The sequence below is a fragment of the Pristis pectinata genome, chromosome 13 (genome assembly GCF_009764475.1).
Source record: "Pristis pectinata isolate sPriPec2 chromosome 13, sPriPec2.1.pri, whole genome shotgun sequence".
In the NCBI taxonomy this organism is placed as follows: domain Eukaryota; kingdom Metazoa; phylum Chordata; class Chondrichthyes; order Rhinopristiformes; family Pristidae; genus Pristis; species Pristis pectinata.
Window position 1 is genome coordinate 31,802,608 of NC_067417.1, and position 122,287 is coordinate 31,924,894.

General features: G+C 40.3%; 2 protein-coding genes across 11 annotated transcripts; one reads left to right on the top strand and one right to left on the bottom strand.

The window, feature by feature from the left end:
* Window positions 1–44,954: 44,954 nt before the first annotated feature.
* Window positions 44,955–70,971, bottom strand: snx20 (sorting nexin 20). Its single transcript, XM_052028466.1, has 4 exons — window positions 70,792–70,971; window positions 57,878–58,064; window positions 56,662–56,813; window positions 44,955–46,682 (listed from the first exon to the last, which is right to left on the bottom strand). The coding sequence occupies exons 2-4, from the start codon at window positions 58,050–58,052 to the stop codon at window positions 46,011–46,013; spliced, it is 999 nt and encodes a 332-aa protein (XP_051884426.1). The 5' UTR covers window positions 58,053–58,064; window positions 70,792–70,971; the 3' UTR covers window positions 44,955–46,010.
* Window positions 70,972–80,097: 9,126 nt separating this feature from the next.
* On the top strand, window positions 80,098–111,504 carry nod2 (nucleotide-binding oligomerization domain containing 2). Of its 10 annotated transcripts, XM_052028518.1 has the most exons (13): window positions 80,098–80,519; window positions 88,861–88,943; window positions 89,128–89,657; window positions 91,364–91,466; window positions 96,462–98,283; window positions 99,703–99,786; window positions 100,266–100,349; window positions 101,411–101,494; window positions 101,926–102,009; window positions 102,123–102,206; window positions 105,409–105,492; window positions 108,901–108,984; window positions 111,302–111,504. In XM_052028518.1, exons 2-13 carry the CDS (start codon window positions 88,886–88,888, stop codon window positions 111,372–111,374), a joined length of 3,174 nt encoding a protein of 1,057 aa, XP_051884478.1. In that variant the 5' UTR covers window positions 80,098–80,519; window positions 88,861–88,885; the 3' UTR covers window positions 111,375–111,504. The 10 variants fall into 10 exon arrangements, 6 of the variants coding, with proteins under 6 accessions (XP_051884478.1, XP_051884480.1, XP_051884479.1 ...); XM_052028520.1 differs by lacking the exon at window positions 101,411–101,494; XM_052028519.1 differs by lacking the exon at window positions 100,266–100,349.
* The last annotated feature ends 10,783 nt before the right edge of the window (window positions 111,505–122,287 follow it).

A 122,287-nucleotide genomic window follows, 5' to 3' on the forward strand; every position in this document is an offset into this window, starting at 1 on the left:
AAACAATATCGTGAATGGTTAGCACCACTGAGAGCTATCCAGCATTACCTAAAGCCAGTCTGCATAGCGTAAAAGGGAGACAGATTTGGCAGCAGCAGATGCTGGCTGGATCATTAAGTCACTTTGACATGGAAAATGATGGAACAACATGATATGGGAGAGAATGAGGATCAAGCTTTCTGACAGTGCACTGGAGGCCTTAGTCAAGGGGATGCAGTGGTTGGGAAATGTACGCCCTCCTTAATCAGCAAAGGGCAGTGGGTACAGATAGCCCCAGTGGTCTAACAATAAGAGTCAGTCCTCAATGACCTGAATGCAGTGCTGCAAAATATACAATGACCTAACTTGTGTTTTAAAGTGAATGCATTTTAAAATGCTACATTCTACTAATTTCATAACTAGTCATGGGCATCTGCATCTCTGCATCCCCATCACTCACCTACCTAAAATCCCTAACAATCTGGACTCAAACCTGATGTTCTTCAGCTCAGCTCTCTCTCATATAAATAATTTGTGGTAATTAGGAACAAAAGGAATGCACAAAGGTGGTAAATTGATGTTTGAACGCAATATGAGATGTTTTGATTTGAAATTACATTGGGAAAGCGACACTACGATAGCCAGTCATTCAGAGCAGGGAAGGTATGAGATTCCTGATGAATGGGGAAGTACAGTTGGGTTTACTCAGGTCAAAAGTGGATGAATTGTTCACGGACAGCTTCAGAAAAATGGGTGTGTACATCTCCTTTTTCACCCCATTTCTTCTTTTTCTTCATCAGTTCATTGTAAAGCTGGTGGCAGAGCCTAAATCTTCATAATGGTGAGACTATACAGCACATTAGAAGACCATCACAAATCTGTTGATACTGCAGGGCTCCTTCAGGACAGTCCAAGCAGCAGAAGTTGTATTTCAGTATGTAACCAGGCTCCTCTATCACACTTGGGTGCCAGCACAGTTTTGCTGTGTGCAGATTGTAGTATGCCTCTTTGAGTACCTGAGTCAACATTGTCAATGACCATCCCTTCTCACCTTTTGATTTGTGGTGATTCTTCTAATGCAGATGGCACAGTGGACCATAGCAGAATGAAAGCATTGTGACTGGTGCCAAGATACCTCATGTAGACAGGAATGATTTACTACTCTTGGTCACACACCAGTGGGTGCTGAGGCAGTGGAATGTCCTTGCAGTTATAGTCCATCTCAGTACAGACAAATGATATCTGCATAGCCATATGAGCGAAGTCAATGACATCCTGTGCCAGGAGTACCTATAATCCTGGCAAAGCCCTGTGCTCTCTCCAGCTGCTGTTCTCTGCTGAAAGAATATGATGTGTGCTCAGTTTTCTTTGAACAGATTGTGCCTGCAAGATTCCTTATTTAACAAAGGAAGATATTCCTGATCTCTCCAGCTCTAGCCTGGAAAGCTCCTGACATACAAAACCACAAAGCCACATTACCTTGACAGCTTCTTTCAACATGTGAACAGCCTTCCCTGACGTTGAAGTTGCAGCTGCACAAGGTGGCAGTTTTTGTGAACTGTAGACATTTCGCTCACTGTTCAATGTAGAGATTCAGCAAGGAGAATTGTCCCTTGAGCAGTGTGGGGAGATGTGGCTACTTGCTGAGTGCCTTTCTCCTCATCTTTCTCAACCTTCTTCCAATATCTTGCTTTGCTTTGAATTACTTCTGCTCATTCTCCAAAGGGAATACCAACCAGTGTACTCATGTCTGAGAGCAATTGGTTTGTATGGAAGCCTTGAAGTCCTGACAAAATCTTCCTGGAGCTTTCATGACATTCCCTTCTGTAACTTTAAAGAATTCTAAAAAGAATTCTAAACATTCATACAGCCAGTAGAAATCAATCAGCAACTAACCACAAACTGCAGAACTTAATAATACACCTCAAATCTTTAAGAAAATGAAATGGTTGTCAAATACCTTCAGATTTCTTTGTTTCATCCACCACTTCAGAAATACTTGGCTGATTTCTGAAAAGGAAATTTTAAAAGAAATGTAATCCTGAATAGCCAGTGTCTTATAAAACATACCTGGAATAAATCCCCCCAAGCTTTTTGCCAAATCACCTGTACTTTTATCAGATGGAATATAAACAAAAATGAATATTTATTAAGTTGCACAAATTTTGCAATTAAAGAATAATTCTCAATGTCATTTATAATCTCAACAGATTTAATAAACAATGTCAGCCAAGCAATATCCCTAGTTAACCCACATGTTTTCAATAGAATGTACAAGTACAACTGGATAATAATTTGCATCATAACATATATTTACAAAGAAAATCAAATCCCTTTCATTATTTACTTTACTTCCAATCTTAGCACTCACACTGGCTGCAACAACTCTTGTCCCTCCATTATTCTCTCATTACTTTCCTTGCTTTTATCTTCTTTGCTGTGCTCCAGGCTTTTCTCTCCATGCTGTCCTCCTTTAGCTGAGAAGGTGAGATGGTCTTCGCAGGCAGCATCAATGCTCATCAATATCTCCTGACAAGAGGCAAGCTTTGTGGGGGAGGCACGATTCTCCCGAGCTACCTTGCAATCCCTTGTGTTGCAATGCCGCACCACAGCAAGGAGCACCAATCGCTTCTTGGCTGAGAACCAAACAGAGAAGAAAATTTGAAGTACAAAGCCAAAGTTAGGGCTTGCCACAGCATGCTGACTGCAAGGGGCAACACATGTAGTTCTTGCCTTTTCACTGAAGTTTAGAATCAATAGCTTGGGCATAAAAACTTGTTCAGAAAGTAAGTGAAAAAAAAGAGAAGGGAAGTGTCAGCTGTATTTGGGAGCCCAGCTTAGTGTCGCAAAAGAAACCGGCCAAAGGGAACAGTGGGCATGCAACTGATGGTGGAGATGGGGGAATGGGAAGAACGAAGCATTGGTGTTAGCAGGATAGGATAGAGAAAGAGAAAGTGAGAGGGGGTAAGACAGAACAGATGGATGGAGTAGATGCAAAGGGCAAGCGAGGATGCTTTTAATAAGAGGTAATTATTTCCTTTGGCTAGAAGCAAATGTACAGTTAGTAAAATACTGAGGAACAACAAATTTATAAATGCCATTGGTTTTGTCTTTTCTGAAATATTGCTTGATGCTTGCATTTTGTTATACTTGCAGTCAACATTACAACAAACACAGGTAGGAATGGCAATGCCCATTATCACTCTTGAGAAGATGGTGATAATGCTAACTCCATACTTGCTCCTGCAGCTTGAGAAAAATGTGGCTAGGTTCTCTGAGTGAGGACATGCACAATGTTGCAGCAAAGAGCAAGGCTACTCAGGCTTCTGTGTGTGTGTGTGTGTGTGTGTGTGTGTGTGTGTGTGTGTGTGTGTGTGTGTGTGTGTGTGTGTGTGTGTGTGTGTGTGTGTGTCTCTGTGTGTGTATCTGTGTGTCTGTATGTGTGTGTTTGTGTGTGAGTGTGTCTGTCTGTGTGCGTGTGTGTCTGTGTGTGTGTGTGTCTGCGTGCGTGCGTGCATGTACACCGGAGTCACTTTGAGAAAGATGTTACAGCTAAGTTAGTGAATCAGAGGTTGCTATCATTAAACTAAATAAGCACTGTCAAACTTCGGGTATTCAGGTGTGACATCATCCATCTAGGTGGGAATGACATCAGAAGAATAAGACAATGCAGTTATTCAGGTTTAGATTGGTTATACTGGCTGCCTTGGTGGTTGTTATTTGAAATGTGAACCTTTTAGTCCTTACAGGGTGTGTATACATGTCTTTTAGAGTAAATGACTCGGTGAAAGTTGACAGTGATGTGAGAATACACCTTCACAAAACAGCTACAAAGAAGTGCAAGAAAGTGATTCTGTTAATAAAAATGGATTCATAAATATTCAATAGGTTAGCAAGTCACCTAATGCCAAGAAAGGGAATGATGTTTAGTCTGGTGAAGTAGTGCAAAAGTTACATGATCATTTTAATACAAAACCCAGAAAATTTGCAGAGCCACAAATTTAGAAGTTAGAATCAGAAGTCAGCAGTTGATGTAAAGGTAGATGCAATATGCAGAGAGACTGTGAGGAAGGATAGGCAGTGGATAGGGCATAAATGCAGTCAGTTGGATGGGTTGAAATGTGGTTAATGTGAGAAGTATTAAGAAAAAGGGTGATGAACTCAGAGCATGGATCAGTACATGGAATTACGATGTTGAGGCCACTACAGAGACTTGGATGTCACTACGGCAGGATTGGCTGCTTGATGTTCTGGGGCTTAGCTGTTTCAGAAGGGATAGGGAGGGAGGTAAAAGAGAGGGTGGGAGTGGCATTACTAATCAGGGATAGTATCACAGCTGAAGAAAGGGAGGATGTTGTGGAGGGTTCGTCTACTGAGTCAGTGTGGGTGGAAGTCAGAAACAAGAAAGGAGCAATCACACTATTGGGAGTATTCTATAGGCCACCCAATAGCCACCAGGACCCTGAGGAGCAGATAAGTAGGCAGATGTTGGAAAGGTGCAAAAATATCAAGATTGTTGTCATGGGTGACTTCACCTTCCCTAATATTGATTGGCACCTCCTTAGTGCAAAAGGTTTAGATGGGGCAGAATTTGTTAGGTGTGTCCAGGAAGGATTCCTGACACAGTATGTAGACAGGCTGACTAGAGGAGAGGCCATACTGGATCTAGTACTAGGCAATGAACCTGGTCAAGTGACAGACCTCTCAGTGGGTGAGCATTTTGGAGATAGTGACCACAACTTCCTGACCTTCAGCATAACCATGGACGAGGATAGGAGCAGTCAATATGGGGAAGTATTTAATTGGGGGAGGGCTAATTACGATGGTATTAGGCAGGAACTTGGGAGAGTAAATTGAGAACAGATGTTGTCAGGGAAATGCACAGCAGAAATATGGAGGTTGTCTAGGGACAACCTCCATAGGTTCCACAGAATGCATGGGGTTCTGAATAGGTTTGTCCCACTAAGACAAGGAGAGGATGGTATGGTAAAGGAACAATAGTTGACAAAAGAGTTGGAATGTTTAGTCAAGAGGAAGAAGAAGCATACTTAAGGTTTAGGAAGCAAAAATCAGACAGGGCTCTTGAGAGTTATAAGGTAGCCAGGAAGGAGCTTAAGAAGGGACTTAGGAGAGCTAGAAGAGGACATGAGAAGGACTTGGTGAGTACGGTTAAGGAAAACGCCAAGGCGTTCCACACGTATGTGAAGAACAGGGGGATGACTAGAGTGAGGGTAGGACCACTCAGGGATAAAAGGGGAAACATGTGCGTGGAGGAGGTAGGGGAGTCCATAATGAATACTTTGCTTCAGTGTTCAGCAGGGAGAGGGACTTAGATGAATGTGAGATCAGTGTAGAACGGGCTAATGTTCTGGAGCATGTTGAGGTTAAGGAGGACGTAGTGTTGGAGCTTCTGAAAAACATTAGGATAGATAAATCCCTGGGACTGGATGGGATATACTAAAAACATCAACTGTCCATTTCCCTCTATCGATGCTGCCTGACCTGCTGAATTCCTCCAGCTTTTTGTGTGTTGATCTCATTGAAGGACCTGTCTTGGCAATGCAGTTTTGGATTTTTGTTGCTTAACAGGTTTGTTTGTGGTTTAATCAATGAGTGTCTTTGATCATAGATCTTGAAAACTCAGAACCTCAATTTGATATTACGTACAAAACTGAGATGCCTATAGAGATGCCATTAAGGAATGCCAAAGAATTTTCCCTGATCAAGGTACAAAGATGACAGCCACTTATGGCCATAGAAGGACAGCAAAGGAGCAGAATTCAAAGCATGTGGGTGAAAAGTGTCTGTTATAGATACATGGGAAGGCATTCACTGCATGTAAATCAATTACAAATGGCAAACTCTGAAAAAAAGGTTCATAACCTCAGCATGAAAGCTTAAAGACAAAATAGTCAAAATAATTCCAGCAGTGTGATTTCTTCACAGAAGGGATGTTTCCGCAATAAAAGTCACAGAGAACAAATATGATAGTATTGAAACCAATGTGAGCAATGGAGAATTGTGCTTATCAGCGGCAATAGCAAAGAGCAGAAAGACATAAGACAAAAGTATGTGTAAATGCTTAATCCATATCCACATGAACATTAACAGGGCATAAGATTGTTCAGTTATGAATAAGGATACATTTTGAAATGAGTTCAGTCAGGTGCCATTGACAAAGTGTAGAGTGAACTTGAAACCATATTCAGGTGAAGTGTTGAAGACATTAGGCCAGATGAAATGTTTAATAAATCACAATGGCCTGTGACTAGAACTACTAGTGGTTGCAGCCAATTATACTAATTGACCAACATTGAAGAATAAAGATTGTCTCAGAAAATTGAAGCTAGATTGGAAAGGGGTGTTGGATGTGGATACTTTGAATTCATGATTAGGCATACTGTTGGGAAAGTATACAGAAATGTTACAGGACACTTACGTATGATTATGATGACTATATTTGTATGGAGTAAGTTGCAAAACCAATTTGCTGTAAACCTCGATTTGTGCCACATATATTGAAGAAAGAGGTAGAGGAAGAGTTAGATAAATCAGAAGAAAATAAAGTTCTCATAAAGACAAGCTGGAGTAACTGGGCAACACCTGATAGTAACTAAAGGGAACAAAATTGCTTAACCATGTGTTAATTATTACATTGAAGATGGCTGTTGATGATGAATATCTTCTTCATAGAATCTGTAATTGGAAGGAGCCAAAGTTTCCATTGAAGTAGATCTGTCATGTGTATATGTTTGGTTAAATATGGATAAGCAGAGTGAGCAATATTTGACAAATAGCACATATAAGATTGTACATTCACACACAAAACCTTCTTACATTGTGAAAAGCAAAACACTGCAAAGGGAATATCCACGATGGTTAGAGACCTAGAGGGACCTAATGATACAATTGATGGTGGTTCCACCTCAGTGAAGGTGCTGAGGACTTGTTAATTGCAGCTGAAGGCGTAAATAGAGGGAGATGAATGAAGACAGAAGAGAGAAAGAGGACAATGCTCTGACTATGAAACATAGAACACTGCCATTGTTGGAAACCTGAAATTAATGGGAATGTTGGAAATACACAGCAGGTTAGGCTGCACCTGTGGAGGGAAGGAAACAGAGTTAACTCTACAGGTTGAGGAATTTTCATCAGAACTGGCCAGTTCTGTTTATCTTTCAGGCTACCATGGACAAGATATTTCATGGTAGAAATTACTGTCTCTGCAATCAACAAAATAGCCACAAGTGCTGTAGAAGAGAATCCTGAAATGGTAAAGGAGTGTTTGGTGATGATATGAAGACAATCTAAAGCTCGAAAAAGCAACCGTGCATTCACACAGAAAGAAGCAGATTACTTTGAGTTGAAGCAGATGCAAACGGATTGCAAGCAGTGAATTGCGAAAACAAAGAAACCTGGAAACAGTCAAGGTTACAGAACTAAACCAAGGAAAACACCTTTACAGAGCAGGAAATTGCAAATTAGATTATTTTGAAAGGTACCTCCTGATTATTGTGACAAATGTGTTGGGGATTCAGGAGTTATGGAATTCTGTGAATATACTAGGTATCAATTCAAACAAGAGCCAATCTTCAGTTCTTAACGTAAATTGCAAGCAGAAATCAGTTTGAAACTAAAAGGCAGCTTTGTAAATAACACAGCACAGGCTACCAGCCTGCAGCAGGGAGCTGGCTGCTCTAGTGATATGGTTTGTAAAGTGATATGACCATGAGATGCTCTCGTATGCATCAGCCAAATGTAAGACAGTGGAGGTATGTTAATTGACCTGCATCAAACCAGCATCACTGGCTACGTTATTTTGCACCATTGTGACTGATTTCAAGGAAGCTTCCAGACCAGATTGATCTTGTCACTTAGCACATCAAACATGGCCACAGGCACATGCTTTCATTGTTCTCAATCACTAATTGGGATATTTGTGTACTCAGAGAGGCAGCCCTCACAGCACTGATTTTGAGTGTCTGGGTTCTCAGTCCTCAGAAGCCTTTACTTTGTCCCTACAAAAGTGTTTGAACACTCAGAGGTGTTGTGTCAGTTACAGCGTGCTCCCATTGTAGTTACGTAACTCAATGGAAGCATTTGTCAGACACAAGATATTACAGTAAACAATGTCAATGTAGTTATTGAAATTGTATTGAATCACCTGCTGTTACATTTGTTCTCAAGAGTATAAAAATCTGATGTACTTAGAGTTTGGGGAGACTCTACTGAGAAAGTTTCTAGGAGAATGCCTGCTTGTCGTGATCAATAACAATGGAGATAAAACTGTCATCTCTAAATGTGAGCAGTGTGAAGAGCACCACGTGATGTGTTAATGCCGTGCAATACCTTGCCAAGGTCAAGGCGGATGTGGCTTTTCTACAGGAGTGTGGGCTGCCGCACTTCTGCAACTATCGGAGGTGGTCACGATGGTGGTCCCATGGATTGTCCATATGGTCAGGGGGGAATGATAGTTGTGTACCTGGCCTGGTGATTCTGCTGCAGGGAGGCAAATTCTCAATCCCTGAAGTCAAAGAGGTGAGTGGGCAGTTCCTTGTGGCAGACATAAAGTACCGTAACACTCCACTTCGGCTAATCAATGTGTACACCTCTCCCGTGCTGAGTGAGCAGCTAGCTGTCTCCAGCAGCTCCCACCGCTGCTGGTGGTGTCCCTACCAGTTTTTCTGGCCAGTGACTTCAACTGCATCATTGATGCAGCTGGACAATCCGGCAGTGCCGACAGGAGACTGGACTGGACAGACTCCTGATGGAAACTGTTAAAGATGCAAAGTTGGGCAATGCCTTCAGCACCCCTGCAGGTGGAGCACAGTCGCAATACACTTGGAATGGCAGCTCAGTACCGTCTTGTCCCAAGTAGTCTTCCTCTTCACATTGAAGGCAGTCACGGTCACATTCACCAACATTACGGCAGTGTTCTTCTCTGGCCACTGCCTCCTTCAGGCCTCCTGTCACCTACAGGAGGACCAGAAGGCAGGCAGGGGAACGTGGAAGTTGAACGTCAAGCTGCTGACCCCAGAGAACATCGAGCAACTAAAGAGGGTTGGAGAACCATGAAGCCCCTCTTTGACTCTCCGATTCACTGGTGGGAAGCAGCTAAAGGGAACATCAAGAGATTCTTCATCCTCAGCAGTGTTCAGAATGCAAGACCGAGTCAGAGGGAACTGTGCCAACTCCAAACAGACCTGCAGCAACTTCTCCTTCTGCAGTTGAGGGGGGTGGATGTGAGAGAGAAACCATGAGAGGTGGAGAGCTGGCAAGCTGAATTCTTTGCCTCTGAATCGTCCAAGATCATCTTCAGATCTAGGGTCCGCTTTGAGGAGCAGGATGAGTCGTGCTCACGCTTCTTCTTCCAAAATATTCACAGGGGGAACTCTGTGATCCACAGCCTTAGGGAAGAGGATGGAACTGTAACATCCTCACAGACAGACATACTGAGTATCTGCAGATCCTTCTATGCCAGTCTGTATGACAGAAAGGCTACAGATAACACAGCCTCCCAGAACTTTCTGTCCTCTACCACAGAGGTGTTAGACAACAACAAGCAGGAGAACCAGGATCTGTCACTGACCCTGGAGGAGCTGACTGGCTCCTTCTGTTCCCTTGGCACAAATAAAGCATCTGGAAGTGACAGCTTACCGGCGGAGTTATACTCAGTTCTGTGGAACTGGATGGGCCTGGACCTGCTGGAAGTGTATAACGCTATGCTTCTGGCTAGCAGCATGTCAGACTCCATGAGGAAGGGCATCATTACCCTCATCAACAAGCAGAAGGGGGAGAGGGAGGACATCAGGGATTGGAGACACATTTCACTGTTCAATGTGGATTATGAGATCCTGTCCAAGGCCATTGCCAACCAGGTCAAGTCTGGAACAGATGATCCACCTGGACCAAACCTGTGCTATACCTGGCAGGAAAATCTCTGATAGCCTTGCGCTACTCAGGGATACCATCACCTACGTGCAGGACCAAATACATCAGGAAGGACAAGAGCATAAGAGGGGTGACGTTGCCAGGCAGTGGAGGCACACAGCTCCTCCCACCCTGTCTCTTGCAAGGATGTGATCCCTTTTTCTCGATTCCTCCATCTCCACTGCATCTACTCCCATGATGAGGTTTTCCACTCCAGGACATCCAAGATGTCCGACTTCTATTTGAACTGTGGCTTCCCCCTGACTGTGGCCGAGAGAGCTTGCACCCATATCTCTGCCATTTCCCACACCTCGGGTCTCACCCCGCCCCCCAGACCCAACAGGGATAGGGTCCCACTCGTCCTCATATTTCATCCCACCAGCCTACGTATCCAACACATCATTTTCCGCCACTTCCGCCGTCTTCAACGGGACCCACCACCAAGCATATCTTTCCCCTCCCCACCCCTTTCTGCCTTTCACAGGGACTTCTCTCTCCACGACTCCCTAGTTCACTCCTCCCACTCCCACCCTGGGAACTTTCCACTGTCCCCACCATAGGTGCAACACCTGCCCCTATATCACCTCCACCCAGGGATCCAAACAGTCCTTTCAGGTGAGACAGAGATTCACCTGCACCTCCCTTAATATCATCTACTGCATTCGGTGTTCCAAGTGTGGCCTCCTCTACATTGCTGAAACCAAATGCAGACTAGGTGACCGTTTAGCAGAACACCTGCGCTCTGTCCTTAACCATGACCTGTATCTCCCCATTGCCAGTCACTCCAACTCCCCCTCCCACACTATCACTGATATGTCAGTCCTCGGCCTCCTCCACTGCCAGGAGAATTCCAAGCACAAACTGGAGGAACAGCACCTCATTTTCCATCTTGGAACCTTGCAGCCTAACGGCATGAACATTGAATTCTCCCACTTTAAGTTATCCCCACACCCCTTCCCCCTTCCGCACACCCCCCCCCCCAACCATGTCTCTTCTTTTCTTCCCTCTCCTAGCCTATCTCCCTTTTATCTACCCACTTTTTTTTCCTCTCCTTACCTTTGACCCATCTCCTGGTGGATCTGCTCTCCCCTCCTCCCCCGCACCTGCCTATCACTACCTCTTACCTGCATCAACCTATCACCACCTTGTGCCCACCCCGCCTCCCCTCTTTCGTCCACCTATCACTGCTCTGCTTTTCCCTCCTACATATTGGGCTTCCCCTTTTCCTATCTTCAGTCATGAAGAAGGGTCCTGACCCGAAACATTGACCGCCTGCTTTTGTCCACGGATGCTGCCTGGCCTGCTGAGTTCCTCCAGCATCATAGTGTTTTTCATCTAGATTCCAGCATCTGCAGTCCTTTGTTTCTCACCACTGTAACATTGCCCTTTTTACAAGCCTTTTCTATCTCCTGTTGTAATTTGTACCCCACATCCTGGCTACTATTTGGAGACCTGTACATAACTCTCTTTGATGCCCACAATGTCATACCTGCCAATTTCTAACTGCGCTATGAGCTCATCTACCTTATGTCGTATACTGAGTGCATTCAAATATAACACCTTCAGTCCTGTGTTCACTAACCTTCTTCTTAAATTTGTCTCCATGTTGTCTGAAGCTAAATTCTTATCCCTTTCTAAACTTTCAGTCTTATTCTTTATTCTGGAGACTTCAGGAACCTCTCCTGCACTCTCCTTCCCTTTTACTTTATCCATACTTTTCTAATCTGTTGAACCCAGCTCCCATGGGATGGATCTGCAGAGCTTTAATTTGGTTGTGGGACTGATTATGCCTATTGTATGTTGCTTTTGTGGTTTAGCATACTGTGTTGCAACTTTGTTTGGCTGGCACCTTACTTTTATGTCAGGAGCTGCTTCTGGCATGCCCTCCTATACTCATTGACTCATCATTAATCCCCTGGTTCAGTTATAATCGTGGAGTGAGAGATGCACTGGGCCATGACTTACAGATTAGGTGGAATACATTTCTGCTGTGACTGATGGTCCATTGCCATATGGATCTGTTTGAGTCTCTCCCATTTAGCTACATAATCATGAGGGCATTATCATTATGTAGACTCCGGCACAACATTTTTGAGATTCTTTGTTAACGACTGAATTGGAAAATTTCAATTGATTTATGTATCTATTAATTATGGTGTTTGCATTTTATTGAAGATATTTATAGTCACTTTGCTCCTATGGGCAAATCCATTTCAATATTAGTAATTTACTGTAGTGTCAATACCCCATGGAGTGCTGTTGATCTGTGGAATTATATGGCTGCTTTTGATCATATTCATTACATAGGTGTATGTGAGCATTACACAAGGGAGGAAGTGTTTATTTGCAGAAAAGTTGGAACCCGACACCAATCCTCAACTGTGTCCTTTCCTCATCCTTGATATAACTATCCTTGGTGTTCTAATCCTCCTTTACTTGAAGACAGTATGTAATTTCAACAGTTCATTTTATCACAGTTGATTAGTAACTTGTTTTGTAATTAAGTGAAAAAATTGAAATTGGATTCCCATTGTGATGCTGTAATATAATTTATCAAAGCCCTTTCAGTTCTATATGCTGTGGTATTTAGTTTATCTACCCTTAATTACTTCCATTTATCTTGGACCTATAAAACATGTAAAACATCTTAACTGCCAGCTACAGAATTAAAAGTTCACAAACTTTATTTTGTGCAGGCTACTCTTCCAATTAAATGTTCATAACATATAAGCAAAAATGAAACATGTTTTAATGATGTAACAGTGAAAATTATATTCCAGTTAAATTGGAATAGAATGTAATGTATAAAATGTGAACTCAACCAGAAAGTTTATTGATGTGAAACAGAAGTAAGAATTCAACAGAGAGCTATGTACTTTGTCATTGCCAAAATGCAAATGAGGACTTGATTCTAGCGTCATAAAAAAAGTTCATTTTTAAACATTACTTACTTTTTGTCCCCAGGAAGTGAGTAACATTCACAAGACTCCATTTAGTTCTTAGCATACCCAACTCTTGCACCTCAGTCTTCAGCAAAATTCTTGTTGAGTATTTGTGATATGTTCACCAATGAAGTTAATTTTCTTTACCTTGTTTCTGATTGAGAGGTAGATAATGGCACCTTCAAATCTGGAATAACATTATGCATATAATACTACTCATCCCAATTATATTTAATAGTTGCATGGAGACAAAACAATGGCTGTAAAAAAAAGAAGCAGTAGATTAGGATGAAGAATGGCCCTTTTTCAAAATGGTTTTATAAGTACAAAAATGTAACCAAAGCATATTTCCTGTTGCTTTTAACAGCATTGAACAGTATGGCCAAAAACATATTTTCCTTTTTCCAATGGTTTGGTAAGGTTTCTCATGGCTCAGATCATTTCTGATTTTCTAGCCTGTGTGAAATGAGCTAAGGAGTCAGAGGCCAGAGCATTTGCTCTCCTGTTTTGCTGCAGTGAGAGCTCAGCCAAGCCAAGCTGAGGGTTCACTTTGCTTGTGCACCTTAAGCCATGGCTGAATTGTGTAGTGAATTTGAATGAGATCACCAACCAAGAATGGAAAGGTAAGACATTTGAAAAATATTATTTAATCCTATTGTTTTAACTAATTAACTGCTTAAATGTGTTTAAATGCTTTTTTTAATAATTGGATTTTCTTGATTATTTTAAACTTTTTAAACAGTTTTAAAATATCTTTGTTAATCAGAGACTTTTAAAAGCAGATCAATGTTTTTTGACAGTAGTGAGCCATATAAAGGCCTTCAGAACAATTTGGGGGAATGAGCTGTGCCCTAGTCACTATTACGGGGAGTTCCATTTCATGAGACAGCTGGAGCAGTGAGGCCTGGAGGACATCTGGACCTGCCAGGTCACAGAAAGAAGATGCGACCACAGGAATAACACTGGAGGCATATCAGCCCTTTCGGTATTCTAATTAATATGTTTTTCCATCTGAGATAGTGAATGACAAATCAGTTTGTGATAATTACAATCTTCCAACCACCCTGTAAAAAAGATTGCTTGAGTTTAGAGAAAGTGCTTCCATTCATATTGTAATTTGATGGCATTTAGATATCCTGCACTGTTTTGCAGCTAATTAAATTATGTTTTTGGATAATCTCAGTTGTCTTGTAGAAAAAAACGGAAAGCAAATTGTGGACACAAATCGTCATTGCTTTCTTCCCTACTAGATCCATGCTTACATGGGCTGGTACAACATGAAACATGGAGCCTGATCCAAACTGATCAGCAAGGTCCTTCAACAAATAGTAATAAGCCTTGCTCTAAGAAATCTTTTACCCCAGGTAGCCCATGCTTAGTGGTGGTGAAAAACTCATATACCTTGAATATTTAGGAATATTTTTGACATTTACAAACATTCAAAAATTACTAAAAATTAAATATTTTCTGAGGATTTAATTTGGTAGATATTGAACATTTTACTGCTACTAATGTGGTAATACATTACTCCAGGTACAATAAAATCAACAGCAAAACTTTCACAAAGTCAAAAAAGACAATAAAACAACAACTAGCCAGTTTTGTTCAAATGTGGAATACAACGAATAACCACTACTAAACTCTGCATTTCTACTGCAATGCAAACAGTTTTAGTAATTATGCTATTTGTCTTTTAAATTCATCTGCACCACATGCCTTAAAGTTACAATTATTTACTATATTAAAGAAAGGGAATTTACATTCCACTCTTTCCTATAAGTAAATTATGGAACTTTCAAAAGAAGTAACAGAAGTCGTGTATCTGAATAGTTTTATTGATTGCCAGACAAAAGGCACTATCACTGATTTAAATTGTCCTCATTATTTGAGCTGAGTAACAATGTCAGGACCTACATTGTACACCTGAGGACAGACAATATCTTACAGGTAGATCAGAAATTTCTCCTGTGGCACTTAGCGATTGTATTTTCAAAAACTAGATAAATAACATACTTCTGTGTTTATGCTGGGGGCTTGTTACCTGAGCTGCTTGAGGATCATTTAAGGACTTTAAACACAGGTGCAGCTTGACTGCATAACTATCTGATATTCTTAGTGCTGATGAAAATCTCATTCTCAGGAATAACTAGATTAAAATCATATCTTCTCATAAGTTTATAAGGGTGCACCAACTTTGACAAAAATAAAGAATTACGGGAGATATGAATGTTGGCCTGATGGTTTCATAAAAAACAACCTGTCATCACCTCAAAGAATTGTTAAAAGCCAACCAAATATTTGTGAAAAAATAATCATTGTCGTAATGTAGGGGAAATGCAGGAAACAATTTGTGCATCAGTTAGTACCTGCAAACAACAATGTATAAATGAACCAACAATCACTTTTGGTGGTATTGTTTGAGGGATAAATGAAGGATTCATTTTCCTTCTTCAAATCACTCAAATAGATGCATGGGCCCTGTGCTTAAACAAATTCATCTGGAAAATGAGCCTCTGACAGTATGACAATCAGTAAGTACTTAAGCAGAGTGAGCAAATCTTATGTGCATAAACCTCTGAGGTGAGTGTAGCTTCTGACTCAATGTTAAGTATGTGGTCAATGAACTAAAACTAAGACAGTAGCTACTGGGAAAATCAAAACAAAACTGCAATTGCTGTAAATCTGAAATAAAAACAGAAAATGCTGGGAATACTCAGCTGGTCAGACAACAACTATGGAAAGAGAATGGTCTGACCTGAAACGTTAACTATCTTTCTCTTTCCACAGATGCTGCAAAAACTGCAGAGTATTCCCAGCATTTTCTATTTTTATGACTTCAGTTGCTATGTGCACAGTACAACTGCAAACTCTGCCATTGAACAGTAACATATGAACTCGAAGTAATTATCCTTACGTTTATTTCCAATCACTGTTGTGTTGTCAATTTTAGAGTCACAGATTTGTACAGCACAGAAATAGTCCCTGAGGCTCACCACGTCCATGTTGACCTTTTTGCGCATCTACACTAATCCATCTACACTAACGACCACAACCTTTCCCTCAATGTCAGCAAAACAAAAGAGCTGGTCATTGACTTCAGGAAAGGGGGCGGTGTACATGCACTTTTCTACATCAATGGCGCTGAGGTCGAGAGGGTTGAGAGCTTCAAGTTCCTAGGAGTGAACATCAACGATAGCCTGTCCTGGTCCAACCACGTAGATGCCACGGCCAAGAAAGCTCACCAGTGCCTCTACTTCCTCAAGAGGCTAAAGCAATTTGGCATGTCCCCTTTGACACTCACCAACTTTTATCATTGCACCATAGAAAGCATCCTATCTGGATGCATCACGGCTTGGTATGGCAACTGCTCTGCCCAGGATAGCAAGGAACTGCAGAGAGTTGCGGACACAGCCCAGCATATCATGGAAACCAGCCTCCCCTCCGTGGACTCTGTCTTTTCCTCTCACTGCCTTGGCGAAGCAGCCAGCATAATCAAAGACCCCACCCACCTGGACCATTCTCTCTTCTCCCTTCATCCATCAGGCAGAAGATTCAGGAGCCTGAGGGTACATACCACCAGGCTCAAGGACAGCTTCTGTCCAATGGTGATAAGACTATTGGATGGTATCGACCTTATACGATGAGATGGACTTTTGAGCTCACAATCTAGCTTGTTATGACCTTGCACCTTATTGTCTACCTGCAATGCACTTCCCTGTAGCTGTGACACTTTACTCTATATTCTGTTATTGTTTTTACCCTGTACTACCTCAATGCACTGTGTAATGAATTGATCTGTATGAACGATATGCAAGACAAGTTTTTCACTGTACCTTGGTACAAGTGACAGTAATAAACCAAAACCAATACCGATCCCGTTTGCCTGCTTTAGGTTTGTATCCATCTATGCTTTGCCTATTCAAGTGCCTGCCTCAATGTCTCTTAAACATAGTGATTGTATCTGATTCCACCATCTCCTCTGGCAGCGTGTTCCAGTTATCAACCACTCTCTATGTAAAAAAAACTTTTCCCTCAAATCCCTTTTAAAACTCCTTCCTCTCACCTTAAACCAAGTTTTTCCATATCACTACCATGTTGAAGATTGTGAGTGGAGGGCCAATGGGGGAAGATAAGGACAGTTAGCTGCCTTGACATCTTTTGCCAGACAGGTAAAGAATCCATTGATCCCAGGAAGAGGATTAGAGCAGAAGGTACAGCATACATGTTTCAAATGCTGTTTACTCAATATCTTGTGCTGTTCTGTAGCATCTTCTCCAAAAGACAGTTGTGTATATATTTATGTTCTTAACATGATCCAGGATCAAAACTACTGAGAAAACTCGAGCTAGAGCTGTCATTTTTTGAGAAATGATGTAAACTACAGCTTATTTTCAAACTAAAGTAAACAGAGCAGCTTGAGATGGAATTGATTTGATCAAAAACAGCCCTAAAAAGGCAATGCTGGCTTCAGATAATTGCAAAGACAGATTGATAATGAAAACATCAGGAAATAATTTGTGGTCAGGTCTGCTGAAGATCAGTGTGGAGGCATTAGCTTGTATTGCTTTAGGTATGTTATTCATTTACCAAAACACCAAGTATGAAAATAAAATTTTCTGGCTCATGAAGGTATGAAGACCAAACTGAAGGCAAGAGTAAAAGGTAATATGATATTTGCAGTGAGAAGGTTAGAATTGCACAGTGCTTCAACTTGATTCTTTAGTTAATGCAAATTAGAAGTTTAAATCCCTTATATGGAATATTGTTTTTTCCATGAGATGTGCCTGCATTGTTTCTGCACTTTGTGATTTTCCATTGTGGATTTCAGGCCGTCTGTATTTAATCAATATGATACCCACATTGGAATACTGACAATACAGCTGATGTAGTTACTTTGAAGAACTTTGAGTTTGTCAGAAAATATCAGCAACATTTCATTCTGATTTAACTGCATCGTCACCTTTCCGAGTACTCAACTTGCAATGTGGCAATGGCTATGTGATTTACCCCCAGCTGAAACTCAGTTCCATTTTTTTCATATTTTACTGGCGAGGCCTTGTCATTTGTGATTGCTGCTCTCAATCACCTAGCCTCCTCTCATCTGATTTGGCCGGTGAATCTTGCCAGCTTAAAATGTCCTGGAGTCAATTGACAAGATCCTCTGCCTTGAGAAACGGAAGAGAGAATCCCCACCCCAAAAAGTCTCCTGAGAGTTCTGACAGATGGCAAAACCCTGTTCTCAGCTTTTCTGACGTCAAAGCTGTTAATGAATCAAAATAGTTTTGCACGTCTCATGCACAACGTAAAGTAGCCTGGCACCTTCCAATCCATCAGATGGAAGAAGTACAGTTCACCTGAACTCTGTTTCATGACCCAAAATAGTAAGAGCTGACTGTTGTTGTGCTCTCATGACTGTTGTCCACATTCTCAATATCACCTTAATCTCATTTTCATCGGCCTGGAAATACCATTCATAAACTCTAAGCCCCCATGCCGGAATACATGGTGGGATAAAATGGGAAGCCTGCAATAGACACATAGAAATCTCCATTAACTGGATCCCTCTTCTCCCTGAAATTTCCAAACACTTACTGTCTGGCATTCACTAAATTTTTTCTCTGGACTTAAGAAAACCTTCATTCTTTGCTTACAATAGGTGATCAGATCTTGGTGGAATACAGGGAAAATGAAGATTTCAATATGGCAATGGCAGTGAAGTCTTGTTACATGTTTTGCTTTAGTGCTTCCATTTTATTCCCTTTAAAATAATGGAGGTAAACCCTCCATGATAAGTTATCTTCTTAAGTGGTGTTTCTGACTGGTAATGTGCTTGAGTTAAACTCCTTGTCTTTCACTTCCTGTATTTATTGAAATAACAGAGAGTAGAGTTTTAGATGAAAACTGTAAATGTTTTCAGACCAAATTATAAATTTCAAGGTCAAAGTACTTTACATTTTTTTGTTATAGAATCATTGAAATACCAACAGGTGGTTATTTGGTCCAATGATAACAGCATATTGCCGCTGTCTCTTCTAATTCCATTAAACTAATCATTCCCCACCATGTTTCAACATTTTTTCTAAGTGATAATCAACTTCTCTCTTTAATGTCATATCTTCGTCAATACCCGCCTCATGCAATTTTCTGTATTCCAAATTCTAGTGTCTCTTTGCATGAAATGAAATCTTTTAATCTAATTCTCTAGGCTTCTGGTAATAATCTTAAATTCATGCTCTTGCTGCTGATTTGAGGAATGATGGATATACTCTTTTATTCTTTACCCTTTCACTTAAGAAATATAGGGCATAATGGACACACATCTGCAGACCAAGTTGTCATTTCAGATATAATGACCTAAAAATATATTGCAGCAAGAGCTGGGATTTTAAACAACCAGTCAGCTGAGTTTATAGAAAACAAACTTAGTTTTTCTTTATACATGATGCCCAGAGGAGAGCTTTCACACCCCCAAACCCAACCTGATCATAGGGATTTTGTTTCATAGGAAAAACTGATATCACTGTTGGGATGTGTTTGTACCCAAAGTATGTTATGGTTTTGTCATTGTGCAGCAGAGATTGCATTGTAGGATATCAGCATTAAGAGGAATTAAAAGAAAAACTTATGCATTTAACTTTATTGCATTACACACTGGAGCCTTTCATGTGTTTCAAATCCTCTTATCTAAAAGTCTGCAGTCACATCTGGCAATTTTTCATCATTTGAAAGCATCTTTTTGATCTGCAGAAATAAAAGCAGTTCTAAAAATTAGCAATTTCTTCATATGTGCTGCCAGCACTGATACGGTGCAATAACTGTTCAATTGGCAAGAGTCTACAGAGGGAGTCTGCTGAGGTGCTGGAGATTCCTGCTTTGATGGGTGAAGATGAACCCTATTATGTTTTAGCCAAAGGAGGAAAGCATTGATATTGACTTAAATACTGGGAAAATTAAAAGAGGCCATATGTTCTCACTTTGTGCTTTGTGTCTAACAGATAGAAAGAGAGCTTTGATGTGTGTACTGGCACAGTGGGGTGTAAGCCTCTGTAAAGAGTAGATGGTAAGTGAGGAGGATGTGAGGGGACATAGGGAACACTCTTAACTAATACTGCAGCAAAGAGCACAGGCAAAGCCAATGATAATGTACATCTGTTCAGGGGAATTTTTAAGCTTTGAACATTTCTGTGTGTAGATAAGTGGATCATTTATTTTTTAGCATAATGGCCTGATTAATTGGAGTACTTCAAAGCAGATTGCCTGGATGATGTAAATAGGAATTTTTTTTACACAGAGCTTTTAAAGTAGAAAAAAGAAAGGGTGAAAAAGAACTAGCATTAAACGGCAGCACCAAAACTATTGTTGTTAACACATTATAGTAATACTGCAGGTACAATAGAGAGAAAAACAAAAAGAATTCATAAAGAGTGTTGATTCAAGAAAAATAAAGATAGCTGAGTGCAATTTTATCTTCCATCTGAGCAATAGATGTTTGACTATTTGAGATTTGATAAGCCTATCATAAAAAGCTAATAAGAGCATAACATAATATAAAAGGTGCCAAATTTAATAAGTCAGTTGGAAAGACTGCTTTCTTTCATCTAATCTTTCTGCTGCTACAGAAACTGTTGAACATAATGTTTGACATTTCAAAAATGTGTTGTACCAAATGATATTCTCTCCTATTAACTTATACCTATGTTCCTGCGCACAGAAGATGAAGAATCAATAAATAATAGAGAGGGATCAGAAAGTTGAAACTTTATGGAAGGATTTCAGATCCAGCTGAATTCAGCACCACCACCAGACTGGAAATGGGGTCAAAGTACTGAGGGACCATTTCTTGGGTCCTCATTCCCTTCATGGATGGCAGCCTCCTAGCAGTGCAGGATTGTTCAATTTAACTTATTATACCTTTTTTTTTCAGGATAAAATTCAAGCAGAATTGCATTTGTACCTTCACGTCAAATGACTTTCTTGAAATGAATTTCAAATGTATTCATGTATTTGTTTATTGAACCATGATTTACATCATGCCTTTCATGACCCCAGGATATTCTCTCGGTGAAGTACCCTAGAAATTTTGTCACTGTTGCAATGCAGGGAACATGACAGTCACGTAATACACGGAGAGCTCTCACAAACAGTAATGACATAAATGAGAAAATCAACTGTTTGCATTTTGATGCTGAAGGATAAGTATTGGCCAGGACTCCAGATGAACTCATTGAACAGGGCATTTCATTTTTTTAGGTCCACATAAGACCACAGATCATCCCTCAGTTTAACATCTTAGCTGAGAGTCCAGCACCTCCAATTGTGCTGCATTTCTCCACTAGTGCGTTGGAGTAAGTGCCTAGATTATGTGCTTAAGTTCCAAAAGAAGGGCTTAAACCAAAATTCTTGCTATTCAGAACCAAGAGTGCCGAGCCAATGCTAACACTTATTTCATGCAATGTGTGTTATAATATTCATGTTTGTTTTATTCCCCTACTTTGGCCTCTGGTGTACCTTTCTCAACAAAAGCCAAGCCATTGCCTATCACGGATTAAATTATGGTCAGCAACTGATTATTGATTGAGGAACAGAATGACTGTGTTTATTAACATCATTGGTTAATTTATTCATCATTTCTTCAAATAAACAAGTGTTCTTCTCAATGTGATGCATGGAAGTCCAACATCTTTTGAGTCTCTAGATCGATATCATGTTGAACATAAGGAATTGTACTCATCCTGAATTATCCCATTTGCCCTCCTTCCAAGTACTGGTGAGACTGGTAAACCCCAGTGTATATCCAAGTCCAAAGTTTGGTTAAGGCTGGATTGTAGAATTGCAGAGCATGGATTTCTGACAAGTTAAATATTTCACTTTACCAACACTGGTACTTCACAAGCAGAAGAACAAATAATGCTTTATATATGAAACCACATCTGTCGCTCACTGGGAAAGCCATGTTGACATCCCAGTTGTTGTTACTGTCTCAAGTGTCAATCTCCTTTTTTTAACAGCTGAATAACTAATTGGACGTGACCTGGGATAATTGATGATTTGGGGTGTTATTTCACTTGCAAGAGAGATATCATTCCTCATTACTATGTTGTTGCTTGAGAAATTGTATATATTTTACAATTCCCTAAATCTTCCTAAGTTTCAAAACTCACAAATGGTTAATAAAGATTGCATTGAAGTACCTGAATAAGTTGTATTTTTAAACTGAGAGATGAGCTGGCGGGGGGGTGAAGAATAACACAATAAATATCAGGTAACTATATAGGTTTTTGAAAAGTACTGTCTGAAAATGTTGTTTGATTTTCCTAACATCAAAGGCAGCTCTTTATTCTTTGAAGTCTCAGCATGGTGTTTAAGGCTCTACCTGAATGCAGAAATGCCAAGTTGCATGGTGTCCATGTAGTTTATGCTGAACAGCAGAGCAGATCCAGACATTAAAGGCAAACACAGCATTTGACAATCAATGTCCAACAACTGTTTGAGTGGAAATGACAGGAAATCTCCATTGGATAACTACTTCTATCAGCTTAAATCCAATGTTTCTGTTGATCCTGCAATAGATTATTGGAATTTGAACTAATTCAAGGCAACATGAATTAAAACATGTTACATGTGGCTGCATCCTATGTGTTGTTGTGATATGCAATTAATATTTGCATACATAAATTCTATTAAATAAGGAAGAACAGCAATAATTTAAGAGCAAGCATGCCAGTTGGTTTGTCTTTCTCTTAAGGAAACCTCTCCTGCAGCTGTGGTTGTCACCGTTTTAAATTATTTTGCATATGGTTTCACCAGATCGAAGCTTTCTCCTGGCCTTAATCAGTCATCCCTGATATCTTGTTACTAATGAGGCAGCAATTCTGCTGACATTGTAAGCATCTCCACTGATATCTGACTCAAAGCAGCCCAGCCACTGTGAAGGAACAATGAAATATTTGGATTTCAATAGAATCAGGAATGGTTTTGCTCTTAACTCTTTAAGTGTTTGGAGAATCTTTGTTCTGCATGAAAATTGGGATTGATCATTATATCAGAATGATTTATGGTATGGATTGAGGTAAGACCTTTTTAAATGACATGAAGATTTTTAAAGTCCAAGACTGAGATGGAAACTAAAGCAATCATAATTGGTTTCTTAATACTTTGACCATCTTGGATAACTTTTCATCATTAGTTTCTGGAAAATTGTATTTCTAATGGATCTGGTCTTACTGCAGCCAACATTCACTCTTGAGTCTCCAATGGTTGTTCTCATCTTTGCATTCCCTGGAATTCTGCCAAATAGCTTTTTTATTAAGTAAAGAATAATAGGCAAACTGATTTCTTCAGCTTGATATCTTAAACCAGATAAGGAATTCTATTCCCCTTGTGTTGCTTTCACTTTTAGAGCATCTTCCAGTCCATTCTCTGGCAGCTAGTTAAATGCCTGAGGCAGCAAGCAAGCAAGAAAGCTGCAGACCTGCCCACAACCCTGGAAGCTTTAAGTTATCCTTCCCTTTAGATTTCCCCATATGACAAACAGATGATGGACATGCACTCAGTCAACTGCTCTGGGTTGGACAGGTGTTGAACACCATAGTGGTTTGACTAGCTTTCTGAGTATCCATGCCACTCTCACCCACCCTGCTTCTCCACTAACCAAACACTGCCACTCTCACACTTCCGGTTGCTACGGAGCACTGTGTTGGTGCTACTTACAACCTGTGCATCCGGTAGATGTGAGTGCACTGAGTTCCTGCACAATTTACCAGCTTTGTTCAATTCTACTGGATTTTCACCATTGGACTTGAGTGATTAGTTATGCAATTTTTCCATCTTGTCTTGAAGTCATATGTCCAGATCACAGGGATTCATGGGGACAGGGATGGTAGTGTAGCGGTTAGCGTAAAGCTATTACAGCACAAGCGACCTGGGTTCAATTCCAGCCACTGCCTGTGAGGAATTTGTACGTTCTTCCTGTGACTGCGTGGGTTTCCCTGGGTGCTCCGGTTTCTTCCCACATTCCAAAGACGTATGGGTTAGGAAGTTGTGGGCATGCTACGTTGGCACCAGAAGCGTGGCGACACTTGCGGGCTACCCCCAGAACACTCTACGCAAAAAGATTCATTTCACTGTGTGTTTCGATGTACATGTGACTAATAAAGATATCTTATATCTTATCTTATATATCTATCATTATAATCCATAATTGGTATTATACCAATAATACCAATACCAATAATATTTTATAACTAAACCTTTGGATGAAGCCAAAGTATTAATTTCAGTGGTGCTCTTTCAGCCTGTGCCTGGTACATCATCTTTTTTCACTCTTAAATTGCATAAGGCTATTTTTATCAACAATGACTGTTTTCAGAATGTATGAAAGCTTTTGTATTTGAGTTCTTTGCTTTTCGTAATGAAAAATTATGGAGCAATTGCCACTTTTAATGAATACCAATCACTCATGGAACATTAGTAGTATACAAATATGTGATCAAGGCCTACTGAATAAAAGTGTTCCTCCTCAAGCTTCTTCTTAATATGACCTGAAAATAATAGTCAGGTTACAGCTTTTTATTTGCCTTTTCTTTGCAAACTAATCTTTTCAAACAAAGAGTCGTGTTCACACGCCACTATCTTTCAACATGAACAGGGACATTTCTTGATGAAGCAGAGTATTAAAAATAAATTAAATGCTGAGTGTTTTTCCATGCTGTCTTGTGTGCAGATGTTTATTACTTGAATCTTCACAGTCTCTATATTTCAGTTGCAGCTTTGGCAGGAAGATTGTTGGGGAAGTTGGTGATCAGGTATGGATGCTTTCTCACAGGGCTGTACTATTCCACCAGCAGAGCAATTTGATAGATTCTGGGTTATCAAACTGGGAGGCTTGGTAATGTTAGAAGGGGGCATATTACATACACAAATATTGTATTTTCAGTTCTTAATTAGAGTGGAGAATCGTGATGTGGTGGGCAATAGAACAAAATAAATCTCTCTGGTGGGATGTGGGAAAATACGCTTTGGTAATGTTAGATCTGGAAGCCAGGGAGCAGTTCTGCTTTCTGCATTTTTTATCAAAGAACAGTGCACACCTCTGAGAGGCAGGAGACCACATGGGGTCCAGTGGTGGCACCCAGTCTAGTTGGGGTCCCTCACCCTTATGCTGGGGAATCACCTCTCTGATCCTATGCCAGGTTGCACCAGGTCAATGACTTCAAGAGGGATCCCAAGCCTGTGCAATAGGAGGCAAAGAAGAAGGTAAATAATAGTTTTAAATTCATTGGCATTAATTTAGTGCTTTAAATGATTTCTACCTGTTTTTGTGATTTTGTTTTGTTCACCATTTATGTAAGTTTTAGTATTTTTAAATGCCTGCATGTCAGATACATTTAAAACACTCAAAATCCTTGACATCTTTGACAGAAGGCAAATCTTCTCTCTCCGCAGCCCTGTCCCACATCCCAAGCTTTGTTTCGGTCAAAGGCCATCAGTGGCTCTCCAGGGGCAGGGCCTCAATTCCTAGTACTAGCTGCTGCTGGGACCTCACCCTGGCTTGAGGCTGCAGAAGGCCAGCCAGTTTGTCAGCCCACATTTGGATCAGGTGAATGTTCATGTGTCAGGGCCTACAGGTGTTGCCTCTTGGTGATGTGCTGGATCCAGCAAGTTCTGACCCAGACCAACAACTCAAAAGAAAGACTTTCTGTAGCACCTTCCACAACCTTAGGGCAATTCAAAGGACATTGCGGTCAATGAAATCTTTAGAAGTGTAATTGATCTGTATTAAAGGAAATACAGCAGTCAATTTGCATACAGCTGTTCCCAGATAAAACAAAGAGACAATGACTAGATAAGCAATATTGTTCCTGATTTGAGTGATGAATTAATATTGGCCTCTTTGCAGGGATTACTCTCCTTTTCCTTTTCAGATTAGAATTACATGTTCACTTATGTCCAACTGAGAAAGCAAAGCTGGCCTTGATTTATTGTCTCATCTGAAAGACAGCATTTCTGTCAGGGCAACTCTCCCTTGGCTGGGTTGTTTTGTAGATTGTTCGTTATTCACGGAGCAATGTCAGGGAACAGGTAAGTTTATCAGGGCTCATAAACTGATCCATCTCCAAAAAGTTAAGATGTAGAAATGATGAAATATTTCCAGTTTTTAATCATCTGTGAATTCATGAAGCTTCCATTTATCTTTATTTTTTTTAATCGGTATTCAGTCACATTAACTCTCAACAAGTGACAAGCTAACTTTACCTCAACTTTATCACACTATTAGGATAAGAAGTTAGCTTAACTTTCTCATTTAACTGAGAATAATTATTAACAAGGTCAGTTCTGCCTGAACAATGAGTGGACTGCTTTGATTTTAACTCCTGGAATATTGGGATTCTGTTGGGGAAAGGGAGTTAAAAATCCATTCCTCAATTAGACTAAATAAAAGTTTTGTCTTCTACATGACATAGTTTCAAGTGAAAATGGTAGCCATGGATCTAGGAGTCAAAACAGAATAACAGACATAAGGAAAACTAAATGGGCTTTATCCCTTGTCCATATTAATAAGGGGTAACGTTTTCAAGCTATTGATGACAAAATGTAATGGTAGTTGAGTAATGAGGAGGGGCTGTGTCTGGTGTCATCTGGTTGTAGCATCTGTGCAGTACAAGCACGTTAAATGGTTAGATTCATCTCTAAAATGAAGCGTGTTGAGTGCAGCACAGAACTCATCTGGGAACTTGGCAAAACTGCTGGAAAATTCATGCCAGCATCTGTTGGTAGGTTTACCTCTTGTGCAATCTTTCCTTAATTGCTGTCCTTATTAAAAATCAAGTAGCAGAATGTCAGTGGGGTTGCTTGTAAATGTGACAGTCATGTAAGGGTTGGAAGGAATCCATCAGTGGACTCGCACCAACTAATATTTGTTTTGATTCAAGCAACATGGAGTAGAAATTGGTGCTCATTGTTCCCACTTTCTGGGTGGAAAACTGGGGCAAAAGTGTGGAATTTCAGGGCACATTGCTGCTTGCATTATTTATGGCTGCTAGACTATCACTGCCATGTTGATGAAAGCGGCTTTATCAAGCACTCTGGGTGACTTGGTAAAACTGGTCCGTACATGTGAAAGTAGGGAGGTGCTGATAACCCCATTGATGTTGGTTGGCCTTCAGCTTATAGATGGCAGGTCTGCTCCAGAGAGTTCTTCAGTGTCCCCCAAGAGTTGCCATGCCTGAAGTCCCACACCACCAGGTTCAGGAACAGCTATTTTCCTGCAGCCATCAGATTCTTGAACCAAATTGCATAACTTTAACCCTACCTCCGCAATGGAACACTACAGATCATCTCTTGCACTCCCGTGGACTTGTCTCTGATTGTGTCCTTTTTTTGCACTAAGCTCTTGTTTTTGCACAGTCTCTTTATCTCTCTCTTCAGGTATAATTTATGGATAATTTATATTCTGTGTGTTGTCTGTACCTATGTTCTTGTAATGCTGCTGCAAGCAAATTTTTCATTGTACCTGTACCTCACCATATTTGTGCAAATGACAATAAACTCGAATTGACTTGCCTTGACATAATTTTGTTTTGAAACTACTAATTATTGTTGCTGTGGAACCAGGAGCCCCCAACTCTACTGTGCTGACGTTTCCCAACAACCTGAGAGGGTCCACATTCAGATAATGCCAGCCCTGTAGTCACATTTCAATATGAGACCTGAAGCTCAATTTTAGTTGGCTTGGGTCTCCTGGTTGTATGTGCAGCACCAATTCCTGTCCCAAAAATGGGCCAACATAAATTTTTATCCAACAGGTTTTCAGGGTTCAGCTTCTGTGATCAGCAATTTAGTTAAACATATTACAGCAAACTTCACACTTATTTTATGCTTTACACATTTTGTCATTTGCATTTGGATCATGGCTTTCTGTGGGACTTTGCTATTCGCAAATTGACTGCTACATTTCCTATAACATTGACTACACATCTAAAGTACTTTATTGACTGTAGGGTCCTTTGAGACATCCTAGAATTGATGAAATTAATGAGTTGCCTTTCTAAAGGATTTAAAGAAAGCTGGAGGCAATTTTCATTAGTCATTCTGACATCTTTTAGTGCTTATCTGAGGATGGGTGAAAGGAGGGGACACCTGTTGATCACGACAAGAATATTGCACAGATGGTAAGGAAATATCTTATGTGGAGAGCTGATTTGCAGAAAGTGGTGGAGAAGATATGTGGAGCAATTAGAAGAAATGTGATCCAGACCATTGGGGCCCACTCTTCCCAATTTCATTAAAGATGACAAAAGGTGCTGAGCTGCACTTTGTACAACCTTAGCTGATGGCTATTCGATTGCTGTAAAAAAAAACTTTTCACTTTAGTGACTGGATGTAACCTCGGTGCAGCTTATCATGTTATATTCAGGTTGCCATTAAGGTCAGCATGGTCAGACTCTTGTTGAATTACATCATTAATTTTGACCATTTGAGGTCAAATCACCACTGTAAACTGCTCAGGCAGATTGTTGGAGAAACCTAATGTTAAATGGCAGCATTCTTTTATTAAAGGGTTTTGCAGTGATAAAGTCATATAAATTCACCGATTTACAAATAAACATGTAGTACAACTGCAAATGACAGGTAATATCAGGTATAGTGCAGATATTCAGAAAGCAGATTAAAGATGTAGAACAAGGAAATGCCTCTGAGAGGGGGACGGAGGGGGGTGTGGAGAGAGTAATCTCCATCATTTACCTGACCCCTCTCCCTGCCCCTAATGCTGAACTAATTCAAGTTTATATGGACCTTCTGGACAGGAATACTATAGTGCCACGAAAGTGTAAAGATACCTGTAACTGTGTCGCTAACCACTCTGAATCCATAACTCAGGATTAGGTTATTTACACCTTGTGTGTTCAGCTTGTAGGAGCTTGAAAATATATTTTCTTTTACTTTTTCTCAGCTTTCTTGTTATTTCTGCTCAATATATAAATGCTGCCAGTCCTAGCCACTGACAAAGACTAGTTTTTCTCCCTGCGTAAACCCAAAGTGGTGATTGTGGTGATTCAACCACAGGAGGCATTCACATCTATACTCAGAAGATTTTATTTTTTCATTTTGTGGTTAGAGTATAGAGTTGTTGTCAAGTAGAAAATTTTAATATAATTTAGCAAGTAACTAAGTGAAAACAGAAACTGCAGGAAACATTCAGCGAGTCAAATAGAATTTGTGGGAGAGAAATAGAGTTAATGTGTCAGGTAAATGACCATTCATCAGAACTAGGAACAAGCAGAGATGGAGCAAGTTTTAAGGTGCAGTGAAAGTGGGAAAGGGAGGAAAGAACAAAAGGGAAGGTTTGTTATCAGGGAGAAAATAAATGGCAAAAAGAAATTTGGTACAAGGCAAAAAAGAAGTAAGAGGGCAAATAATAAAAACAAAAGTTGACTCTGTAAGTTCAAATAGAATTATTAGCTAACACCGTTGGTCACAATGTTGAGTCTGGAAGGCTGTAATGTGCCAAATGCAATGCTATCCCTCGAGATAATGTTGAGCTTTAATGAAATAGTGTCAGCGGTCAAAGATGGAGGTCAAAGCAGGAGTAGAATCAAGAATTAAAGTAACTTCCCGAATCTCAGAGTCACACTTGTGGGACCTGGTGTTAAGCATGGAGCTTTCTATGCAGTCAGGTCAATAGTGTGAGGAACAGTGACCTGACTGCATAGAAAGTCATAGAAAACCTTGGATGTTATCTGCATAGACTTTAAGAAATTATTTGGCAAAGCACCATATGAAAGGCTAGCTAACAAAACTGAGGCTCATGGAATAAGAGGGCCAGAATAAAAGAAAACAGAACAGAAAACAGTGAATTTTGGTTGTTTCTTAGACTGGAAATAGTACACTCAGTGTTTCCTATGGATCAGCACTTAAACCACTGTTTTTATTGATAACTTGGCTATTGGAATGCAGACACAAGTCCTGATGAAGGGTCTCGACTCGAAACATCGACTGTTTATTTCCCTCCATAGATGCTGCCTGACCTGCTGAGTTCCTCCAGCATTTTGTGTGTGTTGTTATTGGAATGCAGAGTAATTTTTTTGATATTTGTCAAAGAAAGCAAGCTTGGAGATATAGTGAAAATACTTAAATATGGAAAATAGTTTAGACAGTATCCAGCAACTGCAACAGATCATAGATCGTCTCGAAGAATGAGCAGGCAAGTGGTAGATGGAATTTAACACATAGAAGTGTGAGATGATGCATTTTTGGCAGGGGATGGGGAGAGGCAATGGCACACTTCCAAGGACTATGTAGGAACAGTGGCACAAGCTGTTCTAGTCACTGCACTTTAGGAAGGACATGAAGATCCTCCCTGGAGAGGATCCAGAGATGTACCATGGAATAGGGATTTTAGCTCTTTGGTTATGTTGGAGAAGTTGGGTTTGTTTTCCTTGAAGCTAAGAAATCTCACATGATAGGGATGTGTAACAATATGACAAGTTTGGGTAAAATAGAAGAAGGAAAGCTAAGCTCATCAATTGATGGTTCTAAAACTGAAGGGATGCAGATTTATGTTTTTAGGCAAGTGATCCAGACAGGAAGAGAAGGTGGGTGGAGTTTTAGTCAAGAAATCCTGGATGTTGTGGGATTTTGAATCTATTCTGAGAAAAGCCCCAGCTGTCAGCCAGCCTGACTGACAGGCTGACTTGTTGGAGTCTGCTTCAGACCAGACCTGGTTATGGTTTCTGCTATTTCTATTGGGAGCCAGGAGGAGGGGCAGAGGAAGGTAGTAGGGGTATGGTGAAGTCTAAACTTAAGGGAAGATGGATAGATCCTTATTCCAAGAGGAAGAGTCTGATCTCTGGGGTGAACCTGGACACCAGTCCCACTGAGGGATGTTCAGTCCCTTGGAGGGACGTGTTCTTGATCTGAGTGGGAGCCTCTGAATGAATGTCAGAAAAGCAGAGAGTCTGGTATGATGGCAGGAAACAACATTTTGTTCTCCTGGCCCATAAGCATTATTTTAAAGGTCTTATCAAGAAGATAATGGTGGGGAGGGTTATGCCCGTGATGGAGCTGACTGAGTCTACAACCCTCTGCAGCCTCTTTCGATCCTGAGCATTGGAGCCTCCATACCAGGCTGTGATGCAGGCAGTGATTCACTTTGAGAAGCCTTGAACTGTTGGGGTTCCTGAAAGATAGGAACTCCAGCTGACCTGAGTTAACCCTGAAAGAAAGAATTAGCATGATAATATTTTTAATTACTGTATTTAAACAGGACTTGGGAATGTTTTTTGTGCATGTTCCTGTCTCAACTCAGTTAAACCCAGATGTCAGTTGGTTAAGGTCAAGTTTGAAGTTTAAAATTTTGTTACAGTTTCACCTGATCTAAACCCATCCTGTTGCGGGGTCAAAATAACCCCAGTGGTGAGATAGTCAAGGCTCCATTTTGAAGGAGGATTGCTTGGAGACAATGTAACAAACTGAGGCACATGTTTGCATTATTTTCCCTGAATACAATGTAGATTGTTTACTGTTTCCCCTCAGTTGGTGTCCATGTGCCATAATTATCTTAGCATAAACGTGGATGTGAATTCTGCTACTGATTAGGGAAAATCATAGTGATGATTGTGAGACTCCTTGAACTCAGCCAATAGTCAGGTAACCTCAAACCAGATTAAACGCAACAAATACAAGCTGTTAGATGTTTTAAACCCTTCTGCAGGTAAAATCAGATCAGCAGCTTGATTGTAGCTAATGCCTTCAAATTTCTACTAATTGCAATTAATTAGGGGCTTGTTTTCCAGCACTGGTAGCTTTCATTCATCACTTACTTGTGTCTTGAGGTCATGTAGGATTTTGCCTCTTCCAGAGGTATTGTATGTACAAAGATGAAGGGTGAATAAAAAGGTGTGTAGATTGTTTGATGACGATGTGATGTAGCAATACTGTTAAAAGGTTCAAAAGTGTGGGTGTTATTGTTTTGTTGCTACAGCTGCTGTTTCTTTCTCCTGGCTTCTGCAAATTCATCTCCTGGTCTGGAAGAGTGAATCTGGCTAATTGCATGACTGAAAGGAATATTTGAGGGAAGCGTAGGATGTAGAACAGAATAAATTCTGAGTTTCCTTTGAACAGAAGTACCATTAGAGTAAGACTAGTAAGTTGGGCCATTTATTTGAAGAATCTATTAGTTAACTGTACTTCTGTCACTTGCCTTCTCCTACAGAGCATGCATTTCACAAAATGTTACTGGACGCTGATCAGGAGAATGACAAGCACTATACTTTAAATTTGGTGAATTGCATTCGGTGCTCACAATGTGGTCTCCTCTGCACTGGAGAAACATTCAGCGACTACCTTGCAGAACCTCCACTCAATCTGCAAAGGTGAACCTGAGTTTCCTGTCACCTGCACTTTAACTCTCCATCCCACTGACCTCTGTGAGCTCGACTACTCAAACTGTTCTAACAAAGTCCAATGTGAGCTCGAGAAACAGCACCTCATCTTCCATCTAGGCACACTGCAGCTCTTTGGACTTGATATTGAATTCAACAATTTTAGATAGCTTGTCATTCCTGTTTGTGTTAGAACTGAGCATTTCTGATATAAGACCATCCATTTCTAAGACTGTTTTTCTCCTTCCACAGATGCTACCTGATCCTTTGAGTACTTCCTACATTTTCTTCTCTTTCAGATTTCCAGCATCTCACAGGAATTATTATTGTTGCTTCTCTAGCAACCCTCACGCTTCCTCTACTCACACTCCATTACTCAGATCCCTCTCTGACACAGCTCTAAAAGCCATTGTGTCACCTGGACACCCTTAGTCTCCACCCTGTGCAGTGATTTTCTTAGTTCTCTCCATCCTTTCCCCTCTCAGCTACATCTTAAAACACACTAGCTTTCTCATTTTTCCAGTGTAATTGAAGGATTGTTGACCTGAAAGGTTAACTCCGTTTCACACTCCAGAGCTGCTGCCTGATTTGCTGTGAATTCCCAGCAAGTTCTGTTTTATTTCTGATTTCCAGCATCCAAGTATTTTGTTTTTGAAGCATGATCACCACTATCTCCCATTGTTTCCCACTTCACTCTGCCTAGGACTTACTCCTTTCCAAGACAGTTTCTCTGCCCATGCAGTCTCTGAACCTGTAACCTTGCACCATTATTTGCTGCCTTCTGCCACTGAATCTGCACTGAGACTCAGAATGAGTTAATCATATAAAAGGACTGATGTTCCCTCTATCTCATGATTAGATCAGGATTTTAATACAAAGGGCATCTTCATTAAAACAATTCCTTGGGTACCCCAGAATTAGTTAATCAGCCAGTCTTGTTTAAAGATACAAACAGGTCCCAGTGTAGTTCCCCAAATATAAATCTAACAATAAATTAGTAGCTTCTGAACAGGAATTGACTTGGGGAAAATAAATGTTTTGTTGATGTGCCACAATCTAATTGACAGCATTAATGTGAATTTTTAGCCTTTCCCCCAAGGGAACCATCTGCCACAACATCCACACTTATGTTATTTGAGCAGGCTCTGGAGAAGGAGTCGGCCTCCAAGTTATACTCATAGAAATTAGCAAGCCCTGTAGAAAAGATTTTGGAAGAAATTAACCACTTTGAAATACTTGTTGATGTTCTTCTTTAGCAGAAAGTATCCTTTTATGTATTAACTGCATTACTGAAAGTGCAACACACCAAGTAATAAAAGGTCACTTACATTTTTGCATTGTATTTCATTTTGTTTTGCATTGAACAATTCCTTCTCCTCACACATTTATGTTGTTCTCACTACTTACCTCAATGGATCATGGATGTTCTTCCTGTGAAACTGCTTATTTATGTAATTGCTGCACAGCATGGGCTATACACACAGGAAATTGAATCTGAACAATAGGGAGGTTGGGGGTGATAGAGTTCACCCATCTGGCACTCTGCAATCTACATGAAAATCCAGAGTTCTGACTGGGAAGGTTGTCACCTCCTGAATATCCAGATTGTGTGTGACCATCAGCAAAAGATCCTATGATCAACAATTTGCGTCAAGGCAACACTTATATTTACTCAGTACTCGGTCTGCTTCATTCACCATATTTGAGGGTCCACATCAGATGAACAGATGGCTGGTGGGGAAAAGGGCCACCTTCTTTATCTTTGCACACATATTATGTCTCAGAAGGAGGCCATTTGGCCCATCAAATCCATGCTGGCTCCTGGCTAAATAATCCCATCAGTCAGATCCCAGTTTTATTTCCCTGTAGTCTATTCTCACTCACATGCCCATCAACTTCTGTTTGATTCTTTTGCTAGTTATCTACTTTAAAGGGTAATTTACAGTAGTCAATCAAACTGCTCGCTCTTCTTACACACTGAGAGCACTGGGGCTCTTGGCTCCAGTCTGGGATCCTGGTCATGCTGAGACTACGTAACACTTGAGATATAATTTAAAATATTAAAATAAGTACCTCACCCTTTTCCTCCTGATTCCTAGGCCAAAGGATCCAGGCATAATGAGGTTCCACTGTGGAAGGAGCATAATCTCAGATCTGTTGTTCACCAACTCTCAGCATTCTGCATTGAACGCAGATCCACAAGACCCTGAGACATACTGAGATTTAAACCTTTGAAAGTTAGAAGTTCCAATCGGAGCTATTAACTTCTTTCAGAGAGAATGGCCCCCATAGCTTCCAGCAGAGGTCAGACTCAATGTTTATCTCATCGTAAGAGTGACAAGACAAAGTTTACTGGTGTGCAGGATTCTTGAAGTTCCTTGTGCTAACTCAGTGCTAATGAGAAAAATATCACCAAGCCTTTAAGCACTTCTGTACTTACACAACATTTGTGCACAAAAATCATGCAATCCTGACGCTAACACAAACCAGCATGCAACCCCAAGTTGCACCACTTTAGCACTTACTTTCATAGGTGACTGAATTTCTAAGCCAATTAGTGTTCTGAATATAGCTTGCCAGCTGGAAGCTATACTCTTCAGTAGTGCATACCCAAAAAATCAGAGCCATAGTGTGCAAAGTTAATGATGTACACCTGAAAAATACTAGGAGGTAGACTTTGCACCAGATGCCTTCCCACAACTTTGACAGAAGATTAGCAGAAACGCTGGAGTAACAAAGTAAGTAGACATTTCCATTGTTTTCTGGAGCTTGGATGATTTTCTACTGAATTTAGGGTTGGTTGCTTAAACCATATTTGAATGTTCCTGCTAGTCTCCAAATATAACCACTTCTCTCCGTGTCCGCCTATGTACTCACAAATTATTAGATTATATAATTCAGGCTGAAATACAAATGGTTTACTTTAAAGTGTAGAGGAAATCAATATTATTAACAGATCATTATCAGCAATGGTTCTAACAGAATGGGATGTCTGCTTCTTAGTCTATTGTTTTTACTGACTAAATAATAATAGTGTAACAGCTTTCCAAGAACATAAAAGTACACTCCTTTGAAATTTTTACCTATTCTGTGTTGAGTCTTTGAGTTTCTGCTCAGATATATGTCTTGCAGACAACTTTTCAAACCTTAAAATGAAAGTTATTTCTTAACCAAGAAATTTTTTTGTGAAGCAGCCTCAGAACAGGAAATAAGCTTACAATTAATAATATTCTTTTGATAGCTGAATCAGGACTTAATGCTCCCATCCCCCTCCACTTTACCCTTCTGGTTCATTTCCAGATCAATTGGTCTGGCTCTTTTCCTTCCCATCTAAAGCCGTTATTCTTGTAGGCAATTAGTGATCATGACCATATTTGCATGCCTGATTTATTGATAAATGCCTGATTGGTATTTACTGATAAAACATCTGTCCCTCTAGTTTTGATCTGCAACTTGGTCAGCAGAGCATGAAGATTGCTTAGACACTAATCTATTCGACGTGTTTGTGCACACACACTCACACATCACGGATGATATCTGTATTATTTAATGCAAGAAATAATGGCACATGATGCTTCATGGAAATGTAATCAAAACTGAGGCTGAGCCCTACCCAGAGATATTCACAGGTTCTGCTCAAAGCCATGTTAAAAAGGTGGGCTTTATGGAAGGTCGTGAAAGAGGAAGAAAGATGGATGGTCTTCTGTAGGGAGTTTCAATGTGTTAGGCTAGGCACCCCAAGGCAGAGTTGTTAGTAGTGGGTCAAAGGGAGAAGAGGTTTATCACAGGTTAAGGTTGGAAGAAGAGAGAGTTCTGTATTGTAGGGCTGAAATAGGCTACTCAAATAGTGAAGGATGAGGCCATGACTATATTAAAATAGATATCAATGTCCTTGGACTGTGAAGTTCAAATGCTAAGGATGTGGTAAAGGAGAAGGCCAACTTAAATCCTCAATGGATTCCAGAGGAGATGGCATGGACTGGAAGGGAAGCTATTTCTGGAAGTGTGCCTGCAGTGATCCAAGATCAGTGCCATGGGATTGAACTGTGAAGGAAATGTAATGGAGAAAGATGGAACAGTTCCCTATTTCAAATGCTTCTGAGAAGTCATTGAGGACAAGAAGAATTAATACAGCTTAATTGCTGTCACAGAGGATGTTATTCCTGACTACAACCATCTTGGTGCGCTGAGAACAACAGAAGCCATAAGAGGTTATGTTGAACCATGAGGAGTATGCAATTGTGGGCACTAAAATTTCAGGAGCAAATCAACTTATAAATCTGCAATATTCTAACTTAAACTCTAACTCTGCAAGAAATTTTCAGGTTAGATTTGAATGGGATGAAGTATGAATATTATAATCAAAATATGCAATTATCTTCTGAGCTGTCACTGTCACTGTCACTGGAACATTTGTGCCCTGTTTTCAAAAATTAATATAATTATTGGCTTCTGTCCCTTTAAGACTAACCTCAACACATAGCTGGTATTTAACATATCTAAGTACTGTAGAACCCAGAAAGATATTTCCCTCCTGGATTTCAAAGTTAAAAGAAAATGTTCATGTTGTTTAAATAGTTGACTTTTTTATGTTCCTCAAATGCAATTGTTGGAGCAGGAAAGAAATAGAATATCTCCAGTGGAACCAGCAGCTGCAAATACATTACTCCCTGTGCATTTAACATTCTCCAGAGAATTATTGGAATACTTTTGAAATTTGAATTAATCCTCTAACTGATTTAGCTGCTCACATGTTAAAGGTTACCCCCAAATTGTTTTCTTAATTATACTTTGTCAGAGAATCACTTTTACATTTAATTTGAGATGCATGTTTTTGTCACAATGATAGTTAATTTTCAATAACCCTCATAATCAACAATATGTTTTGGTACTTTGGTATCATTGCCAATTTTGGAAATTGAATTTTTAATATCATCAATATCAGTCAATTGTGCATCTTGTACTTGCTCCCCATTTTCCTCCCAGCTTCAGAAAGAGAAGTTGAATCTGCATTTATACATTAACTTAACATGTCCCTCAAACAATTTAAAGCACATCAGTGGATACCATCTCTCTTCCATAAGAGCATGCTGTGGCCAAGCAACAACAAACTGAGTTTTAATGGGAACAGCCTAAGAATACACTGAGGTATAAGGGGCCTCTGTGGAAGCAGACACCTGATCTATCAGCCGCTACTCGTAGGAATGTCAACAATGAGGTGCACAACGCTTCCAGACTGGAAATAATGTTCTCCTGGATTTGCATTAACTCACATGTGAGGATGGAGATGGGCCTCTCCAATCTACTTAAAAACTCCTGGATGAGATGAGATATTAAACTGAGTTGCAGTACACCTAAGGGATTATTTTTAATATGACTAGCTTAACATTGAATAAACTACCAGCCTCATAAAGTACGTATAATTAACAATTAAGTTTAAATGAACTGATCTGAACTTAAGATTGCATTCAACTGAATTTGAACATTAAAGTATTTTTCTCTAGATTACTTAGAGCAAGGTTATCAACAGACAACCAAAATTGGTATTGGTATTGGTTTATTATTGTCACTTGTACTGAGGTACAGTGAAAAGCTTGTCTTACAAACCGATCGTACAGGTAAATTCATTACACAGTGCAGTTACATTGATTCAGTACAGAGTGCATTGAGGTAGTACAGGTAGGAACAATAACAGTACAGAGTAAAGTGTCACAGCTACAGAGAGAGTGCAGTGCAATAAGGTGCAAGGTCACAAGGTAGATTGTGAGGTCATAGGTCATAGTTCATCTCATTGTATAAGGGAACTGTTCAATAGTCTTATCACAGTGGGGTAGAAGCTGTCCTTAAGTCTGGTGGTACGTGCCCTCAGACTCCTGTATCTTCTACCTGATGGAAGAGGAGAGAAGAGAGAATGTCCCGGGTGGGTGGGGTCTTTGATTATGCTGGCTGCTTCACCAAGACAATGAGAAGTAAAGACAGAGTCCAAGGAGGGGAGGCTGATGTCCATAATGCGCTGGGCTGTGTCCACAACTCTCTGCAGTTTCTTGCGGTCCTGGGCAGAGCAGTTGCCGTAACAAGCCGTGATACATCCAGATAGGATGCTTTCTATGGTGCATTTGTAAAAGTTGGTGAGAGTCAAAGGGGTCAAACCAAATTTCTTTAGCCTCCTGAGGAAGTAGAGGTGCTGGTGAACTTCCTTGGCCGTGGCTTCTACGTGATTTGACCAGGACAGGCTGTTGGTGATGTTCACTCCCAGGAACTTGAAGCTCTCAACCCTCTCAACCTCAGCACCATTGATGTAGACAGGTGCATGTACTCCGCCCCCTTTCCTGAAGTCAATGACCAGCTCTTTTGTTTTGTTGACATTGAGGGCAAGATTGTTGTCATGACATTGGCATGACTAATAATTTATTAGTAAGTGCAATAACAACTTAGTTCTGCCAGAGCAGTTAACAGCCATTGCTGAGGTTGGTGAGAATGTCCATGACAGAAGTAAACTGGGAAAATTGGATGGAAACTGAGTCAACTGGAGCTAAGTTTTGTGAAATTGGTTTGCAAGCTCACATGGAGAGACCTTGTAAAGGAATGCAAGATTTCAGTATGAAAGAGCCCAGATTTGTCAGGGACATTACAGTGATACAAACAGGTGGTTTTGTCCATGGAAATCTGCAGGGCTTGGCTACTTGCTTAACACCTGCAAGGGACCTGAAGAATCCTTTCAGTCTGTGTAATGAGCTTCTCATGATGGCAAGATCTTTTGTGGTCCCCTTTTGAGGTACTCAGATCTGTTAGCTCACCATCGTAGAACAGGTTGGACTTAACATGCCACTTTTATTGCAGTACTGGGAGTTTTGCTTTCCTAAAACCTTCTTAGAAACATGGGATGTAAATAGGAGCACAAATAGGTCATTCATCACTTCAATTATTACTGATTCTCAATCTCAATATCATTTTCATACCTTATCACCACATCCCTTGATTCTTATAATATCCAAAAATCCAGTGACCTGGTGTGCCCAAAAGCTTCAACTTTACATCTTTCTAAATTGTCCTTTGCTTGCTATCTAATGTCAATGAGCAATTAAAATTATTTTTGTTTCACATCCATTATAATTTAAAACTTTTAGCCATGTCACTTAGTGCAATGGCAATTTCACAGTGCCTCTATTCTTAAGGGTGTTGTTAAGAATGCTGTCAATTTTGCCAGCAGTCACTGGATCTGAAAAAGAATGATTTGATCAGCTGCATAGTTTACAATTTTTCGAAGATTATAAATTAAACCCTGCTCTAGGGATTTCCAGGACACAGCTAACATTAGCGAAAGGAGGTGACATGAGTGTGGAGTCTAATAAAGTCTAATATAATAGCTCACATTGAATGAGAAAAACATCTTCAAACCATTTTCCCACTTGAATAGATAAGACTAATAATACCCAAAGTTATGGAATCTTTATCTCGTTCATATAAGTGCTATGCAGAACTAGAAACTATTAAAGGATTCTCTGACTTGATATGTTAACTTGCCAGATTCATCCTATTGTGTACATTTATAGAAGGTTATGGACCAGACTTCATTGTGGATTGAACACCATTGCTACACAACGAGTTTGTAAATCCTTCAACGCAACTCATAATATATCAGTGCCATCTAATGGTGAATAAGATATATATCAGTCAAAAAAACTGTTACCTGCAGTCAGGTTCCCAAGTCTGGGGACCAATTGATGCAGGTGAGACGACGTGCTTATTTTCTAGACTGAATTGATTAAAAATGCATTATCAGTAATCCATGTAATAAATGTTAAAAAGCATCATACTTCTGTTTCTCAACTCCTTGCATTAAAATTGTTTCCTATGCACCTTGCACTGAGCATCTATTGATTCATACACACCATCCAATTTTTAGAAGAGCATTGGCTTTTGCTACTAGTTTACAGTTTAACCTAAAGAGTTCATGGAAATCTTGTCAAACTTTGTCTTTTGAAAGTATACTGCATCATAAGTCTGCTTAGAACCTTTTATGTATGTGAGGTTAATTGATCTATGGATGCCTTTACATGCTTCGCTAATATATTTGTCCATATTCTATCTAGAAAGATATCTCCAGCATTCACTGCTTCCTCATAGTTAACATTAATACCTTACAAGCCTTATTCATTGTGTTTAATCCCCATTTATCCCTGTGGATGTATTTGCTTTTAGTCTGTTCTAGCCTATGTCTCCAAACTCTCTGAACTGGGATTCCATGCTCACATTTCCAAGGCCATACACAAAAGATAAGCACCAATAATCTTCTACCAGTCCAAGACAACATGGATCTTCTCAACTTCACCCATATAATGCAAGTGGACATCTTGCTTTGTGTCCTTGACAGTAGTGGGACTTACAAATTAATATTATGTTAGCCCTTATGGAAATACCTGTCCTAACTTGTCCTAAGTTTTGCAAAGTTCAGGTATTGTATTTACAGATAATTGGGAAGAGTCCAATTCAGGCCACCTTGAGTTAACATTAGAGTTTGTCCATAGCCAATAAAGGAAGCATGACCATATATATGGAATCTATGATGAAGGTGTGTAGGACCAGGTAATAAGCAGGCTACAGATCCACCAATAGAATGAGTGGAATTGGAATGCCATATGCTAGATTATAGTTCCAAGTGCAACAATGATTCTCTGCTTTTTCATTCTAATGAATATTATTCAACTGTGAACCTGGACTGTGAGTGCCAGAGTGGCAACCAACTGTGGAGAATCCATAGCAAATAAATGTAAACCTGTTTCTATCTGCTGATTATATACATAGACAGTAAAGCTCAGAAAGTGGACTTCATCCTTTTTTTTGTGTGTTTATCTAATGCTCCATTTAGTGTTAACACCCATTCAGGACCCCACAAAATGAAATAATGTTAGGGTGGTTTACAACAAAATATGCACTAAAATGGTGTCTGTGCAGTTCCTGACACCTTGCTGCTGACCAATGACAGGGGAGCATCAGGTCATAGAGGCATTCTCTCCACTGGCAGCCACACAGTAACAGTACACACAATGGCTGCCATGAGGGAGAGAGAGGCTTCAGAAAGAGAGAGACACTTCATGTATAGAGAGAGAAAGAGCTCATGGTTCACTCAGTGTAACATTGAAGTGCTGGTGCAGAAGCTAGAGGCTAAGATGGATGTCGTCTGCATAGGCGTCTGTGGCAGTGGAGGATATTATGTCGGTGGTAAACTGGAAATCCACCAGGGTCATCATTAGAAGAGCCAGGCAAAAGATGGCTGGAGTTGTGCTGGGCAGAGGCGATAATCCCAAACCATGGGCTTTGCACATGCCCACACATGAAGTTGAGCATCCAAAAGGACAATAATGAAAAGGTCATTCAATGTCTTTCATCATCTCCACTGAGACAGTGGCACTGAAGAGCAGGAGGGAGGCCAGCCACATGGGTGGAGGGTCCTTGTGAGTGCAGTGCTTGACCATGATGGAGAAAACTATCTTGTGCCTCAAGGGCAGAAGGGACACTGAACCCCATAAAATCTCAAAAGCAAACGGATCCACGTTCTACAAGGTGCCCTCAGTAACAATGTTTGATTGTGACCACCACATTCATTTGCTTTGATCACCAGTAGATCCTTTCATTCCTCCTGTGCTGCTGCATCACCTTAGAGATGTTTTGGCACAGCCTGTAAGTGCAACTATTTTCTGTTTCATCTTTGCATAGTACCAGGATACTCCCTCACTAAAGAGGGGGACACAGAGCTGAGGGGCAGCAGGAGTGGGGGGACGAGGAGGAGGGTGATGATGGTGCTGAAGTGCATGGTATGTCATTGTGACTGGCCCCTTACAGCACACCATCAGAGTCCAACATCCTGAAGAATGAGCAGATAAGATTACAGAAATAAGTCACGGGAAGATGCACTTGGGCACTAGCAGGCTGAAGCCTGCCACAAATTGCAAGGAATGTAGTATGGGATCTCACCAGAAGGGTGGTATGGACATCCATTCTGCCTTAGAAGACTCAGATGAGGGCCACAGTTGGATGCTTCCATGACGAGCTGATATGGATGCAGAGTGAGATGATAAGCACCTTGTCAGGCCTGTCCTGCTGAATGCAGGAGATGGCAAGGAGCACAGGGAACTCCATCTCTAAGCTTTCACAAGGGGGTTGTGTGGAGCCAGGAGATAATGGTCTCCTCTCTAGAGGCTAAGTGCACTCCTGTGTCACAAAGCACCCTCTGGTTCAGGTGATAATAGATGTGAGGCACAGATAGAAGGCATACAAAGTCTGAATTAAAAACAGAAATTGTTGGAAATACTTAGCATGTCAGGCAGCATCTGTGGGGAGAAAAAGAGAGTTGATGTCTTAGGTCAATGACCCTCCAGTGGACAAGGAAAAAGTGGGAAAACAAGTGTGTTTTAACTTGCAAAGAGGAAGAAGGTGCGAGAGTTCAAGGGGAGAGTCAAGGGGTTGTTGTCTGAATTTACATGCCTGTGATGCTGCTGCAAGCAAGTTTTTCATTATACCTGTATCTCCATGTACTTGTGATATGACAATAAACTGGACTCGACTCAACTCGACTCAACTCGACTCGTGCATGGTTCCCTGAAAGTGGCATCGCAGGTAGAGAGGGTGGTGAAGAAGGCCTTTGGCACGCTGGCCTTCATCAGTCAGGACACTGAGTTATGTTACAGTTGTACAAGACATGGGTGAGGCTGCATTTGGAATATTGTGTTCAGTTTTGATTGACCAGCTATAGGAAAGATGCCATTAAGCTGGAAAGAGTGCAGAGGAGACTTACAAGGATGTTACCAGGACTTGAGGGACTGAGTTAAGGAGAGAGATTAAGCAGGTTGAGACTTTTCTTATTGGAGCGTAGGAGAATGAGGGGTGATCTTATAGAGGTGTATAAAATCGTAAGGAGCATTGATAGAGTCAATGTGCATCGTCTTTATCCCAGGGTTGGGGAATCAAGAACTAAAGGGCATAAGTTTAAAGTGAGAGGGGAGAGGTTTAATAGGAACCTGAGTGGCAACCTTTTCACCCAGAAGGTGGTCAGGATATGGAATGAGCTGCCAGAGGAAGTGGTTGAGGCAGGTACAATAACAACATTTGAAAGGTTCTTGGACAGGTACATGGATCAGAAAAGTTTAGAAAGATATGGGCCAAACGCAGGCAAATGGTACTAACTTAGATGGGAATCTTGATTGGCACAGACCAGTTAGGCCAAAGGGCCCACTTCCACGAAGTATGACTCTATGACTATGATCCAGCTGGAGATCTGGCCTCTGTCACACAGGAGCAACTTGAAGCTCTAGAGGAACAGTGCCCTGTCTCTATTAACAGCTTGGTGTCATTGATGCAAGGAGAGAGACCACTCATTAGCAGATTGCTGCTCCCATTGAATAGCAACATACCATTCATAAGCAGGTTGCTGCTCTTGGCGGACACAGAGAAGTGGTCGATGCACATGCTGCAGTTCTCTGGAGGTAAAGCGATGCTGTAAGAGACCAGCTGGCTGTTCTCCATGAGCAGAAAGGTGCCATATATCAATGAATTGCTCAACTGCAATTTAATAGGCAGAGAGATGCCACGTGAGCAGATCATTCTTCTACAGGAACAGAGATATGGCCTGTGAGTACTACCTCGCTTCTGTATAAGCCTCCAATTTGCTCATAAAAATTGGGTTCTATTTGATACAATTCCTAGATTCAGAGTATGAAAGCAAAGACCAAAATGTAATGTGTCTTTTGATATCAGTTTGTGATGAATCTTCTGAACACATTAGCTCTGTTCAAATGCATCCTTATTTATGGCAAAACAAATGCTTTGAGCCTTGCAGGCCAGCAAGATCCCTAGCAAAGAATAGTTTTCAAACCCATGCCACTGAACAAAATGCTTGTTGACCTGTGGTGCATTACACCTAAACAGATGTCATTCAATTTCCAAACACACATTTGTTACCATGATGACGACAGCCAGGGCAACTTTTGATGATCCTGCCCTACTTTGGAAGTTGATCCTGCATGGTAAAGGTGACAATCCTTAACAAAATAGGGAGGGTTTGGCATTTATTGTCACACTAACTGTCCAGTAAGCAACAACACATCAGTCTAACTAATCACTTAAGATCTGCTTTGCAACAAATTAAGCTATTTTACAACTTTGTGAGGATAGAATTGCAAATTGGAATTTGGCTATGCTGATTAAAACAGCATTGAGATAAATTATTTGACTATTATCTAATGATCTAAAACACCATGAAATACTATTGGATGTAACTGTTGGTATTTCATGGTGTTTTAGATCATTAGATTCATACAATATGACCCTATGTCATACTCAGAGGGAGTAAACATCACCAAAAGGGAGACACAAGAGACTGCAGATGCTGGAATCTGGGACAACAAAATAATGCTGGAGGAACTGAATAGGTCAGGCAGGATCCGTGGGGGGAAATGAACAGTTGTCGTTTTGGGTTGCTACCTGACCCACTGAGTTCATCCAGCATTTGTTTATTGCATCAGTAAAAGGGAATTTACTTTATGCAAATTTTTTCAAGCTCATGGTTGGGAAAATGTGCACAGTGTAAACTTCCCCTATGGAGACCATAAAACAGTACAACCTGAAATTCAGCACAACGATGAATGTTTTCTTTAATTGGCCACGAAAAAGTGTTTTACTTCCCTACAAAAAGAGATGGGAAATTCCAGTGTAAATCACATGGTAATAGTTGACTGCTTTTATTTGAGGAAAAAACAAGAATCAGCAGAGCATACCAAACAGAAATCTAGACTATGACATAAAGAATAAACTCCTCCGTTTTGTGCTCAGGCATGGAGTAGTATTCTGAAATCTGCGTAATTATTGCAGGCCATAGTGCCTTTGTTACACTGTTTCTTTGCTCTGAGCACATGATGTTTGCTATGTTTATAATGCCTAAAGATGTCTAATGATTGATAAGCATTAACCTGTTCAAATTGATTCCCCCTATCTCCTAACCAGAAGAGGGAAATAAAAGGCTACCAACAGCTATCATCTTGGTCATTTAGTCAGTTCAGTATGCTGGAGGACTATTTCATTGCAGGTTACAGGTCATCATTGGATAACATCGCCAATTCTCCAGTATTCCTCCCAGCAACTGTTGCTCACATTTCCAAGGCTGTTCTCAGACATGTGTTACTGTTAAAGCATTATCTTTGCCAAAACCATGCTTTGAGGTTTTGTACTTATCTCTTCACTGGAAGAAGCATTTAATCGTATTTCCCTGTCATTTTCTCAAGCATCATAAAGGGATTATAAAGGAATATATTATGCTGCCAAATCAAAAGCATATGATTTAAATGATCTTCTTGATCATTAGCCAACTGTTTCTCGATTTAATCACAAATTGCTAACTGCATAATTTAATGTTTAACATACTGAATGGCTAAATTGATTAGTAGTACAATGTATAAATATTGAGATGGCCATTCCAGGGTAAGGAAGCTACATTAAAAAGGATGGTATGACCTTTGGATGCCTTTCACCTGCTTGCAAGTGAGCATTTCCTCAACTCATTGCCAAACACAAATTGATATTATCTATTTTCTCTGTGAATGAGAACTCGACAAACTTTTTTTTTGTATTTCTTTTAAACTATTGAGCATAGAGTTTAGAATCTAAGTCATTCCAAAAGCGGTCAAGTAAGGAGACACAAGAGAAAGACTAGCAATAACTTTTTTTTTGGCAATTTAACTAAGACTTTGTCATTAAGATTTTGTGGGAGATGAGTCCGTCAGCCTTATATTATGTATTCCTGCACCACCAGCTCTTTCAGTGAAGGCAGATTGTTTTGGCTTCCATGTAGTTCCTCTAGTTTAGTCAGGCTGTGTTGTAAATGCTGCATATTCTTACCCAATTCATTTCCTAGAGTAATCTGAACCTTTATCAAAGGGAAATAGTACTTGTGGTAATAGTTGTTATGCAAAATAAGCCCTGCTTTCTCACAAAATTCATAGGCACCATCTATATTACCCAGATCTCTGCAACACACACCAATAGCACTGAGTGTAAGGACAAGCCTATCATAGTGATGCATGCACAGTTTTTCCTGCAAACTAAGTACATTCAGAAGACTATTCAAAGCTCTGGTATACTGTCCACTTCTAAGGCATCCATATCCTTCCTGCAGCTCTGGGAGGAAGAAGAACTCAATAAATTCATCAGAAAAGCGAATGTCTTTGATTGCATACAACTGTGCTAAATAGTCTCTGAATGCCAATTTTCGTTCAGTAATTTTCTCAGGCAGGAAGTTCCCAGCCACAATTTTCTTTGGAAAAGTAATTTCTTCAACCTCTTCTTTAAAATTCTTCAAGATATTTTTATGTAATTTTTCAAAGTCTGAGTACCGTCGTTCAATATATGATTGGCTGCCATCATAAGTGCCAGACTTTATCACCACCACTTTGTATACCTGATAAGAAGAAAATATACATCAGAATAGTTGTGGACAATTTCAACAAGTGATATGTAATTGATAATAAAATAAAGAGATGCAATGAATATCCTTATAATATTGTAAAGTTAATTAAAAATTTCAGCCCAGTTGGTACAATTTAAGTTTTCTTAATTTGTTTGCACTAACCTAGACAAAGCAAGGTTAGGATCGTATTCAAATCAATTTTTACATTAATACAACTTATTGCCTCTACACCACATAGAAACATAACAATTGTGTTATTAGTTTCTCCTTCATCAATTGTAGCATAAAAATGAATGTGGAAATATATCAGCAAACACTTTTACTAAGCCAAAGCAAATAATTCCCGAAAGGATCCATTTCAGTCTGCAATCTGATCAAAGATCATCCTTTAAACTAGATTTCTTACACTTTAACCTGGACAATAGTAAATCACTACAAATGTTGTACTTCCAATTTTGGAAAGAATTTAAGAATCACAATCAAGTTAGAAATACCTAGAATTGAAAACATAAAATTCAAACTTGATTCCAGAGAAATTGTACCAATATATCACATTGGTTTGGTCTCTAGGTTAAAAAGGTAGGGACAGGTACAGTTGGGGCATTATATGGTAAAGTTGAAAGGGACACAGTTTTAAAGATGAAAAGATATTATTCAATGTTTATGATCAGACTGGAGAGTAGGGGATGCTATAGAAAGCAAATATCTTCAGCTGTTTCAACGATGACCTTCCTTCCATCATAAGGTCAGAAGTGAGGATGTTTGCTAATGATCACACAACATTCAATTCCAGTCACAACTCCTTGGCAAATGAAACAGCATATGCCTGAATCCAACAAGATCTAGATAACATCCAGGCATGGTCATGTTAGTGGCAAGTAAAATTTGCATCACAAAGCTGCTAGGCAATGTCTATCTCCGACAAGAGAAAATCTAATCACCTACTCTTGACATTCAGTGACATTGCTATTTTTATGTTCTTCCCATTGATATCGTGTGTATATACACATAATAATATAATATGTCATATGACTAGCCATTTAAATACCATGGCTATAGGAACAGGTTAGAGGTAGGGGATCCTGCAACAAGTGACTCACCTGCTAAAACTCCAAGCCCTTTCGAACAACTACAGGAATGTGATGGAATATTGGCCTTGATAAGTGTAGTGCCAACAACTCTCAAGAAGGTTGACGTGATCAAGGACAAAGCAGCCTGCTTGACTGGCACCTCCATCAACTACCCTTGCATTCATTCCCTCCTTCACAGTGGCTGCAGTGTGTATTATCTACAAAATGCATTGCACATGCTTCCTCACATTACACTGATAGCGCTTCTCAAACCTGTGACCGACACCATGAAGAAGGATAAGAGCAAAAGACACATGGGAACACCACCACCTTCAGGTTCTCCTCCAACTTGCATGGTGTCCTGATTTGGAAATATTTTGCCAGTCTTTCATTTTTACTGAATCTAAATCTTTGAACTCACTGACCAAGAGCACGATGGGAGTACTTTCACCAGGATTGCTGCAGCTCATTATCTAGGGCAATTAAGTATGGAAGTAAATGCTAGCCTTGCCAGAGATGCCCAGCTTTTGAAAATGAATAGTAAAAAAATTTTCTCTGAAGAGGGACACAGCAAAAAATATTGAGAAACTTGGGTGTATATAAAAGAAGTTAAACTCTAAGACAACAGTGGTGGTCAATGAGTTCAATGAAGTGTCTTCAACCTAAAATGTTAACTGTTTCTCTTTCCACAGATGGTGCTTGACCTGCTGAGTTTTCTCAGCATTTTCTGTTTTTATTTCAGACCAGTGGGAAGATGTTGCCATTTTAATCAAGGATATTCACAGATAAGCTACTAGCAATAATATCTAAACTACTGTTTGGGATTGATATACGATATTACAAGTTTCTGATATCACAATCCTAAAAGTTGAGAACTATAATATTTGTTAATTTCTCTTTTGTGAGCATCATTGTTCAATAGCAAATGAGAGATATCCTTTTCCCAAGAGTCTTTGTATTGTGAATAGACACATAGTGGACATTATATACAAAAAATAAAACTTCTATATCTTGATGACTTGGAGAGCCCTTAGTAGTTTGTCAGCTAGAAGAACATAGTCATCCTATCATCAAATGGGTTACATTACCCACTCACTCAATGTTGATAGGTGGAAAGTCTGTCAATGTACATTTTGAAACAGTAGTATCAAACAAACCTGTGGCAGGTTGGAAATTGAGTATGAAGTTATATTGAGACTGACATTGAGGAGAGGAGTTAGTTTCATTTGAACTGTAACATATTGCAGTATCAAATGGGGGCATAAATTTGCTGTTTGCCACAGGTGACCCCCATCTAATAATATCTGTAAGTAACCAGTCTTGCGTGACAAAATGTGGGCCATGAGTCACAGAGGCATCTATTAAGGTCATTACATGCATTTCCCTTTGAATCCTCCCGCAGCAATATTTCAAACATGAGGGCTTTAATGCAGCTGGCTTTCCAAACGACCTGGGAATAATCAGTTACACATAGGAGGCCCTCCAAGTACCTTCTTGAATAAACCAGTTTCTCAAAACTCAAAGCAGCTGGTTTTGAGCCTGAGGATGTTGCACATTGTGGTTTGAGCAAAGTCGAGATCCAGCTGCCAAATTTCCACAGTGGTGCTACAATGTAGATTTGACAGGAGGACAATTTCCAACTGGAATACACATTTGGTGGCCAAGGCTACACCACAGCTGTCTGATGGCTCCCAGCAAGAGGCAATTTTCACAGTAGGGCCTCTTCTACCGGAGCTGCTGTATGTTCAAATGTGGTTTTTGGACAGGCTCACCTTTAAGATTAAGGAAAATTAAAGAAAAATAGCTTGGCAAAAATTCTGAATGACTTGGAAAGGTTGAACGTTCTTGTCTTTCAGAAACACCACAGGAGAAGGCACTGAAAACAGAAGGCAAAAGTTAAAGGAAAAGAATCCAGTTGGTAGGTATGATATGCATGGATGTGAGAGTCCCACCTAGCACTCAACTTGCTGCAAGGTGGCTGCTGAGATGGATTGTTGTCGCAGTATATATTTACAAGGAAGGTTATCCCTTTTGAAACTCCACAGCATTATGTCTGCAGGTCAGCCCTGTAGCAAAATTAAAAGGAGGTAGACACTACACGTAAATAGTATGGAAATGGTCTCTGCAAAGAAGCTGAAGAACTGGCCCATGAATTGGATAACATTCAGAGATTGGGTAGATGGCATGTCAAACACTCTAACAGGCTCAAAGAGACAGCACATCATCAGCAAAGAGGATGTCATTCATAGTTTTGGCTAGAAATACTTCTAATACTAAGAAGAATGAAGCTTAATTGGTGAAAAGTCAAAAGTCATGCAGACCAGTGATGCTATGCAACTATTTGTATTCATTCTATGAAGCATTCTGCAACTGCATTTTAAATCTCAGACAAGATTGTGACTGCAATTGAATCAAATGAGGTGTTGGCAGAGAAAGGGAGAACTTAGTTCTTGAACATCTTGTTGGAGGACCCTCTAGCCAATGAAGATTGCTACTGATCAGTGCTTCAGTACTAAATTTGAGAGTCTGTATTTTAGCATTTCCAGTAATTGGGTCTAAAAATTGCTGACTAAAACTCACTTCAGGTACCCACTTCCTTGTTTTCAAGCTGTCATCAAAGGAAATGCATTGTTTGCACTTCAGCAAAAAACAATGTCAAATGTCAACAGTAAAGCTTCCATGGTGTTCCCCAGGATAATCACTTCATACGGAAGTGAAAATCTGAAGTTGGGCATCATTTGTTGGACCAGGATTGTTAGATTATATTAACTTTTTGAATAAAAATCCCATTCGTTCATACTTGATAAAATACCCCCAAGTCCCCTAAGCTCCTGATGATGTCATGGGTTGGTCCCTTTAAGGAGCTGGGGCTATTTTGGGGGTTTCCAGATGCATCTGGTAGCCCCACAGCCAGGCAGTTTGCATGTGAATGCATTTTCGTTCATGTTTTACTTTTTATCATAAACTTTCTAACTAAATTACCTCAGTGTTCTAAAGTCTCACAGACCTTTAATCTTTGACACAGTCTTCAGTCTAGGAACAACTGTTTTAGTCAGTGTGGGATCTGTAACTAACTCATTAATATTCCAGGGCGATTTCTGCATGTTTCCTATTCCTCCCCTCAAGAAAATTTCCATCAGTCATCCTTGCTACAATTGAATTCTGCATTTAAAACCTTTCTTGAAATATGGACATTGACCAACCTTTTGGCATCTGTCCCAATACCTCCTAATACAATTCCCAAGTGCAGTGTGGTTCCAAGGATGAAATCTTGAGACTTTATTTCAGTTTGAGGCTAAGGTCTAAAATAAATGTAAACCAGATAATTTTGTGAAACTCACTACTTATTTTGAGAATCCTCTGAAATTGCCCCCTTTTCTCCCTAAATATCTCCATCTTTTCTTGTCCATTGAGATATTCCTTTCAGTCTACCCTTTTAATCAATTTTTTTGGTCCTCTCTTCTATTAGTCCATCCTTTGGCTGGGTGTTTAGTTTTGCCTGTTAATGCTCATTTGAAGTCCCTTAGGTCACCTTGTGCTAAAATTACAGTATAAATGCACTTTGTTGTTGGAACAGTAATTGCTGCAATGATTAGTTAGGTAGTGATGACTTTAAGAGGAGTTTTATGCCCATGATTAGCATCACGATATACTTTTGTTGCAAATTTCTGGAAGACTGGTCCAATGTATGTGCAAAGATGTAGATATCACATTTGATACCTTACAAATATGGTGTATAAAAGCTTAAGTCACTCATCAATGAAAGAAAATAGCTGAAAACTAAAGAACAGCAAACAGTAGAGAAGGGAATAAGAGTAACTGGAGTCAAACAATGAAAAAAGTGCACGAGATAGGAAAAAAGATAGAAAGAAGAAGTATTTTTTAAAAAGAATGCCAAAAGAAAAGGATATTTTAACCTAGTTCTGCTTGGGACTTGTGTTTGCTTATGAAAGGTTAATGTAGGAATGCCTTGGTAAGTTTGCAAAGTATCCAAGTGCTCTTGGCTGATGAAGTATAGTTCAGAGTGCCTGTCCATCATGGTCAGGAATAGTGCCAACCTTAATGGCAATGCTACTGTGCTATTTTCATAGAAGTGCAGGAACTTCTAGATGAAGGAAGACTGAGCATATCCTTTTCGTGTCTGCCATTGCAAAATGTGATCCCAGCATACTCTTCTTGCCTGAGGTGAAGGAGAGGAAATGGTGAATTTGAGCTAGAATTAGTTTGCTGCCAGATTTTGGTAATTCAGTGGAGATTTTGATGCTCCAGAGTCTGTGTTGTTTCTTAGCTGCTGGGTATTCTTGTCATTTTAGGGTAGTGCCATGTTTGTGTCAGATAGCAGGGTGTGGAATGGCATCAAGGACAATCACATCTTGGTCATGATTTAAATCTCTTTGTCGTCTAGGAGAAAGCTCTGATCAATGTGGATCTCTTCCAATATGACAGGACCCACCTCGCAGTGAGGGTAGACATCAGCATCAAAATTCACCACCACCTCCAATGCATCAACTCGCTGCATAAAGAGTGTTTGAAGACCAAGACTTCAGATGTAGCACTAAGCTCATGACCCATTGAGCAACATGGATTCCTACTCTCCTGTATGCATTTGAGCCAAGGGCAACTTAGAACAGGTACCGCTAAGCATTGGAGAATGATGCCAGTGCTACCTCTGCAAAATCCTCAAAATCCACTGACAGGACAAGCAAACCAACATCAGTGTCCTCTCCCAAGCTACGATTCACAGCATCTAATCTCTGGTTACTCTCAGCTTCAATGGTTGGGCCACATTATCCATATGCCCAAAGTCAGACTCCCAAAGAAACAGTAGAACCTGAAGTAGTTTCCGGGAGAACAGAGAAAGTTCTTCTCAAAGATCTTCTCAAAGATATGAAACCCCATGGGAATCCCTGGCCTAAGACTGCTCAACTGGTGAAGAAGCATCCAGAAAAGCAACAAGCCCCTCAGGTCCCTCCATCAGGAGTACGTGGAGGCCAAGAGCAGAGAGCTAAAGGAGTGTGCAATAATCTAACCAATCTGCACTTATCCCATCAAACTCCACCTTCCCACCATGGCAGAGTTTTTCATCACATATAGAGCCCTTCAACCATCCGAGAAACCACAACACTGTAATGAAAACAAGTCATCCTTGACTCTGAGGGATTGTGTGAGAAAAAGAATTGCATGATAACAGTGTTGTTAATTAATCAAGGAAACCATCTGTAGAAATCAGCACCAGATCTAGAATGAAACAAGCAGGACCTTTGGGAACTATAGTTCCAAAATTATCTTTTTCTTCCCAGCCGCACCCTATTTACAGCTTCTGTCTCCAATTGCACATGCTCTATCCCAAGATGTTATTTTCTGAAATAAATCTACTTCATTTGCATTTTTGAATGTGACTTTTATTATTGAAACTGATTTGTGCCCTAACATTATTGCCTTTCATCAGAAACAGAACTGTGGATATCAAGACTAGCACAAATTCTGCCAAGGCGGAAAAATAGATTCGCATTCTCTTGGAACAATTTCCAACCACTGTACTAAGGCTCCTCAGCTACACTGAGCCCTAATCTGCTTCCAGGGTTGAGTTTCACATGAGGACCAGAAATTACATCATCATTATCAGGATTCTTTATGACTTTGATTAAAAGTCCTATGGCCTCTGTGGGAATCATTCTTAATAATGATATCACCATCCAGCAAGTTCAACTGGGAACAGTGAGAGAAAACTTTTACCGCTTTGGTGAGGCTAACCACAAGTATTACAGCAACTGTAGACATTCAGAACCCAAGATATCTTTCATCTGATATGCCAATCACTGTTTTTTTTTACATATGAATAAGATGACCCACTAATCGGAATTCTTTCTAATTTCTAGTCCAATGTGTTAGCTAAAGAACAAATGGGGTCATTCAGTCTCAACTGAGAAATTAAACTATGCCCCAAAAAAAATCAGCACACAAGGTCTTGTGGCTCTATGGGGAGTATTCTGGCTACTCCCATAGAGACTGAAATGTAACATAATACTTTTGGATTTTGGAAACTCTTTGGATAACTTTTCATGGGAGAGGAAACATATTTGGAAAAATCTAAATTTGGTTCACGTAAAATCAGTCTGGATTTATGTTTAAAAAGTACTTTAGATTTAGCCAGCTTTTATATCACAAAACTCTCCCTAGTACCTAATCCTTCCCATATCCTCAGGTTTTAATGGTCCTGAAGCCAATTACAAGATAATTCCCAATCTTTGCCTCACTGCTTGCCATAACAAATACAAGCATACCACCTGAACAAATGTAGAGACACACCAGATAATAAATTACTGAAGAGCACTTCAGTGCAGAAATGAAACAATTTCTTTTGGATTTAATGAATGTAAATATGCAACATTTTGTATAGTCGTCCTTGTTAGAATTCTTGTGTAATACAAATCTCTAGCTGATTTATTAAACTTCAATTGAACAAGACTTTCAGTAATTCACACAGTATCACATCTCCTGAAATGATCACATTCCTCTTTTTAGTGCTAAAGTTAATTCTTTGAGGTATATTGCATGAAGCTCATTTCCCTTATTAATTGGGGAAGTGGTAGCAAAATGGTACCATACCAACTGAAGCACATTTTTAGTGGAATTATTTCAAACTAGATCTAACGGCAGTAATTGCTGGAAATTGAAGTGAGGCATTTTATACTTTTGTAGGTCATTTTCAGTGGCATAAACAGGAGCTAAGCATTAGAAGAACTGGGTAGATCTATTTGAATTACAATTAGCTTTTCCTCTTCTAATTTTCAGGCATGGCCTAGGGTCTTCTTTTGGGAAAACACATTTCATGGAGTAATTTGATTAATAAGAATATGCATTGAGAAATAAATTGATTTTGAAAGGACATTGGAAAAATGAATTAGCTTGTATTCTTACTCCAAATGGGAAAGTATGTTAATGATTCTAGAAATTTGCAGGTATGGAAATTGAACAGAAGAAATCATATGATTTGTAGTTCATATTCTGTACTCAGTAGGTTGCAAAGTTTTCTCTCTTTTGTCTGTTTATAACAGTGGCAAGAGTTAAAAGATCTGGCATGTCTAACACAGATCAATAGAGCAAGAAAGACAGCACTTCCCCAAGTACTTCACTTTTTTAAAATCTCCAACTGAAGAACTATGCAGTTGTAGCTCTCCAAGGCAGCAACTTCTTTGTGTTTCTAAGTTCCATGAATTTCTTACCAAAGTTTTTGGTGAAGAGCTCAGAGAGTTGGAACTTATTTTGTGTGCAATTTTCTGCATTAACCATATTTAACTCAAGTTCCTCTGATTTTCAACACTGACTTGTAAAACATTGCTTTGAGAGCTGGTCATGCCCACAAAACCATTCATACTCTGGACCCACATTGATGAACATGGTGTTTTCACCAGTCATGCCCTTTAAAGATAGCTCTTCAAAATAAATTTGTCTTTTAGGCATATGTGCATGGCTTTAGATATACTGACTGACACATGGTGACGCAGTGATGCAGCTGGTAAAGCAACAGCCTCACAGTACCAGAGACCTGAGTTTAATCTGACTGTGTGGAGTCGGCACACTTTTCCTGTGACTGCATGGGTTTTCTCTGGGTTCTCCAGTTTCCTCCCACATCCAAAGATGTGCAGGTTGGTAGGTTAATTGGTTACTGTAAATTGCCCCTAGTGTGTAGGTAAGAATCTGGGAGGAGTTGTGAGAATGTCGAGAGAATAAAATGGGATAAATGTAGGATTAGTGTAAATGTGTGGTTGATGGTCAGTTGATGGTGAGCCAAAGGCCTGTTTCTCTGCTGTAACTATCTATGACTCTATGATATGGAAACTACGGTCACCATTAAAATGCATTTTGTGTAAGCTCTGAGGAAAGTAAAAACTTTTAATTTACTTTGATTTTCCCGGGGGGAATTGGGGAGAGAAATTGACTGCATCCCCATGTGTCAACAGGGATTTTAGTGACATAATGTCAGCAAGCGGAAGGGTGGGTCATGTCAAGTCCCATTCAGAACACAGCTGAAGATAATATTGACAGCTGACGATATTATGCCCCTTGGCTTGGTAGGCTGCCAAAGGTGTCACAAAATTAGAATGCTTCCGGGATTCAGAAATATTCAGAAATGATTAAAACTATGTAAAGTATGAAGAACTGTCAAACATGTAAAAATCAAAAAGGCATTAAAATGTCACTTAAAAATATTTGAATATGCTCAAATAACTAAATAAATTAATATGCTTCAGTTCCTTTACATTTGTCCAGCTCTATTGAAATGAATGAATAAACTGTCACTGCATCCAGTCCAACCATTTGTTCAAGTAGATTTCCTGCTGTAAGTGCCGGATAGTTGTCAGAATTGCACACTCCTATGCTGGATTCCAATGAAAAGTTCAACCTTGGAGTGGATTTGGGAAAAATATTGCAAATAGGTAGCTGCACCTTTAGAACTTCCACATTTACACAAAATGTCCAAACTAATGAAAATGACACAATAAAATATTAACAGGTATACTGGCATCTCTCAACAAAATGTGAACCAATATTTAATTTATTAGGAATCTGACTAACCAACAAAATTAGAAAATTACTACACTTAGATTTTTAATGCTATTTTTTAGTGATTTATTACCGGATTACTCAAAGATAGCAGACAGATAGATATGTATATTAAAATTGAATATCCATAGTGATAAACCATTCCATTCATAAAACATTGCAATCTACACCCAGAATACTGACTACTCAAAATAGATACTGTGCATCCAGCATACTAATTGCCTGAGGCTTGAGATGAAATTTGCAACCTGCCTGAATTTTTGGTCTAGCGCCTCTTTGACCATTATCTTCTGTATAAACAATAGTTATGCAGTCTTTTGAATTAAACTCACCACGTATTTGGACCCCTGATCTTTCACAGTTCTGGTTTCTGGTATTTCAAAGAGTAGGCGGATTGGTTTCACCTTCTTATTCACGGCGTTCCAGTACTGAAACAGCTGCTTTGTGGTCAGCATAGCTTCTGGCACTGCAGTGCTGTAAGGGGCTAAGAAGAGAAACCAGTTTGATTTTAGCTTATTGACTCATCAGAAAAACACATACCTTGCAGCATTTTACTTTTGACTTAGAATCAATCCAGGAATAATATTCCAATTCTTCATAGTGGTGGATTTTGTTGGAACATTTATTACAGACATTATGTTTTCCAATTACTATCACTCCTTTGAATCATAGAAATTTCAATGCAGGGGAAGTGCATTTGTCCTTCTAGGTCTAAACCAGTACTTCCTCCTGAAATGAAGATGTCAATTCTAATCCTATTTCCTTGCATCATTTTATATTACTTATGAAATAATTATCAAGGTGTCCTTTAAATGTTGTAGATGGTCCCTCAAAAGATACTTGCTAAACTTATTGGTTTGAAAAAAAAGTTCAAACTTCTGACTTTGTTCTTCTGATGCTAAGCCAGAATCCAGGCTCCTTGCGACTAATTTGTCACAATGATAAAATATTTCACAACTTATTAGTTATTGGTTTGTTCTCTTGAACTTCCCTGTTTCAGTGAAAAAATTATATTTGACCTTTCTTCATCTTAGTTATGGTGTGAATCAAATGAACTTTGCATGACTTTACTATCAGTTATATATAACAGAGCTCTCAAAGCTACACATAATGTAGAATCTATGGCTTGACTACTAGGTTCCTTATTTCTACAATGTCCATGAATGATACTTGGAATACCATTTAGATTTTTAATGGTCTTTTGACCTTTAGTCTTGCCTGAAGTTATTTTATTCAATATTCTTTAATTTTTCCCTTATTTGTTAGGATTTTCTGCTCCTGCAATCACGAGCCCAGATTTTCCATCCACTAAAATATAAAGATGGAAAACCAGAGGCCCTTCAGCTCAAAGATAAAAAAGCCCAGCCAGGTAATTGCATTGACTTAGTCTGCAATGTGATATCCTACCTAAGTCAGGTTTAGGCCCGATAGATTACTTATGTTTAAGGTTGGAATGCTCTCAAATTATTCAATATCTTTATATTACACAACCTAGTATTAAATTTGGCAATACTTTCCAATATGGTCTGCCACCCCACTTTTTTTTACCTGCTTTGTTTTGTACTGAAACTCCATCTGTTGGGTTGCATCCTTGTGGCTGAGTGTCTGTGCTTCCAGGAACAGTAACACTCTCATCCTTATTACCACAAATTGCTGCTGAATGTTCATTACTCATTGATAATTTTTCTAGTTTTCTGATCTGATCGATGTTGTCATGTTCCATTATTGTAACAACCTATAAGTAAAAGCACAAGATTATATTATTGAATTTAACTCAGAGATTTTATGATTGTTGATTGAAATTAACATTCAGCATCTGTTGTTAGTGTGAGTTTAAAACTATGGGCAAGCATTTTTACTCTCAGATATTTTCTTATGACATAAAAGAAGGCCATTTGGTCCATGGAATTTATGCCAACTCTCAGAACAATCCCATCAATACCACTTCCCCACTTATGTAACTTATTCTCTCTTACCACCCACCTACACTAGAGAAAATTCGCACTTCACACATCTTTGAAATGTGGGAGGAAACCAGGGAAATCAGAGGAAACTTATGTGGTCACAGGGAGAATGTGCAAAGTAGGCACAGACTGAATGGGAGGTCAGGATCGAATCCAGAGTACTTAACATCGAGAATTCCCTTGAACTGAGCTGTGGTAAGTATGGCAGTTGTTTTGCAGCCTTCTGGTATACAGTCATAATTCAGAAGCCCAGACAAGCAAGCAGCCCATCAATGCTCACAGCTTGCCACAGTTTCAATAGTGAGGCTTTAAAGACAGCATTAAGAAACTCCAAGGCCTTGCTGCTCTGGCAGGTTCTGCCCGAATCACAACTGGCTTAGGGTGCAAATGATATTAGTATCTTCAAATATTCTTTGAGCTGCAGAGGGCCCTAAATTTATAGTGCCTTTGATTTCTCTCATTAATGTCTCCTATGGTTTATTACCACATTCTCATTGCTTGTTCTTAACAACAGCGCTTTTGTAAGTCATTCTATTTAATTTTCTGAGTGTGTGTGTGTGTGTGTGTGTGTGTGTGTGTGTGTGTGTGTGTGTGTGTGTGTGTGTGTGTGTGTGTGTGTGTTAGGCGCACGCGCACACGTGCGCATGTGCGTATGTGTGTTTATGTTTGCACCCAATATGGAACACCACTTCTTGTTCTGTTTCCCTTTAATCCTGATCATCAGTAATATCTTACATTTCATGTTCATTATCCAAGAGGCTTTGTTGTTTGAGGAAAAATTAAGCTGACGAGACCTAAACTCTTAAAGAATGAAGGGTAATCTCGTTTAAATGTACAAAATTCTAACAAGATGGGATAGATGGGCAGTTGACATTCCTCCAGCTGAGATGTCTGGAACCAGGGGCGCAAAGTAGGAGGTTGGCCATTCAGGACAGATATAAGAATAAACTTCATCACCCAAGAGGGCTGTGGATGTTCAATTTTTGACTATATTCAAAACAAAAGTTGATAGATTTTTAGAATTTAAGGGATTAAAGGGATATGGTGTTAGTGCAGATATGCGCCACCAAATTAGCCATGATCTTATTAAATGGCAGAGCAGGCACAGGGAGCCAAGTGGTCTATTCTGGTTTCTATTCCCTACATTCTTATAAGAGGAGATGATTTTTAACAGAGTGAAAGCTCCAGTTCAACAACATAATATGAGCACAACATATATATATATATATATATATATATATATATATATATATATATATAAAATCACTGAGTCATTCTTTGACTTCTTAAACCCATTAATACCGAAAGGAATACTACCAGCTCAGTCAATGTTCTACAAAGACTAATTGTGACTGGATATGCAACCGTTCTTCTGGTGCAATCACAAATATTGTGCTAAGCATGGAGTACTCTACAACCTCCTCATTTAACTCATTTTAAAGACAAGCCTGTTATGAAATATTTTATCAGAAATACTAGGGCTTGGAAACTTGATTGAGGTTTTTTATGACTGCCAATTTGCGTGGAATTTCAATCATACCTTACCAGTATGCCTCATGTGACTCATTAAATTATGTTGTGCTGTTCTATTCAAATTACGCATACATACCAGAAGTGTTCAAAATAGGTAGCTGCTAACATCAGTCACCATTTTTTGTTGATTTGATTTCCTGCCAAATTGTGCTGTGTTAAACCAGCTGATAAGAACAGGGAACCATGTACAAGGAAATATAGCCTGAACAATGGTAATGCACACAATCATCCTGGCACCCCATTCACCATCACCTTTGTTGCTTAATTCCTTGCAGGTTGTTGTTTGGGAGAACAGCACTTTGGAATAATTTTCCCCAATTTTGAAAGTCTGAGGTGAAGACAACAACCATTAGGAAACACGGATTGTAAATGCCACCCGCCAAAGACTTATTCTCAAGCAGTACACTGTCCTGCCATTGTTCAGCTGCCATGTTGGATTAAGGGTTGCCACTGGAGCACAAGGGCTGTCACCTAAATCCCAGAGTCTTCACTCCAGTTAGCAGGTCCAGCAAACACTGCTGGCCAGAATCATAACGAAATCCACAAACCAAAAAGGAACATTGTGAAAGCATGCATTGGAAACCTTAAACAAAGCTTCATTCACCTGCACCAGTTGAGATCACACTCCTACATACTCCAGAGGGGGCATCTCTTGCTTCATTATCACCACATTGTCAGGTGTGAGATGGAGGTGCATTGCTTGGATAAGATGTGAGTCTAGTCGCTCAGTCATTAGGAGATGAAATTCGCTAGTGTTCATTAAGTTTGACCACAAGTGTAGGACATTAAACCTTATCTGCTCTGTCTCTTGTTCTGTGTCTTAACTCTGCACATTCACCCCACTAACTATCTAATGATCAATGCAGTTTCATAATTGACCTTGATAGCTTCCTGGGATCTGGTGCATAGATGACCTTCCTCCTCTCCAACAGAGATGGTATATTAGACTTTAGGTATCAGGGTGCCACACTCTACACTGCATAGCTATGGCTCAGAGCATCTTCCAAAATTCTGAAATTATTTGCAACAGTGGTTGGAGGGAAAGAAGACATTGTCATTAGGAGGTGTTATCATGGCTTCTGACAAAGATAGTTCGCTTCATCTGAAGCCGGCAACTCTCAATATTGTTCCCTAGGAGCAGGCACTATTGCACGAAATATCATGGTTGTCATTGCTGGATGAAGCAATCGTAAATGTGGGGTGTATACACCAATTTCAGGTACACCTTGCAGCAGGTCAGACTGACGTATTAGGGTAGGTGACACATGAGTTGTGATTCCATGGAAATTTTCTAGTGCCATTGAATTTCTGTACTCACCCTGCTGAAAATCTGCTAAATTATACTGATCACCATCCTCATGTCATACCTTAACTTCCACCCCCCACCACCACCCCCACCCCCAACTCCTCCTCAAGAGGTGTCCTGATGTACAAGATGTAGGTGGTGTAAGCATTGTTATATCCTTAAGGTTAGGCTGGGAATAACTTTCTTTAGTCATGTCAAATATGCTCAATTTACATTTTGATAGATTGCCATGTTTCCCTACAAACAATGACAAGCAGATTATATCTATACTGGGAACACATTTTTTTAAAATATAAGTGTTGATTATGAAGCCAAAAGGAAGGCAGAGTCTTGATCCGTGATGCCACTTTATACCTTTTGCCTTTACAGATGCTGCTTGACCCATTAAGTTCTTCCAGCTTTCTGTTAAATGTTGATAATGTTATGTTATAAGCATCATCCATTAGCTTAATGAGCTATGAAGCATTTCCATAGAACCATAGAACAATACAGCGCAATACAGGCCCTTCGGCCCACCATGTTGTGCTGACCTTCAAACCGCTCGTAAGACTATCTAACCCCTTCCTCCCACGTATCCCTCTACCTTAAATTCCTCCATATGCTTATCTAACAATCTCTTGACCAATGTATCAGCCTCCACCACCACCCCAGGCAGCGCATTCCATGCACCAACCACTCTCTGGGTGAAAAACCTCCCTCTGACGTCTCCCTTGAACTTCCCACCCATTACCTTAAAGCCATGCCCTCTTGTATTGAGCATTGGCGCCCTGGGAAAGATGCGCTGGCTGCCCACTCTATCTATTTCTCTTAATATCTTGTATACCTCTATCATGTCTTCCCTCATCCTCCTTTTCTCCAATGAGTAAAGCCCTAGCTCCTTTAGTCTCTCCTCATAATCCATACTCTCTAATCCAGGCAGCATCCTGGTAAATCTCCTCTGCACCCTGTCCAACGCCTCCACATCCTTCCTATAATGAGGTGACCAGAACTGGACACAGTACTCTAAGTGTGGCCTAACCAGAGTTTTGTAAAGCTGCATCATTACTTCGCGGCTCTTAAACTCGATCCCACGACTTATGAAATCTAACATCCCATAAGCGTTCTTAACTACCCTATCCACCTATGTGGCAACTTTCTGTGATCTGTGGATATTAACCCCCAGATCCCTCTGCTCGTCCACACTGCCCAGAATCCTGCCATTTACTTTGTATTCCACCTTGGAGTTTGTCCTTCCAAAGTGTACCACCTCACACTTCTCTGGATTGAACTCCATCTGCCACTTGTCAGCCCGGCTCTGCATCCTATCAATATCCCTCTGTAAGCTTCAACAGCCCTCCACACTATCCACAACACCACCAATCTTTGTGTCATCTGCAAACTTGCTAACCCACCCTTCCACCCCCTCATCTAAGTCATTAATAAATATCACAAAAAGTAGAGGTCCCAGAACCGATCCTTGTGGGACACCACTAGTCACAGCCCTCCAATCCGAATACACTCCCTCCACCACAACCCTCTGCTTTCTACAAGCAAGCCAATTCTGAATCCACATGGCCAAGCCTCCCTGGATCCCTTGGCCTCTGACCTTCTGAAGAAGCCTACCATGTGGGACCTTATCAAATGCCTTACTAAAATCCATGTAGACCACACCTACTGCACTACCCTCATCAATCTTCCTGGTCACCTCCTCAAAGAACCCTATCAGGCTAGTGAGGTAAGATCTTCCCTTCACAAATCCATGCTGGCTGTCCCTAATCAGTCCATGATTCTCTAAATGCTCATAGATCCTATCCCTAAGGTTCCTTTCCAACAGCTTGCCCACCACAGATGTAAGGCTCACTGGTCTGTAATTCCCTGGACTATCCCTACTACCTTTTTTGAATAAGGGGACAACATTTGCCACCCTCCAATCCTCCGGTACCATCCCTGTGGACAACGAGGACTCAAAGATCCTAGCCAACGGTTCAGCAATCTCCTCCCTCGCCTTACAAAGCAGCCTGGGGAATATTCCGTCAGGCCCCGGGGACTTATCTGTCCTAATATTTTCTAACAGCTCCAACACATCCTCTCTCTTGATATCTATATGCTCTAGAACATTACCCTTACCAACACTGTCCTCAGCTTCATCAAGACCCCTCCCCTTGGTGAATACTGAAGAGAAGTATTCATTGAGAACCTCACCCACTTCCACAGCTTCCAGGCACATCTTCCCACCTTTGTCTTTAATCGGACCTACCTTTACTCTAGCCATCCTTCTGCTCTTCACGTACGAGTAAAAAGCCTTGGGATTTTCCTTAACCCTACTCGCCAAAGCCTTTGCATGTCCCCTTCTCGCTCTCCTCAGCCCCTTCTTAAGTTCCCTCCTTGTTACTCTATATTCCTCACGAGCCCTGTCAGATCCTTGCTGCTTACACCTTTTGTATGCTGCCTTCTTCTTCCTAACTAGTTTTTCCACCTCTTTTGTCACCCATGATTCCTACACCCTGCCATTCCTTCTCTGCCTCACCAGGACAAATTTATCCCTAACATCCTGCAAGAGATCACTGAATATCGACCACATCTCCATAGTACATTTCCCTTCAAAAATGTCATCCCAATTTACACTCTCAAGTTCTTGCCTTATAGCCTCATAATTTGCCTTTCCCCAATTAAATATCTTCCCGTCCTCTTTGCTCCTATCCCTGTCCATGACAATTCTAAAGGTTATGGAGCAGTGGTCACTGTCCCCCAAATGCTCACCCACCGATAGATCTGTCACCTGACCCGATTCATTACCTAAAACTAGATCTAATATGGCATTTCCTCTAGTCGGCCTGTCAACATACTGTGGCAGGAATCCATTCTGGACACACTTAACAAACTCCGCCCCATCTAAACCCTTGGCACTAAGCAGGTGCCAATCAATACTTGGGAATTTGAAATCTCCCACTATAATAACCCTGTTACTTTTGCATCTTTCCAAAATCTGCCTCCCAATCTGCTCCTCAGTATCCCTACTGCTACCGGGGGCCCTATAGAATACTCCCAGTAGAGTAACTGCTCCTTTCTTATTCCTAACTTCCACCCATACTGATTCTAGAGAGGATCCTTCTACATTGTCCACCCTTTCTGCAGCTGTAATAGTATCCCTGACCAGTATTGCCACCCCCCTCCTCTTCTTCCCCCCCCTCCCTGTCCCTTTTAAAACACTGAAAACCAGGAATATTCAATATCCATTCCTACCCTGATGTCAGCCACGTCTCTGTGATAGCCACAATATCATAGTCCCATGTACTTATCGAAGCTCTCAGTTCATCTCCCTTATTCCTGATGCTTCTTGCATTTAAGTAAATGCACTTTTGCCTATCCGCCTTACTACTTTTATAGCCTGTACTCTGCTTCTCCTTCCTCAAAGCCTCTCTACCTGTTAGATCTGACTTTTCCCCATCCCCTTCTTCCTCTGACATATTCCTCCGGTTCCCATTCCCCTCGCAAACTAGTTTAAACCGTCCCGAACCACCCTAGCAAACCTGGCTGCAAGGGTATTGGCCCCCCTCAGGTTCAGGTGTAACCCGTCCTCTCTGTACAGGTCCCACCTTCCCCTGAAGAGATCCCAATGATCCAAAAATCTAAAACCTTCCCTCCTGCACCAACTTCTCAGCCACGCATTTATTTGCCATCTCCTCCTATTCCTACCTTCACTATCGCGTGGCACTGGCAGCAATCCTGAGATCGCTACCCTTGAGGTCTTGTTCTTCAGCCTTCTGTCTAGCTCCCTAAGCTCACTTTTCAGGACCTCATCCCACTTCCTACCTATGTCGTTGGTACCAACATGAACCACGACTTCTGGATGTTCTCCCTCCTGCTCAAGAATCCTGTGGACCCGATCAGAGACATCCCAGTCCCTAGCACCTGGGAGGCAACATACCATCCGGGATTCATGCTCACTGCCACAGAACCTCCTATCTGTTTCCCTGACAGTAGTCCCCTATAACTACTGCCTTCCTCTTCTCCTCCCTTCCCTTCTGAGCAGCAGGATCGGTCCCAGTGCCAGAGACCTGGCTACTGCTGCTAGGCCCCTGCAGGTCATCTCCCTCAACAGCTTCCAAAGCGGAAAACCTGTTATTGAGGGGAACAGCCTCCGGGGTCCTCTGTACTGTCTGCCTGTTCGTTTTCTTTTCCCTTTTCCCTCCCCTTCAATTGCAGTTCCTCTACATCAATCCTCTTCTGAAATATTTTCTTGTAAATATTCAACAGCGCTGAATTCTCCTAAATGACCAGCCATTGTGTTGAAATAACATTCTTGATAATCTGTATCTTCTCCAAGAATTCAAAGTGTGCTCTTTTCTCTTTGATGGGGACTTTGTTTAAGGAGGTGATGATAACCAAATCTTTGGTTATACAGCTTTGTACATGGACATGTTTAACATTAATCAAGTGGCACAGTGCAAATTGCTCTGTTAAAGTCCTTCTTCAAGGTTGATGGTAGATATTGGCTCTTTAGTTGATGAGCAAAACTGGAGTAAATGTTGAACGTCATTAAAAGTGAGTTACTTGTGTGATTGTGCAGTAGTATATCCAGAGTTCAGTGTTTACTTTTATTGGGTTGTGAAGGGTCATAGAGATCCCACTGGATTTCCTTTTGATTGGTGTAAACACTCATGTTCAGATCTAATGCCATTCAAGTTCAAGTTCAAGTTTATTGTTGTTGTAGGCATACATACACAGGGTATAAATGCCATGATAATTATTTTTTTGCAGCAACACAGTACATTACAAGATGACTTACACTCATATTCCAGCATAAGGATTCCTGATATTACATGTCCTTCTATTGATTTTGTCAAGTATTTAATGGCAAATAGTGACTATTCTTAGTGGGTGGAGGAAGGAACAAAGAATGAGAGGTAAACAGGGTCATTTGAGGGTATGTTTAATCTCAAGATTGCACATCTGGCGATAGTTCTTGATCTTCTGTTGTAGATGCAGTCACCTGATCAATCACCTAGGCAGATCTGCCAAACCCTATTGTTCTGAATTACTGAAAGCATTCCTCCTCTCTAATTAATGTTAACATTCCATTTCAATCCACCTTTAACTTTAGAATTAAATTGAAAATCTTTTACTTATGTTCTCCTAACCTTGACTCTCACTATCCATTTTCTGTTTGGCAATAACTTGCAAAAAATAATTTTCTCTGGTTGTAAGAAAGCCATAATAACTAACTTTCCAGCCAACCAGAAGATCTAGGCCTTCCGATGAGCACGGTAATTATAACGACTTAAACAAATCAATCAAATATTTGTAGAAATGTTTTAAAATGGGAAGTGATTCTGCCAAATGAGAACACCTGTCAACAGTTCCTGGTGCCTGATAAAGCAAACTCATCTGTGGCATTAAGTGGGAGGGGGCATACGAATCCATATGTTGTATTTTACATACACACATACATTTCCTGTATGCCCACATGAAAGCACATTTATCAATCTTCATGCATTTTATGTAAATACTGCTAAATAAAGCATTTTTGTAATAACCTCCTGAGTGTTCTGTAAAAGTGAAGCTAAAAGTACTAAAACTTCCTTCTATGATCACTTTGAGATGGCTCAGACATCATCTGAGATTGAGGGAACCAGATATATTATGAGCCTCACATTAAACATATCCAAGTTTAACCGCCATCACAAAACCAATTCAGATCTGTGAGTACTTATTATCTAGCCCACAATATTACTTATTTGCTAATTGAATTAATGATAAGTAAGAGATTGTTAAGAAGGCAGTTTGACTGACATAAAGACACAAGAGGCTGCAGATGCTGGAATTTGGAGCAATATTTGAGCTGCTGGAGGAACTTGACCCGAAACGTTGGATCTCCATTGAAGGGTCTCAACCCGAAATGTTGACTGTCCATTTCTCTCTACAGATGCTGCCTGAACCGTTGAGCTCCTCCAGCAGCTTTCTTTTTGCCCTCGATGAAACTGGACTTTTCTAATGAACCATCACTGATGTTCTGCCGTAATGGTGGATGAATCAAATCGCTGAGTACAAGTAACATCCCACAACTTGAAATCCATACACGTGAAGAGAAAGTTCGTTAAACTTCATGCAAAAGCTGCAAGGCTCTCTGATGTGCAACCAAAGTGCTACAGGAGGGTAAAAGAAAAATTGATCACACTTGTCTCAAAACTTGGTGAATGTAAGGAAACTCACACTATCAGAGGTGACTGTATAATTATATGGAATGCTATAACATAGAAATAGTCCACTTGACTAAATTGGTCCAAGCTGGTGTTTATGTTCCATAGAAACTTCCTTTCACTTTACTACAATTCACCCTATTAACATGCTCTTCTATTCCTTTCTCCCTCATGTTCTCATCTAGATTTCCCTTAAAGGCATCCATGCTATTCACCTCAACTGTGATGTACAGCAGTATAGTTCACATTCCAACCATTTTCTGACTGAAGATGTTTTGCTGAATTTCTCATTGGATTGAAGTTATAATTATGATGCCCAGTTCTGAAGTCGAGCATATGCACCTACCCTTTCAAACTTCAACATTTTAGGGACCTCTATCAGCCTATCTTTCAGTTTTCTACAGGAAAGACTCCTGTCCAAGGGTAGAAGGTAATAATGAAGTACAGTGATTTTTTATATTCAGAGATAATGCATTGGACCATAATAACTGCAGAAAATTTGAACCATTGGGCTCATCCTTTAAGAGAAGATTTGGTTCCACCTCACCCGTTGTAGTGATCAATCATTTTAAATTGATTTTTGCCTCCACTAACTAGAAGTTTATTTCATGTGGTATCTAACCTTCAATCAAAAAAATTACTCATGCACTTTAACTGCACCTGCTGGAGTTTAAACCTGCATCCTTTGGTATGTTTTGGATTAACATTTTCCATGCCTCTAATAATTTTATGTATCTATCTAAGGTGACCTCTTCCCTGGGTTAAAGGTCAAGTTTTCCAGTCACTTCCCACCATTTATGGTCCCAATAGAAGGAATCAGCCTCATCGCCATTTATTTGCAGTGTCCGTTACTTCCAAAAAGAACTTCGCCCAGGTTAGCTGGAATGTGTGTGATAAGCTGAGTGGAAGTACTTTGTCCTGTCAAGTTGAGGTTATAAAACTCAATTTTTCTGAACATGGTGGAACAATAATTCTGGCATGACTTGGAAATGTTCAATAGAAACATTCTTCTATTTTTGAAGAAACAATCCTTCCTGAGCCCATTTCAACAACTGAAACAAAATTTACATTTATCTATCAGTATTCACATTTCAAAATGGCTCAAAAATGTGAGGTATATTTGCCAGTGTCACATGAGTCTTGACACAATCCTCTTTTTACCTCTGATGTACTGAGCCATCGCGATTGAACCCCAGCCTGTGCTATATCCCATGGAAGGCAGGGAGTCACAATTTTACTTGATCTAAAAATGGAAAACATCTACCACAAATCCCACTAATGATATGTAGTGGTTCAGGTTTAGTGGGAAAATATGCTTGTGTGGCCATCTGCCAATGGTGAGGTTGGGCTCAGTTGACATTTAAAAAGCTCATTGAGACTTGCATTAAAAGTGGCCATTTAGCATCAGCACTCACTAAAACACGTATGTCTGAATCGGTGCTGTCAAAAGAGGAAAGCAAGGAAGAAAAGGGGAAACAATAATATTACAGGCGCTAAAGGATCCTGTTTAAAGGGAAAATGGTTTTGGAAAAAAAATTAGTCAGGATCGATGTAATAAACTCATTACCTCTACCAGAAATTCTCAGGCACCTGAGAGAATGCTTCTTTCACCTGATTGACATTGGGTTCTGAGATAAATTTTAATATGCGCATTGTTACAAAGCAGTTTTGGACTTCGCAACCATAGTGATCTGAGGTATAAACAAGTGAATTGTGTTTCTAGGCTTCAAAGATATTCAGAAGGCACTCAGTAAAGTGCTATATGAAAAGTTAGTGAAGAAAGGAAAGAGTTCATGGCATTGTTGCCAATAAATTAGCATGACTGGAGGATTGGCTAAATAACAGAAAACAGAATCAAGATAAATGGGTCATTTTCAGGTTGGCAAGCTATAACTAGTTTCATGCCACAGGGATCAGTGTGGGGGCAATAACTATTTACAAGCTTAATTAATGACTGAGATGAAGGGATTGGGTGTATTGAAGCCAGATTTGCTGGTGGTGCAAAACTGGGTGGGAAAGCAAGTTGTGAGGGGAAGAATAAAGACTATTAAAAGGTATGTGGACAGATTAAGGAAATTGCAAAAGTGTTTGGCCAATGGAATATAATGTGATAAAATGTGATGTTGTTTATTTTGGTATGAAAAATAGAAAAGCAGAATATTATTTAAATGGAGTGAAGCTAAGTTTGTGCGGTACAAACAAATCTGGGTGAAGTAGGTGAATCACATAGCATGATTGTACAATAAATGAGTAGGAAAGCAAAGGGAGTGTAGGCCTTTATTGAAAAGGAGGTCAAAGTCAAAAATAGGGAAATTTTGCTACAACTGAGGTTAAGATGAAACCACACCTGAAGTATTGTGTAGTTTTGGTCTACTTATTTAGGGAACATTATACGTGTATTGGAAGCAGGTTAGGGAAGGTTAATCAGGTTGATTCCCAGGATGAAGGGATTGTTTTATGAGGAAAGACTATGTATGTTGGGTCTGTACCATTGGAGTTTAGAAGAATGAGAGATGATCTTGTTGAAGCATATAATATTATGAGGGGACCTTGTAAGGTAGATGCTGAGTGGATATTTCCCCAAGTGCAGACATCTGGAATTAGAGGGCACAGATTCTCGAATAAGGGGTTGCTAACTTAAGATGGACAGGAGGAGTAACTTCTTCTCTTGGAGGATCACAAGTCTTTGGAATTCTCTACCCAAGGGAGCTGTGGAGGTTGAACCATTCAACAGAAGCTCAGACAGATTTTAAAAATTTACAAATGTACAGGGAAGTCAATGATTATGAGAAACAGGAGGAAAAGTAGAGCAGAGACCAAGATCAGGGCAGTCAAAATTTTACCAAATAGTGAAACAGATTTGAGAGGTCATATGATGTACTGCCAGTACTATTTCTTGCCCTCACATTTATATAATTGAAATACATTTTTATGGATGCAGTTATGATAAAGAGAGTAGTTCTGGAAGAAATAAAAAAAAACTAACTCTGGTAATTCTAATTATATCTTGTAAGGAAACAGGAGCTTATGCAAAGTAAAAGTGTAAATTGTTTTTCCTTAGTTTCTGAAAAGTAGTTATTACTAATTTTGATACATATGAAATTATTACACACATGAAATCGACTGTTTGAAATTCCATTTAGGTGTCATTCAGAGGTAACAAACTCAGAATTTTAAGCTAAGATCTCTGCTGTAACTGTGAGTTCCAGTGATCTACAGCCATAACTGAGTCATTTCTGTACATTTCAAAACTACGGGTCCCTCCCACATATGACAAAATTGCTGTAACTCCATTGTTCAGTTAAATTTCTTCAAAGTATAATTAACAAGCCAAAATGTGTTGAAAACACAGAGACAAATGGGATCAAAAATTTATTTGTTAAATACTGAAAATCCTAGCCATTAATTATGTTATTTCAATATGTATTCTTTATTGCAATCTCCAAAATAGGAAGCACTGAATTCAAAGCATAAACTAACCTTTAATGTCTTCCTGGAACTTGAACTTCAAAACGGACTTGTACTTTGCAACGGTTGTGATCTTGGATATAAACAAGTGAAGTAAAATTCCAGCTTTACATAAACGAAACACATTTCCGTAGATGCTTGCAGTTATGATGAAGACAATGCATTTACATGTTTGGAGGAAATACAGAAATAGTGTCCAGTTTCTCTAATCTCTTGTAAAGGAGGAGCTTATGCAAATGTTCTTTGACATTATTTTAAAGAGACACTGTCCCTGTTCAAAATGTTTGCAAGCTATTTTATTATTACGTTGGCAGTGATAAACCAGGAGCAATGATATCATTCTCAATACATTGCCATCATGCAAAAGTGATCTAACAATGAATTATAAGAAGCTTCCATTATGTATTATATACTTCTTTATGATCTGATAATATCCTTTTAAATGCATCTTCATGATTTGAAGTATTACTTAGATCAAAAATATTGAAGCCTTATTAGTCCTTCCAGTTAATTTTCAATCAGTGCGAGTCTGATTGGTTTATATAATGCAGTGTACGTAAGGTCTTGACTCTAGGTGACGGAATGCTGCCCCTTGCCCAATACTAATTTTCAATGACTTGCTGACAACATTTGGTGTCAAATCATATTGTGTAATTGTTATAAAGTCCATAACATTCTGAAAAACCTAGTAAGACTTTTCAATTAAGAACATACAAAAAGCCCCAATTTAGACTATTATTCTTCTAAAACACTTCAAATGTAAGATAGAAAAGCTGCATACTTTGTTTCATATCACCCATCCATGGGATATCATTTAAAAGCAACTCAATACTAGAGTGTTCACAAGGAGACAAGCATTGGTCAACCAATATTCATCTGAACAAAAGCATGAAGCACACATTCATTTCATTATGGACTTGTGGGCATGCCCCTCCAAAAGATGGTAAACTTGAATTCATACTCATCATTTATATAGGCTTAGAAGGTTTAGAGAGATCTGGGCCAATTGCAGGCAAATGGGACTAGCACAGTTAAGGAACTTGGTCAGCATGGACAGGTAGGGACAAAGGGCCTGTTTTCCGTACGGTGTGGGTCATATAAATGAATGAGGAGAGCTGGAGACACAAGAGAAGAACAAATGCAGAGAGTAGGAGCTACAGAGCAGTTAATAAAGGCAGTGAATTCATCTGAACCAATTCAAATTGTGTTATATGTTCAACTTTGACATCATACCTGAGCAATAATTAATATTTGACGTGCATAGTTGTCAGAATTAAGATTACAGTAAACACATCTGTGTCAGAAGGTGATAGGTTCCAAACCCACTGCAAGGACTTAATAATATTGGATGCATATCACAGAAACAAGACATTCAACCTAATTTGTTATAACAGCCTTTATGATCCATTCAAGCCTTCTTTGACTTCATCAGCATATTATTGATTCTTTTCTTCCTCGTGTGCATAGGTCCCTTCTCCTATGTCCCCCAACCATGTCTTCTGGAAGCATATTCCACTTTCATACCAATTTAGAGGAAGAGTCTATCATCTATTCAGGCCATGAGAGAGAGCTGGTTCATCCAAGTTTCCTCTATTTCCAGGACTAAGTTAGCTGAGAGTTCACTCCCTTTAATAAGGATGTTCTGTTTGTAGCTGAATCTCTGTGAGTTGGGCTAAGTAAGTAGCAATACTAAGGAGCCTATGACACCACAACCAGTAAGATGCAGCAAAGGCTTGCCATATTTTTAGTTATCTTGTTGTGTACATTGCCAAGCCCCTAATAATCTTCTGCCTAGTATGTCTATTGATCAGACAAAACAGTGAGTAAAGATAGTGGACAATTCCTCAAATTGGTAAAGGTTTAGAAGAGGCAAAGTAAAGTTATGGACCATCAAGTTCAGCACAATTGCTGGATGAATGGATCTTCCATTACTATGCTGTGAGTGGTTTTCAAAGTCAGTGAACCTTTCAGTTTTTATTTGCTGGGCATATTCCATATTAATATGGGAGATGTTGTTAAAAGTCAGCCAGAAATGTATTCCACACATAAATCATTCAGTAGGCAACCATGATTTAATCACTTATCTTTCATGCATTTATATTGTTCATTTCAACACTTATATATTATGCATCTTACTAACAAAGAATTCTGCTTTACTCCTGCCCTCTCTCTAAAAGTTTCAAAAATGATTTCACTGAAGTGCTAATCTATGCCACCATTAGTTGAAATTGTTAAATTGCTTGAAGAAAAATAAATATTAGAAGCAGTCAACATTGAATTCAGAATTGAAGATTCTGTTTGAAAAATGCACTAGAGTCTTTCGAGTTGGAACACTTGATGAATGGGGGAAGTACAGCAAATGTGGTATGCATTTCCGAACATCTTTTACATGGTATCATCGGGGACTATCTGAACACATTGCAGGATATGGAATTGTGGAAGAGTAGCAAAGTTGGTTCAAAATTGGGCAGAAATTAGGAAACAATAGGAGTGATTGTTGTGATTCTTAGACTGGTACATACAAAGTAGGAACAGGGAAAGGCCACTCAGTCCCTTCAAGCCTCCAGCTCCATTTAATAATATAATGGCTGATCTCACCGTAACATTAATGCTGTATTCCTGCTTATCTGCAGTAAACTTTCACCCTCTTATCTACCTGTCTTAAAAATACTCATAGGCTTGCTTTTATTGCCTTTTGAGAAAGAGAGTTACACAGACACACAATCCTTTGAGAGGAATAATTTTGAGTCATCTCTGTCTTAACTGAGTGATCTCTGACCCGTAGTTAAACAACGTTCTAGATTCTCCCACATGAGGTAACAGAAATTTGCCCTTATGGAGTTCATAGATCACTACCAAAAAATCTGAGATACAGAATAAAAATTCTCCCTCACAAAATTTATGTGAAAAGAAGTAAAAAAAACACAGATTTATTATTTTCCAACTTGCATTTCTTGACACATTCGCCAATGATGTGGCTTCACGTTACGGAAAGTTGTGATATGGGCAGTTGTCTAGGAACACAACCCCTCCCCAACCCCACAATGTGGGGGTCACCTGTAATAGAGTTTAACATTTTCCCCATGATAGATGCCTAATACCAGAGGGCATGCATTTAGTTGAAAGGAGATAAGTTCAAAGGAGATGTGCGAAGTAAGTTTTTTACACAGGGAGTGGTGGGTGCCTGGAATGCGCTACCAGGGATGGTAGAGGAAGCAAATACAATAGAGGCATTTAAGAGGGTCTTAGATAGGCACATGAATATACAGAGAATGGACCCTGTGTTAGCAGAAGGGACTAGCTTAGTTAGGTATTTACTTACTAGTTTAATTAGTTCAGCACAATATCATGGGCTGAAGGGCCTTTTCCTGTGCTGTACTGTTCTGTTGCTTATTGATTGCAGCTCGGTGTTCAACACCATCATCACCTCAGTATTAATCACCAAGCTTCAAAACCTGGGCCTCTGTTCTTCCCTCTGCAACTGGATCCTCAACTTCCTCATCAGGAGACCACAGTCAGTGCAGATCAGTAATAACATTCCCTCCTTGCTGACAATCATCACAGGTGCACCTCAAGGATGCATGCTTAGCCCACTGCTCTACTCTCTCTACGCTCATGACTGTGTGGCTAAGCACAGCTCAAACACCATCTATGAATTCGCAGATGACGCCACCGCTGTTGGTAAGCTCTCAGATGGCAACAAGGAGACATACGTATAAGAGTGAGGTAGTTTGGCTGGTTGAGTGGTATCGTAATGACCTCATACTCGACGTCAGCAAGACCAAAGAATTGATTGTGGACTTCAGGAACAACAAATTTCACGTCATGTAAGTCAGTGATATTAAACCTGATTCTGATTCTATGTTCTATATTCTAGATGTTGAACCCATTCATTGTATGTGTTTCATCCTCAAAGGATTCTATTTTGTCTCTCTCCATTTTTGCATAAAGGAATTACATTCGCTATTTTTCAATCAAATGGAACCTTCTGCAAATCTGAGGGATTTTGGAAACTTAAAGCCAACACCTCAGCTACTTCACTAACCTCTTCTGACCCTGTGATGAACTCCATTCGGACTCTGTCAGCCCATAGCTCCAACAGTTTGTTCAGTACCACTCCTTTGGTGATTGTAATATTCCTGAATTCTTCGCTTCCTTTCCAATTCACAATTTACAGCTAATTTCTGGAATACTTTTTGTTTTTTCCATGTTGAAGACTGATGTAAAAATCTATACAATTCATCTGCTGTCTCCTTGTTTTTCACTATTAATTTCTCAGATTCACCTTTTATGTGACAAATGCTCACATTATGGATGATATCCCACGAGGTTCTGTTCTGGAAATCCTGTCCCTTGGCACATCAATGCCTTGTGTCTGCGACTGGAGAAAGAGAGGACTGAATTTGCCAGCAATAAATGAGACTCATTGTAAGTATGTCTGAGGACCATAGGAGGGCGATATTGATAAAATACAGTGATGGGCAAACAACATAGCAAATGTAATTCCATGCTGGCAAAAGTGAGGAGGTGCCATTTGCTAAACTAAATAAAAAGAATAGCTATACTTTAGGTAATATTAAAAATCAGGAAGATTTGTGGGTCCAGGTCCACAAGACAATAAAAACAGTACCCAAGTATGAAATTTTAAAAAAGTTAATAGCATGTTTTCTATGAGAAGAGATGGAATATAGAAGTCTCAATGGAATGGTGAATTGATACATAAATATTATAGTAAGATTATAGTTGGAGAACTGTGTGTGGTTCTGGGCTGAACTGCTATATTTTTGTAAGGATAAACATATAAGAACATAAAAAACTAGAAGCAGGAGGAAGCTATTCAGTCCATCATCCCTGCTCCGACATTTACCTCACCATCATTTTCTTGTACTAATCTCATATCCTGATTCTCTTTTATATCTAAAAATCTATCAAGCTCTGTATCAAATATACTTAGTGACTGGGCTTTTTTGGGCAGAGAATTCTAAAGATTCATCACAATCTGGATCAAGATATTTCTTCAGGCCTGAATGGTTAGTCCCTTATTCTGAGATTGTGATCCTTGATTTTTTTTTATTTATTTACAGCATGGTAACAGGCCCTTCTGGCCCAACGAGTCCACGCTGCCCATTTTGCACCCAAATGAACCTACCCGTACATCTTTGCAACGTGGGAGGAAACCGGAGCACCTGGAGGAAACCCACACAGACACAGGAGAACGTACAAGCTCCTTACAGACAGCGACGGGAATCAAACCCCAATCGCTGGCGCTGTAATAGCATCGCGCTAACCACTACACTACCATGCCGCACACCAGATAGAGGAATCATCAACCCTGCATCTCTCTGACCAAATCGCATCATAATCTTTTTCTGGTTCAATGAGATTACCTCTCATTCTGCTAACAAGCATTGTGGAACAAGTGTTTCCCCTGCCTACCTAAGTTTAGAATGGGTTGGCATTGAACATTGATATTCCAAATTAAGGTCCTTTCTCTTTATTGCCTTTATTATTGGGATACCTCCCTCTGCCTTTCCATTTTACCTTTTATCTTCTAAAATATCCTGAAATATTTAATACCCAACCCTGGTCACTTTGCAAAGACATTTCAGCAATGACTCAGATAATGCACATTTATTTCTAACTGTGCCATTAACTCCCCTCTCTTACAATAAGTGCTGCATGCATTCAAATAAAAAGCCTTTAATATTGTCTTTTTTTAGCATTTATCTCCAGCCTAATGTTTGTATGCTCTGCCCCTCCTGACACACTCTAGTTATCATTACCCATGTCGCTACCTTGCACTATCATCTTGTCCTTTTTTCAACTTTCTAAATTCCCCTCACCAGATCTCTCCCAATAAGAGTTCCAGTTTAACATACCTTCTGGACTAAGCACTTGAAAAATTGAGAATGTTTCCATAAATTATTTGATAATGATGTTTAAAATTAGGATGGGTCTTTTGTGATGCTCTTCCCCTGGGCAAATAACAATGACAGAGCTCCTAACAAAATATCCTTTATTGAACGGTAGTCAACACTCAGCTAACAGCAGTGGCTGGTACAACAATGTATCAAAAATTATAGCACATGGTGCACACAGTTCTTAAAGGTTCACTCACATTCATGCGTATTACAGAAATAGAATGTGTCCAGTATTCTGAGGGTTTTAACGAAAGGACATGAATATTAGAAATTTAGGATGAACCTTAAAGAAGTTATGAGCCAACAGAAGATGCTGCTAGAGTTCGTGATTGATACAGAGACCGTAGTACACTTGTGAACTGGTTAGATGGATGGTTGAGGGTTACGAGGGTTAGAATGTTGTGTACAGGTACGAGGGTTGGGATGTTGTGTACAGGTACAAGGGTTAGAATGTTGTGTAAAGGTAAGAGAGTTGGGATGTTGTGTACAGGTTATGAGGGTTAGGATGTTGTGTACAGGTTATGAGGGTTGGGATGTTGTGTACAGGTTATGAGGGTTAGGATGTTGTGTACGGGTACAAGGGTCAGGATGTTGTGTACAGGTACGAGGGTCGGGATGTTGTGTACAGGTACAAGGGTTAGAATGTTGTGTACAGGTTATGAGGGTTAGGATGTTGTGTACGGGTACGAGGGTTGGGATGTTGTGTACAGGTTACGAGGGTTAGGATGTTGTGTACAGGTACAAGGGTTAGGGTGTTGTTAACAGGTGCGAGGGTTAGGATGCTGTATACAGGTATGAGGGTTAGGAGGTTGTGTACAGGTTACGAGGGTTAGGAGGTTGTGTACAGGTTTCGAGGGTTAGGATGTTGTGTACAGGTACAAGGGTTAGGATGCTGTGTACAGGTACGAGGGTTAGGATGCTGTGTACAGGTACGAGGATTTGGATGTTGTGTACAGGTACGCCCATGGACCGGAGATTATCAAGCATTTGCTGGAAACATACCATTGGTATCTGGAAGCAGCTCCTCACATGTAAAGATTAATCAGTGGTAACAACATTACAATACAACATTCAAAGAACTTACTGGCTACTGCAAGTTTCGTGACCAATGGGTCTGAGTCTTCTGTCTGGATCGGTCAATTAGCAAGGCATAGAGTCATAGAGTAATAGAGCATGGAAACAGGCCCTCTGACCCAACTCATCTATGCCAACCATGGCACCCACCAAGCTAGTCCCATTTGCCTGCGTTTGGCCCATATCCCTCTAAACCCCTCATATCCATGTACTTCTCCAGATGTTGTTATTGTACCTGCCTCAACTACTTCTTTGGGCAGCTCTTTCCATACATGCACCACCACCTGTGTCAAAAAGTTGCCCCTCAGGTCCCTTTTAAATCTTTCACCTCTCTCCTTAAACCTATGCCCTTTTAGTTCCCCTTGCCTAGGAAAAAGACTGTGTGTGTTCATACTGTATATATACCCCTCATGATTTTTAACACATCTATAAGGTCACCCCTCAATCTCCTACATTCCAAGGAGTAAAGTCCTAGCCGGCTCAGCCTCTCCCTATAACTCAGGACCTCAAGTCCTGGCAGCATCCTCGTAAATCTTCTCTCCCTTCTTTCCAGTTTAATCATGTCTTACCTATAACAGGGTGACCAAAACTGTACACAATACTCCAAGTGCAGTCTCACCAATGACTTAGACAACTGCAACATAATGTGCCAACACCTATAAATGCCCGACAAAGGTCAATATGCCAAACGTGTTCTTTACCACCCTGTCTACCTGTGACACCACTTTCAGCGAACTATGTACTTAGTCCCTCCGTTCCACAACACTCCCCTGGGCCCAACCATTCACTGGTTTGGCTTACCAAAATGCACTACTTCGCATACCCGAATTGAAAACCATCTGCCAATCTTTCGCCCACTTACCTAGCTGATCAAGATCCCCCTGTAATTTTTGACAACCTTCTTCACTGTCTACAATACCACCTATTTTAGTATCATCCACAAACTTCCTAACCATGCCTTGTATGTTCCCATCCAAATCACTTATATAAATAATGAGCAACAAAGGTCCCAGCACCGACCCCTGTGGCACACCATTAGTCACAGGCCTCCAGTCTGAGCAACAACCTTCAACCATCACTCCCTGCTTCCTACCATTGAGCCAATTACGAATCTAATTAGCTATCTCTCCCTGGATTCTGTGTGATCCAACCTTCCAGACTAGCCTGCCATGTGGGACCTTGTCAAAGGCCTTGCTAAGGTCCATATAGGCAACATCCACTGTCCCACCCTCATGTATCCTCTTGGTTACCTCTTCGAAAAACTCTAAGAGATTGGCCAGGCACGATTTCCCACACACAAAGCCATGCTGACTATCTCTCATTACACCTTTCCTATACAAATGTTGATAGATCCTGTCTCTCAGAATCCCCTCCCATAACTTCCCACCACTGATGTCAACCTCATTGGCCTGTAGTTCCTTGGCTTGTCTTTGCTGCCCTTCTTAGATAACAGTACAACATTAGCCAGAACATAAGATGATGAGAGGTATTGATCGTGTGGATAGTCAGAGGCTTTACTCCAGGGCTGAAATGGTTGCCACAAGAGGACACAGGTTTAAGGTGCTGGGGAGTAGGTACAGAGGAGAGGTCAGGGGTAATTTATTTACTCCGAGAGTGGTGAGTGCGCGGAATGGGCTGCTGGCAACGGTGGTGGATGCGGATACGATAGGGTCTTTTAAGAGACTTTAGGATAGGTACACGGAGCTTAGAAAAATGGAGGGCTATGGGTAAGCCTAGTAATTTCTAAGGTAGGGACATGTTTGGCACAGCCTTGTGGGCCGAAGGGCCTGAATTGTGCTGTAGGTTTTCTATGTTTCTAAGTACATCTGCAGTTTCTTCCCTAGGTTCCCACAAGGTCCGAGGATGCAATCGGTTGGGTCCTGGGGACATCCACCTTAGTGAATTTTAAGGCTGCCAATACCTCCTCCCTGGTAATTCGTACATCATCATTCATTTCCCTCATTTCATTTGCATCCATCATTTTCTTCACAGTAAAAACTGATGAGAAATATTCACTATAAATCTTGCCCATCTCCTGTGGCTCCACACCCAGAAGGCGATGCTGATCTTCAAGGGGACCTATTCTCCCATGGTACCAATGCAATTGAAAAAAAGCTTTGAATAAATGAAGATGCTTTCCAGAGAGTGCAAGGGCAGAACCATTTATTTAAAGGACAAAATTAAGCATAGATGCTCTATCTTCTGCCGCTACTTAAATAAACGCAAAGAAACCCTGCATACGCTGGACTCTGAAATAAAAACAGGAAACTCTGGAGCATGAGTAAGTCAGCCCATACTGGCAGTGCCTTTGGATAGGGTGCTTTCCCCCGGAAACGTAGGAGTGTATTATCTCTGCACAGTTGTAAACTGGCTTCATTTATATAGCCAATGCATTCAACAAACGGGATGTAGTGAAGGGGCGAGCAGCCCCACGATGATCAGCGGGACGTTGATGCAAGTGAACTCCTCGATGGCCTGAATGCTTTGTGAAGAAGCAGCAGCTCCCGCAGGGACGGGACCAGCGCGCTTGGTTTAAGAGTTGGCAGAAATCCACTTTTACTCCGCCTGCCGATCCGCTTCCTCCGCTGAGCATTTAAACTTCCGTAGCAGAGGCGTTGTCACCAGAGCAGGAAGGCTGTGGGCCACGAATCTCGCAACACCATCTCCACCAAAAAGAGGAAGTTTGGGTCTGCCGTTTTCGCATCGTTGGAGGGCAACAGGGGAACAAGCATATATTGCAGCGAGGTAAGTCCCCACATTCACCTTTTGCTGAAGAATCCTGAACCTCGGAATATTCCCGAGTAGTTCAGACCAATCTCGACCGTTCTCATTTCTGCCAGCTTCTTATCCAACACTCTGGTGCCCGTGTTGTAACTCAGGCAGTATCCCTAACCCATAACCTCTGCTTCCTGACCCACACTGGCTCCCTCTTTAAAATGTTCAACTTGCTTTTCTAATCCCTGTGTGTCCTTATCCTCCCTAAATCTGTAATTTTCTCATGCCCTATGAGAAATGTCTACTTTCGGGACTTTATGCAAGACTTTAAGTTTGCTGTTTTTATTGCAGGGGGACACATGGACATTGTTAATGTTATTAGGTAATTGTGTGTGTGTAAGTGTGTGTGCATAAGTGCATACAGGGACTGGGGGGAAATCTGTGACCCACTTGCCCCATTTTACACACATCCTTGAATCACTCAGCAGATCAGGAAGCATCTGTGGAAAGAGAAGCACTTAATGTTTCGGGTCAAAGACCCTTCACCAAGACTGGGAAAGTTGGAAAACAAGTTAGTCTGAAGTTGCAGATTGGGTGGTGGAAGGGTGGGCAGTACTGCGCTGGTATTGCTCACTGCACATACGGAACTTGAAAAATACTTTCACATGCCTTACTTATCAGATTTCAGCAGGTAGTGTTTGTTTTCCCACTTATCACCCTCCCAGCTGTCTCCATCTTCACCCTCCCCTCACCCCACCTCGCTCCATCTGCCTTTTTTTCTCTCCTTGTCTGCCCACCTATCATCTCCCCTCCATCTCCCGGTTCCTGGTTCCTTTCTCACCATCCTATCTTTCCAATTACATGTCTTTCCACTCAGGTGCCCCTGAAATGTGATCCTTTTCCCTTAACCATGAATTCCCTTCTGCTATGGTTGATAGAACAGCCAGCATAATCAAAGACCCCACCCACCTGGGTCATTCTCTCTTCTCTCCTCTCCCATCAGGCAGAAGATACAGGAGCCTGAGGGCACATACCACCAGGCCCAAGGACAGCTTCTATCCCACTGTGATAAGACTAATGAATGGTTCCCTTATACAATGAGATGGACTCTTGACCTCACAATCTACCTCATTATGACCTTGCACCTTATTGTCTACCTGCAATGCACTTCCCTGTAGCTGTGACACTTTACTCTGTATTCTGTAATTGTTTTTACCCTGTACTACCTCAATACACTGTGTAATGAATTGATCTGTACAAACCGTATGCAAGACAAGTTTTTCACTGTACCTTGGTACAAGTGACAATAATAAACCAGTACCATTTTCCACCCCTCTGCCTTCAATTGCACTGCTCCCAGACAAAGCAAGGATGGAGTTTCCTTGGCTCTCACCTTCTACCCCACCAGCCTCGACGTTCACTGAAACATCCTTCACATCTTCCATCTCTTTCATCAAAATTGCATCACCAGACACATCTTCCCATCCTCTTTCATCATTCTAGTGGGATGTTCCCTTTGCCGATCTGCTCTTTCTTATTCACCAACCACTCCCCTTCTCGCAGTGCTTTCCCATAACACCTGCCCTTTTATTTCGCCCCTTCCCACCATCCAAGGAGCCAGACAGACTTTTCAGCTGAACCTTTGCCTTATCCACCCCTCTCCAACCCTCTCTGCAATTTAAAATTAACTTGTTTCTTTCTTTCTCAGTTCTGATGAAGGGCCTTTAACCTGAAAAGTTAACTCTATTTCTCTTTCCACAGATGCTGCCTGACCTGTTAAGTCTTTCTCACATTTTCTGTTTATCTTTCAGATTTCCAGCATCTGCAATCCTTTGATTACCAATTCTTAACCCTTGCTATCTCTGAATTAATATACTCCACCATTCACAGTCATGACTTCAACTATCAAAGCTCTGAGATCTGCAATTCCTTCCCAAAATCTTATTTCTTTCTTTATGGCACTCCTTAAACTCTGCCACTCTGATGAAGCTTTTGGCCTTCTGCCCTATTATCTTCTTAACATTACTCGGTGCCAATTTTAATTTCATTAATTACACTCCTGGGAATCACCCAAGTGTAAGAGTTGCTGTATAAGTGGAAGTTGCTCCACGTTGTTTGAGTAATTATTCACATGACAAAATTACTGAAGTTTGTGATTGGCTAAGAGTTCTGGAAATCCCTATCTCCTCATTGACAGTCTCATCTTGTCACACACTGTAGTCAAAGCTCCCAACTTTCTGGTCTAGATCAATGAACCTATTAAAGAATGTACTTCTGTCATTTAAGTGAACTCAGAAGCCCCAAGACTTTTTTACTCCTGTTGTATTTCACATGTATGGAGAATTTATATTTGTTGATACTGAATTATGCAAATAGAATAGAAATGCTTTTGAACTGTGTAATTTCCCCACAAGGAATTCCACAGAGGGAGATGGTCCAGAAGGTCATGACCCTCTAATCCCATCAAAAAATCATTGAGCACTCTGTGGATGGGTATTTGTACGTCATGAGCACCTATTGAAATTGCCCCTCCAAAAATGGTTAGATTTAAATTCCATGCAAACCTCTGTCCCTTGTGCTGTTGGGCAGACTGCATAACCCAGGTACACTCACTTGTTTTCACTTTGTGCATTGGAGGTGTTTTGAGGGTAGTATTTTTTGACTGGGGGCTTTCCAGTTAAAATGTAAAAGTGGGTGAACTGATTATAATTATTCTTTATTTTTGGAAGCATCATCCAATCGAAAGTATTTTCAGTTTATAAATATTATTTTTGAATTTTAGGAAAAGAATTGCCAATTATTAATTACTATTTTTTCTTTTACTAATTCTGCATATTATTTCTAATTTTATTTAAATTTGGCAGATAAAGAACAAGAATAATGTAGGATATTATTTAGACATGGCCTTAGCAATTTTTTTTGCACAAGTCAGTGGGGCTCAGTTCTTTGTACCTATCAAGTATCCATTATCAAGGGTGATTGAGCGAACAATGATCTTAAGATCACTGCTGCTAGATGTGATGGGTGGGTGAGAGAACCAAGAGAAAGTCCTACTTGACCTTCTGCTTGCCAATCTGTCACGGATGCATCTACCCAGAACGGAATTGGGATGATTGATTATCACCTTGTGGAATCCCCTTTTTATAATGAGGACACCTTCCATCTTGTTGTGTAGCACCAAACCAAGTGGCATAATCTAGGAATTGATCTTGATGCTCAAAACTGTGCCATCGACAATGGCAGAATCCTATTCCCCTACAATTACCCCATTGTCTGGCATATCCGTCAACAATTACTATCAAGGCAGAGGGCTAACTAGTGAAATAAGTAAAAACAAGCCAAGGTCAGCGCTAAATGTATTGTAAATGAGGGGATAAACTGGTAAAGCTATACTTAGACAATGGCCATGCATAACAATGTAGCCTTAGCGCTAAATGAGCTCATGAACAACAAATTAGATTTAATCTTCACAATCAAGCTCTATCTAGCCATGAATGATGATGGTCAGTTAAACAGCTGACTGGATGAAGAGGTACAAGGACATCTAGCTCCTCCATGACAGAAGAGCCAGTTTGTGAATGCAAAAGACAAGAATGAAGTGATAGCAGCTATCTTCAGCCAAAAATACTGAATATATGATCACAGTGGGCTTCATGATCACAATGGGCTTCATCTTCACAAATTACCTTCCACTCATCATAATGTCAGAAGAAGAGATGCCTGGTAGTGATTGTGCGATACTTGGTTCTCCTCATTTAATGAAATGCACAACAATTCCCAGAAAACTTTCAGGCCAGGGCTGGGTAAGTGGGAAGAGACATTTTTATCACACATTTAAGCAATGATCATCTTCAGGAAAATTATCATCTCCATATTCCTTACAAATAATACCTGGGAGTCAACATTAACCAGACGCTTAGTTGGAACACGTTTAAGAATAGGCCAGTGGCTAAGTGTTATGTAGCAAGTGAATCACCTCCCATTTCTCAAAAGCCTTACCACCAGCTCTAAGGCTTCAATCAGGAGTGTAATAGAATATTCATCACTTTTCTAGTCAAATATAATTCCAAGAACATTCAAAGTAATCTGTGACAACATATCCTGCTTGATCACTGTCTCTGGAGCTCACCTTAAACATCCACTGCTCCCACCTCCCAACACAGTGCAGCCAGGTACAAGGTATTTTGCTGGATTTCAGCAAGATCTCTTTGGCTGCAAATCCTAAACCCATAACCCTTAGGTCTAGAAAAGCAGGGGGAGTAGCCACAAGAGGAAAACATCTCCAAGTCACATACTACCCATGACACTTGGAAAATATATAGTTTGTTCCTTCATTGTTTTGGGTTTAAAATCCCAAAACTCCTTGCCCAATATCACTGTGGGAGTACCTGCATGATCCAGTGTGCAACCATTTAAGAAAAAGACTCTCTGCTAACTTATTTCGAGCTGTTCAAAAGGGTAATTGATGTCCACCTCTCCAGCAAAACCCAGATTCATATCACAACTCTTTTCACTGTTAAATTTGTTGAGGTGGCTGTGCTCAACAATAATAATATCCTGATAATTTGATACGTGACTGCCACAGAGTAATTCAAACCTGCTACATTTGGAGGTCACTAAGGTGGAACTGAAATCATATCCATTGTGTTCTGTTATTGACATTTTTAGCAGGTGTTACCAGGAACTCTATACAAGCATCAATGAGGAAAATAGATCAACGTTAACACTGGCCCCCAAAGAAAATGCAAATCAATTTGAAAGCAAGACGGAAGTAAATTTACACTGATGTGAGAGGGAGGATACTAAGTTGCATATTGTTTTTTCAATATGCCATATTGATTTTTATGCCATATTGTTGCTAATTCTTGAATTAAGATAATTAATTACAAATAGCAGTCATTGTTTTTTATTTGCATAGCAAATAGTTATGCTATTTGCAGTCAACTGGATAAGTGGGTATCGCCAAAAAAACAATTATTGATAACCACTGCTAACATTCCTGTTTTGTTCTCAGGAGTATGTTTCTCCCTTGGCTTTCTGGATCTGACAGCAGCCACTGGAGTAGCTGATCAATGTGGTCAAAGGTCCTAGATCCAGTGTAGTGGCAGTGCCTGAGTTGGCCAAACTGACATAGGCTGTGGTATGTTTAATTGATTTGAGGAACACTGTTATTGGTAAGGAGAATTAGGCATGATTGGACAAGCAGCAGTACATTTTAGCTACAAAGCATTAGTTTTCATTCAAGAAAGGGTGGGTACTATCCAGTCTGAAATGAACAGTTGTCAGTGCAGTCTTTATATATCTTCCGTTACTACAAGGGGTTAATTCTCCAGGTTAGCATATTTACCCTTCCAATACTACATGCCAGCTGAGGTCTTACATAAGAGTATAAGGCACATAAAGAGGAATTGGCCATTTAAACTCTTGATCCTGCTGCACCAATCAAAAAAATCAAGGCTGGCCTTACTTGGCCTTTGCTTCACTTTGCTGCCTGTTCTTCATAATCCAAAGGCATGTCAATCTTACTTTTGATAATACTCAATGACTCAGTCTCCACAGATAGCTTGGGTAGAGAATTCCAAGGATTCACACCCCTCTGAGAGAAGATTACTCTTCATCTCCATTTTAAATGGGTGAACCTTATTCAGAAACCAGTTCCCCGGTCCTGGAGTTGTTCAGGGAGGGAAACATTATCTCAGCTTCCACCCTTTAAACCTCAACTGAATCTTGTAACTTTCAATAAGATCACCTTTAATTCTTCTGAACTTCAATGTGCATGAGCTCAATCTACTCAACCTTCCTCATACGACAACCTCTTAGGAATCAACCTGGAAAACCTTCTCTAAACTGCCTTTGGTGCAATGGTGCACCTTGTTGTGAATGCTGTGTGCATTCAGATAAAGAGCCTTTCATTTTGCCTTTCTTCCATTTTTCCCTTCTTTGACATTATTTGCAGGTGTATTCTTGTGTTTATATGCTCTATCCCTTCCCATCGCATTCTGGTTATCAATACACAAACACTCCCCTGAACTATTGCTTTGTCCTTCCTAAGTTTCCCTACCTGAATCCATCCCCCCATTATTTTATCTGGAGCCCTTTCTATGGTCCAGATTATGCGATGTGCTGGGACAGTCCAACCCTCTGATTTTATTATCCCCATAACAATTAGCTCATGGCTCTGATAACATGTGTTCTTAATTTAAATTATCTAGCTTTCAATACTTTCTCAATCCTTTTCCTATATGCTCTTGTATGTACAGTATAGAGAAGGCAATGTCATTCCAAGTGTCCGAATCAACAGGAAATATCCCACTGATATTGCGTTTTCTCTGGTGGTTTAATTAATAGCACTGGTCACAAAGATATGATCTCTAGGTATAGATTAGGCAGCCCATCTCAAAGATCATCTTTATCTTGTTGGGTAATGTTCCAGTCAGAACCAATTCACAGAGAAGTCTAAATAAAGTTGTTATAATTTTCTTAAGTCAGCCGAACTATTTTAATACTTGAAAGTCTTGCAAGTATGCTTGTGTGTGTTCATTACATATTTTAATTTAACAATGGAATATATAGGTAATTTAACCAAATCACTGTGAGTCTGTTTCTCGCATGGCTCCCTGGAGCTAATCACCACGAAATGATGGCCATCTCAGGCCCATAAATTTTTTATAGAACATGAGCACCTTTCCATTTCCCATGATGGTGGCTGTCAATTTGCACCCAGGATGAGCTCTAGGATATTGATGTGTAGGTACATAGTGGGAGCTTGGTGTTAGCAAACGACAAGGTTGGCCTCTGCTGAATTAAAACAGAATACATTATTCATGGAGGTTGCAGTCATCTAGGAAAAGGTTCACTTATTTCATGCTGATTTATTGATGCAGAGGATTAATATTAGAATCTTTATGCAAGAGAAAAGCATCATATGTGTTGTCAGAGTGGTGGAGTTATTACCCATGTGAACAGGGAGTTGTTTAATAACCCATAAGACATTTATTAACTGGATTTCATTTGTTGTGAAAGAGGCCAGATTTAAACTGGTGCATGCAACATGAAAATTGCTGCAAATCTAGCATTGCTGTTCTGGGTCCCTCAAAAGCTGTCACTTGTAGGTCTACACTCTGGGAGGTAGAAACCTGTAGGAAAAGTTATCTGTAACATACTGGCAAGGATCAAAGGTTTTATATATTGCATCCTGACCATGGAGCAAGTTGCATTCCTGCGATGACAGTCTATGGATTTCTTCATCTCTCCTGGAATATTCACCAGTAATCCAGTGATTATAATTGATAAATTTTAAAGGGATATCCCATGGCTGCCTGATCTGATCTTCCACTGTGAAAGATGAACATGATTAGCATCTTCTAAGCTATTGAAAGAATCATGATAAGTGGAGCATTTCTGTTGCCTGCCTGGGGAAGTGCAGTTTTCAAATGCACATCACCTCATTAATGCCTCCATGCATTCTGTGTTGCCTGTGGGAGAAGATAAATATCAGATGGCCATGCAATGACTTTCAATTCCACCAATGTCTGATGAGTTTCTTCTCTTCCTGCATGATAATAGTCTACAAAGGTATGACAGTGGGGCATGCCAGAACTATTGTTGAGGCGTCTCCAGAGGGGATATGAAGTCAGAGCCTCCAATAAAGTTGCTTCTTAAAATTAATCTCTGTTGCAAATGAAAAGCAGATCTGCTCAATTATGTACTCTGAATCCAGTTGATTTATTTATCATTCGAAGACGTGAAGGTGAAAAATTTACATTGGGCATAAATTTACTTACCTCAGTGGTCTCAGAGAGAACTGCTGGCTATCAGTGTTGTGCAGGTCAGCGCATTCCTGCACAATGCAACCTGGAAATGTTGACATAGCTCTAAACTACTGCTCTGCCACTGGGCTCAGCACTGAGTCCAGGGATTGAGCAAAAGCTGTCCTGAGTTGAGGAGCCCAGTGCACTTTACATCTGGCCTCTTAGCTTTGCACCAGCCGAGGTGGGTGTAAGAATGACAACTCTTGTCTTTGGTAAGTGGTTTGTCTTTTCGTCTTTATCTTCACTTCATTTTTAATTAAAAATAGCCTAAACACGAGAAATTAAGTATATGTATTGTTAATGTTTTTAATAATTTTTAAATTTACATCTATTTGAATTGTTTTTAAGTGTCTCTGGCCGAAATTGTTGTAGCTAACAAGGACTTCACAGCCTTTCATCCAGTAGCATTTAATCATCGCATCAAAAGGAAGCTTTGTGATTGACAAGAGTTTTTCCTTAACTTTAACTGAACCTTAAACTGAGCGTTTTCATCAGTTATTACAATTGTATCCTTTTCACATTAATTTCATGTCATTAATAATCAGCCATTCTTTTGGCAGATTTAAGGAACTTTGAAAATGACAGATGACTTTGCTACCCATGCCTGCTGAGGAGGATTTCGTCACTCACTTCCCGCTGAAAAGTAATTCTTGCAACAACTATTTTCGAAAAAAAAATCTGTTCAGTAATGTAAGATGGCATTTTGTCATAACAAGCAATTGTGTTGAATTCTTATTGTGAAAGAGCAGCTGCATCAGCCTTTTATGGCAGAGATGTTGGAACAGTAAGTAAAACTTAATGATTGATTTATTTCTTTGCCTCAATAGGCTATCTCGCCACATTAAAAAATCCTAACGTAAGAGCGGCAAGTGGAATGAGCGCCGATCAGCTTCTTCAGGCACAAAGATATCAATTCGTCACCATTCTCGGAAGAAGCTCAGTAGAAAACTTTGAGACAATCCTTGATCATTTATTAGCATGGGATCTTCTAAATTGGGAAGAATATGAAACTGTGAAATTATCGCGACATCTGTTTAGTTCCAGTCGTAATCTCCTTGACGTCATAATTTGCAAAGGGACAAGAGCCTGCGAACTTTTTATCGTTGTTTTGAAAAATATCTTTCACAGCTCACAGCTGAGTGGTTTACTGCTGATGAACTATAATCCTCCAGAAGAGACTGACAAATCTACAGCTACATCACTGGCTTCCCAGACTCTTCAAAAACGTAGACCTGACTTAGTAAGAAAGTTGCATGGACGCACTGCAGCTGTATTAGCACTTCTGCATGGCTGTGGCCATTTTTCGAAATACGAATGTGATGAGATTCAATTGCCAATATACACACCTTCCCAGCAGGTACGTGAACTGGAAGAATTAACTATGCCACTTTGTACAACGGTTTGATGAGAGGGAAGGATCAAAAAAACATCTGAGATTGATACCTTTTTGCAATTTTTAAAAAAGCTGCAGTTATCTTTGTAAAAGTAGATTATAATCAGAAAGAAAGTACTATTTTTTAAATGTAATATTGTTTCACCATGCTATCAGATTGTGACTCAGTCCTACAAATAATTAACTCAGCTGTATGTAGAGGAGGCAGTAAGAGTAGTTGTGAAATGTAGGTTTATTTCTCACATGCTTATAATTTACAGCAGTTTGGACAGCTCTATAATTAACATAAAATCCCATCTTTTAGCTTTATTCTGCTTGGGTTACATATTTGATTGATTTAATTGTCGTGTATACTTTTTAAAACTGAACAGTTGTGTACAGATGCTTCATATTTTCTTTGTTTTTGTTCCTTCTATAACATTCTCCTTTCTACAGTCGTTAATCAGGCTGAGTCTCTTCAGGTTTCCTGCCTGCTTCCATTTCTTCTCCCACCCTTCCTAACACTTACTTTCTCAAAAAGTGCTCAAACTGTTTCACCGATTGCTGCCCATCCACCCTTCCTACTGTAAATCCATGCCTGCCAGCGTCATCTCCCTGCCCCTTAGCTGTAGAGGTGTTTTTGTCCTCCATGATTGCTGTTACTGCCTAACAGATAGATAGTCCTGACCTGTGGTTGGCTGGAAACAATCTGAAAAATGTCTGACGAGAAAATGGAACCGCACTTTTAATACAGAATACGAGAAAATAATTATCAATTAGCATGAAGAGAAATCTAACTCCTTCATTAAAGGATTGTCCAAAAGTGAGTGAGAGCACAGATACCGTGGGTGAATTTTATACTTAAAGGTGAGGGGATAGCAAAGGCACTTGATAACTATTTTGTTATTCTGCCTGGCTTCCACAGGCACCTTTCCATCCATGACTTCTATTCCATCAACCTTCAAGACTGGCACTTAAGACAGAGATATGGTGATGTAGTGTTTTGCTCAACCTGCCTTTCTTCTCTTGTGGTCTGTTACCAAGTTCCTTTCATGCTGTTTAAGCACCCCACCCCCCACTTCATACCATTGTAGAATTGACTTTTAAGATCCTTGCTTTCAAGTTCCTGCATGACTCAATGATCTGTACGGCTGTGCACACACTGCCACTCCTCTGCTACCTGCCTGCTGCATCCTCCATCACTTCCAATTCAGCAGCAGTAACCATGATCTGCAACTTTCCCCTCAGTGCTTGAACCTTGTTATGTTCCTCCTCATGTTCTAAAGCTTGCTTTTGATTCTTTTGTTTCCCTGAATATTTTCTTCGTCACTCCTCCATTTCTGTTTCCTTCTCCCTCCCTACGCTCTCCAACTCTTACCTTTGTGCTACAAGCCTGCAGAGGATTGCATCTAACTAAGAATACCAAAATGCCAGGATTTCTTGGTGTGATTTTATGTAGTTGATTGTTTTGTTCAGTGTTCTGACTGGAAGCAGCAGCTTGTGAAAGATTCAGACACTCGTGTCCGTCAGGGCTCTTAGCAAGTCATTGTCTTTTGCATCATTAAAATTATTTGCCATCGTCACTGCCGCAATATATTCATTTGAATATGAGTAGCTGATGTGTGTGGGCTGTACAGTTCCTGTCATTTCATACAACACTATTTTTGCTGTGTTTAATATTTCAATGTCAGGCACGAAAGCTTCTAGATCTCACCAAAGGAAAGGGGGATGATGCAGCTCATGTCCTGTTAGAGTATATTGAATCCGAACCTGGACCTATCAAGCTGGTGCTCGGTAAGAAGTATTCTTCAAATTGATTTATTATCAGTACAGCTGGTGCGCTGCAATATTGTTTGAAGTGATTTCCACATAATAAGCTTGTAGCATAAAACAAGCCAAAGACTCCCACGGCTAACTTTACTACTCCTCCTCTCACCCTGCTTCCTGCATTTAATTGCATTTTCGCAGTTCTTCCTGTTCTGTTGCAGCTGTACTTCCAAGATGTTTTCCTTAACCATTGCTTCCTTTCCACCTTGGTTGACAGGGCTCTCAATTGCACTCATCCCCTTTCCTCCCACCCAGACCAAAGATAGGGTTCCCCTTTGTCGTCACCTTCCACTCCACCAGCCTCCAATTTCTCCATAATCTCTGCTATCTTCAACCCCTCCCCTTTCAGCATTTTGAAGGGACCATTCCTTTCATGACTCCCTGGTTCCCCTTTCCGTCTCCACCAATGCCCACCCCACTTCTCGTGGCATTTGCCCATGCAAATTCAAGATACTGCAGCCCCTGGTCTTTTACCTCTTCCTTTCACACCATTTAGGGACCCAAACATGCCTTCCAGGTGAGATTCCAGCAGAGGTTCACTTGCACTTCTTCCGATCCAATGTACCACATTCACGATGTGCTCTCCTCTACACTGGACCAAAGGTAGTTAGGGCATCCTAATATCCAGAAATCCATTGATTTCTGTTTATTATGAACTCAACAACTAAATGTTCATAGTCCTCTAGGGTAGAGAGGTCCCAATGATTCATCATCTCCTCAGCTCAGTCCTAAACAGCATACTCCTTATTCTGAGATTGTGACCCCTGTTTCTAGACTCCTCAGGCAGAGAACATTTCCTCCCTGCATCAGCCTGTCAAGCCCTGCAAAAATAAATGTAGTTTTAATGAGATCTCCAAGCTTCTAAACTCTGGAAACATCAGATATAATCTACTCAATCTCTTATAATGTAAACCCACCATCCCTGGAATCCTGAACTCCTTCAATCACAAGTACAGTCTCTTTCAGTTAAGGAACAACACTTTTTATGTAGACAAACACTTTGTGATGATGTGAAATGCATAAGCTTAACAATTCAGATTGAAATATTTATGCTTAGGCATTCTAGTGTGGTGTTGCACATGGGCCGTTTGAGGAATACAGCATGCTAGCTGCTAGCCTGCCCAGCATTTAGTGCTCTGACAAGGAAGCTGTGGAGAGCCAATATCTGAATTAGAGGCTAGTTATTATGGATGATATTTCTGTGATAGTAGTGTAGCTTCCTTTTATTTTATTTCAACCATTTTAAGGTTATTGGGCAAATTGAATCAGATCTTACTGCTCTACTGCATTGTTCCATAGATAATCCCTGGCAACTTCAGTGCCTGATCCAGTTTGTTCCTGACTTCTGTTCCTGTGCATTGTAGTTCTACCTGGGACCCAGGGCAGGGAAGTTAACACACTGGACATTCATTATTTCAATCCTTTTATATCCTAGGCGCCAGTATACTCTTTCTCCTCTTAAAGCAACATTTTCACAACTATCCTTCTGCATAGGTCTCTAGTTTTGATCCCACTGAAGTACTTTCCTGGACTTTACTATGGTCAAAATGGTATGACTTAGGAAATCCAATGTGTAGTGAGACACATGGATATTTATTGAACAGATGGGTCAAGGGAATTGACAACCTTAAGTTTTGAGACAGCAAAATCTGAGTGACACCATGGAGACACATTCCTTTCCCCCCACAGATGCTGTTTGACCTGCTGAGTTCCTCCAATAGATTGTTTGTTGCTCTGATTGACAACTATAGTGTAACTCTTTTGTTGTATAACTCTACTTATGAAGGTTTAATTCTACCAGTGTACCATAATCCTTGTTGTTCAATTCCAGCATTATGGTCTCAAAATTTTAGTACAATTTTATTTTCAACTCAATAGAATTTGAACATAAAACTAATTTTAAATGCAATTTGCACTTCCCAGTGCACATTGTGTGCTTCAGGAAACTGTGGAGCACGACAGGCCCATGAGTGGAGGCCTCTGTGTGTCTGCATCTGAGGTACAATCCTCATCAACATTTCAAAATCCTGCGTACAAGTGTAGTTTGCAATAATTGGTGAGCCTCCAGCACTGGACCACACCTTGACTAGCCCCAGCCTGCCCCAGCATTGCATAAAGGGCCTTTCCTTAACTAATCCAGTATGCTTGTGTTCATGAGAGTAGTATCAATCAAGCTGGAAGTTCCCAAGGTCATCCACCTAGAAGGTCCTGAACATCATAAGCTCAGCCCCAGGGGAAGGGGGTCTCAGGGGGTCACATTCAACTAATTGATTTTCCATTGGTGGAGGACCCCCTATACTGAGAGAAACCTGGTGCAAAGTGGCATGTTTAAGTGAAGTTGTGGTTTAGGAGATGGCATCCTATACCTAACACACTCATCAGACTTGGTATCCGAGGAAAGTTAATAGTCTACAGACCCAGGATTGGTTTACAGTCCCAGGATTCACAACCCTGCTGCATGTGATGCATTGCAATCCATGGAATAATGCTTCCCTGTGGCCTCACAGCAAACTGGCATTCCCAACCACCCCTGAGCTCCATCAGTACATGCATTCACGAGCAAAGGAATTTCCAGCCCCAAATTTTCCTCTTATCCATTTCTCAGCCATGTCATTAATTCTGCTGTGGATTTCCCTCCTGCTAAATTACACACTCCTCTGTGTTCACAATATTAGCAAACTTATTCCAGGTCTTGCTTTGTGCCACTGTTTTTTCCTTTCCCATCCTGATATCTCTTAACATGCGAATGAAACCCTTACTATTCCATGGTGAACAGTACATATGATTAATTCTTCTCGTAGTCCTGTTGATTAACTGGTTGAATACTAAGACTCCAATTTGTTTGCAATGTTCCAGTCCAGTAAGTCTTTGATCACTGTGCTGTTGCTTGCTCTTACGAACTGTTTACATCAGTACCACTACTTCCTTCCAAATGAGGATCAAATATCTTTGCCTAAGAGATGCCTCTGGATCCCTGTTGATTTATCTTGAAAATAATTTTATGTTTTCCTGGCTTCATACCCATTGTGACCTCATTTACTAACCGTAAAGAAAGAAAAATGTTTAATTGAGATAGAAATAATGGCCTGAATTATATTGGGTAACGAAGGTGATGTTCCCCAAATCTCCAAGTTGCTGTTAGCTTTTTCTTCTGCTATGCTGTGGCCTAAACCCATGGAATTTAGTTTAGGCTCAAGAGCTTAGGTTAATTGCTCGACACTTGCATTATGAATTTGCTGGGGAAGTATCCATGGAGCCAAATCTTCCATTGATTTTAATGGAAAGGAGTGCTGTGAGATCCACTGGTAAAATATTACCAGCTTACTGGAAATAACTGACTGATGTTGCATAATGAATGGGTTTGTATTTTAGATATCTGAGCAAAAATATGTAAAGGGAAATTCATGTTAAGCACATTTGGCTAAAAATTAATTTGAGTAAGACTGCCCTTAAAAATTTTGAAATTGAAAATTGATTTTTTTCCCCTGCAGTAGAAGGCAATTGCAACTATTTCTGGGACATTTCATATCATTCTGGAAATTCAACTGGGCATTTCTGATCATGGAGCCTTTGACAAGATTTTCATCAAGGGTGCATGGGATAATGGCATGGCAACAGTCCTGCCATGATGGTCTTCCCAGCACAGCCCTGGACTGAGATATCTGCCACGTAAATCAATAGCTTAGCTTCATCGTTCATCTCATGATTCCAAGATCCTGACCACTCCCCCACTACACCTCATCCATCAGCCTAGTGATCCCTCAATCATCCTGACCTTTTCCTGCCCTGTTTCACCATCCATCCTTCCTAACCTCCACCATCATTTATTCATGCTGGGGCTCTGACTACCCCCATGCCCCAGCCACAGCCTTGACCCTTGGATGCTATTGACATTTACAGTGGTCGTTTACAGTGTGAGAATAACAACCTAAATGTTAATGTGACCATCTAGTGCACACAATAAGGTGCACCAGAATTCCTAGGCAATGTAGTTCATTAAACTATGGGGAAAAAAAAGTACTGCCTCAAGAACAAAATTAAACAATTCTAACAGAACTTACAAATGCTATTAAAACTGCATGTTTTTTAATAAGCATAAAGCTTAATGCAATAAAACATTCTGAGCAACTGCATTAGCTTTAAAATGTATGGAACTTGTTGCTCAATAAGAACATGCTTTTCTAATGTCTGTTATTCATGGAACATTCGATTTAAATAGCAAATCATGAGACCACCCTACCACTACACATGATTAACCATGATCCATGGCTGGCAGCCCACCAGATAGTGGTAATCTTGGCATAGTATTTACTGTTTCAGAATTCAGTAACATAAAGATTGCACAGATTTGCATGTGTTTAGGCATCTTGCAAAAGGCCTGTCTGGCCTAAGTGATTTATGCAGTTTAGCTGTCTCATTTCATGAGGGAAAAACAGACTGGAAAAAAATATGGATCACTCATCTCGGAAAGGAAAGGTTTGACAGATGACATTGTTGGGATGCCAAAGATAGCTAAAGAATAGATCAGATAATTACTTTAAATCCTGAGCAGAGCAACAAGTATCATTTTGTGCAGGTTATGTTACTGCTCTAAACATTGTGAGTCAATTAACAGTATCTCTTAAAGCACAAGTGCATGGATGTTTCTAATATTGTGGCAATTCTGGCCCATGTTGCTGGCCAAATATTGCACTATGTTTAACAAGTGGTTGAATATCCTGTTCAAAAACTCTTCAGCAGGCTTGAAAAATAAAAAAAAAGTGCAAATTTGTAAACGACAGCCATTTTCTTTGTCTTTTCTGTGGTTTTAGTATTAGGTCCCAATCTTCTTTTAGAATCTGGTAGAAGTTACATATAAAAAAGATGGAATGTCTCTCATTATCTATGGTTAATGCTGATTAAAGTTTGGCAAAGTAATATACCAAAAATAATTCACCATTTAAATGTGACTGTCTTTTTCAGATAATGCATGCATAAAGTATCAGGAAAAATTGAGTTCAACACTGGCTGCCCAGTCCCGATTTCTAACTAATTATGCAGGAACAGAAAATATGTGTCTAGAGGATGTTTATGTGAATTGTATCTTGGAAATAACCAACACTACTTCAGAAAGTGGCTGCTTACGGTCTCTTATTGGGCTGGAAGATATCTTTGGACCAGATGGTGTATTAAATAAAGATGCAGACGTGGTGTTGATCATTGGGGAAGCAGGAAGTGGGAAAAGCACTTCACTACAGCAAATGCAACAGTTATGGGCAACAAAACAAGCATTCCAGGAATTCACATTTGTATTTGCATTCAGCTGTCGAAGGTTAAACTTCATTGATACAGAAGTATCACTCAGAATGTTACTGTTTGAACATTGCTGCTGGCCAGATGATCATCAAGATGAGGTTTTCCAATATATTCTGGATCATCCTGAAGAAATCATGTTTATGCTTGATGGGTTTGATGAACTTAAGTTCCAGTTTACAGATGAGGAAAGGCACTGTTCTCCCACCAAGCCCACCACTGCACTGAATCTGATCTTTAATCTTCTCCAAGGGAACTTGATGAAAAGCACTAAAAAAGTTATGACCAGTCGGCCAAGTGCTGTGACTGCTATGTTAAGGAAATATCTGCAGAAAGAAATTACTTTAAAAGGTTTCTCACGTGAGGGAATTGAAGCATTTATAAAGAAATGCCATAGCAACACCTCAAATGCAGAACATATTTTATATTTTGTTGAGGCAAACTCTGCTGTTCACGGGCTCTGTCATGTGCCCTTCTTCTGTTGGATTGTATCAAATTGCCATGAGCAGCTAATGCAGAACAGTGGTGATTTCACTCAGACAATGACTGACATCTATCTTCTGATCCTGGATCACTTTCTATTGCATTTTACACACAACAGCCAGGGAGTAAATGAAATTCTACAGAGCCAAATTGCTACTATCCTCCACCTTAGCAAGTTAGCAATGGATGGTTTAATCTCATGTAACTACGTATTTTCAGCTGCACATCTACAAGAGGCTCAGATATCTAAAGAAGACATTTCTTTGGGGTTTCTTGTTCATAGTCATAGTTTTTCCCGTGCATGGACTGCTAATAAGAATAAGAATTATGAATTTCTTCACATCACTATCCAGTGTTTCTTTGCTGCACTCTATATCACTATAAGTGATAATGTAGGAGAATCTACCCTTTACTCGTTGTTCAAATCTAGAGAGAAGGGAACATCGTCCTGTATGATGTCAGCAGCTTGCATTGAAAGTTTCCCATTCAGCTGCCTCCAGTCTAATGTGGAGCCTGAAAGGAGACGCAAGACTATGTTACAGGAAGCAGAGAAATCGAACCTTCAGATAACAGCAAACTTTGTTTCTGGGCTTTTGTCAGGTAGACACAGGAATCTGATACAGAAATTTTCAGGCATCCCGAAGCAATCCAAGAAGTACAAACTGGTTAAGAACTACTTGGCAAAGGGCATTGAGAAACATTTCCTATCCATACCACCAGCTGTTGGTGAGGAGAAGAAAAGCATGCATGCATTGCCTGAATTTGTATGGTGGATCAAATGCATTTATGAAATGCAGGACAATGATTTAGCCAAACAAGCTGTTAGTAATCTGGAGGTGGATCACTTGAAGCTGACCTATTGTGGAATAGGGCCGGTTGAGTGCACTGCCCTTGCTTATGTCCTCAAACACTTGAAAAATCCTATGGGATTACAATTGGATTACAACTCAGTTGGTGATATAGGAATTGAACAGCTTCTTCCCTGCTTGATTAATTGCCAGTCTATTTAGTAAGTGTTTCTAGTTGGAAATTGCAGTTGCCAATATCAGTAGATAAATATTAATGTGTTCCTGTGACATTACTTTGTCTCTTATTTTGGGAAAGACCTTAAACCAAAACTCAGAATGTCAGTTTACTCCAGTGGTCTTTTCTTACTGTGTATTCATGATATCTAATGATTCTGATATGATTCTGATATCTAAAGAAGAGTTCCTTGTTCATTGTCATAAATCTATTAAAATAGAAGACCGGAATATTGCAGTATTTTAGGGGATGAGGTGTACTAGCAGTGTTTTTAGAGACCAGAAAAACATCAGTATTGTTTTTTTGGATTTTGGTGATAGAGAAGGAGCATTGACAGTGTGTTCAAGGATAGGGCCAAGGGGGCTGGCGATTTAGGATTGGGGGAAGGATGGCAGTCTTTCTGAGAATTGGTGGAGGGAGACCACCCATGTTTTTGGGGATCACAGGAGTGCTAGCCTTATTCTGGAGTATTGGGGATGGGGGAAAGGTATTCAAAGTGTTTTGGGGGATTTGAGTAGGGACCAGCAGTGTTTTCTGAAAAATGGGGGAGTGATGGCAGTGACATTTTTGGATCTCAGGGGACTGGCCATGTTTTTAGGAATGAAGAGGGAGAACTGGTTGTGTTTTGAGGGGATTTGGTTGTGGCGAATTGGAGATTGTGGGCATTTCTGTTCAGGAAGCACATTCCAATGATGTTGGTAAGCATTTTACTTATCTCATAGGCTTCCCAGTGTGGTACTGTGCCACAGTTTCCTGGGAATGCCCAAATTCAGGCACTGCCAACATAATGTTATTCAAGTTCCTGTACAGTGTTGCAAAAAGAACATCCCAAAGGGAATGGGATCACCTCAGAATATTATTTTTGACTGCCTTTTATATGTTTTTAAATAGCCAAGATTAAAGCAACTTTTCTGGGTTTTGTAGCTTCATAATATTTTTGAAACTGTTGGTTGTGTAAAATGCAGTACCTATGTTACATAGTAAATGAGTCATAACAATATTTTAACATTTCTTCATTAAGATCACATTGTCTACCTTTTTACATGTTCTTCACACCACAACACACAAATTAACTTCATATCTAAACAGCAACTCTCTCATAGTAATATGATTAATGAATAGTTCTCCTGTAGGGACAACAGACATATAGATGTTCGCTCATGACTGCTTAGGATATACCCTGTTACCAGGATGTGCTCACTTGCTGATAATTTAGCATTTTAGAAAAGAATATAACAATAGTATCATCTTACAAGTAAATTGAAAATCATTCCCGTGATAGAAATGCTTTCAATCACAAAAATGTAATACAGTGATAGCTGATGTATTAAAATTGATTTTGTGAAGTTTCTTTTTATTTGTGCCAATTATGTTGTGTAACCATTTTTATTTTTATATCTTTCAGCCTCCGGGCAAATAATATTTCTGATCGCGGAGCCTCCAAATTGGTCGATCAAGCTCTTGGCTGCTGCAATTTACAAAAGATTGCGTAAGAACAGGGTTCCTGGGTGTTTCTGCAAAAGTGGGGTTGGCACCTTCAGCTGCTAAAAGTCAATAAAGGAAGCAGTGATAAGAATATACAGCAGAATTTGATGTAGAGGTGTGCTTTTGCATTTGACTAATGTTCTGATGTCACTCCCAGACGAGTAGCCATTTATAACGAACAATAAATGCAGAACAAAATAGGTACTTCTGAAGTCTGGAGAGAGAAGGTAACTCATATCAAAATCTAAGAGGGACATATCTCTCCCTATTTTATTTTTCCATCTCCCCATACCATTTGCTTCAGTGGAGGCATCTACACTACGTCTCTTCAGATGGCTTCCAGTTTACCCAGAGCCATTAGATTTTTGTTTAAATTACAGATTCTGTGCAATAAAATAATTTCACAGCATAGAATATGGTCTTTATGAAACTAGTATTTAAAATCAGAGGATGTGCATTTACTATTCAAACATTTTTTTTTAGATTGTTTCATAACAATTTAACTGATGCAAGTGCCCAGAATTTTGCAAAGCTTCTTAAACACAAGAAGAACTTTATAGCACTAAGGTAAGATCGGAATGCCAGAGTGCTTCATAAAACAAATACTCAGACAATTAAAGCCTGAAATTCCAGGCAGGAGTCAGATTGTAAATTGTGCATAGCTTCTGAAGGGGATTTGAATTTGGGTCTAGGCCAAGATTCACCAGGATTTTGTCCAGAATTAAGCCTGGCTTTCTGTAGCTTGGAGCATCTTTCACTACTCTCTTCCCCTACCATGGGTGTGATGCTGCATAGGTGGTTCCTGCATTAACCAAGGAGTTTCACTCACTGTTTCCTTGCAAGGCCATAACAAAGCTGTCCCCAGTTATAAGCTACCAAGACTGCCTTTTGAGATTTAATAAGCCATCAGAGGTGTGAGAATCCATCTGCGACATCAAGACAACATTTGACTATGTCTGGCAACATAAAGTTTGAAAAACCTGAAGCTCATGGAACTCAGGGGAAAACTCTCTATGATTTGGAGTCATACCTTGCACAAGGATGTTGGAGGTTAATCAGCCAAGGACAGGCTATAGTGGTTAACTTACAGGAGGTCTGGGTAATTGAGTTGAACACCATCATGACAGTTGAGAATTTAAGATCAAATAATTAAAATAAATCTGGAATGAAAAGCTATTATCAGTATTGGAGACCATAAAACTACCATACTGTCATTAAAATCATGTTTTTCGCTGTAGTCCTTCAAAAAACGTCTGCCATCTTTGTCTAGTCTGGCCCACTAATGTTGTTGACTCTTGAGAACATCCTCAGTTCAGAGGCAAGTAAAGGTTGGCAATAAGTGCTTGTATTGTCAGTAGCATCTGCAGCCCAATCAAAAAAAGAGTGGCTATAGAAAACTTGACTTTACAATGTGGGTTAGGCTAGCTGTCCTTTCCTTTAAAGTGCTAGGAGTATCTCTATGCATTCAGGTTAGCCGGTCTCTGTGATTTGGCTTTGGCCGTGAATTTGAGTGGCAATGGGATCTGCATCTGCTGCAGCTGTACCAAATGCAGAAGCCCGCTTGACTGTTTTTAGACAATTAGACTGGTGTTGATTTAATCTTTATGTTCATTCCTGAACATTTCCAGGCTGGGCAACAACCATTTAACAGCTGCTGGGGCAAAAATACTGGCAGAAGGTTTAAAACAAAACAACTCCATCCAGTTCTTGGGGTATGTCATCAGCTGTTAATTTCTTTGTTCTGCTTTTGCATGTTGATGGCAAACATCATATGTCATTTGCAAATGATTAGAATGATCTATTTAAAATTTTTATTGCATCTGTTACTCAGTTAGTCGTGCTGCTATAAATTTTCATTGCAAGGGATAAAATTGTCTAAATTAAGTTATAGAATTACAAAAGCTAAAACAGATCACTTATTAGGTTTTAGTAGATAATTTTTGAAATCAATGCAAAGTAAAACCAGACATAGGATTGAGCAAACGGGAGGGATAAACAGGTAGATCCTCCTTAGGTAGATTAGATTAAAGTGATTTCTGTTTCATTCGTAAAGTGATGCCTTATGTAGGAACATCAGTCAGTTTACAACATTCCCTATATTTAGAATTAGGATTCATAAACTCTTTCTTTTACATTTATTCAGACTTTGGGGAAACAAAGTTGGAGATGCTGGTGCCTCTGCTATTGCAGCAGCTCTTGAAAATAACACTAGTCTCTTGTGGCTGAGGTAACAATGCTTGCAAATTTATGCCTCATGATGAGATTTATGATTCAAACTCAACTTTTAAAACCCCGTTGTGTATAGCTAAGTGATTCTGTGTTCTCTCTTCTGACCATTAGCCTTGTCGGTAATAACATTGGCAGTGAAGGTGCCAGGGCTTTGGCTTTAATGTTGAAAAAGAACACCATTCTGGAGGAGCTGTGGTGAGATTAATTAATGAAATGCATGCATTCTGGTGATTCTGGAGTGAGATTATCATTAATCAGTCAGCTAAATGCATTTTTTAATTATGGTTTATGGTATTTGTGTTTTTTTAACTATACTCAATGTTTGAAATTCTCCAGCTGGTATGATGTTGTCCTCAGACTTACCCTGTGCACAGAGATATTCACTATGTAGACCAGAATTCTGCAGCAACTTCAGGCCGATACTGGGGCAACCCCAATTGAATTCTGCAGTGTGAGAATGCATATTGTATAAGTCTGCCCAAGCACTGTGAACAAGGCAGTTGCTATACATGTTTACTGCTGAAAATAATGCAGAATGAGGAACTGAAGATTTTAAATTCTCTAAAAGCCATTTTCCTCTGACAATTTCAGATCCCACTGCCCTAATTTACAACTCTGCCAGACTGATATTTTATTTCTTGTCCCTACAGCACTCACTTTTATCTTGTATGATAATCCTTCTTATCATTTAGTCTTCTGTCTCCCATCTCCTCAAAGACCTTCTCTTAGTTCTCCCCTCCCCAACTTCTCTGCACCTTAGAGCTCTATCTCTGATTTTCCCAGTTCCAATGAAACGTTATCGATCCAAAATATTAACTCTCCACAAATGCTGCCTGACTGGTCGAGTATTTACATTTTTTTGCCTTTATTTTAGTACTTTGCTTTTGTAGTATTTCAAAGAAATCTTCTCTTTATAGTTTAATTGCTGCTATGTAACACCTGGATGTCTCAGCAAGTTTTTCAGACAGCTTAATGTTAGGAGGCTATCAAGTATTGAGTGGTGGGTAACAGATACCTGGTGATCTGAATCAAAGCTGCACTACGCGTTGGCTACAGCCTTCCCATCTCCATTGATTTGTGGCTCAGTTATCTGCATGCCTTTCACATTTTATTCGTGTTTCTGAAAACTAGATTCAGAGCTTGTGAAATATAGCTAATTAAGAAACTGAGAACAATAGATTGCCTTATCCAGAAGCATTTCAATATTACATACTTTAATTGTGACACTTGGACAGTGGCTAATGTTGTGCCTTTATTTAAAAAAGGCTGCAAGGACAGGCCAGGGAACTACAGGCCGGTGCCCCTAACATCAGTGGTGGGAAAGTTACTGGAGGGGATTCTGAGGGACAGGATCTACCAGATTTGGAAAGACAAGGACTGATTAGGGATATTCAGCATGGCTTTGTGCAAGGGAAAGCATGTCTCACAAATTCAGTTGAGTTCTTTGAAGAGGTGATCAAATGGATTGATGAGGGCAGGGCAGTGGATGTTGTCTACATGGACTTTAGCAAGGCCTTTGACAAAGTCCTGCATAGTAGACTGGTCTGGAAGATTAGCTCACTTGGGATCCAGGGTGAGCTGGCCAATTGGATACAAAATTGGCTTGGTGAAAGAAATCAGAGGGTAGTAGTGGAGGGTAAGGGAGCCTAGACTAAAGGGCATAGTTTTAAGATGAGAGGGGAAATATTTGAAAGGGTCCTGAGGGGTAATTTTTTCACACAGAGTGTGGTGTGTATACGGAAAGAGCTGCCAGAGGAATTGATAGAGGCGGGTACAATTACAACATTTAAAAGACATTTAGACAAGTACATGCACAGGAAAAGTTTCAAGGGATATGGACCAAATGCAGGCAAATGGGACTAGCTCAGGGAGGCAACTTGGTTGGCATGGACGAGTTAGGCTGAAGGGCCTGTTTTCATGCTACATAATTCTGTGACTCTATATCAAAATGAAATAGCTGCAGATGCTGGAAATCTGAAATAAAAACAAAAGAAGCTGGAAACACTCAGAAGGCCAAGCAGCATCTGTGAAAAGAGAAATCATTAATGCTTCAGATCAAAGACCCTTTATCGGATCTTTGGAGGTATATCGTTGCCCCTTCATTGTTGCTGGTTGAGAATCCTGGAACTTCCTACCTATTCGTGCTGTGGGAGTATCCTCAACACATTCCCTGAATGAATAAAAGAAAATCATGCACATCATCCAAGGTACATGGTGACTTAAGGAACTGAATAATCAATTCATTGATGTTTATCATTATAGTTTCAAGTCACATGGATGATGCTGGCAAGTGGATAATCAACTGCTGTTTGAGGAATTCCACACAGATTTACTGAATAATGCAGCAAAGGAGTCAGTCGGTTCATTGTGCCAGTGTATTATCTGCGCAGCATTTTCCATGATAAATTACATGTTGGTACTTATACTCAAAGAATCACAAGGAATTGGGACCTAATTATATGGAAAAACCAATTCTACTAAAATAGGAGAATATTTATTGTTACTTTGCACTACTTTAACAAAACAGTCACCAAAGGAAGGCAGGAATTCTGCAGTTAACTAAAATATGAGTCAATTTACCAATGAAGCATAGATTAATGTTTGAAAACCGCAGTAAAGGTATGTGAATGTCAAATTGAGTGGGTTTTGGTGGCATATGTATCTTGTGGCTAAAGTAAAAATGATTTTCTGACCAGTAATGTGGTGCAGTAGAAAATTGAAAGCAATAATGTTATCAAAAAAGGGTTAAAGTTTGCACACATATCCTTCAGTCGGCCAGGCTCTGGGATGGGCAATTTACTACGTGTGAATACATCAATATATAATAGCATGTAAACACTGGGAATGCCACAAGTGTTTGAAAGGAGGCTCAGTTTTGAGGGAAGGAGAATTACAAACTGAAGTGTTAGAAACAAGCATTGAAATCAGCTCAGGTGATGGAGAGTAGCAAGTCAGGACTGGAGACGTAATTGGGAACAGAATTGAATGAAAGAACAATATTATCAGAAATGGAAGAGAAACTGAAAGGTACAGGTTTATGGAGGCAAAATTAAGGCGGCACCACCATCACTCACAGAGCTGTTGAGCTCCTGGACAACTGAAAGACAATCATAGTGGTAAGTGAGTGTGCTTTGTAGCTGCTTTTTGTGATGTTGATAAAGCAGCTCTCAGCTCCTAATAGCCCAATAGTAATTTCATAAAATATTGAAGACCAAGCTTGAGTCAATAGTTCTGCTGATCATTATCCTAGATGGATGGTCTGTTTTGTCTTTAAACCTGGCATGTGACTCTCCTGCTAAAATCTCATAACAGATGTTATTAGATTAAGTTGTTTAAAATGTTAATACAAATGAAAATCCAGTATTCATTTGAGTTTATGTATATTTTGTTGTTGCAGTCTTCAGGAAAACAATTTAATTGATGAGGATATAGAGCACTTCATAGAAGGACTGCAGAACAACTCAAGCTTAAAGGTTCTCAAGTATGTAAAGAAATATTGTTAAATGTGAGATTTATCAAGAACTTGTGACATCAACTACAATTACGTACCTAGAGCAGGACAGTACAGAGGGAAGTAATTTGACCCCTAATACATGTGTGGTCTTTTTGAAGAGGCTATACAAGTAGTTCCAGTCCCCTTCTCTCTTCCAATAGTTCAGCAAATTTCCCTTTGTTTGGTAACTTGACAGGAGCTGTTTTAAGATTGACACTTGATTACATTAAGATCTACCATGTAGTTCTTTTACACTTAAGAGATATAGCTTTGTACACAACTTGTTCACAAGTAAAATTTGTACACAACTTGTTCCCATTCATCACAGCTATGAAAGTTGCCTTCTCTTTGTTTATTGGGCCTAAAATGTCATTCTCCATTTGAACTATTCTTTGTTGTTCATTTCTATTGTTACATCTTGATTCAGCACAACTCAAGATTTCAAGCTGGGTTGGGGTTTACTTTGACACTTTTGACGAAAGGAAACCAAATGTACCTATGAAAGGCCTTGATACCATAGCAGGAGTTCAAAGAGACATGACAGGTTTGGAGAATCAAACTTAATTTGATTTAAAGAAAGGCAAATGAGAGAGAAATGTATCTGCCTTCTGCTTGTAGAAGTGGAGGATACAGCTCCAGCTGAATAAATCAAGTGAAGCCAGTGATTTTTTTAAAATGTTAGATGATAAAGGCATAATCCCATAAAGCACTTTTCAAGTTATAATGATTAACTTTTAATGGAAGGCTGAATCAATATATGTTCAAGAATGTGCAAGAAGTTATTCAAATATGAATAAAGCTAGATTATCTTGCAGTGCATGGAAAAGCATGGTTCTTGTGTAGCTGAAATCCCCCGTGTGCTCTGGGAAATGCACCTGATTACAATTAAATGTGATGGATTTCATTGCTGAATTGGTGCTTTACTGGTTTGTATTCGTGGATAATTGCATAGTTGAAGGTTTTAATTCTGGTTAAGTGGCTTCCCAGAAACACACAATGGTCTAAGTTTTTCCATGAGGGAGGAAGGAACGGCTTTAGTTCTTCAATTTGCATGCAGTTTTCCAGAGACAATGGAAACTTGCTGTTTTTTTAAGTAGAGGGGAGAGTAACTGCCTCCACCACTCCTTCAGGCAGTGCATTCCAGAGTTCAACGACCCTCTGGGTGGAAAAAAAAATTCCTTGTCCCCCTTAACCTTATTAATTAATTTTTATTATTAATTTTTAATAATGATTTAATTAACAAATTAAATGCTTGTTTAATTAACATTAAGCTAATTAAATAAATAAATAGATAGCTAAATAGGGCAGGAGATGAGCTGCTGTTATAACACATGGGAACTTGTGGATACCTTTGTTTGGGGGCACCGCCATCTGTGCAAAATGTCTGCATGTTGAAGAACTTTTTGGCTAAGGAGCTGAAGTTTGAACTGCAAAGGTTGCAAGACATCAGGAAGGGAGAAAGTTTCCTGCACCTTTTGATCAAGGTGGCAGGATCACCCCCTAGATTAAATACTTAAGAACTGACATGCAGTCACCGACTGGAGGATATGATTGTGAGTGAGGAGGGAAGGGGAATCTAGGAGATAGTATTGCAGGATCTTCCATCCCTACACTTGTTCAATAGATCTAGGAGAGAGCAAGGAACCTGGCTGTGGTGCTGTGGCACTGTTGTACAAGGAGTTGTTCAAGTAGGGGGAGTAAAATGGAAGGTGATTATGTTTAGGGACAGTACATCTGGGGGGGAATCGATATTGTTATCTGAAATTGTTATCAGACCTCAAGGCTATATTACTTACCAATGCAATAGCCAGGGATATCTCTTCTGGGTTGCAGAGGAACTTGGAGTGGGAAGAACAGGATCCAGTTGTCCTGGTCTAACAACATAGGAAGGAATAAGAAAAGGTTTCTGCTGAGAGAATTAGATAGGAACTGTAAAGGTAGTAATCTCTGGATTATTACCTTAGCCATAAGCAAACTGGCACAGTATTATTAAGATCAGGGAGATGAATGCATGGTTGAAAGACTGCTGTGAAAAAAGTGTGTTTTGATTTATGGGATACAGAGGAAGAGCTGTTCAGATGTGGCAGACTACATCCAAAGCACGTTGGGACTAGAGTACAAGTGAATTGAGAGTGAACCAACAAATAAACTTCAAGTGAGAAAGTATGTTGTTGCAACAGATAGATCTTCAATATAATATAAAAATGCTAAAAAGTTAAATGGGTGGCACAGTGGTATAGCTAGTAGAGCTGTTGCCTCATAGTTCCAGTGACCCCAGTTCAATCCTGACCTCCGGGGCTCTATGTGTGGAGTTTACATTTTCTCCCGTGACAGTGTGGGTTTCCTCTGGGTGCTTCTGTTTCCTCCTACATCCCAAAATGTGTGGGTTGGTAGGTTAATTGGCCATGGTAAATTGCCCTTAGTCTGTAGATGAGTTGTAGAATGTACATCCAATGACAACAATGGTCATTATTGGTATTGGTTTATTATTGTCACTTGTACTGAGGTACAGTGAAAAGCTTGTCTTACAAACTGATCATACAGGTCAATTCATTACACAGTGCAGTTACATTGAGTTAGTACAGAGTGCATTGAAGTAGTACAGGTAAAAACAGTAACAGTACAGAGTAAGGTGTCACAGCTACAGAGAAAATGCGGTGCAATAAGGTGCAAGGTCACAACAAGATAGATCGTGAGGTCATAGTCCATCTCATTATATAAGGGAACCGTTCAATAGTCTTATCACAGTGGGGTAGAAGCTGTCCTTAAGTCTGGTGGTACGTGCCCTCAAGCTCCTGTATCTTGGGTGGGTGGGGTCTTTGATTATTCTGGCTGCTACACCAAGACAACGAGAGGTAAAGACAGAGTCCAAGGAGGGGAGGCTGGTGTCCGTGATGCACTGGGCTGTGTCCATGACTCTCTGCAGTTTCTTGCGGTCCTGGGCGGAGCAGTTGCTGTACCAAGCCATGATACATCCAGATAGGATGCCTTCTATGGTGCATCGGTAAAAGCTGGTGACAGTCTAAGGGGACAAACCAAATTTCTTTAGCCTCCTGAGGAAGTAGAGGTGCTGGTGAGCTTTTTTGGCTGTGGCATCTACATGATTTGACCAGGACAGGCTGTTGGTGATGTTCACTCCCAAAAACTTGAAGTTCTCAACCCTCTTGACCTCAGCACCATTGATGTAGACAGGTGCATGTACACTTGAGGTACAATTCCATTCACACTAATGGTATTCAGTATTAAATATTAAATGGTTTGAATGAACAATGGTGGTTGACCTTGTATGAATTATTTGGGCAAATAATATTGGAAGCTGCCTGAGTTGCAAGGTTAATTTCATTACATGTGATTGAATGCCCATTACTATGACTTTCTATTTCATCCTCTCTACAGGCTGTCTAATAATAAGATAACCAAAAAAGGAATGGAATTTATTGTTACTGCCCTAAAGCACAATACTACCATTACATCAATTTGGTAAGTCTTTATTATGCAGTCTCTTCTTATCACTTATTGTGTTATCACTATGTCTGATCATCTTGGTCCCTAGCTTCCCTTTGTGCTATACTATTAAAGTCCAGGTTTGGCACACGTAGCAAAGCTCTGTAGGAAGACTGTTCATGTAAGTTTCTTTTTGGTGCTGATATGTACTAATTGTTATTTGTAATATTGGCCTTAAGTTATCTGCCTTTGTGCATATGAATTTTATTTGCCCAGTAAGGAATGATTTAAAAGCAAACAAACCAAATTATGAACTTTTCAGCAGTACTTATTGAGAAACTACTGAGCCTTTGAGGCTCTTCCATTACACTATAAATTCATGGCTGATCTTCAACTTCATTTATGCATCTTTGTTCTATATCCCTAGGTATCTGTTCTTAACCAAAACATATCAGTCTCAGGTTTGAACATTTCAATTGTCCCACCAATGTTGGACTATTGGAAGAAGAGTCCTAAAATTCCACTTCCTTGTGCAAGAAAATAAATGATTTAATTCCTAAATGGATGAGCTGCACTTCAGCCTCACTACTGAATGAATTATATATTGAATTCTCTCAAGTTTTAATTAAGAAGATAAGAAATAAGCAATCTGGACCCTTGAGTCTACTCTGCCATTCATGAAGATCATGCTGGAGCTTCTATTTCAGCATCATTTTCCTTCGTTAAAGATAGATGGTTTTAAAATTATGGGATTGGGGGCATTTTTTAAGCAGCTCAAACAAACATTATGAATTTGCATATGGTGGTTATCAAATAAGCCAAGTTATTTTATTCCAATTATTATAGCAGGTAATCCAATTGAAGACTGCATAGAGAATTTAAGATATCCACTATTTAAATCAGGATGTTTTAAATGTGATTCACTTTATTTTTTGATTATTACAAAACATATGGATCTCCTTTGTAAAATGAAATTATTTTTATGTAAGAATTAACAGTGAAAGATGGGGGACAAACATATTGGCCCTGATATTTGCCAAAAGCTGGGGAGGTAATAGGGTAGGTCAATAACAGCCGAAGAACCTGGCAAGGCTGGGATTGTGGAGATCCTCCAGAATCCAACAGGGAGATCTTATTGTCTTTAGTATCAATTTCCTGCTTGGCAGCTACCTGTCAGGCCTACTCCCACAGACACCTCCCAGCCATGCAGGCATCTCCGAGTCTCCACCCAGCTTATAGGATTCACCTGCTGCTCGTTCCAGACTCATCACCTGCAGTCTAGTTAACCCCAGTTCTCATTCACAGTCCTTGTTCACTCATTGAACCAGCTGGTTCCAACCAGTTGCTCCTAGCTTTACACTCCTTGCCTAAGGTTACTGTGTTGCCTGCAGTGTTTAGTTTCTATTCTCTCCTGTTTGGGGCTCCTTGTGGCTTGTTATTTTGCAGTCTAGTATTAACGTCTTCATTCACTGCTAAATCGTCTCTGCTGTTCTGCTTTTGGGTCAAGCCTCTACAGCTGTGACACTACCCAAATGGACAGCTTGGTCTAAGGTTAGGAGGGAAATCAAATCTGGAGATGACCCTTTGCAAGAGGGGTGGAGTAAAGGGGAGAAAGATGAGGATTAGGATTTGTTGACGGTGGAGTTGAAAAGATCAGCATTTGCAGTGAGAGGAACGGTGGTGGAAACAAAGTGTGGGATTGGAAGTGGGAAGGCAGAAAGTTTCCTTAAGCTCTCCTCCTCCTCACCCATGAAAAACATGGGGCTGACCGTTCCTGGATTTCTATTGGTGCAGGGTTTTCTAACCCTTGGTACAGACATCCAGACTACTTCAACTAATTTTAAAATGAAATTCTGTTTAATTGTCAGAGCACAGTTCATATTCTCAATGAAAAATCCATCTTCTTTATAGAGAGGCATGCGGATATTACAAACCTGAAAAATTGTTAACCAGTGTTGTAAGTTAAAGTTATGTTCTACATATTTGGTGGTTCAGCCAGCTTTTCTCACATCCTGAAGACAAAGGGGGTGGGATGGAATTCATTGGCCATTACTTCTGGAAAATCTTGCATGATTATGTTTGATTTTCCTTCTTAAAGACTGACTTTATCTGTAATGTACATGTTGGTCAATTGGACTTACAATACTCTCTAGTCATGTACTGTATTGCAAATGTCCATGGAAAGATACTGAAATACGAGTTAGACTTTCAAGGGAAAACGGTGAAGGAGACCTTGCTGAAACAGCTGCAATGTGCCACATTCTAGTCACAGCACAATTTTTGCACAGCCCAAGCTAATCCTTAAACAAAGTTTACTAGCATGAAATGTATTGATTTTTGTTTTTGCTTCCAGGTTAGGAAGAAATCAAATGACTGCCATGGAGATTGAAGAGATGACCAGAGCAGAAAGGAGACTGACATTTTGATCAAAAACTTTGACCTTTTATTGCTGGTCTCACAAAGAACTGTGCTGTCCCACTTTATTTATTTATAGATGTGAGAGGGTCATATTTATGAATCTTATTCTTTAATAAACATTTTTTACTTTATCAATCAGCTGAATATCTCACTTATTGTGGTGTTTGTGTGTGTGAATAACAGTGTTTCCTTTTTCAGCATTTCTGTCTCTTATTGTTTCTGTCAACTGTTGTCATCCAGTATGTCGGTGCAGAAACGTACTTTTTATATCTATCTTTTCATTGTTGCAGAAAGATTCCTACAAAAATCATATTCTTGATCCATTCATTACAGATCTAGCATTTTGCATTATGAAAGCTCAGAGGGTTGCCTGCAGCAGTAGAATTGTATCTTATAATATTCCAACACAATCTGTAATCTCGTGGCCTGGTATGTCCTTCTCTCTAATTCCCATCAAGCTGGTGAACAACTGGTTTTACAATGAATGGAGGAGACCACATCAAGAACAGCTACAAATGCACCTAAAAATATACTGCCAACCAGGTGAACACAGACTATATGCATTCTAAATAGTGCAGCTTAGAGCTAACCAACCTCAAACTATTACCAGAAAACTTCCTGATCAAATCTAAAGTCAGGCAAGGTTGCTGTATTCTGTTTGTATTGAGTATATTTTTTGCTAAAACCATCACAAATGTCATGGACATAAGAGAGATGCTAATCTCAGGCACTGGAAGGGCTTGATTCAATGTACATTTAGATGGGCAATGTTGCTGTCTTCTGCCCAGACCCACAGTCAGGCCATAGATTGATGTGATTCTCTGTTAATTTTGTGTTAGCCTTGGGACTCAAAGAAAATTAAAGTAAAAGTGAGGCCAGGTCCTTTGGCGACTGATACTTTGTTCATTTCACTGTCAGGATGTAATGATGCAGTGGGTACAGTGAATGATGACAAAGGAATGCCTTGTATTGTATAAATGTAAATATTATGAATAAAGTATATCAGATTAAAGCTCTGAAATTCAGCCATATCCAATGATTAATGTGGGTGGAGAATTAACCAGCCAAATGTTGAGTGTGGCTCTGTGAATATGCCCATTTCCAATGAATAGGAACACATAGGATAAGGCTTACAACTACCTTCAGCCAGTGCATTGGATAGAATAAATGTTAGGGACCTGACAACATTGTTCTCCAGTACTAACTGTACCTTTACCCAAACTTGTCAGTGCATCATTATATTTGCTGATAGTACTTGTATTTTATCAACATAACATCAATACTTCATTCCCAAACATTCCATCGGTGATAAGTTTGGAAGGTTACACAGGGCTCAACCTTTAGGTTTCCTGTGGAGTCCTCAATGGAATTTCTCCATAGAGTCTTTGTGGTAGATGCTCCAAGTGCAGTGTGTCCCTCATCAGGTAGACCTGTGCCTAGGAATGTTCCAGTCTACAGCATATGATTGTGGACTGCTCCTTGCACTGGAATACTGGCAGGTTCCCAGCTGAACAAAATATGTCTTCACCAGGTTTATGATCTTCCAGCAGCAATAAATGCTTGTCTCAGTTTGCTTTCCTGAGAACAGGCCAAAGAACACAGATCATTGTCACACCGCTGCTTAAGATGAATACAAGGTACTGAAGTCTACCGTGACTAGACACCAACTGTTGTGGAGCACTCTGGCACAGCTCTGAAAGCCAAAATCACAGAACAGAAATAATATGGTTAGTCCTTCAAATTTGTACTGATATTTTGCCATATCTAATCTTTTTTTTCTTTTCAAGCATTTACATAATTCTCATCCAAACGAACATGCAGAATTTTAAGCATGATTTGTGGCTGTGTCTTCCAGAAGAAGGGAAGTACATTGTTTGCACTACCTGTAATTTCTCCTGAAGAGATTTTTGTTTGATTCTGATGACAAAAATGCAGTTGTCTTTTTGGTAATTGAAAGGAAGGTTTTGCTAAAGCACTTAACTCAATGTTTCTAAACTATGACCTGTAATTCCTGGTTGTTCTGGTACAATAATGTTAGCCTTCCTTTTGGCATTATTTCTGCAGGGGCTTAATGATTCTCTGAAGTGGACCTGGTGACGTAAATATTGTGAGGCATGCTACATTCTAAGATGGTGGTGTCCAGATATACAGTATGAAGCACAGTTTCAGGTTACCAGTACTATATTTAATATTGTTCTGGATAGTTAAATAGATTTTGCTCTAACAATACTCTATTACTATCCATAGCTACCACAGAGATACAAAAGTTGATGCTGTTCTCTCTGAAATCATGCTTCTGATCCCTCTTTGCCTGGCACAGATAATTGCCATTAAATGTAGTACTTTATGTTGCCTTGAAATATAAGACTTTTCACTTAACCTTCGTCTGAACTTGAATGAACTTCTATTTGGAGTTTGTGGTTATGTCAAACTATCTTTCAGTTGATCCTTGCTAGTTAAAATCTTTAAATCTGATTTGACCTTCCTTGTCCCATTATAAGTGCACCCAGCCACTTTTGTCTTGCAATAGTGTGGTCCATATCCATTCAGGTTAAAATATACTTGTTATCAATTCATTTTCCATGTGCTTGTTTGCTAAGATATACAGGCTTTGTGGATTACTGGTTGCTCTTTATCTCCCAGTAAAAAAAGACTGTGTCCCTGGTAGGACTAAAACAATCTTGCCTTGAGAACTTTCCATTCTTGAATCATTAAAGAATTTCAACATTCAGAGGGATGGGAGAAGAAGGAACTCAAACTCTAATGAATTTGATATTGGCCACATTTTTCACATGTTTCAGTTTAATTTTGAAACAAGAAACACCACCAGTGGGTATGAAGAAGTAATTGTGATTAGAACTGTACACTGTTGCTCACTGTGTGCATATTACACTTTCTCAAAAATGAACTGGAAAAGCTTGATTGGGAAAAAATTCACAGGTCTGACTGGGGCTAATTGTGCAGTTCTGCACAGAAGACCTGGCAAAGACACAAAGGTGCCAAGTGGCCTGCCTCTGTGGTGTATCAAACTGGCATCTATGAACTTCAAAAAGAACATAAAAATGCAAGGAACCAACAACTACAAGTTGTATCTATGCAACATTATTAGCAATGTAATGAGTCCCACAGGAGATTTAGCAATAAGGAGATAAAAAGACAAACAACCAAATGTCCAGTTAAAGAGGTAGATTTTAAGCAAAGTAAAGGAAGAGTGAGAGACAGATTGAGGGAGAGAATTCCAAAGTGCATGGTCTCAATAAATGAAGCCAGGAATATCAGCCATGGAACAATAAACATTGGCTACGTGCCAGAGGAGAGAATTGGAAGCATGCAAAAAGTCAGAGAGGTATCAGGGTGGAGGAGGGAAATTGAAGGATGAAGCCACTGAAGGTTTGAAAACAAGGATAAGAACTTTAAATTAAGGTATCAATTAATCTGGAGGCTCTAATGTAGGGTGGCACAAGGTGATAATGTAAAGTGAGCTTGATGCCAGTTAGGAACACTGGCTCACCCAACACTGTTTTGGATGAGATTTGGTTAATGCAGGGTGATAGATGTCTGGTGCTAACAACTCCAGGGATGAGAATTTTGGCAGCTGGTGTGTTGAGCGGAGTAGGTTCAGGTTATGGAAATAGGCATTCTTAGTGATGGTAGATACAGTATATGTACAACAACAGCATTCTTCCAGCCTCTGGGGAGGGTTGATTATGTCCACATAACTGCACTAGTGTTTCCAGAGGATAGGAAGCATGTTTCCAACTTTATTGAGAAGAACCTGGAGCGTCTGATGAATAACATCACCTACAAAAGGTGATAGTGTGTGTAAGTTGCCCATATAGAACAAGGACCACCTGTGGGCACTACTAGTGGGAGGTTAATAGGGAGATCTCTATTATAATAACATTCCCCACAGTTCTCACCAGTTGAAAAATATCATGATCTTGTAAGATTTCTCAAGATTCCTCAGAATTTAACACTTTTTCATTATATCTATAGCTCTCGACCATTCATACTTTTCTAACATCTTTCTTTATACCACACTCTGTCTTTCAGTTGCACACACGTTTCTTCTGTCTCCCTTGCCCCTTTTCTCCATTTCCCTCTCTCATACTATTTTCCTATCCCTGCTACGCCTTATGTTCCTCCCTACATCTCTCTGTGTCCCCACTGACCCCTTGTTTCCCTTTCTCCCAGCCTCAGCTTCTCTCTCTTTTTCCCTACTGATCTGTGTCCCTCTCTTCTTTTGCCTGTTCCTGTCATACTGTGTACATTTCTCCCTTTCCCTGTCACTGTTTTGCTGTAGCTCTCTCCTTCCCTGTGTGCCTTTCGCCCTTCCCCTCTCTCCCTATATGTCACTCCCTGTCCATCACTCTCCTTGTCTTGGTCTCTCTGTGTCTCTCACACCTACTTAGAGCTATTTCACAAATCATGAAGAAGGCACACCAGCGACTCTACTTTAGGAGTTTGAGGAGATTTGGTATGTCACCAAAGACTCTTGCAAATTTCTACAGATGTGCGGCGGACAGCATACTGACTGGTTGTATCACAGCCTGGTCTGGAGGCTCCAATGCATAGGATCGCAAGAGACTGCAGAGGCCTATAGACTCAGCCAGCTCCATCACAGCATAACCCTCCCCACCATCGAGAACATCTTCAAGAGGTGGTGCCTCAAGAAGGCGGCATCCATCACTAAGGACCCTCACCATCCGGGACATGCCCTCTTCACATTACTACCATCAGGGAGGAGATACAGGAGCCTGAAAACCCACACTCAATGATTTAGGAACAGCTTCTTCCCCTCTGCCATCAGATTTCTGAAAGGTCTGTGAATGCATGAACACTACTCCATTATTCCTTTTTTTGCACTATTTTTTTATTTTATAATTTATATTAATTTCATGTCTTTGCACTGTACTGCTGCCGCAAAACAACAAACTTCACAACATATAATTCAGTGATAATAAACCTGATTCTGATATTTATTTGTTGTTGGACTTGCCATTGAGGTTTCAGGAACTGTTCCCTCCATAAGTACAATCAGAAGCCTGCAGCTGGATAGAGGGTGGGTGATGTGCTTTTCTTGGTTTCACAGCACAGAGCTTGGGGTTATTGCAGAGAACAGAGTTGGGGTCAGTTAGACAGGGTTACAAAAGGTTCAAGACATGGGGTTATCCTATGATGCTGGAGGAACTCAGCAGGCCAGGCAGCATCAATGGAGAAAAGCAGGCAGTCAACATTTCAGGTCAGGACCCTTCCTCAGGACTGATGATAGGAAAAGGGGAAGCCCAATATATAGGAGGGAAGCGCAGAGCAGTGATAGGTGGACAAAAGAGGGGAGGTGGGGTGGGCACAAGGTGGTGATTGGTAGATACAAGTAAGAGATAGTTTAGGCAGCTGTGGGGGAGGAGGGGATAGCAGATCCACTGGGTGATGGGTCAAAGGTAAGGAAAGAAAAGGGTAAAAAAGAGAGAGAGGCTAGGAAAGAAAAGAAGCATGGTGGGGGATGTTGTGGGGAAGGAGTGTGGGGATTACTTGTGGAACATTGACCAGAGACAGAACCAGTCCCCTTCCACTAACACTCTCCTCCGCCTGGCTGAACTTGTCCTCACCCTTAACAACTTCACTTTCGATTCCTCTCACTTTCTACAGACCAAGGGCATAGCCATGGGCACTTGCATGGGCCCCAGCTATGCCTGCCTCTTCGTTGGCTATGTTGAACAGTCTCTGTTCCAAGCCTACTCCAGCCCCATTCCTTAACTCTTTCTCCGCTATATCGATGATTGCATTGGTGCCATCTCTCGTACCTGTGCAGAACTCGACAATTTCCTAAGTTTCGCCACTAATTTTCACCCTTCTCTCCAATTCACTTGGACTATCTCTGACACCTCTCTCTTGATCTTTCCGTCTCCATCTCAGGAGATTCTTTATCCACCGACATATTCTACAAACCCACTGATGCCCACAGCTACCTCGATTACAGCTCCTCCCACCCTGTTTCTTGCAAGGATGCTATCCCTTTTTCTAAATTTTTCCACCTCCGCCACAACTGCTCCCATGATGAGGCTTTCCACTCCAGGACGTCCGAGATGTCCAACTTCTTTTCTAACTGGGGCTTGCCCCCAACTGTGGTCAAGAGAGTCGCACCCGTATCTCTGCCATTTCTCGCACCTCTGCTCTCACCCCCACCCCTCCCAGACCCAACAGGGCTAGGGTCTCCCTCATCCTCACATTTCATCCCACCAGTCTACATATCCAACACGTCATTCTCCGCCACTTCTGCCATCTCCAACGGGACCCCACCACCAAGCATATCTTCCCCTCCCCACCCCTTTCTGCCTTTCGCAGGGATAGCTCTCTCCGTGACTCCCTAGTTCACTCTTTCCCACCCCAGGAACTTTCCATTGCCCCTGCCTTAGGTGCAACACCTGCCCCTACACCACCTCCATCCAGGGACCCAAACAGTTCTTTCAGGTGAGACAGAGATTCACCTGCACCTCCCTTAATATCATCTCCTACATTCAGTGCTCCAAGTGTGGCCTCCTCTACATTGGTGAGACCAAACGCAGACAAGGTGACTGTTTCACATAATACCTGCCCTCTGTCCATAACTGCGATCTGCATCTCCCTGTTGCCAGTCACTTCAACTCCCCCTCCCACACTATCACTGATATGTCAGTCCTCGGCCTCCTCCACTGCCAGGAGAATTCCAAGTGCAAACTGGATGAACAGCACCTCATTTTCCGTCTTGGAACCTTGCAGCCTAATGGCAAGGACATTGAATTCTCCCACTTTAAGTAACCCCCACCCCCCTTCCCCACAACAACTGCTCCACCATGCTTCTTCTCTTCTTTCCCTTCCTAGCCTATCTCTCTTTTTTACCCTTTTTTTCCTCACCTTTGACCCATCCCCCAGTGGATCTGCTCTCCCCTCCTTCCCCGCACCTATCTCTTACCTGCATCTACCTATCACCACCTTGTGCCCACCCCGCCTCCCCTCTTTTGTCCACCTATCACTGCTCTGCGCTTCCCTCCTATATATTGGGCTTCCCCTTTTCCTATCTTCAGTCCTGAAGAAGGGTCCTGACCCGAAACGTTGACCGCATGCTTTTCTGCACGGATGCTGCCTGGCCTGCTGAGTTCCTCCAGCATCACTGTGTTTTTCATCTGGATTCCAGCATCTGCAGTCCTTTTTTTTTATGGGGTTACCCTCACAGCTTCAGAGGGTAAACTTCAAATGTCGAGACTCCATAACACTCTTCATTTCAAAATTTCCTTCAAGAAATTCTCTCAGTCTCTTCCTGCCCCATCCATCTCTCCCTCTTACCCCCACACAAGCTGCCTCCACCCACCCTTGTTCCACTCATACTCAAACACATACATTGGCAATGATTCCATCACTGCAGTTTGCACTGACTCAGAAGCACACTTCATCTCTTGCTCCCTCACTCCCTGCACACTGGAAAATTAAGGTATGTGATGGTGGAATTCTTGAACTAATTACCAACTAAAAGGAGGATGCACTAGATGTCTTAACAGGCAATCGCTGGGGTGTTGACAGAAATTTTTGTATCTTCTCTGGCCCCAGAAGCAGTGCCAGATGGTTGGTGGACAGCGAATTTGGTATTTTTAGCAACCCTGTCAAGAAAGGCTACAGAAATAAGCCAGGTAATTACAGGCCAGTGAGAGTCACATTTTAATATATTGTGAGGGACAGGATTAAGCTGCACTTGGAGGGACAGGGACTGATCAGAATATTCATCATGCCTTTGTGAAGGGGAAGTCCTATTTGAGTAAATTGACTGAATTTTTTAAGAAGGCAACTTAGTGTGTTGATGAAAGTAGAGCATTTGGTGTTGACTACATAAATTTCAGTAGGGTCCTCAACATAATCCCACATGGCAGACTGGTCCAAAAGGGAAGAACCCATAGATCCGGGGCAATTTGGCAAATTGGATCTGAAATTGGCTTGGTGACAGGAGGAGGCAAAGGGTGATGGTCAGTTTATTACAAAAAGACACTACCTGAACACTGTGGGCCAAAGGCCTACTTTCATGTTATATTACTCAATGACTCTAAGACATCTTTATTCTCACACTCATCCTATATCTGTCCCACGCTATCATTCAAGAAGGCCACAATGTCATTTCTACTCAATCACTTTTACAATTGTTTGTCTGTTGCAGACATAGGTCACTAGTATCTGCTGACTGGTGCAGCAGACTGGAAGGAGTCTAACTTGGAAAGACAGATTGACTCTTCCGGAGGAGAGAGTGCTGGACCTGATGGTTGCTGGGGCAGGTGAACCACAGGAAACTGAGCATATCAGAGATCATCTGCTCCCATATCTGAGTTCTGCTGGGTGTGTATTTATTGCATCGTAGCACATCCCCACCCATTTGTACTGGTGTCTCTACCCTCAAGGAGTCCACTTTATCCAAGACTCAATGAATGTAATCTAATGAGATCAGTAGTAAATTAAATCTGGGCATTATCCAGGAGCAAACAGTGGTCTGTAGCATACATATCATAAAACTGCACTTGCCAATCAAAGTCAAATATTTACATATTACCGCATTTTAAATTTTAGATATCACTACTGTACTTCCAGCACACCATGTCAAGGTGTCAGAGGAACACACCTGGATCTTACATCAACGCACATTTTTGCATGTATGTGATCACACATAACCGCATACAGCCATGCTTAAGGCAGACACCAGCACTGCACATGTACTCAGATACCATTGGCATGCAAGTGTCACAAGATGGTAATAGCAATGGATGCTTGCAACAGACAATGCAGGATTTAATGAGCATAAGGCTCCTACATTAGGAAATAATCTAACGGGTTGGGGGAGAGGAATGGATCATCAGTGGGGAAATTAGGCAAGGTTCAGATATGGCAATCAATGGGAGGGGGTGTCTGCGATCACAGGTCGGGAGTGATGACTGGGTATTAAGTGGGCAGGGAGGTCAACAGCCAATGGATGCAAGCTTATGGTGGGTGGGGCCAGTGTCATGAGAGGGCAAGGTAAGGGGCCTGAAGCAAAGCCAATAAGTTGCTTTCTCTACAATTCAAAATAATGTTTTTATATCTCTTTCCCAGTATCCATGACTGCTGTGACTGCAACATGGATATTGGGTTGAAGCTTGTAGTTATGCACATAGTTACAATTTTGGATACCAATTGATATTTTCGGCTTTCGTTGAAAACTCTTGTCTCCTGCAAACATGTCCAGTAATGGCAGCCAATTCTTAGCCATAAGTTTTAGTGTAAGGTTATTTCTCTGACACAAGTAATTAATGATCTCTTTAAAGTCAATATTTGCAGAATGCAGATAATCGTAGACTGCAAGCATTCTCATTGTCGTTATGAGGCATGCTTGGTGATAAGGTTTAATATTTATTGTGTCTAATCCCATAGCAAAACCAACAGCAATTCAGTTGAGATGCCTTTGGAAAGGCAAGGGTGATCTCAGTTTTGTGATTACACCACAAGATGCCATACATCTTCATCCTTTGGTACTTAGAAACCTCTGTCATTGTCGGGAGCAGAATCTCAGAAGAATCAATAGCAAAGGTTTCATGGGATCACTTGGACCTGAGTATTAATGTCAAGATATCATCATGGGTCTGTAACAGTACAAATTGAGCTGCCAGGTGGTCTACAGCGTGAGAGATTTGGCTGCAGTTTTAAATGAGATTATGTGGCTGCTGAGAAAATTTCTTGACATCTGGACATCATTTCTGGGATTTTCATGCCTCCACAGAAGCAAACTTTCTTCGCACTTATGAGACCTGCTTTTACGTGTCTTAAAGGAATCCTTCCACACTTGGAAGTCTGATTCAGGTCAGATCCCCTTAAGTTGCCAAAAATCAATTAAAAGTGCAGATACTGGAAATCTGAAATAAAAACAGAACAAAAAAAATGTTGGAAACACTCAGCAGGTCAGGTAGAATTTGTAGAAAGAGAAACTTTGTTAACATTTCAGATTAGAGAGCTTACATCAGAACTGGGAAAGAGATATAAAAAACATTATTTTGAATTGTAGAGAAAGCAACTTATTGGCTTTGCTTCGGGCCCCTTACCTTGCCCTCTCATGACACTGGCCCCACCCACCATAAGCTTGCAGCTATTGGCTGATGACCTCCCTGCCCACTTAATAGCCAGTCATCACTCCCGACCTGCGATCACAGACACCCCCTCCCATTGATTGCCATATCTGAACCTCACCCTAATTTCCCCACTGATGATCCATTCCTCTCCCCCAACCTGTTAGATTATTTCCTCTCATCCCCCGGACCCAGCCATAGTTCTGGATTTATCTGATTTGCTTTGTACACCTCTGGACTGGGTCAGCAGGCAAAGGAAAGTTATTCAGTAAGGCTGATTCAGTGGAAAATACAGGCCTTGGTATTTTAGAATTAAGAACAATAAAACATCAAATTATTACAACAGTATTTTGTATTATATAAACCTTTAATGTACCAGAATATCCAGAAGCACTTCTCAGCAGTGTTGTCAAAGAAAATTGAGGAGATATCAGGGCAGGTGATCAAATGCATGGTTGAAGAGATGGGTTTTAATAAATCTCCAAGGGGGGAATAGAGATAGAGAGGCAGAGATTTAAGGAATAATTTCCAGAGCCTCAGGCCTCAGTAGCTGAAGGCACAGGCATTGGCATTGGAGGTAGAACAATCAAATTTGGGAATGCTTAACATAGTAGAACAGGAAGAACACAAAGGTCTCAAAGGGTGCAGAGCTGAAGCATGTTGGAGAGGTATGGGATGAGGTGGGGTGAGGGTTGAGGGATTTGAACAAGGGATGAGAGCTTTTAAATCTTGTTGATATTAAGCAGATATTCGAGAACAGGGATGACAGTGAATGGAACAATATAAGATGGGATATGGGCAGCAGATAC

What these genes read in the sequence shown, in the direction of transcription:
- snx20 (XM_052028466.1), bottom strand. Translation starts at nt 58,052, where the DNA reads ATGGAACATGACAACATCGATCAGATCAGAAAACTAGAAAAATTATCA. An exon ending in TTCAGTACAAAACAAAGCAG is followed by an intron (nt 56,814 to 57,877) that starts GTAAAAAAAAGT and finishes TTCTCTTCTTAG; the next exon opens with CCCCTTACAGCACTGCAGTG. An exon ending in ATCAGGGGTCCAAATACGTG is followed by an intron (nt 46,683 to 56,661) that starts GTGAGTTTAATT and finishes TCTTCTTATCAG; the next exon opens with GTATACAAAGTGGTGGTGAT.
- nod2 (XM_052028518.1), top strand. Translation starts at nt 88,886, where the DNA reads ATGACTTTGCTACCCATGCCTGCTGAGGAGGATTTCGTCACTCACTTC. An exon ending in ACCTATCAAGCTGGTGCTCG is followed by an intron (nt 91,467 to 96,461) that starts GTAAGAAGTATT and finishes TGTCTTTTTCAG; the next exon opens with ATAATGCATGCATAAAGTAT. An exon ending in TCAAGCTTAAAGGTTCTCAA is followed by an intron (nt 105,493 to 108,900) that starts GTATGTAAAGAA and finishes TCCTCTCTACAG; the next exon opens with GCTGTCTAATAATAAGATAA.